Source organism: Lontra canadensis, unplaced genomic scaffold, assembly GCF_010015895.1.
Source record: "Lontra canadensis isolate GAN:19392208 unplaced genomic scaffold, GSC_riverotter_1.0 scaffold1, whole genome shotgun sequence".
Classification (NCBI taxonomy): domain Eukaryota; kingdom Metazoa; phylum Chordata; class Mammalia; order Carnivora; family Mustelidae; genus Lontra; species Lontra canadensis.
This window is the reverse complement of record NW_022630995.1, coordinates 21,673,054-21,817,232: the sequence shown is the minus strand read 5'-3', so window position 1 is coordinate 21,817,232 and position 144,179 is coordinate 21,673,054. Positions and strand designations below refer to the sequence as shown.

Genomic DNA, 144,179 nt, shown 5'->3' with positions numbered 1-144,179 from the left:
AAGAATTAGAGTCATTTTTTTTTTTCTACTCAGTTTCCATCTCTTCCTTTTTACCTTTTCCCTGATTTTCTCTACCAGCATTTTTCCCTTGGTTTGATCAGTTGAACTCAAAAGGTTTGGAACCTAAAGTGAGTGTCAACTTTTATTGGGATAGCACTTGGGAAATGTAGTCCTAGAAAAGGCAGGTTTTAACTGAAGTGTCTTGACAAAGGTAAGCATCCATTTTAACATGTGAATCACTAGGGTAATGGCTTCTCTTGGCTGGATCACAGCAGCCAGCATGATACCTGCAATGCTCCGTAGTGAGGTACTACAGAGCTATGTGCACAAACACCCACCCATTTAAGCTTTCAGTAAATACAAAGCATCTTTTTAAGCCATTTCAGTAAAATAAATAAATAAAAATATTGCATTTCTACTGGCCTGTTCTGCCTCTTGAACTGACTTGGAGAGTTGTTCATGACAGAAGGTACAATAGTTAATTAGTTGCTACTCCACACTCCTTAGGCTCCAATACTTCCCGCTTTTCAAGCTTCAGTGCCTTTTTTGCTGCAGTACTTATTTTTCATTAGCACTGCCACTGCCATGGGACCAACACCCCCAGGGACTGGAGTGATGTAACCAGCCTTCTTTCTGATTCTTTCAAAATCCACATCTCCAACCAACTTGGTTTAGCAGTTACAGGATCTTGAACTCTATTCCCACATTGATGACGGCTGCTCCCTCCTTGATCCTATCTGCTGTGATCAGATTTGGACTGTCTGTAGCAGAGATCACAATGTCTGCAAAAGAATTGTGTGTTTCTTTAGTTGCTCTTTGGGAGTGTGTATCAATGAGGTATTATAAGAGTGGCATCGCCTCTAGGGCATTCATGTGCCCCCTCTGTGTGTAGTAGCGTTGCAATGGGCATTCCAACATTTTTTTACTTCCCAGCCACAACCACATTCTTTCCTAGGGTTGGAATGCTAGTTCATTTAATTATTTTCCAGACATTCCATGGGGTAGCCGATAACATGGAATACTGGTCCAAACACATTTGCCCTACATTAATTACATGAAAGCCACCAACATCCTTGTCTGGAGAAACAGCATTGCAGATCTTTCCTCTCTGTGCTCTGGAAGAGGCAGCTGAACAAGGAGGCCAACTGCATTACCATCATTATTTAGATTATTGATTAAATTCAACAGTTCTTCCTCAGAAATTGAAACTGGTTTCACAATTGTCTCACTGTCAATTCCCACTTCTGCAGCTGCCTTGGTTTTGTAGAGGACATAGAAGTAACTTACAGGCTTCTCATCAACCAGAACCACACTTAGGTGTGGTTGCTTGTCACCTGATGCCACACATTCTTCCACCTCCTGCTGCATTTCCTGCTTGATCTGCCAGGCAAGTTTCCTTCCAAAAGTGACAACAGCTTCATTTTCAACTACCAAGAGGTGGAAGGGGTGATGGCAGATGGGCAGTTCTGTGTGGTCCAGAGCACCTGGGTGGCCAATATGGGCACGAGGGAAGCAGCAGCCATCACCCATGCTGATGTCCGTGTCAGGCTAAATATATAATTTTACTCATGTTATTAATCTGTTAACTACCCAAACATGCTGAACATTTCGCTGGTATCTATGCCTACAGTTTATTTTAATTTTCCGTGTTGAGATGCTTTATGTAAACATTATAAATTTAAAATAGTTTTGACATCAGCACTCTTTTTACAGTTTCACCCTTACATTTATAGCATGCATGAGTTTATATGCTGAGACTAATGGGTCCTATTTCAAACATTAAAAAATTTTACTTTAGCTTTATCAGTAGGGCATTGCTAGTAGGTTCTTAAATGTTGACTAATGGCTCGGTGAGAGTAGCTTCGGATGTGGGAGGTTCAGAATATTGTGTTAAAGGGCAGTTGCTGAGATCAAGGCTAAACGATGTAGCTTCTGGAGTGTTTATATCATCCATATCCTATAAAGCTGGTTTTGGAGAAGTGAAACATTAGACATTTTAATCAATATTTCTTAGAGTAAATCTCTGAAGAGATGACAGCAAATGAGAACCCATCTTCTGGCAAAAGTGAAAGGAAAGTGAATCATTTTTTTCAAAGGAAGTAATGTGTGAAAAATGCTTTTCAACTATAAAGTGGTACACAGTTGCTTACTCTTGAAATCACTATGATTGTTATTAGAGCTAGTTTGAAAGTCAATTGCTGATCTCACCTCAGCCAAACGACCAGGTCTATCATATTGTCCCATGACTCAAGACAAACAAATTCCATATGCCATTTGTAATGGACTTTATTATTAGCTATTGTTTCTACCTAACAGATCACTTTTTCTCTTATCCCTCTGCTCCCCTCCCCTTGTATTTAAAAAGCCCATGTCTGTACATCCATATTAACTTAGGCCTAGCCAAGCTTAATTCTCCATTTTTTGGGTCAGAATAATATGTTTGGGAGATCCAAGCAGAGTCAGTCATAATCCTTCCCTGGGATGTACATATGGGTGTTGGAGAGAAACATTTCTCTTTTCTATGGATGTTTGAGGTGGCTTTTTGATGGGCCAACTTCCTTGGATGCATTGAGGAAACCCATGGGTAAATTTGTAATATGATAGAATTAGAATAATACACAGAGAAAATCAAACCTGAGAGATGGGGCAGGTGAGAGAGAGAACTAATAACATAATTTGCGTTACTTGATCCAATTGTGTCTGAATCTAGTAACTTCTGAATTAATCAGTTTCACAGATTAATTCATCCTTTTTGTGCTTAAACTATTTTTAGTTGGTGTTCCTTCCCTTGCACTGAAAGTCTGACAAATATACCAGTCTTGTCTAGGATATTTCAGCTACCAATCCTAGTGACCTCATTTTTTTTTCTTAGTCCTTTCTCCATTTTCTAATTACATGATCATTTGGTGATTAAGTATATGGACGCTGAACTAGATTACCTGAGCTTGAATCTTGGCTCTTCTACTTTTTAGATATATAATCTTGGGCAAGTTATTTAACCTCTTTAAGCTTATTTCTATATCAGCAAAATGAAATAATTGATTATATCCACTTTTGTTAAGGATTAACTGGGTTAATACTTGTAGAGTATTTAGAAAAGGTCTTGATGCCTGGTACTGGTCCAGTAGGTTTTAGCTATTTTAATATTGGATTCTAAAACAGACAAAAGATACAAATATTTTTCTTTGTCTTTATTGTCTCATTTAAAATTGTTAGATTTTAAGGGAAAAGACCTTGCTTTTTTGGCTTGGATAGATTATGGCACATAGTATAATCATATGTTTTTGATAAGCATTGCCCTAGTTTACTTGTTCCTACACTACGTGGTCAATGTAGGAACCTGTCATTCATAGCCTCCTTCCTGATTTGCTAGCCTTGATCCATTTCTTGCTGTACTTAACTTCTCTTTTGTCCTCATTATTTTCTACCTGTCTCAGGGCTCTTGCCTAACTGTTCTTTTCCTCTTCTTGACTATGATTTGTATTCTCCTTCTTATGATGCTATTTCAAACCACCACCCTTCTCATTAAAACCCTTAATGAGAAGGGCTCTTATTGGGTCTACCCAACCCCCATGAGCACAGTCAGGGCAGCATTCAATAAATATTTATGGTTAAGAAATTATAGAACACAGCCCAAGTTTATAGTGAGGGGGAACTAACTACAAACTGATCGTGTGACCTAATACAGGCTCTTCAAACTTGTGTTTCTCAAAGGTTGTTATTTCCTGCCTAGTGTCTTCTGCAACCATTAATTTTCGTTAGTGGTAAGCAATTTGAAAGTATTTTTATATTAAACAAGGATGTATTATTGAATATAAAACAAAATTTACATTGTTTTAGAAGATGAAAACACACTAAAGAAATGTCTTCATTTTTCTGTGCTGAGCCTAAGGACTCAAATGCTTTGGGAATGTAAGCGGTGGGACATAAGTTACTGTTCTTTGTGTTAAAGATACCTCTGTGAAAACACTTGAGAAGAATAGTACAGTACTGTTGATTCCCTTTGTCAATGTTAGATGGGCTCATGTTCACAACAGTCAGAACTTAATAATAGCTACCATTTCTTATATGCCTAAAACTCTGCTGCACACTTTACAGTAACATATAATTTGATATTCACAGCAAGTCTATTTTACAGAAGAGGAAACTGAATTTTAAAAAAGTTAAATAACTGGAATGAGGTCTATTTTATATTGTGATTTGGAGTCAAATCCAAGTCTGTAAAGCTCAACTATAGTGCACAACCTATGAGAAATAATTCAGAATAACCTCATTCAAGATGAGAAACTTAAGGACAATTGAAAACATCACCTTCCATCAGTAAGGGCCTGCTTGAGGTCTTATAGGAACTTCCAGGTAAAAGGAAGAAGGGTGAGAAAGAAAGCAGAATGCGTGTATGCATGTTTATATATATATGTATATAAGTCTGTATATAAACATGTGTATACGTATGTATATAAAACAACTTGCTTGAATTATAAGATATCCCTATATCTGAAAATTGAAATGATTATCATTGTACCTTCTGCCAATTCAGTTTTAAAACCAGCTAGCTTTTGTTCCAGGAAAGGATGCTATGGGATTTGCTTTTGTATAAGTCATGTTCTATTTAGGCCTCAAGCACACTCTGGTGAATATAATAATGCCAGCATCTTGATGGACAATTTTCCGTGAACATTGTCCCCTAGGATTACATTTCTTCAACTAAAATCATTGGAGAAGGTCAAACAGCCTGCTTTATTGTACATTATTTACAATAGAAAATTTATTAAATTCCTTTCCTAAAACTCTTTGATAGAGCTATTTACCATCATTACATTTTCCTTCTCTTTTTCTCCTTTGCAAAGGTTGACTTGGCAAGAATTTTATTTCACTTTGCTACACTATGGACCTTTGGTTCATGTTCTCATTTATTTTGGCAAGTGAACCATTTTGTCTGTTTGGCTTAAAATGGCCCACTATACAGCAAGAGCATAGGCTAGCATATTTTCTGTTTATGCACTCGATCCTCATTGATCTACATATGCAAAGCTTAATGAAAATGTCTAAGCATAAAACTTCATCTGAGCTTCTAAAGTTAATATTGATTCTGTTTGTGAATGCTAGTGCAGAGAGTCAGACTGTTTCTCAGAATATTCCATGGAACACATATTAGTATCCCAAGATGCTTGTGCAAAGGGCTTCAGCAGTCAAATGAGTTGCAGAGATGCTATATAAATACATCTTGTCTTCAAGATTTGCACCATAATTTATATATAATTGTCTCATCTTGCAATTAAAAGAATAACTGGCTTTGTTTAATCCAAAGTCTCCTGAACTTATTTGTTCGGGTTTGAAAGTATTGGTTCTCAACTTTCTGTGGCACTATTTTTTTCTGGAAATAGGCTTTGGAAAATACTTACCAGTACCCACTGGTTTGTAAGTCCAGTTGAAACTGGGTTAGAATTTAACTCTATTATTGGGGTAGCACATTTGTCTTTCATGAGGTAAAGATTCCTCTTCTGGGGAATATATTTACTTCATAATATTGTTGTTAAATTAAGTAAGTTAACACATTTAAAGTAAATAGTATGATACTTGACATATATTTTAGTTCACCTACTACTTAATTTTTGTTTGCCTTCATTTTCTTCAAGCAGCTCTTGAAATTTCATTTTATGAATTCTTCCTTCAATAATTGATCTAGAAAGGTGCTCTAGACCTAAATTCATCTGAAGTAACTGTGCCCTTCTCTTGACTATATTTTCAAATGTCAAACAGAAAATGCATTCCCCTTCCTATGATTACTCTGCTTCAAAACAAAGATAATTAATGGTCCTGTTTTAATCCAGATATGAAAATCATATGGTTCCAGGGAAGGAAGTGCAGGTTACAATCTCTAGCTTTTGCACTTGACATTAAGTTCCTCAGGTGGCCAAATGCTAGGTTTATCAGAGAAAAATAAATAAAGTTCTTTTAAGGCTTTGTGAATCACATAGAAATACCAGAAAATCATGGTATATATATCTGAATAGGGTACTATCATTAGAAAAAATAAAAAAAACCTATAGCAATAGCCTGATACATTCTGAGGTACCAGTTTTGCCTTTGGATAATGATTGTGATTGCCATCTACACTGAGTATCTCAACTTGCTGAATTTGTTGTTTTTAGAAACAACCAGGCTATAAAAATAAAACTAGAAGGACTATACTACATTTGTAAAACTGCCTGTGGTTCTGGTTGTTTGCCTTCAAGGAAAATATAAGGGAAGAAATTCCAGATAAATAAATATATCTTGTTTATGATGCTGTTTAAGAAAGACTTCTAGGTGGCCTGAGAAGCAATTGCTGGCTCATTATGTCTCTGTAATACTGAAAGGGAGTGCAGGTACCAGAAGGAAAACAATTATTACCAGTGGGTCAGGAACACAAATAGAATTCTGAGGATGCTGCATTGAGGTTCCCATCAATTCATACAGAAGTAGACTCTGATACATGATGTATTTACCTCACATTTGTTGCCTCCACTGTTTTCTGCCTCTTTCTGTTCATTTCTAGATCTTGACTCCCTCTTGGAAGAAGGTCTCAGTTTAAGATAATCCTGGGAGGGCAGGGGTAAATCTCACCTAGCAGATTTAAGTTTCTCAAAGTTAATGAGAACGGTGCATGAATGAGACAAATCAACTTTGCTCTTACAAAATTGTACTCTTTTTCATAGCACAACCTTAGAGTGTTACTATGCCAGAAATCCCACTATTTTCCACTGAGGAGGAGAGAAAGTGGTAAAAAAAATGTGAGAAGGAAAGAAATCTTTCTACTCCTTATGAATCCTCTTAATACTTATCCTCTTGCCTGAACATTTGCTTTTGATCAACTCATTTAAATACATGTCCTTCTTAATAGAAAATATCAGGGATTATGAGGAATTTATGTGATGTGTGGTCACTGAGATGTAATTTAACTGACAGTGTTGGCTTTGGATGCAGGTAGAGCTTGCTTTGAGTCTAGGCTCAACCACTTACTGGCAATGTCACTTCATCTTTAAGATGTGGTTTTCTCTAATTAGGTACAGACACAGTGCTGTAATGGGCATTATACTTGCTTTTCCAGCATCTGTTCTGCTCCCTGGGAGTAAGCTGGACATCATCCCCAGCTCTCTGCATAGCCTGTATTTCACATAGGCAATAGTATCCCTTGCCACAAAGATTGGTTCAGGGATGAGCAATGACATGAGCCTAAATCAATCAGCGCACAGCACTGGACTGGCCTCTGTGATTGGTTAAGGTTGGTCCTATCAGTGTGATGTGTAACTTATCTGCATAAGATACACACTGTTTTTGCTCTGATTAGTATGGTATATAGGTGAAAAGTCTGAGATTCTGTAGCAACTTTTTTACTGTCATGGAAGATAAAGCTAGTATGTAGAAGTAGAAAGTGAATGGCAGGAAATAGAGACTGAGCTTGATCATACACTTCCAAAGCTTGTCCTACCTCTGGAATTTCTAGTTATCTGGTTAAAAGGATTCCCTTTTGTTTAATCCAGTTTGAGTCATGCTTTTATTACTTCCAAAATAAGGAATCCTAACTCATAAGTGTTTTATAAGTATATTGTATCTGACATATCTGTCAGATAGTGACGATTAATATGGAGTAAAATAGAGAAAGGGGGTGAGAAAGTATTGCAGTGAAGGTGCTGAATAAGTACAACTGAAGTCAGGATGGGCTGACTGCGAAAGCAGCCTTTAAACAAAGACCTGAAGGAGGCAAGTGTGTAAGGCGTAAGGTCATCTGGGGGACGAGTGTTCTTGGCAGATGTAAGAGCAGATGCAAAAGCCCTGAGGCAGGGCTCTGCCTGGCATGAACAGGAAGGAGGCCAGCCTGAGTAGACTATGGGGAACAACTGGAGAGTAGGTGACAAAGTCAGAAAAGTAGTGTGAGGTATGTATATTGTGAAAGTTTGAGAAGCCATTGTAGGACTTTGGGCTTTATTCTAAGTTAGAGGAGGCTGTTGAAGAGTTATGAGTAGAGAAGTGACATGGTAAGACATGATAAGACTTATATTTTTAAAGGATCATATGGGTATTGTTTTGACTGTAGACTGGGTGGGTTGCATGCTAGTGGCAAGTGGAGGAAAGGCAGAAGCCAGAAAGCCAGTTAGGAAGCTATTACAGAAATCCAGGGAAGATAAGATAGTCTCTTAGGCCAGGATGGTAGAGTGGAGGTCCTAAGAAGTGGACAGAGTCTGACTGTATTATGATGGTAGATTTTAGATGATTCACTGTTGGATTGAATGTGGGGTATGAGATTAATAGGAGTCAAGGATGACACCAAAGATGCTTTTTATACAGTAGGGCTATGATGGTTAATAAGATAATTCATAAAGACCTGGCACATAATAGGCTGTTGACTTGTAGTTAAACAATAATAATAAATATTTACACTAGCATTGTCAAAGACTTTGGCAACACTCTAGGCATAAAGGCAGCAACAGATATCTTTAATAATAAATAGCATTAGTAAAATATAATGTCTTTTCATATATTTTGTCATTGAAGCCTTAGAAAACCCTGAGATAGGTATTTTTATTACCACTTCGTAGAGGGAAAACCCAGGGATTTGCTGGGTAAATTCGTTTTGGTCATGGTTCAATAGGAGTGGTTATCTCATTTCAATCTGGATCTCGTGACTCCAAGTACAATTCTGCTTTCACAATAGCATTCTGCTGACCTTCCTCTTCAAAGGTGACATTTTTCTGAGTTCATTTTTAGGAAGAGTGGTAGAACTGAGAGCAATCCGTATTTTTTCCTGATTTTTCTTACTGTGACATACGTTTATAGGCAAACCAAATAAGGGTTTTCACATGTGGCTTTGTAGAGATATCATCATAATGAATAACAACTGGATTAATTAACACTTAGTAAGTGCTAGGCATTCGTATTATTTGCATTATTACATAATGTACATCGGTTTAGTTTCCTAGAAACTCTCTGAGGCAGTAAATCAATAATGGTCCAAACAAAAGATAGAAATCACACCAGTAATTTAACCTAAAGAATCATTAAACTAGCAAGAGGTGGTTAACTACTAAAAGGGGGTAAAAGATGATTTCAAAAAACAGAGAGAAGATGGGGGACTTGGCAAAATGGAAGAGTAGGAGGACCCTGAGCTCACCCTGCCCCATGTATACAACTAGATATCATCCACACCCAAGTCAATAAACTGGAGAGCTATCCAAAGACTGACAGAACAAACTCCACAACTAAATACAGAGAAGAAGATAAATCTGAAAGTTTATGAAGGTCAGAAAGGTAGAGGCGGCCTGCCCACAGGAGGGAGGGAGCTGCATGCACACAGAGGCAGGGAAATGGGCTCTAACACCAGGAAGCTCACACAGGGAAGTTGTTGCCCTACAGGGCATACAGTGCCCAGCCACCATGCCATGCCCAGCTTGAGGCCCCCAGCCACCCTTGGACAATGGCCCTGGCCAGGCCAAGTGATTACTACATGCCATGATCAGCCTTGCCCCCTGGGTACCCTGGTGCATAGCCCCCAGCTTATACAATGCCTTTGGGTACCTGGCATAGGACTAGTGGCCCAGTACAAATTTTGCTTATATTGTCACCCCACTCCCAGTTCCCCAGAGGAACTGTCATATCAGTGCTGGTTTGTCTGGATCCCATTAACACCACAGAACAAACACAGCACAGCCCACAATAGGCAGATAGTGTAGATGACTGCACTGAAAGGAAAAGTGATTCAGACCAACAGCAGGACATAAATAACACACATAGGCTACCCCCTGAAGTGCCAGGTTCTGATGAACTGGGGGTACTGCACTCCAGGGCACTCCAGGACCTGTTCTTTATAAAGTAACTACTTTCAAGAGCAGAAGATATATCTGACTTTCTTAACACAGAGAGGCACTGTAGGAAAATGAAGAAACAGAAATTTATCACAAATGAAAGAACAGGATGAGGCCATGGCCAGAGATCTAAGCAAAACAGAAAAAGTAACATGTCTGATAGAGAATTTAAAGCAATGATCATAAGGATATTCACTGGACTTGAGGAAAGAGTGGAAGACATGAGTGTGACCCTTAACACAGCAATAAGGAATAGCATAGCAGAGATAAAGGGCTCAATAAGTGGAATGAAAAACATATTTGATGGAATGAACAGCAGGATAGAAGAAACAGAGGAATGGATTAGTGACTTGGAAGACAGAGTTTTGAAAAGTTTTAAAAAATTAAATTAAAAAATTAAAAAATTAAATTAAAATTAAAAAAAGTTTTAAAAAGAGAGAAAAAAGAATTATGCAAAATGAGAATAGACTTAGGAATTCAGTGACTCCATCAAATGTAATAGCATTTGTACTATAGGAGTCTCAGAATAAGAAGAGCAAAAAGGAGGCAGAAAATTTCTTTGAGTATAATAATAACTGAAACCTTCCCAAATCTGAGGAGGAAACAGATATTTAAATCTAGAAAGAACAAGAGAACTCCCAACAAAATCAACAAAAACAGACCCACATTAAGACATATTGTAAAACCTTTGGGATGCAGTAAAAGTGGTTCTATGAGGGAAATTTATAGCAATACTGACTTACTTCAAGAAGCAAGAAGAATTTCAAATAACTTTGCACCTACAGGAGCTAGAAAAAGAACAAGAGACAAAACTTAAAGCCAGCAGAAGAAAGGAAATAATAAAGATTAGAGCAGAAATACATGCTATCGAAACTAAAAGTACAGTAGAACTGATCAGTGAAACCAGGATCTGGTACCTTAAAAAAAAAAAAATCAATAAAATTGATAAACCTCTAGCCAGACTCATAAAAAAAGACTCAAATAAATAAAATCCCAAATGAGAGAAAAGAAAAAATAAACCATACCAAAGAAATATAAATAATTATAAGAGAATATTATGAAAAGCTGTATGCATACAAGTTGGGCAAACCAACTTGTATGCATACAGAAGAAATGGATAAATTCCTAGAAACATATGAAGTACCAAACTGAAACAGGAAGAAATAGAAAACTTTAACGGACCAATAACCAGCAGAGAAATTGAATCAGTAATTTAAAAACTCCCAAAAAACAGAAGTCCAGGACAAATTGGCTTCAGAGGCTAATTCTCCCAAACATGTAAAGAAGAGTTAATACCTATTCTTCTCAAACTATTTCAAAAAATAGAAAAGGAGGGAAAACTTCCAAATTCATTCTTTGAGGCCAGTATTACCCTGATATCAAAACCAGGTAAAGACAGCACTAAAAAAGAGAACTACAGGCCAATATCTCTAATCACAATAGATGCAAAAATCCTCAATATGATACCAGCAAACCCAATCCAACCTTACATTAAAAAAATCATTCACCATGATCAACTGAGATTTATTCCTCTGTTTGAAGGGTATTTCAGCATTTGCCAATAAATGTGATACATCACATCAATAAGAGAAAGGATAAGAATGACATAGTCATTTCAATAGGTGCAGAAAAAGCATTTGACAAAATATAATATCCATTCATGATCAAAACCTCAAAAAACTTGGTTTAGAAGGAATATACTTCCACATAATGAAGGCCATATAGGAAAAACCCACAGCTAACATCATCCTAAATGGGTAAAAATTGAGAGCTTTTTGCCTAAGGTTAGAAATGAGACAAGGATATCCACTTTCACCACTTTTATTTAACATAGTACTGGAAGTCCTTACCACAACAATCAGACAAAGAAAAGGCATCCCAACTGGTGAGAAAGAAGTAGAGTTTCTCTATTTGCAGGTTACGTGACACTGTATATAGAAAACCCTAAAGACTACCAAAAAACTGCTATAACTGATAAACAAAATAAAAATAGTCACATACAAAATCAATGTGCAGAAATCTGTTTCATTTCTATATACCAATAATGAAACAGCAGAAAGGGAAATTAAGAAAACAATCTCATTTATAATTGCACCAAAAACTAAGATACCTAGGAATAAACCTAACCAAAGATGTGTAAGACCTGTACTCTGAAAACTATAAAACACTGATGAAAGAAATGGAAGATGACACAAAGAAATGGAAAGGCAGTCCATACTCACGGATTGGAAGAACAGCTGTTGTTAAAATATCAATACTGCCCAAAGCAATCTACACATTTATTGCAATCCCTATCAAAATACCAACAGCATTTTCAGAGTTAGAACAAACAATCCTAAAACTTGTATGGAACCACAAAAGACCCTGAATAACCAAAGCAAACTTGAAAAAGAAAAGCAAAACTTTTTTTTTTTTTCATGATTCAGGACTTCAAGTTATATTACAAAACTGTAGTGATGAAAATGGTATGGTACTGGACCAAAAATAAACACGTAGATCAATGGAACAGAATAGAAAACCCAGAAATAAAACCACAGCTATATGATCAGTTAAACTGCAACAAAGCAAGAAATAATATCCAATGGGAAGAGGACAGCCTTTTCAACAAATGGTGTTGGGAAAACTGGACATCAGCATACAAAAGAATGAAACTGGACCAATTTCTTACACCACACACAAAAATAAATTGAAAATGGATTGAAGATCTAAATGTGAGACAGGAAACCTTAAAAATCCTAGAAAAGAACAAAGGCAGTAAGCTTTTTGACATGGACTGTGGTAACTTTTTTCTAGAGATGTCTCCTGAGGCAAGGGAAAGAAAAGCAAAAATAAACTACATTGAAAGAAAAAGGTTCTGCACTGTAAACAATAAGACTAAAATGCATCCTATGGAATGGGAGATGATATCTGCAAATAACATATTTGATCAGGGGTTAGTTTCCCTAATATATAAAGAACTTAAAAAAACTCAACACCAAAAAAGAAATAATACAATTAAAACATGAGCAGAAGACATAAATAGACACTTTCCAAAGACATACAGATGGTGAACAGACACATGAAAATATGCTCATCATTTCTTATCATCAGGGAAATGCAAACCAAAACCACAATGACATAACACTTCACACCTGTCAGAATGGCTAAAATCAACAACACAAGAAACAATAGGTGCTGGGGGAAGGTGTGGAGAAAAAGGGACACTCATTCACTGTTGGTGGGAATGCAAGCTGGTGTAGCCACTGTGGAAGACAGTATGGAGTCTCCTCAAAAAACTGGAAATAGAGCTACACTATGATCCAGTAGTTGCACTACTGGGTATTTACCCTCCCAATACGAAAACACTAATTCAAAGGGATACATGCAACACTATGTTACTGCAGCATTCTTAACAGTAACCAAATTATGGAAGCAACCTAAGTGTCCAACAATAGAGTGAATGGATAAAGAAGTTCTCTCTCTCTCTCTCTCTCTCTGTGTGTGTGTGTGTGTGTGTGTGTGTAATGGAATATTATTCAGCTATACAAAAGAATGAAATCTTGCTGTTAGTAATGACATGGATAGAACTGGAGATTATGATGCTATGTGGAATAAGTCAGTCAGAGAAAGACACATGCCTTATGATTTCACTTATATGCTGACTTTAAGAAACAAAACAGAACAGAACAGCAAAGGGAAAAAAAAAGAGGGAGAGAGACAAACCAAGAGACTCTTCATTGTAGGGAACAAGGTGGTGGTTATGAGAGGGGTGGGGGTGGAGGGATGTGTTAAACAGGTGATGAGGATTAAGGAGCACACTTGTCATGATGAGCCCTGGATGATGTGTGGAATTTTTGAATCATGCCTGAAATTAACATAACACTGTTTATGAATGAACTGGAATTAAAATAAAAACTTAAAAAATTAAAGGGAAAATAAATTCAGACCAGCCTCTACCTCTGAGGAAGAGTGAGCAGAAGGAACTAAGAATGTGGAGGAGCCCCACCCCCACCCCCAGGTTGAGATTTGGAGCTCAGAGAAGGACCAGTTACACAATGTTTGGGGCCCAGTGCAAAATGAAAATGAAATCTGTTAAATTATTGAAAATTTCCAGATGGCAGCATCAGAGCCACTACGCAAGTTGCATGTTCATGACGATGCCCTTCACTTGGGTCATGGCTGCTGCAGGCAGGCTGCTGGCAGCAAACAAACTTCTTTCTCTTGTGGTCCCTCTAGCCCCCTCCGTTGAGAAGCCTCACATTGTGTCAGCTTAGCAAAGGAGAGGTGTCGTGTGGTCCGATTCCAGGGTCACATGGCAAAGAAGAACAGTGACATGATAATTGACACAGGCAAGTACTGTTATTACTTCCTGTTGCAGATGAAAAAAACTATATTTCAGAAAGTTGGAGTCTCCAGGTTGAAAGTTATTTGTAATTCCAGATTTTGCTATATTGCACTGCAGAATGGTACATTCGTGAACTTGACTACCTTAATGGGTGCTAGTGGCAAACAACCTGGGGTAGAGGGGGCTCAGGGAATAAGAAGCAAATCAAGTATTGGGATTTCAGTGTATTGTTAGAGCAGACTCAGAGAACATCGTATAAGAAATAAGCAACAAGAAATGAACAGCAGGGGACTGAAAGGTATCCTTTTATTGTGCTTAGGACAACCAAATAGTTGGTGAGCGAAAGCTTTTTGCAGAAACGTAGAACTATATCCAGCTAATATATGAAAGGGGATAGCATAGAGTTTAAAATGTCATCAGTTTATTAAGTCCTAATGAGATATGGTTATCTGCTAATATCAAGAAGTAAAAAACCAAACATTATGTGCTTCTTGATGGGAGCATATAGCATTTTAATCTATAGTCTATCTTTATGTATTTTGAGTTCTTTAATTAAAAAATCAAAGAAGGGAAGCCTTCTTCTTCAGGGTGGGAGGGTGTGACAAGAATTTTTCCTATGGGAGTGAAATGAGAGATCCCTCTCCTTCTCCTTCAAGGCGTTCCTAATTCTGAGGCCTGCCCAGTCTTAGCCAAGCTGATAGAACAGAGTGCGTAACAAGATTTCATCAGTGTCCAGAAGCGCTTTTTTACCGTAGGTGACTTGAATCAGAGGAAAAATTGTAAATTTTTCTATTAATTAAAATGTTTCAAGCAAGAAATCTTTTAGGGTATTCTTAGTCCACCAAAGCCCTCTTTCTGTTTTTCTCTTCAGTACACATTTCTGAAAACAGGTTAGCAAAAAACGATGGCAACATTGGGAGGCTTCCTTGCATTCAGCCCCAGTGCTGCTTTAAACTGTAGATATCATTTTTTTACTCCTCTCAGGGTACTTACTGGGGTTAGTTTCTTACACTCATGTGGTGTTGGTTGAATTGAATTGTGTTATGAATTATGCAGCGAGGTGTCATGAGAAGACCTGGCTTCTAGTCCGTGACCTACCATTAAGATGTTATGGGATGAGGCATGAGTTATGTCACCTCTCTGGGCCTCAGTGTCTTCATCTAGAAAATTATGGTAATGCAGTAGAAAATCATGACAGGCCTTTCCAACTCTGACACTGGATGGATAAAAAGGGTCAAACTTCTTTCTTCTGGGTATAATATTTGCTTCATGTGGTAAGATAATTCTGCTTCATGTGGTAAGATAATATTTGAGATCATAAATCATGTTTTCTCCATATTGTTCCCCTGGGGCCCCATTTCCTTTTTAAGCCTGGGTCCAGGAGAAGTTTGCATCAGGGCTGAGATCCTGAGAGAATGAGAAGCCTCTGTGGCTAAAGGCTGACCAAAAATCAGGTGCCCCCTCGCAGACTCCTCAATGCCTTGATCCTCCCTAAATCTGACAAAATATTCAAGTTGCTCCATAGAAATGGAGGGGAGAGAAAAATCCCAGAAATCATTGTAATTTTCTTCCTGCCACCAGGCAGAAATGGAAAGAAATAGTGATAGCAGGAAGTAAGGTTACAGCTTGTGAGTAGTGTGTCCATTGCATATATATTTTTTAAGATTTTATTTATTTATTTATTTGATAGAGATCACAAGTAGGCAAAGAGAGAGGAGGAAGCAGGTTCCATGCTGAGCAGAGAGCCCGATGTGGGGCTCTATCCCAGGATCCTGGGATCATGACTTGAGCCGAAGGCAGAGGCTTTAACCCACTGAGCCACCCAGGCGCTCTTCCATTGTATATATTATTCAAAAGATCCAGTGTAACTCTTCTTGCATCAGCTGGTTGTTTTGGCGTCCTATAAAGACAGAAAATGGACATTTCTGTAATATAAAATGCTAAGGACTAAACTGTATCCCTCCAAAATCCATATGTTGACTGGACTCACGTGATCCCCAAAATCTGGAGACAGAGCCTGTGAAGAGGTGATAAAAGTGACATGAGATCATAGGGTAGGGCCCTAATCTGAAAGGCCTGGTGTTTCTATGCAAGGAGGAAGAGACACCAGAGCTCGCTCTCTCTCTTTGTCATGTGAGAACACAGCAAGAGTTGGCCTTCTGCAAACCAGGAAGAGAGACCTCAGCAGAAACTGATTATGCTGGTACCCTGATCTCTAGATCAGCTTCCAGAATTGTAAGAAAATAAATTTCTGTTTCTTAAGTCACCTAGTCTGTGGTATTTTGTTATGGCTGCCTGAGCAGGCCAATACATAAAGTCTCAGGAAAATCAATGCGGACTGATCTGTAGTGAACTTCGTTAATATCAGAATGTCTTCAGAGGTAAGGTACAGCAGGATGAGAAGCTTTCCTACCAATTACTTGAAATAATTCAGGATAAAACTCCAGGTAAGATGAACATTCCCAAAATGAATGAAATAAGAGTAGCCAGCTGTTGGGAGTGGTGATAATTATATCTAAGGGACTGTAAGTAAAATTGTGTGTTCAGTTCCTTTGATTTTGCTAAATATCTCCTTCCTCTTATTTAGAACCTGGGAATTTTAGATGAGGGGTAAGGTCAGTTATATCAGTTGCGCTGGCAAGGGGGTGACACTGAAGAAGAGTGGGACTGAGTGGGGCTTGAGCTGTTTTGTGGGGAGTTCTGCCTACCTGGATACAAATATAAGAACACCTCTCTGAAATCCCTCTAGAACATGGAAATTTCTTCATTTAAATTTTTCCATTTAGTTCTTGCCAGCAGCCCACAAACTATCTTATCATAAGCTGAGAAGAAAAATGTGCTGTGACTTTAAATGAAAATTTTTTTTTAAATTTTATTTACTTATTTGACACAGAGAGAGATCACAAGCAGGGAGAGAGGCAGACAGAGAGAGGGGAGGGGGAAGCAGGCTCCCCGCTGAGCAGAGAGCCCGATGTGGGGCTCAATCCCAGGACCCTGAGATCATGACCTGAGCCAAAGGCAGAGGCTTAACCCACTGAGCCACCCAGGAGCCCCTATGCTGTGACTTTAAAGCAGGAGACTCTTCTCTGGGATTACCTCCATTACTTGCCAAATGGAAAAGAATTGGTTTTGGACAGACTAGCCACAGAATTTTGAAAAATCACCTATGTTTTGCTTAAGTTACTAGAGTAGTTGCTGGCTGTTGTTATTTTTGGTAGTATATATATCTCTTGATCCAGTGTATTTAGATTATATTACAATTCTGTTGTTCCATGAACATACCCAGGGCAGAAACTGCTGGCCAGTGACAGAAGTTGGTCTGTTGTTACTAAAATTCAGCTGAGGAGAATCCCCAGTAAGTTTAATCTGTATATAGAAAACTGGTTGTACTTAAAGCCTGTGGCTGCTTGAGATCTGTTTTTTTTTTCTTTTATCCTTATTTATCCAAGAAGCAATGATTAAGCCTCATCTCAGTTATATGTTTCTTTGGTCTTGTCTGTGAGATGGTCATCGTTTCCCCTCTGATTCTGGTCATCAGGAAATGACAGTGAGTCACAGGGTCTTCTCAGGTTTCATTCATTAGACCTTTGTCCCTGACCCTTCTGTGTGATATCACAGCTCAGTGTGTGTCAATATTTAAATTGAAGCCCCTGGAAAGAGCTCCAATTCCTTATATCACTCTCAGGGATGATTTTCGTAGCCCCAGCACTTTGTGTGACCTCTGTGCCCTGGTATTTTAAAGAAAGATCGGATGGCATGATATTGGTTGTGATGATGAAGGTTACCAAAAATGACAAATAACTGACCCTTTAATAAATTTTAAAACAGGTTTATTGGGCTGTGAGGTTGTCAGTGGTAATGAGATTTTATTCTCATTTTCTCACATCTCTTTTTAATTTATAGCAGATTGGGAAAAAAATGTTTTTAAGGGCTACCAAAAATATGATTCATGGCTTCTGCTCATGGATATCTTAAGCTCATTAGAAAATTATGAAGATGCATAATGCCCAGGGTAAACTAAAGACTCATAAAACATTTTGCTTAAGGTAAAATTGATTTCAAATGTGCTGGGGAGTGAATATTAGTTAGCCCTAGATTAATTCCTTTTAGCTTGGAGACTACATTGTACAGGGCAAGGTAGTTCTTTAAATTAAAGATGGCATAATTAAAAGTGCAATAAATTGAAAGAATTACTTTATTTGATATAATTTTTATGCAGTCTGGTCTCACTGTCTGATTCTGTTATGGCACTGCCAATGAGTGGTGACGGTTAGGTACTGATTTTCAACTGTATTATTCTTCACCGTAATCACGCTTTATTATAACACTTATCTGTAAGGGTACATCGATCAGAAAATGCCCATTAATTACACTGCTAATGGTCAGCAAGTGAGAGGATTATGCTAGAATGAATAGGGAATGAGCTGTAAGTACCTCTGGGATAGTCCCTGGAACTAGAGCAGTGGTACCGTGGCCAGTGCTGAACTAGGTAGGCAAAGCTGTCTGCCTGGAGCCTGTGAATAGCAGGCATTATTGACCTTTCCTTTACTTGGAAAACTGCAGGTGCCTGAAGCCTAATATTAATCAGTGATGCTCAGAGCTTCTCTGGCATGGCAGGGCATTAGGAGTGGAGTCCCCTGATAATCCACAGAGATGAAGATGTTTCTAAATGACATGGTTTGATTCTGCTTCAGGTTGTTGAATGCTACCTTTCCGTCCTGAATAAGGATGAAATTTTAAACACGAGCTTCAGCTCTTTATACTCGAATACAAAATATGGCAAGGAATAATGACTTTTGGATAAGTTGCTTCCATATACCCAGGAGGTTAATGAGTGCATTTATATAATATACTTATATGGATTTTTGTTTTAATAATTGTCATATCCTTTAGAATTATTTTAATGTTTACTAATATGTGCATATGTCATGGAGTGCTAATCTGGCAGTATCTAACTTTGACCCAATTGGTATTGAAATTACACTTCTATTTTTTAAAGATAAATTTAGTGCTTAGAAAAATCACACTTGTCAAACTTTGTCTTATTTTTGTGGCATGGGGTATATAGTTGGCAGAGTTTTTAAATGCCATTGAACTTGAAAAATAGAAGAGAAGTAAGAAGATTTCGAATTGACTTTAACAGAGAAATGGGAAGTACAGAATCATTTAATTAGAGAAAGAAGAAAATGGATAACTATGGGCCATTCACTGGAGAAATCAATCAATAAATTGATTTTAATATTTGAAATTATGAGTGGAAAAAAGCAGGGAGGAGATCTGGAAACACTCTTGAAAAGAAGCAGAGTGACTTTTTTTCTTTATCCAACTTCATTGTTGACACATAAGAATTAGAACATTTTGGGCTATGGAGGTGAGTCAGAAATAGCACCCTTCAGAAGGAAGCATCACAAAATAAATAAATGAAGAAATAAGTAACTAAAATGCTAATCTTAAATATCATTGCTCTTCACTAGTCTCTTGACTGAAATGCAAGAAAAAACTAAAAATAATCAGCTTCCAGTTAGTTATTTTTTTAATGAAGCATAAGTCATCCCTTGTGCCCTTTGCCAAACAACTTTACCCTTTGCCAAGCAACTTTTATTTTATTTTCTTTTTCAGATTGTGTGAATGTACTACTTGCTTTTGGCATTAAAGAGGCCATGCTTTTATCTCCTATGGATGCCAAATATAGGGCAAATTAATATTCAGAATACCTATTACTCAGAAATTAAAATATTATTACATTTCTTCAGAATGATTTCTTTTATTACAAAGATACATTTAATTAGGTATTTAAAAATGAAGTGTTCCTTGAAATTTGGATATAATTTTATTATTTCCATAATTCTCTTGCCAAATTAATTAGATATTGTGAGCCAAATGTATAATTTAAAATCATCAGATTAATGCAAATGACATTTTATATATAAAATTAAATGAGAGAGTTTCAGGGATTTCTTAATTTAATCTGAAAGGCAATTGTGAAATCATTCTCTATCAAAATTAAAGATGTTATTTAAAATTAATTCTAAAGTTAAAGGACAAACATTACTCCAGATTAAATACTAAAGGACAAAGATTAATGGTGAAAAATCTTTAATTAGTAAGAAGGAATTGAGTGGAAAATTATTAACTTGTCCCTTCATAAATCTTTAATACTAATTGATTAGTGCTTTATATTTAAAGATATAATCACCAGAGTGTAAATAAGCAGTGTAACCTTTCTTAATAGTGGGCTATAATATTCCACCAGACACTTGAAAGGCACTTTCTTCTGGAATAGTCTCTTCTAAGAATATTGGAGCTGTTTTGTTAAAAAAGTCAAATTCTTGTGAATTTTAGAATCATTTCCTAAACTTTGAATCTCTCTTTCTCTGCCACAAACATCACACAATTTCAGAAATACTAAGTTTACCTCTAATGTGGGGGTGCTTGGGTGGCGTAGTCATTTAAGCATCCAGCTGTTGGTTTTGGTTCAGGTCATGATCTCAGGGTCAGGAGATCTAGTCCTCCATCGTGCTCCACACTCAGCCACTCAGCAATGAGTGATCAGTCTGCATAAGATTCTCTCTGTCCCCATATCAGATAAAGGGCTAGTATCCAAAATCTATAAAGAACTTATCAAACTCAACACCCAAAGAACAAATAATCCAATCAAGAAATGGGCAGAGGACATGAACAGACGTTTTTGCAAAGAGGACATCCAGAGGGCCAACAGACACATGAAAAAGTGCTCCATATCACTCAGCATCAGGGAAATACAAATCAAAACCACAATGAGATACCACCTCACGCCAGTCAGAAAGGGCTAAAATTAACAAGTCAGGAAACGACAGATGCTGGTGAGGATGTGGAGAAAGGGGAACCCTCCTACACTGTTGGTGGGAATGCAAGCTGGTGTAGCCACTCTGGAAAACAGCATGGAGGTTCCTCAGAAAGTTGAAATTAGAGCTACCCTGTGACCCAACAATCACACCACTGGGTATTTACCCTAAAGATACAAAGGGGCATGTACACCCGAATGTTTACAGCAGAAATGTCCACAATAGCCAAACTATGGAAAGAACCTGTTTGTCCATCAACAGATGAATGGATAAAGAAGAGGTGGTATATATACACAATGGAATACTATGCAGCCATCAAAAGAAATGGAATCTTGCCATTTGCAACAACATGGATGAAACTAGAGGGTATTATGCTGAGCGAAATAAGTCAATCAGAGAAAGACAATTATCATATGATCTCCCTGATATGAGGAAGTGGAGAAGCAAAGTGGGGGGGTTGGCAGGTAAGGAAGAGAAAAATGAAACAAGATGGGATCGGGAGGGAGATAAACCATAAGAGACCCTTAATGTCACAAAACAAACTGAGGGTTGCTGGGGGGAGGCGGATAGGGAGAGGGTGGTTGGGTTATGGACATTGGGGAAGATATGTGCTATGGTGAGTGCTGTGAAGTGTGTAAACCTGGCGATTCACAGACCTGTGCCCCTGGGGCTAATAATACATTATATGTTAATAAAAAATAAAAAATTAAAGGAAAAACCCATTCTCTCTGTCCCTCTGCTCCCTCCTCCACATGCATGTGTGTTCTCTCTCTCTGTCTCAAATAAATAAAGAAATATTTTTAAAAATGTGATTTTTCAGGCTCTGACTAGATAGTCACTTGAAAACATCCTTAAAAATATATTTTTAATTTCTTAGGAATTACATTTTGTTACAGAATTGTTAATATCTATCCACGCTGGTTAAAATTTTTGAATTTTTGAAACTTACTGCTTTATTAATAAGCATAACAAGTGATAGTTTTCTCATGATCAGTGTTATAGAGAAGTCTAAATAATAAGGATAAAATGAAAATGAATGTATTTTCATTAACATATAAGGATTTGAAGAAAATTTGTCAGAATTTCTTTGGGACAAGCACTGTCTGAAAGAAGTACTTTGATAAAGCAGTTGTGGTGTATGGTGACATCTCAAGGCATGTATAAGTTAGCTTGGTCTGCTATAATAATACTATACACTGGGTGGCTTAAAAGACAGACATTTATTTACCACAGTTCTGGAGGCTGGGAAATCCAAGACCAAGGTGCCAGCTGACTTAGTTCCTAATGAGAGCTCTTTTTCAGAGAACCTTCTTCAAGCTGTAGCCTTACATGGTAGAGAAAGATATCATTTCTCTTACTTATGCCTTTTCTTATAAGAACACTAATCCTGTTGATTAGAGTGGAGCCCTCATGATCTATTACCTCCCAAAGGCCATCACATTGGGAGTCAGTGCTTTAACATATAAATTTTGAAGGGACAAAAACATTCCAGAGCAGAAATGTTATTGACAGGAGGTGGAAAACGTTGATGCCATTATAATGTATAGGAGAACTAGATTTGACAATGCAGTGTTTCTGATGATCTCTTTTTAGGAAAAGAAAAAACCAAACTTTTAGAGATCACTTCTAATAAGAATGTATCACCTCTTTGATTCAAATATGATTGTCATTTCCTTTTTTTTTTTTTTTTTCAGGACTGCTAAGCAAAATGACACCCGTATTAGTAATAATTTCTGGGAAGGAATTCAAACATGGTTGAAACTGTGAAATTCATTCTAGCACTCAATAACATTGAATGATGTGGGTTCAGGCTGAGGACAATATCTTAAGGATAAGGCAAACTATTACTATTGCTCCATTTTCTTCTGTTGGCTGATAGACAGTCTTAAAGAATTGTCATTTGATTAAGAATAACTTCAGTTCTGGGGCTCTTGGTGGCTCAGTGGGTTAAAGCCTCTCCCAGGGTCCTGGGATCCAGCCCCGCTTCGGCCTCTCTGCTTGGCAGGGAGCCTGCTTCCAGTCCTCTTTCTCTCTCTGCCTTTCTGCCTGCTTGTGATCTCTGTCTGTGAAATAAATAAATAAAATCTTTTTTTTTTTTTTTAATTTAAAGAATAACTTCAGTTCTTCTTTACTAGTGAACATTGCCTTTCAGGCGAAAGACCATTTAGGGATGTTAACAGTGGTCATATAATCTTCTAATCCAGTGATTTCCAAAGTGAGCTATAGTTCCTCCAGTGATTACACAAGATGAAGAGATAGAAGAAGAAAATAGAAGTTCCATTTACATGGATATGGGGCAGTCAGAAGTTAGCAGGTCGTCAAAATAATTAATTTTTTTCTGGCACACAGCTAGATTACATTTCACAAACTCCCTTGCAGTTAGGTGCATCCACATGACTGAATTCCATTTAATAGTATGTGAGCTGAGTGATGTATTCGACTTCTAGACCTGACCCATAAAAATCCACATTGTTCTCATAAATGCTCTTTCCCTTCTGCTGATTTGATGGATGACATAAGCATGGTGACTTCAAAAGTCATATGTTAGAGATTGTGGAACCATTTGTAAAAGAGTTGCCACAGATAAGGAATATATCTTTTGATACATATGAGGAAGAAATAAACCTACCTACCTTCATTCCTTCCTTCCTTCCTCCCTCCCTCCCTACCTTCTTCCATTTCCTTCCTTCCTTCCTTCCTTTTCTCTCTCCCTCCTTCTCTTGCATGCTTGCTTCCTTCCTTAAAAAGATTTTTAATTTTTTTTTAAGATTTTATTTATTTATTTGACAGACAGAGATCACAAGTGGGCAGAGGGGCAGGCAGAGAGAGGAGGAGGCAGGCTCCCTGCTGAGCAGAGAGCCTGATGCAGGGCTCCATCCCAGGACCCTGGGATCATGACCTGAGCTGAAGGCAGAGACTTTAACCCACTGAGCCACCCAGGCGCCCCTTAAAAAAGATTGTATTTATTTACTTGAGAGACAGTGCATGAGAGTGAGAGAGCACAAGCCAGTGGGTTGGGGGCAGAAGGAGAGGCAGAGGGAGAAGCAGACTCCTCACTGAGCAAGGAACCTGATACAGGACTCGATCCCAGGACCCTGGAATCATGACTTGAGCTGAAGGCAGACACTTAACCAACTGAGCCACCCAGGTGTCTTGTCTTGTTTTTTCTTCTTTCTTTATGTTACTTTAATGATATTTTTGTGGGTGCTTTATACAGTAATATATTTATGCTATAGTGTATATATTACTTATAAGGAAGCATATACATATACTAGGTGGACCATACTTAATTTTTTTTATCTTGAAGTGTATATAGCAATAAAAAATTACAGACTAGTGTTTTAATCAACTCATATGCTATGTGACTGGATAGACATATCTGTTTGAGTCTTTTCATTTTTCCTTTCAAGAAAATTTATTGAACAATAGCTGTTATGTGTTAGACATAGGACTAGGCAAGGAGGATAAAATGATCAAATATACGTGAATACTTGTCTTTATAGAATCTACATTCTACTAGGAAAAAATAGACAAAAATAAGTAAAGAGACAAGCATAATGATTTTTAGTGGATAATTTTTATGGGAGAAACAAGTAAAGCCTTGAGAATAGAAAACAATGATAGATGGTGTACTTATTTTACAGAAAGTGATCATGTATCAGGAAAATCCTCTTTAAGAAGTGGCATGTAAAATGGAACTATAGTAAAGTGAAGGATTAAAGGTCAGAAGAGCATTCTGGGGGGTAAGAATATAGTATATGCATAGATGTTTTCTTGGAATTGAAGATCAGTGTGGCCAAGACAACGTGACTGGCAGGGGAGAATGGTACAAATGTTATAGGAGTGCATAGGGATAAGATTCATGTAGGACCACATAGACAATAGTTGTCAAATTACTGCCCATGGGCCAAATTTGGCTAAGTTTGGTAAAATTCTGCTAGTTTCTCAAAAATAAAGTTTTATTGAAACATAGTTCTGCTCATTCCTTTATATATTGTTTATGGTTCCTTTCATGCTACAGTGGCAGAGTTAAATAGTTTGAATGAGAACATCTAGCCCCAAAAGCCTATAATTTTTAACAATTGACTCTTTTTAAAAAACTTTATTTTGGGGCGCCTGGGTGGCTCAGTGGTTAAGCCTCTGCCTTCAGCTCAGGTCATGATCCCAGGGTTCTGGGATTGAGCCCCGCATCGGGCTCTCTGCTCAGTGGGGAGCCTGCTTCCTCCTCTCTCTGTCTGCCTCTCTGGCTACTTGTGATCTCTCTCTTTGTCAAATAAATAAATAAAATCTTAAAAAAAATTATTTTACTTTATTTTATTTTTTCAGTGTTCCAAGATTCATTCTTTATGTATCCATGCAATACGTGCCCTCCTTAATACCCATCACCAGGCTCACCCATCTCCCCACTGCCATCCCCTCTAAAACCCTCAGTTTGTTTCTCAAAGTCCACAGTCCCTCATGGTTCATCTCCCTTTCTGATTTCCCCCAATTCACTTTTCCTTTCCTTCTCCTAATGTCATCCATATTATTCCTTATGTTCTGCAAGTAAATGAAACTTTCTCTGCTTGACTTATTTCACTCAGCATAATCTCCTCCAGTCCCATCCATGTTGATACAAAAGTTGAGTATTCATCCTTTCTGATGGCTGAGTAATATTCCATTGTATATATGGACCACATCTTCTTTATCCATTTGTCTGCTGAAGGGCATCTTGGCTCTTTCCACAGTTTGGTGGTTGTGGATATTGCTGCTATGAACATGGGGGGTACATATGGCCCTTCTTTTACTATATCTGTATCTTTGGGGTAAATGCCCAGCAGTGCAATTGCAGGGTCATAGGGTAGCTCTATTTTTAATTTTTTGAGAGATCTCCACACTGTTTTCCAAAGTGGCTTCACCAACTTGCATTCCCACCAACAGTGTAAGAGGGTTCCCCTTTCTCCATATCCTCTCCAACATTTGTTGTTTCCTGTCTTGTTAATCTTTGCCATTCTAACTGGTGTAAGGTGGTATCTCAGTGTGGTTTTGATTTTAATTTCCCTGATGATTAATGAAGATGAACATTTTTTCATGTGTCTGCTATCCATTTGTGTCTTCATTGGAGAAGTGTCTGTTCATATCTTCTGCTCATTTTATGACATGATTATCTGTTTTTTGGGTGTTGAGTTTAATAAAACACATCAATAAGGAAAAGAGAAGAACCACATGGTCCTCTCAATTGATGCAGAAAAAGCATTTGACAAAATATAGCATCCTTTCCTGATTAAAAGTCTTCAAAGTATAGGGATAGAGGGAACATTCTTCAACTTCATAAAGTCCATCTATGAAAAACCCACAGTGAATATCATTGTCGATGGGAAAAAGCTGAGAGTCTTCCCACTGAGATAAAGAACACGACAAGGATACCCACTCTCACCACTATTGTTCAACATAGTACTAGAAGTCCTAGCAACAGTAATCAGACAACAAAAAGATATAAAAGGTATTCAAATTGGAAAAGAAGAAGTCAAACTCTCTCTCTTTGCAGATGACATGATACTTCATATCATGTCTTCAAAAGATTCCACCTCCAAATTACTAGAACTCATATAGCAATTCAGTAATGTGGCAGGATACAAAATCAATGCACAGAAATGAGTTGCTTTCTTATACACACAATAAAACCGTAGAAAGGGAAATTAGAGAATTGATTTCATTTACTGTAGTACCAAAAACCATGAGATACCTTGGAATAAACCTATCCAAAGAGGTAAAGGATCTATACTTGAGGAACTATAGAACACTCATGAAAGAAATTAAAGAAGACACAAAAAGATGGAAAAACAGTCCATGCTCATGGATTGGAAGAATAAACATCGTTAAGCTGTCTGTACTGCCCAGAGCCCTCTATACTTTCAATGCCATCCTAATCAAAATACCATTGGCATTTTTCAAAGTGCTGGAACAAACGATCCTAAAATTTGTGTGGAATCAGAAAAGACTCCAAATCACTAAGGAAATGGTGAAAAAGAACAACAAAATTGGGGACATCACATTGCCTGATATCAAGCTATATTACAAAGCTGTGTTCACTAAGACAGCATGGTACTGGCACAAAAACAGACACACAGACCAATGGAGTAGAGTAGAGAGCCCACATATTTGGACCCTCAACTCTATGGTCGAATAATCTTCAACAAAGCAGGAAAAAATCCAGTGGAAGAAAGACAGTCTCATCAATAAATGGTGCTGGGAAAATTGGACAGTTATGTATAGAAGAATGAAACTCAACCATTCTCTTATACCATACACAAAGATAAACTCAAAATGGATGAAAGACCTCAATATGAGACAGGAATCCATTAAAATCCTTGAGGAGAACATAGGTAGTAACCTCTTCCACATTGGCTACAGCAGCTTCTTTCTAGACACGCCTCAAAGGCAAAGGAAACAAAAGTGAAAATGAACTTTTGGGACTTCATCGAGATCAAAAGCTTCTGCACAGCAAAGGAAACAGTCAACAAAACAAAGAGGCAATCCACGGAATGGGAGAAGATATTGGCAAATGACACTACAGACAAAGGGCTAATATCCAAGATCTATAAAGAACTCCTCCAACTCAACACCCCAAAAAACAATTGACTCTTTAAAGAAAAAAGTTTGTCTATTTCTGAAATAGAATGTGGAGATATTTTAGATTTCAATGTAAGTACAATGAGAAGCTTTCAATGAGTTTTAAGCAAGAAAATAAGATTATTCTGATTTGTATCTTGAGAAGATCCCTCTGATAAATAAGTACAGAATGGATTAGATAAGGACAAGACTGGAAGTAGGGTTATTTTAGGAGACAACTTTTGTGGCCCAGATGAGAGTTAATTGTGGCCTGTCTCATAATAGAGTATATAAGACTTACTTTTAAAAATTTTTTATTTATTTTTAATTTTTAAAAAAGATTTATTTATTTATTTATTTGAGATAGAGGGAGAGAGAGTGAGCAGAAGTTGGTGGGGAGGAGTGAAGGGAGAGAGAGAAGCAGACTCCCCACTGAGCAAGGAGCCTGATGTGGGGCTCAATCCCAGGACCCCAGCACCCCAGGATCATGACCTGAACCAAAGGCAGATGCTTAACCAACTGAGCCACCCAGGAACTCCCATAAGACTTACTTCTGAATTGGATATGAAGGATCGATGGAAAGACTAGAGCCAAGGGTGACTCCTAAGATTTGGTTTGAGTAGTTGAGAGTTGGTTAGGCCTTTACTGAGATAAGAAAGAACGGGTATGAGGTGTGTGTGTCTTATGTGTGTGTGAAAACAAGTTTTAGAAGGAAAAAAAGGAGTTCTCTTTTTGCATATATGAATTTGAGATACAAAGAGGAAACCAGATAGGAGCCAGAGGAGAGAGGTCTGGGCAGGTGGCAAAAATCTGAGATTCATAGACATAATAATTTTGTTTAAACACATGGGATTTAGTGAGATCACTTAGGGAGAATACAGAGAGAAGAAAATGAGCACAAGGCACATTCCTAGATAAAAGAAAGCATAAGCCAGCCTAGGAAACTGAGAGGGAGCAGTGGAGATGGGTGGACAACCAATGATGTCACCAAGGTTAAGAAAAGGTAAGAGTATTTTCAGAAAGAGTGGTAAAACTTGTTGAAACATGCTGAGAAATTAAGTGAGATAAGGAAAGAACATTCCCACTGAACTTGACAACATGGATTTGACGTCCACAGAGGTCCATGGAGACTCAATTGGAACAGTTCCTGTGGAAAGAGGAAGAAACCATGATTTAGAGGAATTCATGATGAATAGGAAGTAAGGAAGTAGGGAATGCTGTGAAAACAACCCATTTGACAGTGGAGGGGAGCAAGGAAATGAGGATATATCTAAATCAATATATGGTGTCATGAGAATTGAAAAAGTAAATTATTTATTATATATTATTTATTTTTAATATCATGGCAGCTACCATAGCATATTTGGAAATAATGAAATAGCACAGTAGAAAGAAAAAGATTAATGATGTGGGAGATTGGAGTTTAAATGATGGATACAGGTTTTGAGAAGAAAAGAGGGAATTGATACCAAGGCACCAGCGAACTGGTCCAAGGGGACTGGTCTTTTATGGGGAGGGACACTGTAATGGGAGAGAAGAGAAGTCAGTGTTTAGGATGAGCTGCAGGAATAGGAGGGGTTTGTATGTAATGGCTCCAATTTTCTAGTTGTAGTAAGGGGCAGGTTTAGTATGGAAGACAGAGGAGGAATTGTATAGAAAGAGAAAAAAATGGGTGGTATCAAGTGGCCATTGATAAAGTGAAATCAGTCAGCTTAGAAGTGATTTTTTTTTTTCCTCCAGGAACCATCAGAACAGGATGCTGAGAATGCTGTTAGAATTTGTGGCAGTAAAATAAGTCAGTCGGAGAAAGAGAACTATCATATGATCTCCCTGATATGAGGAAGAGGAGATGCAACATGGGGGGTTAAGCGGGTAGGAGAAGAATAAATGAAACAAGATGGGATTGGGAGGGAGACAAACCATAAGTGACTCTTAATCTCACAAAAGAAATTGAGGGTTGCTGGGGGGAGGGGGGTTGACAGAAGGGGGGGTGGGGTTATGGACATTGGGGAGGGTATGTGCTATGGTGAGTGCTGTGAAGTGTGTAAACCTGGCGATTCACAGAACTGTACCCCTGGGGATAAAAATATATGTTTATAAAAAAAATAAATTAAAAATAAATAAATAAATAAAAATATTTAATTACAAAAAAAAAAGAATTTGTGGCAGTAGCTGATGTAGTTTAGACAATAGACAATAGATTTTAGAGTGAGGACAAACCTGGGTTCCAGTTCTGCCTTTATTCTTAGTGTGACTTTAGGCAAGTTTTGCTTCTCTGACCATCATTTTTCTTCTCTATAACATGACTATGACAATGCTTATCTTGTTTATAATAAAAATTAAATGAGTTAGTGTATATAAGGTCTTCAGCAGAAATAAAGCCCTAAAAATAAATGGTAGCTGTTGTTATTATACATGGATATTTCCCTTATACAAACAGTCACGAGTAAGAATGCTTTCTTTGTTTGGACCTTTGTTTATTTTATTTGCGAGATACTTTCTTTGTTATGAACTTAGACGAAACTATTTGTGCCTTTGGCACCCAAACAACATGCATGGCCCTGAATGTCTTTATGTCCCCAAGTCCCCATCCTCAGCAACTCTAGGGGAGTGCTCCGTTTTGAGGGGACAGAGGACAAAGGGAATCTCGTGTTTGGTGGCAATTAAGTAAGGAGGAATTTCTGAAGAGAGGAGTGATGAACAGAATTTGAAGGGAAACAAGATATTGATGGAAAGAGTAGAAATGAATTTGTTGGCCAGTGGGTGGGTGGGGGGTTGCATGAGGAAAGATACAGAGATGAAAATGAGCATATCACTTATGTGAGATAGCGGGCAGCTATTGCTGGGGAGAGTGGAGAGGCTGCGGTGAGAGGTAATGAGAAATGAAGGTGGGATGGGATCCTGGGGGTGTAATATTAGCGGAAAGTGCCGGAGGCCAGGGAAGGCTTGGGGTGTGCATAATAAGTGACACTGGGACACTGGAGACTGCTGAGCGGGCAAAGGACCTGAAGAAAATGAAGTTAGAGGAAAATCATTAGAGCATCTGTGAGTAGGTGGGATCTGATGAAAAGAGACTGGAGGCAGAGAAACTGGCTCAGAAACCATCATCACAACTCAGATGTGGGCTGCTGAGGACCTTAGGCTGGAGGGCTCTGTGAGTGGAGAGGAAATGGTAGATAAAAATGACATAATTTCAGTGTTTGGGGGAGGTTGTGTGAAGAAGAGTGAAGAGAGCAATTGAAAATAACTCAGAACGTGAAAACTACAAGGGAATTTGGAGGTTATAGCGATATGGTATTTTGAGGGGAGGGTAAGGTGGGAGCAATGGAAGGAGAGAAGGGGAATGTTTTAATAGGGTGAAATTAATAAGACTAATGCATATTTGTATAAAAATTACAATCATGGAAAACTAGGACTGGGCAATACATTACTGTTTCAAAGAAGAAAAAAAAAAAAAAGGAAGAAAGACTATCTGAAACACACCCCAAACATTTTAATCGGGGGCAGTCCCCGGCTATATAATGTTTCTGTTCCATTTTGCCTGTAGATGTAAAATAGTGTGCAAAAGAGATTGTGAATTGGTGATGCATTCCCAGGTCATGATCGTCTCAGTCTTCCCTCTGTAGTGTTAACTTTTGAGCCTTGGTGCTTCAGGACTGGGAACAGGAGGAGGAAGTCTGCCATGAGACTTGGTACTTAGTGAGACATCTCCGGGTTCTAACTGCCTCTCTAGCTGGCCAGTACAAAATGAAGCAAGATTTTTCTGAGAGCTGGAATTTGTCCAGCGGTTGTCTTAGTTGCCACTGGATCGTGAGGTGCCGTGGCCCAGGGTCTCCAACAACTGACAGGTGATGAGCACTTAGCATGGCCGGCACTGTGTTGGGTCCTTTGCAGACAGTGGTATTTCATTGTCGTCGTGTAAATGTGGCTCTCTTTGCAGCCGATGAAAATAGTGTAGTCAGTGTTAGACATAAATTACTTTGCTTATAAAATCTCCTGTGAATATCTTAGCTTGGAATGCCTTTCTCAACTTGCTCCGTGCGTAAGGAGAGGAAAGACAGGGCCCTTTTGAGTTTAATCAGATCACAGAATGACTGTTATTTTTAACACTTTAAGGTACCTTTAACTGTGAAGTAAAGTGTAAATTAGCAGGAGAAACATGTTTGGTTTCCTGACTAAGAGGGTTAAGTTTCAACAGTTGACATCCGGCTGATTTTTGGTTTTGGCGTACAAGTGTTCTGTGTTTTTAATTGTGCTGACAAAACTTTTCAAAGTGAGGAATGTATAGTGCATAAAAAATGCAAGTCCCATCTGAAAGATTCTTCTCTGATTAATTTCATATAGAGTACATAGATTTTGTGTATATATAATTTGTTACATACTATGCATCTTACATACCTTTTTTGTATTATAGAGATATATATATGTAGCTATATAATATTTGCATCTTTTCTAAGTTCAATCTCCCAACTTAGTGAAAGTTAATATTTTCTAATATGTTAACTTCTTTTTTTACCTAAAATATGGTAAATTGTGATTATTTCACTCCATCAAAAAATACTTTCAGATAGTCTGAAGATTTAAATTAAATGCATGTGTTATGTTGGTATTTAATTACATGCTTGAGATTTCTATCACTAGTGAAAATATTTTACTCTCTTTAAAAATAAATTTATACTTCATATTTATAGCTTAATAAAATACTGTATATTTAGGCATAATGTGTGAAACAAGGGAGTTAATCTGTTTTGAATCTGAATTTGTAAAGAATGCTCTTCCTAAAGAATTAACCCAACAGTATAAAGATATTAATACATGTAGCTGAGGAGAAACTAGTTTAAATGTGAATGAATCAAAGTATTTTAAAAAATGAAGCATTTCCTGTGTTTGGCCAGCTGTCTATAGGATTAGGCTGGGACTAGAGCACACAGCTAAGGTGTGGGGAAAAGTCTACGTCTTTAGCCATACTAAATCACCAGAAAGTACATTCCATCTGCTCTGTTCATACATTGGCCGCATAGACCATAAAGTGTTTTTCACATTGCCTTCCACAGTTTTCGGAAGCATCTTTCAATCTAGTAACTTTTTGAAATTAAGTGTGATTTTGACTTCACTAAAAAGCAGGGTGAGAACTTCTTCGGTGTGAATTGGAAATAGACTTCCCTTTTTCAAATTACTTTATAAGTATTTTCATGTCTGTGTGGAAAGGACAGTGGGGACGGCTTCTGTAAGGGTCTCAGAGCATCAGGGGAGCCTATGCCAAGTGCAGTGGCAGCCGGCTGTCCCTCCACTCCGGCTGGTTGCAAGGCCCTCTCCAGCGCTGGCTGCTCTGCTCTCTGAAAGCCTCACTGAGACTCCCTGAACAGAGAGACGTAGCTGCCAACCCTCTCTGCCCTGCTCAGGAGGGTCGCTTTCAGCACACACATTTCCAAACCCCTATTCTAAAAATCTTTCTGGTGAGTTTTTTAGAAAAGGTGTTTTTTTTTTCTTCCCCCCAAATGTGTGAGAATATACAAAATTAAGATTCTGGGCTTGGAAAAATCTCACATTTAGGAGCTGAGGAACACAGGAAGGAAGATGACCTTTTATTAGAGTTGAGTCTTTCAAAGTTGGAGGAAGGGTAGCTGGTGGGGAAGTTGAATGCAGAATAAACCTAAGGAGATTAGGAAAACTGTGGAGTTGGGAGTTGATAGTGATGACCCATGGACCTCCCTTCTGAATGGTGATCTCCAAATCTGATCTTAGATATTCATTATTTTAAAGCAGGCATGAAGACATCAGGCCTTGTTCATCAAAAGGAAATTCAGCTTCTGAGTTATTTAAGACTAGTTTCTTATATTTTTAACATTTTTCACTCTGCACCACGCCCAGACCAACCCAGTATTTCTTTGTTAATACTTCCATTTACTGAAGTGAGTGGACCAATTCCACCATTGGTTACCTTTTGCATGGAAATTCACCAAAATCAAGCACCAAAGGTGTAACTCTTCCTGGACTGACTCTAAATGCTGGCTATCCACATGTGAGGGTTGACTGAACATTAATTTCCGACTGCCATTCCTAGAAATTCCCCTTCATTTTAGTCTCTTCACACAAATTTCTGCTCTTCCCACACAGTGGCTGATCTTGGGGAATTTGAATATAAGTCCTTGGAGGGAACCAGCAATATTCCTTGTCTTCAGAGATGTCTTAGGAATGGAGATCTCTGTTCAGCCTGTGTTCTTGGAAGCTTCCTACACTCTGGAAATGAGGAGTTGAGATTTCTGAATGGAACTGTAAGAAAGCAGAGTTTTGCCCTCTCTACCCATGAGGGATACAGGGGAAAGCAAGACTCACCAATTTTAATTTTAATTTTTTAAAAGATTTTATTTATTTATTTGACAGACAGAGATCACAAGTAGACAGAGAGGCAGGTAGAGAGAGAGAGGGCGAAGCAGGCTTTCTGCTGAGTAGAGAGCCCCATGTGGGGCTCCATCCCAGGACCCTGAAATCAGGACCTGAGCCAAAGGAGAGCCTTAACCCACTGAGCCACCTGGGCATCCCGAGCCACCAATTTTTATGTCAGGATTCTTCTTGACGGCAAGTGACAGAATGGCCAACTCAAAATGATTTAGCTTGGCCTTATTTTATTTTATTTTTATTTTTTATTTTTTCAGTGTTCCAGGGTTCATTGTTTATACACTATACCCAGTGCTCCATGCAATACGTGCCCTCCTTAATACCCACCAGGCTCACCCAACCCCTTAACCCCCTCCCCTCCAAAACCCTCAGTTTGTTTCTCAGAGTCCACAGTCTCTCATGGTTCATCTCCCCCTCTGATTTCCCCCAACTCCCTTCTCTCCTTCTCAAACTGATTTAAAGGGTATTTGTTAGCACATACAAAGAAAAAGTCTGGGAATCAAATTTGCTTTGGAAAAGACAGGGCTCAAATGATTTTCACCAGGACAACTTTTGCTCTCCTCATTTCTTCATATAGACTTGCCGGCATTGGCTCCATTCAGTGATAGGCTGTGCCTTTATGGTACAGCATCAGCCTCCCACCTTATCAGGTTCAGGTATGAATTTCACTATGCAGTCAGTCTTTCAGGCTAAGGTTTGAGACTAGCCCTGCTGGACCTGACTGACTCAGCTTGAACCGTGTGCTCATAGATAAATCAATCCCTATCACCAGGGGAAGGAGATGATCTGCCTGACCAGGCTGGGATCACGTCCCCAGAAAATGGAAGTGAACCGAGCTCTGCAGCAGCCACGTGGTCTATAAACAAAGGAACGATGAGTACCCATGTGAAGACTGGAGAGTAGGATGAATGGATTCTAGAGATTTAGAAATCATAGTTGTCTACTCTGACCCTGCAATACTTTCTTCTGAAAGTATGTTTAGGAAGAGATTTAATATTTTACAAGACCAAGGTAGCCATGTAATGAAGGTTATATAATGAAAACAGCTTTTATCAACTTCCTTCTCATTTGAGAAACTTAGAAGAGTTTTTTAAAATATACTACACTGTAGAGCTCAACTGTATATTAGATTTACTGATGACAAGGCAACCACCAAATGTCATGTACATGATGTACTTGGAACAACTGTTGGATATGTGTATTTATAACTCTCTTTACAACTAATGTGAAAAGACCAACAGAGATCATTTGAAACTTTTCAAAATACCTCAAGTGACAACACATGGTCTTAACACATTAAAATTGCTATCCAAATTTCAAGAAATGCAGAAAGGACAAGAGAACGCAATGTAAGAAACAAAGGGAAATTACAATAGATGCTGAAATTATACAGTTCATTATGTAACAGTTTTGTCTTATTCCAAGAATCCTGTTATTAAAAATGTTTCACAGGTCTGAAGAATATTGTGCCAGTATTCCTTAATATAAACCTGTGGCCAAAAACAAAGAAGTCTTAGATTGTGCTGACATCCTATTTATTCGTTAGATTTTACTACTTCAAATGAAAATCTGCAACTGTCAGTGTTTCATCTTTTTTTTTCTTCTCGGCTTCTCTGTGTCCTGAATCAGGCTTCTGCCTCCCTGTGAGTGAGATTTGTTTTGTAAACAATTGACGGAGCATTGTTGACAGCTCAGACGGATTTCAGAGAGTCAGAGGAAAGAAAATTGGCAAAATCTACAAGGGCCCAAAATGCGCATTATATTTCATGGTGATGTTTTATATTAAATTTTGCTCTTTATTTGGTCACCTTAAGTACAATACACACACACACACACACACATTATATTTGATAGAGCAGCATTGGGTATTTGAATAATCAGGATATATACTTTCTACACAGTGTTTCTAGGTAGATTATTTGCATAGAATTAAGCTAATTTAGTCAAATGATTAGTTTTCTTTTTTATCCCATAGAATCACTGTGCTATTGAACAGAACCAACCTAACTGGCCAGTTATTTTGGTGTCATCTAGAAACATCATGCCCTTTTCCATGAAATAATTTGGGTTTGATAATTTCACCATTTGAAGAGCTGTGTCCCAGATTTACAGCTTTTTTGTTAGGGGTAGCTGGCCAAAGCAAAATTTCAGTGACAGAGATGGCACTATAAGCCAAGAGGCACAAGGGCATTTCAGCATCTCCAAGTGCACTTTAAGGTACAAGTGGGAAAGCACTTCGGGGGAAAAACTCAAGTAAATATTAGCATATGGCCACTATTGTTTTAACTAGAGAACAAACAACATCTTCTACAATTAAGACTGTAGTTAATATAGCTTGCTGTTTGTTTCCCCAGTTGGTCCAGGAAAGTCTATGTGCTTATCTACACTTATTTGTAGAACTAGTATCAGAATCACTAACAAGTATCTATTGAGTATCAGCTATGTAAAAAAACATCTATGATAGGACAGAGTATCAGAAAGTATTAAAAATAGAGCTTCCCTATGACCCTGCAATTGCACTACTGGGTATTTTCCCCAAAGATACAGATGTAGTGAAAAGAAGGGCCATCTGTACCCCAATGTTTATAGCAGCAATGGCCACGGTCGCCAAACTGTGGAAAGAACCAAGATGCCCTTCAACGGACGAATGGATAAGGAAGATGTGGTCTATATACACTATGGAGTATTATGCCTCCATCAGAAAGGATGAATACCCAACTTTTGTAGCAACATGGACAGGACTGGAAGAGATTATGCTAAGTGAAATAAGTCAAGCAGAGAGAGTCAATTATCATATGGTTTCACTTATTTATGGAGCATAACAAATAGCATGGAGGACAAGGGGAGATGGAGAGGAGAAGGGACTTGAGGGAAATTGGAAGGGGAGGTGAACCATGAGAGACTATGGACTCTGAAAAACAATCTGAGGGGTTTGAAGAGGCAGGGGGTGGGAGGTTGGGGGAACCAGGTGGTGGGTATTAGAGAGGACACGGATTGCATGGAGCACTGGGTGTGGTGCAAAAACAAGGAATACTGTTATGCTGGAAAAAAAAAAGAAAGTAGTGGAAATATTTCTATTCTTGAGGGCCTTTAGGAGAAGTTGGGAAGTAGGAAATACAAATAAAGCATAAATATTAATATGAGGATCAAGGGTCAATAAATATTTTTTTTTAAAGGACCAGATAGTAAATATTTTAGACTTTGTGGGCCATGTGGTCTCTGTTGCAACTATTCAACTTTGTCGTAGCATAAAAGTTGCTATGTAAATGAATGAGTGTGACTGTGTTCCAATAAAACTTTATGGACACTGGAATTTGAGGTTCATATGGTGTTCATGTAGCATGACATACTTTGCTTCATTTGATTTTTGTCCAACAATTTAAAAATGTAAAACCCATTCTTAGCTTGCATGCTATACAAAAACAGAATGGGCCAGATTTGGTCTGTAGGGCCTAATTTGTTGATCCATGGCACAGACAGTAAGTACTCTAGTTTACTGGAGTATGAGAATGTAATATATTCATTGTTGATGTTTCTCCTCTTAGGGTTAAGTTAAATACCCAAGGCTATACACTTGATGTTAAGACAACAGGTTCAGTCTCTGGTGTTTTGCAATTAACTAACTGGTTATTTATTTCTAGTGGAGGCTTGCCTGGTGAGGGCTGGAGCTCAGATATATTTGTGTATGCTATTGGGTAACCGTTTAGTCTAGCTAGGCCTATGTACTCTATATAAGACAGTGGTGAGAGAAAATTGAAAAGGTGAATGTGAACCAGTCACCTTTGAATGCTGGCTGAGTGGGCCATGCTTCAGGAAACAGCTGCTGTGGAGATTTTTAAGTCGGGGAATAATCTGATCAGAATTGTGCCTTCAATGGAAGTTTAGCCGAGAGAGATGAAAGGAAAGAAGGATAAGAGAACTAAGATTATTGAAAACCTATTATATGTCAGAAACTTTCTACATGTTTGTTAAATAATTTCCCCGTTTAGTGGAATGAAGGGGAAAGCCAGTTTTTACAGTGTTGCAAGAATGAGAAGAGAAGGGAAAGGTGCTAGAAAATTCTATGCTCTTTTGTTTCAGATTGTGCAAAATAAAGGAAAGAATCAAAAGAGAACTCTAAGTTTTTTCTTTTCTTTCCTTTTTTTTTTTTTAAAGATTTTATTTGTTAGATCGCTTCTCAGCCTTTTGGTTAAGATCAACTATAGATTTTATTTGTTAGAGAGAGTGAATGAGTGCGGTGGGAGAGAGGCAGAGGAAGAAGGGTAGGTAGAGGAAGAAGCAGACTCCCCATTGCTGGGCTTGAACCCAGTACCCTGAGATCATGGCCTGAGCCAAAGTCAGACACTTAACCAACTGAGCCACCCAGGCACCTCAGAACTCTATGTTTTTAAGCTCAGGTGACTGAAAGAATGGCAATAAGAATTTAAGAGGTGGTAGCCTTGGGAAAGAAGTTTGGGTTGAGAAAAATGTACATAGCGAAGTAAATTAGCATGGGCCACCAGACTCAAGTTCTGAGAGATTCAGCTGAAAATTCATTGCTTTCTTAGTAAACACTGTCTACAGATGATTTTAAAAACTGTTACTATATGGCTTAAATTACTAACAGTTGTCGTTGTCACTTCATTGACAACAATGAGTATGGGAAGGATTGGTTACATTTTGTGGGTCAGTGAAAATGTTTGAATAGCTAAAAAATTTTTAAGAAAACTTTCCATGTATTCATGGAAAATGAATACATACACATACATGAAGAACTTGTCATCCTGAATTTAGTAGTTTCAGAAATTGGGTGTATTACAAGCGTAATTGTTTCAGTTCAGATTTAAATATGTCAAAATCCATATGTTTAACACCTTCCTTTGTTTAACATATGCCTCAAACATATTCTGCTTTTTATTCCTCTAACATTTGGCTTATGAATAGTAAAACAAAGAAGTTAGGGATTTGATTCACAGATGCCTTCACTGCTTTAGTTCACTCACTTATGGTACCTATTCTTTCTCAGAGTAGAAAATCTTCAAAAGAACAGTTTCTTCATGTTTTCGACTCAAATGGATCATTCTCTGGAAGTTCCTTGAGTGATTACGTAGATGTTCTCCCTGCCCTACCAGTCTTTCTTTTGATTGGCTCCATTATTCCGTCAGCTCTGATTATTAATATGACGATATATTCACATTTTCTAATTTAGAGAATTAGTAACAATTTCTTATGATGCTCTTTTTCAGGAATGTACATTATTGGTGTCCATGGATGCTGAGGGAGACTGGCTTGGAGCCACAATTCCTGATATTTTAATATTTCCAAAACATGGGAGAACTCACACTCCTCTCCCAAGGAGGCCAAATGCACTTAGAATTAAGAATGAAGCTTACCCCCACTCTGTTTAGCTGTGTAAAACCAAGGAGGTGATTTCATGCATCTGTTCCTTTCTTTCTTTTCCCTTCTTTTCTCCTTTTCTTTATTTTCTGTCTTCTTTTCTTTTTTTCCACTAAAGTGCTCATTCCAGCCAGGCTTAGGTGAGGAAAACAGAAGCTACTTTAAATATTCCAAGTAGGAAGAGTTTTAATGCAGGAAAATAGAAGCTTTCATAATTGTTGGATAGGCTGGGGACACAAAAGTCAGGGAAGCCACTACTTGTGTCTACACCAAAGCAGAAGATTCTCAAGCAGGTTTTTCCACAGCTGCCAGAATAACAGTTTCTTCTTTTTAGTTTGCCAGGACATGCGGATCCTTCTTCCTGCAGACACTAGCCTAGAATAATATGGGGAAAGGAATTCTGGGAAATGTATTCTCTCCACAGTGCCTCCTCCCCTCCCCCACGCAAGCAGAGGGTAATATAGATGGGAATGATAATGATACCAAGTTCACAACATTCTAACATATTTGCTGAGCTTCTTTCAGGCCAAATGGTCATGAATGTGATGCTTTCTCCCAGCCAAGTACTAACCAGGCCCGACCCTGCTTAGCTTCCAAGATCAGACGAGATCGGGCGCTTTCAGGGTGGTATGGCTGTAGACGAATGTGATGCTTTCTGTCCTCAAGATGCTCACAGTCTGGTTAAGTTGACCACATTATATGTTACTTTTCTAAGGTGGTAAATTCTACTGAGCTAGTAGTACTCCAGGCCAAATCATTGCCATAGAGCCATGTTACAAAATGAATTAATGAGCAGGGTTGGTTCAATCATAGCTCATATCAACTCTCCAGATCTTATCAGCTACTTACAGTGGAAACTTGACACACAAATGATGACCAGAAATATAAACACTGTACTGCAATATAAGTAGTGTGATAATACTAAATTTTCAAGGTGTTTTAAAAAATATTAATATGATTATTAAATCCCTTTCAGATAATGATTTGAAAATAAGTTAATTTTGAATTACAGTATCCCCTTTGATTGGGTCAAAACTCCCATTGATAAGTAGGGTGAAATATTCAATGAACACATCTTCATAAAACTTCAGAGCAGCTTTGTTCCTATTAGCACCATATACCATTACATTACAAAAAAGCTTTCAAGTAGGATTTAGTGCCTAGAGATTACTTAGAATTCGGTGAATTTGGTAAGTGTTAGTCCTGTCAAGTATACTGTATCTTGACAGAGAAACATAGGATATGTTGAAAGATGGGCATCCCCTACAGTGGGAAACTAGCTGTGTAAATTTAAGTTGTGTCATTTCATAAAATTATATGTTGTCTCTTTCAGACTTTGTTTTCTCAACAAGACCCTACTGGATCATAGTGGGGAAAGAATTCAGTAGTGAAAAGTTATATTTTTAAATGTTGTGCTTATGGTGGTAGTAAATGAGCACACTTATGCCCAACAGCCCTCGATGGTCCCCTTTGCTCATGTGTAGGATAACATCTTAGCCCCATGTCATGGCCCTAAACCTGGCCTCTTCTACCTCACATCAGATCAGCCTTCTTTTCCTAGTCCTTCTTTAAATTTGTCATCTCATAGCTAGGTGTTTTTGTGAATGTTATTTGCTCACATTGAAACATGCTTCCTTTTTCTTCTCCATCTACCTTGGCACCCCAAATTTCTGTCCATTTTTAGTTCTCTGAGCACTGCCAAGTGTTGCCTCCTCTGTGTTTCCACGGGACTTAGTGCTCATCTCTGTTTTTCCACTTAAATCTTTATTTTGCTGATTTGATTGCTTTAAAGTTTTCCGTACCAAACTAAAAGCTCCTTAAAGGTGGAGACTATTCTTACACAACTTGGCATCCTGAGAGCTGGCCGGAACTCCCAACACACAGGAAATGCTCATTTACTGATAAATGAATGAATGAACAAAGCTTGGGAGGGGACAACTTCTAACCACAATGATAGAGCGAATAAAACAACCAACCTTATGTTTATCCCCCATTTAATTATAATTGTAATAGAATTAGAATCTTTTAAAATCATAATTCTACGAAAAGGATGGGAGTTATAGGTCTTTCATAATGTTTTGCCCAGTGTCTCCTATTCTGCTGGGATCCTCGGTACATTCAGCAGTGCTTATAATCATGAACTAAGCTGGCCAGCGTACGTATTCTTTCCTTCCAATTAATTTACTCTCCTTAGTTTACCTTGCAAATCTAGCTGCTGGGAGAAGCTCTGATGGTTATGGGGTTAAAGAGGAAACGGTCATAATTTTTATTTAGTGTTTTTCATATAAATGCACCTCATTATCTGCTGTACCTCATTATATATGATCTTTTTTATGGCCATTTAGTTCTCCTTAGCAGTCCTGTTTTTATTCTGTTATGCTTGCTGTCTAAACTCTCAACTTTATGACTCCATTACCCCAGCTCACTGCTGCCTGCTGTCCCACTCCCACTGCTGAGGTGGATAATGTAGCTTTGCTGTTGCCAGGCCAGCATTTCTAATAAATTCCTCACATACAGATAGGCAGCAGCGTAGGGCACAGCGGCTCGGTGTAATGCTTTCCTATCACATCACTAGACTCTCATTAGATACTTGTGAGAGAAATTACCACTGAGGCTTCTTCAGGCACAATAGCATTAATGAAGTTAGGAAATGACTCCCACAGATGTTTGACACTCAATCAATCCTACTTAATTTAATTACACTCCTGAATGAAAGACAAAAGAGATGCTCTTGTAGTCCAACCTTTGCTTTTTCTTTTCTCTTATGCCTTGTTTCCCTTCAGACTTACTTAATCCTTGCTGAGAAATGTCAATGTAATTAACTTAAATTATAATTATTTAAAAGTGGACTTTGTTATAATACTTAATACATTTACCACTTCTCTCCCCCTACCAAACTGCAAGTACATGAGAGCTCTACTGTGTAAATAGAGTGGTGGAGTGGGAAGAAATTGGCTCTTATAACCTTGACGGTTCATCCATTTCTTATAACTCCATAATTAAGGATACTGATGACACTGGCGCTTACAACTTTGTCTTCAAATTTTGTTCAGTAAGATATTTTCAAGGGCTTATTCTTTGGAGTTAAGTAGATTCTGAGAAAATTTCTTTTTAGCAGTCTTAAACTGGTCAAATAAACTTACAAAGTTCCAAAGTTGACATAACTGCTACTATACTGTGCTTTATATGTTACAAAGTACATTCACATATATGACCTCCTTTAATCCCCACAATGACTTGGTGGGATGGGTTTAATGTTACTTTAGGGTTGAAGGCCTTAAGACAAAGAGTGGTTAAGTGATTACTTTGTCCAAGATTTGACAGGCAGTAAACTGTATTCCTAAGACTTGAACTTTCATTCATTCGTCTCTTCATTCGACTAATAAATAATGATTGTCACTTAACATTTGTCAGGCACTATTCCTGGCACTGAAGCAACTGCCAGGTAAGTATCTGCTACAGAACCATGTGATATAGTTGGATAGAGCTGTGCAGGAGAGACAGGGGACGATAGGAAGGAACTCACTAGTGCATGATGATGGGGGGTAATGGAAGGAGCGCTGAAGGATTCTAAGGATTCTGGAATAGGTATTGAAGTAAATGGGGATCATTGAAGGATTTTTTTTTTTTTTTTTGCCTCCTGAGTATGTGATCAATTTGAATTTTAAAGAGTCAATCTCATTTAAATATGGGTCCCATCAAGAATGCCTCACAGGGTGGCTGCTGCTGCCTTAGACAAGGTAGTAAACACAGGAAGAGAAGCAGGAGTGGGAGGGGCAGTTACAATTTTCACTGTGAATGTAGTTCTCTTGCCCATGGGACCTGTAGGTAGATATATCGATGTGCAGCTTAGCAGGACCACCTGAGCTGGAGTCCTGGTTTGGGAGCTATCACTGTAAACACAGGTATTAATTAAGAATGTATGGAGTGGGAAACAAAGAGGCCTAAAGTTAGGATCAAGCACTGGGGGTTACAACAGTGAATGGCCCTGATCCCTTGAGAGGAGACCTGTCATGTAGATTACCTCTCCACTGACCCTAGGCCCTTGGGGGAAGTAGCAGGATAAGGTGGAAAGGGCCTTGGTTTGGCTTCAAAACACTGAGATCTTGTTCTTGCTCAACTAATAATTTCCCTGTGGAACTTAGAGGAAGGGACCCCATCCCTGTCTCTGGAGGTGAAGGGCTAGAGCAGGTTCCTTTCTGAATCTTTCCACCTCCAATGTTCTGTCTGACAAAGTCCCAGTGACTGAGCATTAAGATGAAAGGTAAAGACTAAAATAGAGATGAGCACAGTGAATCCTCTGCATTTAGGTCAGAACCAGCTCTTCTCTGGATGAGGAAGGTTTATATGGACCAGTTTTCTCACTCATAACCTAGAGCCTCAGGCATTTTCTGAGAATAATATGTGTGAGAACTGCTCATTACCTTCTTCCTCTACCTCATGTAATACTCCTTCCTGGATTGGTTCTTTTTTTTTTAACCATTTTTTTAAAGAGTTTATTTATTTATGTATCTGACAGAGAGCGATCACAAGTAGGTAGAGAGGCAGGCGGAGAGAGAGGGGGAAGCAGGCTCCCCACTGAGCAGAGAGCCCGATTTGGGGCTCGATCTCAGGACCCTGGGGTCATGACCTGAGCTGAAGGCAGAGGCTTTAACCACTGAGCCACCCAGGTACCCCAGATTGGTTCTCTTTTTCAGTTTGTTAGTGAAGTGGCAGAAACAACCAACAGTTAACCCTTATGAAATGATCAAGTATGTGTAAATATTGTATGTACTTATCTCTATCTATCTACCTATCACTAAATTTATATCTGTATCTAGATCTAGATTTAGATAGGTAGAGGGCCATCACTTATTGAGCACTTACTGTATATTCCAGTATACCTACAATATACCTACAGTAGCTAATTTATTCCTCAGAATAGCCGCATGAGTTAGGAATTATTTAGTCCAAATTTAAAACCAAGTTTGAAGAAGTTCAGTAGCTTTCCAAATATAGCAATATGGAATAAGCAGGATAAAAATCGAGTTCTGACTCCAAAAATCTGTGCTCTTCACCATTATATTGTATTGCCTTTAATATCAGTTATATTAATAGTAACTTGTGCTTTAGGATAATAAATTCAAGGAAAGCCTATTACTGAGTATCTGACTTTTATGGAAAATGGCAGTAATAGAAGCAACATCCATATAGCTTATCTGAAGATTTTTGACTTTTTGCTAAAAAGTTTATATAGTCTTTTATATGATGCCATATTTCTTCTTTTTATCTTTTACTTTGCTAGGGAGGCTGTGATTTTGATCTGAAATTTTTCTCAGGGTTTGTCATATATTTATAATATTTGTTTGTAATTCTTTGAAAATTGTATAGCATGGCTGATCTAGCCATTTCCCTCCCTAATCTGAAACTACTATCTGTTTCTTATCCTATATTTTGTCTCCATGTGTGAAGAGACAAAAGACTCAATGTGGAATTATTTTTGCTTCAAAGGTTCCATTACAGAGCTGTGACTTGCTTTGTATAAGGCGTAGATTCCCCTAAAAAAAATTTACATGAAGACTGGGGTGCCAGATAAGTTACGGGATGCCTAGTTAAATTTGAATTTCACTTGCCCATGGGGCATGTAGAATTTAGGATTCCTCCTTCACCTTGTAGAAGGCAAGACGGGCTTAGGACATGAACTTGGGCTGTCCTTCAGCCTAACCAGAACTGTTAACCATTTCTTTTCAATGACAAGTCTCAAATCACTTTGGAGTTTTAGTTTCTGATTCTTCCCTTGCTCCTTTTCCCAGCCTGGGTTTTGCTTTGGAGTGGGTATGTGACTTCTCTTCCCGCCTTTGTCTCTAATCTCCCACTGATACTCATTTCCTCTTCTGTCCTGGAGAGAATTCACCTTTTTCCTTACAGGATGCTCTTCTTTTTTTCCCTTTCCTTGTCTTCTAATGGACAAATGGCTGTAGGAGGAGAGTTAAAGATAAATGGGCTCAATATTTTAAATATAATTTCCATTATAAAGCTAAGCTGATTCATGTGACAAGGCCTATGCTGAAAGTTTTAGAAGCATCATCTAATTTGAGAGATGAAAATGCAGAAGTAATGAAAGAATGCAGGCTTTGGAGCAACACTACTTGGCCATTCCCCCTACTAGTTGTATGACTTTGGGCAGATCACTTAATTTACTGTACCTCAGTTTTCTCATCTGCAAAATGGGACTAATAGTATTTTTCATAGAAGGGTTTTACAAAATTTAAGTGAGGTAATGTACCAAAAGCTGTCTGGCACACTGCAAAGCTCTATAAAAGTTAATTATTATTGTAGTTTAAGTCTCAAAAAGATTCTACGAGTTATTTATCATTATTTTTTCCCATTACTAAGAGATGAGAAAGCTGAGGCTCAAAAAGTGCTCCTTACTCAAAGTTATATATCTAGTAAGTAGTAGAACAGAGCCTGTGTGCTGAATTACCAAGTTATCTTATGAGGTTGTGATGGAAGTGATGAGTTAGTCAACACACTTCAGAACCTCACAACTTATGCAGGATTGGATGAGTGGGTGGCCTCATGGTAATTAATGGCCTTATGGTATTTTATCATAGTCATTTGTTTGCATGCCTGTTTTCTCTACAACACTGTGAACTCTGGAGTGTCCAGACCACTGTCTTCCTCAACTTGGTATTCCCAGCTTCTAGCAGATGCTTGTTGAATTGAGTTATCTTCATATTTGTTTCTTTGAGGTTACTTTTTAAATTCCCTGGTATTACCTAACTTCAAATACTATTAGCTCCATGATGTCTGGGTACAACCCTCTTGTTAATTCCACCTTCCAACTTCCTCTGGGGTAGTGCAAAGGAGCATAGAGCTGGAGGTTATTTGTATGGATTCACTGAACCTTGAAGATGCTGCCTGAGATTTGCAGACAAAGTGCAAGATACAAACCTGGTTCAGTGATTTGCAAACTCTCTAGTCTTTGGCAAGTCTCTTACTTGGTCTTACTTTCCTTTCCCATAAGGTAAAGATGATAGTGTCTTTTTTACAGGGCTTTAAATTAACTAAGCAAGTATTTAGTAGATCCAGTTATGTGTCAGGCACTGTAATGGCACATGGACTTGAGTATCTGTCTCTTACAATTTCTTGGGGAACTCCGAATGCTTTTTCTGCCAGTCAGTACCTATTGGGAAGATAGCATAAAAAGTAGCCTTTTCCTCTGAGGAGAGGTGGACATCCTGGGACAGTGAGCTTTCGATTGATATGGACCAATGAAGCCATTTATGTTACCATAAATTGCTTTCGTAAACTGCTGTCTTTCCCTATCATCACAGTTACATTGTGAGAAAATACAAAAGTTTAGATGGAAGATTTTGAGTGGTATCCTATGAGAAATAGAAAGGCTTTATAGAGTATTAAGCCCACATTTACCTTTGACCCCTCAGCTGAAAAATGGTGAGTGGAAAAGATTTAATGCAAGGTACTGTAGTTCCCTTGTGAGAGTTTATAGTGATTTGGACTAAGGTGATGGCAGTGGGATGGAGAGGAAAGGGTGATCATGAAATATTTAGAAAATGTAATCAAATATATTTGGGATAGCTTGGATATAGGTAGAGGCTAAGGGAAAAGGAGTCATTGACAAACGTTACTCTTGAGCAATAGGAAGATAGGTAGACCTAGTTATTGAAACAGACAACCAGCAGGAAGAGCAAGTCGACTGGGAAGATCATGAGTTAATTATTTGGATAGAATCAGTTTTATGTGTCTGGGATGCCTGGAAGTGGAGATGTTAAAGAAGCAGGATTTAAGTGGATTAACCCTATAATGTTCCAGGTTGCCATAGAGCTAGGAGTATTTTATGGACAGCTTTATGAACTGGATAAAGCTTAAGAAAAACCAGGTAAATGCAGGGGGGGCTGGAGCCCCATAGGTTGCTGATTATAGTCATTCCATTGCTCTTGTTTGGGCAGATGGGCAGCCATGTCCCAGGTGCATGCCTGATTGCTCAGAGGGACCACTAGACTGGGAGTGGGCCCAACCAGCTGTTTTTTTCCAACTTCAAAATTCAGGACAGCAGATGAGTATTTCAACTTGGGTAATCCAGAGTCCCAGTAACAAAAGAGCCTACGTCTAGAAAGAAATAAGCCATTCTATTTTAATTATCTTAATATAATTAATATTAAGTCACATTGTGTCACAACCATAATTATATGGCATAACTCTGTCTTACCAGCCTTTCAAAAGGGATTTCATTGTCTGCCCCCTTTCATTGCTATGTGTATTGTCCAACTCCTATATTGAATAAAGGAACATTTTATATGAAACACTCTACTCTGGTCCTTATGCGTTTCATTAGTATTACATATTCTGGCCATTCCTAATCTTTCCATTTGTAGGAAGTGACTAATTTGAGAAGGCAAAATGTGCAATCAAAGTTTTAAAAAAATGGTGATAATTATATCTCTTGTGTAGGAGTAAAGCACTATCTATTCTGAAAATTGAGTGAAATTACACAGCAGTATCAGGAACAAATATGTCCTATTTATAAATTAAAAGTTGATTGGTAGATCTTTAGCACCTGCATTGAATATTAATAAGTAAGGCCTAGTGTCTGAGTACTGGATCATTATTTTATTAACACATTTACTGGCCCAAGCCGGCCTACTCTTAAAAGTACATTTGTGAGACTTAGGGGATTGATAAAAAGCTTGGAAATAATGACAATTACAGTGGCCCCCGTTCTACCTCCCTCTTTGTAACCACACCCTTTGCTATGTGAATTTACAGTTTCTTCTCTTCCTTATGTGACTTTTTGCCTGTAGTTTGCTTTGGTCACTGGCATGTTAGCAGGTGTGATATAACCGAAGACTTGAAAAGTTCATTCCACTGGGTTTGCTCAGCTCTACCTTCAGTATGACAAGAACGTGTCTTGGTTGGTCTCGTACTCCTGGGAAGATGAGTTATGGAGCAGGGACAAATGACTCCTGACAAACACAGACAGAGCAGACAACTTTCTGTTGACCCTCAGTTCTATGAAGACAAGTGATTGCTGTTTTCAGCCCCTGGATTTTTGTGTGGCTTATGATGCAGTGATTATGGGGCATTAGTTAACTAGTACAGGGAATTGCAAACTCAACAAAAGGACCCTAGCTAATGCTAATAACCAGCAACCCAGGGATAAAGGAGAGAGAGATTAAGAGAGAAAGAGAGAGATTGAGAGAGGGAGAGACTGACAGAGAGTGAGGGAGAAAGAGAGAGAGAGAGAGAGAGGCAGGAGTGGGGAGAGCTTGATGTTGGATCGGTATGTAACTCGGTGCCTCGAGAACACAATTGTTTTGAGGTTGAAGTGAAAACCCCGAGGAAAGTCCAAGGCTTGGCACATGAAGAATAGAAACATGAATGCATCTGGAATAAAAGAGTCAAGAGGATTTGTGGTCAAGGAAAATAACCAGTCACCGATTTGTTGCATGGCTTGGGCAGCAGGAGTTGCCGAAGGAGAAGGATTCTGTCCCTCTTAAGGTGGATCTTCTTCCCCTTTCCTGTCCGCACACTCACTTCAGCCCCTGAGATAGTTGTTCTCCTGGCCCTCCACCTCCACCCACAGGAGGCATCTGGCAGTGACCGGAGACATTTTTGATTCTCTTGACTTGGGGGGATCAGTGCTGCAGGCATACAGTGTGCAGAGGCCAGCGATGCTGCGGAATGTGCTAGGACACACAAAGAGAGCCTCCCACAACAAAGAGTTACTGGTTCAGAATGTCAGTAGTGCCGAGGTTGAGAAATCTTGCCTGAAGATATAACGGGTATGGCCTGGCCCTGTGAAATCCCCAAAGTCTAACCAAGAAAGAACACCGAGCACAAGACAGACAGAATTTGTTTTTCAGGGACTTTCCACGTACCAGACTCACCACCAGGCACTAGGGATATGAAGATGAGAAAATTACTATGGGAAAAGCAGTGGGAGAAAGAGAAATAAAAAGCCTCTATAAAGAGACATACAATTACAAAATGCTATAAAGGAAAATATCTGGGGACTTATAGGAGAATTTGACTTAGTCAAGTGGGCTAGAGAAGATTTTAACAATAAGTAGCATTTTAACTGGTGCCTGAATGCTTCTGTATTCCCTGTCCTCTGTTTCTTTAGGTAAAACATTTTCCATATATGGAAATGGTCAGTCTATTTAAATTAAAATTTAAATTTAAATAGGTCAGTCTATTTAAATAAACAGATACTAAGTATGTACTATGTACTCTAAAGTAACACTCCATGTTTAGGGTCTGTTTGACTAGCAACAGGGCTTTGGTAAATTTATTTATTGATTCTCTGCTTTGGTTTCATCATCTCTAATATATGTAATAATGCTACTACCTCTTGGTTATTGTGAGAATTAAATAAATCTATGCATGTAATAAAAACAGTTCCTGATAAATATCCTTTTAATTGCTTGCTGAGCACTAGAGATAGAGAGGTGAATACAGATGATCCGTGCTGTCAGTGAATGTACAGCCTGTTACAGGAAAGGAGAGTAAATATATAATTGCAATAAGGTGATTAATAATACCACAGAAATAGATTCAGCTTGCTATAGAAATGCATCTACTACAGGGGTCTTCATCTCCAACCCAGGTCATTCTGCTGAGCTCTCGACCTGGATATCAGTCTGCTTAGTGGATATCACCCCTGGATGTTCCAAAGGAAACTCAGGCACCATTATTTATCCTGTTGCCTGAGGGAGAAACTTGCATGTCATTTTAATGCCTCAACCTCATTGCTGCCCAATCAATCACCGGGTCTTGCAGCTTCGACCTCCCTAATATCTCTCACGGCCAGCCACTTCTCTGCGTCCTCACCGTCATAAACTTAGTTCATAATAACTTCATCTTCCCTTCCATTACTGCAGTTGCCTCCCAATTGGTTTTCCTTCCTCCAATATTGCTCCGTCTACCTTGTTGTCTACTCAGGGCAGCCCGAGGGATCTTTCTAGAGCACAGAGCTGATAGTATTAGTCCCCTAATGAAAACTCTTAAATGGCTCCCAATTGCTTTAGTATAAAGTCCAAGCTCCAGAGGCAGCACAGGATGTTCTTCACACACATGGCTTCTCAGTCTCGCCTCATATTGCGGCAGCCGTGTTTGCCGAATGACCCTTCTCACTCTGAACTCTATGGCAGTCCATGGATGTGGCTATGCTCTGCCTCCGTCACTGCTCAGCCTTTGCAGATGTGCCTTCCATCTCTTTCTTCCTGCTTTGGTAATGACTTAGTGGTGACTTCCATACTGAAGACCTGGAAACCTGGGGAAAAGGCAAAATGCAGTAACTTACTGTAGCATTTTCCTTTCCAAAGAACATCTATGAGAGACCATTTTCCTCCTCATGCTTTCCCCACCCTATACTCTTTTCCTTTTGGTATGGGGGTGGGGATTCAGTTACCCAAGTAATCAAATTTGAAGTTTATAAGTGATAATAAATTTTCAAAATTTTTTTATTTTTTAATAAACATATAATGTATTATTAGCTCCAGGGGTACAGGCCTGTGAATCGCCAGGTTTACACACTTCACAGCACTCACCATAGCACGTACCCTCCCCAATGTCCATAACCCCACCACCCTCTCCCTACCCCCCTCCCACTCGCCACCCTCAGTTTGTTTTGAGAGTCTCTTATGGTTTGTCTCCTTCCCAATCCCATCTTGTTTCATTTATTCTTTTCCTACCCCCCAAACCCCTCACGTTGCTTCTCCACTTTCTCATATCAGGGAGATCATATGATAGTTGTCTTTCTCCGACTGACTTATTTCACCAAGCATAATACCCTCTAGTTCCATCCACGTCATTGCAAATGGCAAGATTTCATTTCTTTTGATGGCTGCGTAGTATTCCATTGTGTGTGTATATATATATACGTATATATATATACGTATACGTGTATATATATATATATATACACGTATACGTATACGTATAAAAGATGTGGTATATACGTATACGTATATATATATATATACGTATACGTATACGTATAAAAGAAGATGTGGTATATATATATATACGTATATATATACGTATACGTATACGTATAAAAGAAGATGTGGTATATATATATATATATACACGTATACGTATACGTATACGTGTATATATATATATATATACCACATCTTCTTTTATAAGTGATAATAAGTTTTAAAGTAAATATGGAAGAGCTATGAAAATACAGAATTTTAGTTTATTAAATTTTTAAATCTTTACCTATTTGTGTGTTTATTTATTTGTTCATTTGACAGTGAGGGAGAGAGAGAGAGTCAGTCAGAGGGAGAGGGACAAGCAGACTCCATACTGAGCGCAGAGCCCAGTGACCTACTGGCTCCATCCCAGGACCCTGGGATCATGACCTGAGTTGAAGATAGACACTGAACCCACAGAGCCACCCACGGGCCCCTAAATTTTAAGCTATAGGAAAAATATAAGCCATGCTTTAGGTCTGTATTTTTTATTTCAAAAATATTGTGTTAATAAACCTAGAGCCACTCTCTTAAGGATTTCAGCCAAACTACAGTTGCTATATTCTTTCTGCTGTTTGTAAAGGGCAGTTATTCCTTATTAATCCACTCTGTGCTCTGTCATATACAGTACTCTGGGTTCCATTATCTAGGATAATCGATATATACTCTCTCATAGTTCTCCTTCAAATCGGATTATTGACCATCTTTATAACATGCATATATGAATTCAACTAACTTTTTTTTTCTTATCTCTCAGAGACTAGGACGATTATTGCTTCTTTTGGTTTTCTAAATTTCAAAGTTCCTACTCCGCTTATAGTCTTTATATCTGTAAGTTTTTAGAGAACAGTTGTGTTAAGGAGCTTGACCTTTATATTTTGGACTTAAGTCAATGGTCTGACTAGATTTATTAAGTAAGAACCTTTGACAAAACAATATTAAATCACACTACTACTTACAATTTCAATGTAGTGTTTAATTGAAAAAAAAAATTGAAGGACCTGAAAATAAATGCTAAAACTCCTCTATGGGTCAGAAACCTAGTTAATGAGAATCAGAGTCCTTTCTTTAAAGGACAGTTATCTTTAAGTAGCTTAGCTAAGTAATGATCATGGGACTAATACTCTGGCCTATAAAAAAAGGAGTTAATTGCATTTTCTCATCTTCAACTGAGCAGATACACATATAAAATCCACCACTGTGTTTTTTCCAGCGTTCAAGGTTCAAGTTATCTCAGTTAAAAATTCTGTGCGACTTAGGTTCCAATGTCATCACCAGTGATTACTGTGATATTCATATTGGCATGTGGTTATTTGGCATAACTTCCCCAAGTATTCTTTGTGCCATAATTTTACTTTGGGCATGTTAAGAGAATAAACGTAGACACAATTTTAGTAGATCATAGAAGTTATGTTTTAAAAGTAATATAACCCAGGTGGCTGAGGGAAGATATACTTACAGTGGCACCATCCAGTGGCTCTGGGAGATGGAGTATCTTGGCCACAAGAGAAGGGAGCTGTCTGATCTGTACAGGGAAGTAGGTGTATCAGGAGGAAAGGAAAAGGGTGGGCTTTGATAGTGGGTTTTATTTAGTTTCCTTCTGAAATAGGACATATATTGTTTGTGGGGAGATCCTTTTTTCCCCCAAAGACCTTTCTATCTCATCTGCATGAGTAATTCATCTGATCTAGACTGTTTTTCTTACAAAACAATATTCCTGTCCTTAAGTTAATGGCAAATTTTCCCTTTCTTGCTCTGTATCCACATCACCTAGCTCATAGACATTAGCTGACAACATGTGCTATGATGCCCAAATAATTTTTCTTTGCTCCAGATTTCTCTTGACCTTTATAGAAGTATAGGGAAATTTTTCATTTTCTCTGAAATGATAAAATAAATGAGGAAGAAAGGGGAGGTGTTATTAAAAGTTTCTTCTTTCCTATAAAGCTTGTCTTTTTTTAAAAAAAAGATTTAATTTATTTATTTGATAGAGAGAGACACAGTGAGAGAGCACAAGCAGGGGGAGTGGGAGAGGGAGAAACAGGCTTCCCGCTGAGCAGGGAGCCCCATACGGGGCTCAATCTCAGGACCCTGGGATCATGACCTGAGCCAAAGGCAGATGCTTAAAGATGGAGCCACCCATGCGCCCCTAATGCTTGTCCTCACCCTCTAATATGCCCCTAGCCTTGTTAGCCACTCTTTTGTTTGTGCTTGGCATTATGACTTCACTCTATTTCAGTTATAATTATGATCACGCTGATTACTGTATTTTACCGATATCTGAAATTCTAGTGCCTGACAAGAACACTTGAGCTATATTAGGCACTCAATACATTTTTTAATGGAACAATCAAGGTATATCTGGCACTAGAAATATTGTTGGCACCCTATGAATAACAATGGTTAGTATTTTTTCAGCACTTACTATGTGACAGACACTGTACTAACACTTTATATGGATTTTCTCATTTAAATCTCATTAATAGACCTCTGAGTTGGATACCAATATTATTCCCCTATTGCAAGTAAGGAAACTGCATCATGGAGAGGTGAAGAGATTTCCTCTAGGTAATAAACAGGTTGTTGGTGGTTGAGATTAGAGCTCTAGTATCCATACTTCAAATTTCTATGCCAGATAAATGGAGATGGATATAAATAATTCTAATACTATGATTAATTACAATATTAGATGTAAGCACTTGGCCCAATTGTGGCACAGGAGATAAATGATCAGATTTACTTGAACAGTCAGGGAAGGTTTCCCAGAAAAGGTGAACAATATTGGCAGGCTTGCACCACGGTGAGAACGCTTGACCTAGTTCTCTTTTTGGTGTTGCCATGAAATTTTAGTAAATTCAGCTGACCTCCTACAAAACATTGCTAAACTCACTTGTTTCTGGTTTTTAAATCCATAAAAGGAAGGTTAGATTAGATGACATCTCATCTTAAATATTGTGATTTAAAATGAATTCTTTCTCTAGTGTGTGTGTTTTGCACACAATGTAGACTCGAGAAACATCTACTGAAGTGAATTGCTTTGAAATGGAGGGAATACATCCAGAGGATTGTACTGCTACCACTGAAACCATCATCTGTGTGCACAGTTATTCTTACATTATCTACATAGTTGGTGTACACTAGAGTACAACACACTAGTGGAATTCACCTGTGTTGTAATAACTTTCTAGGGCCAAGATGGAGTCACTCCTGCCTGAGGTGCCATATCAGCACACCAAAACTTAGATACCTTTCGTGTCCCTGAGAATGCTTTGCTTGACCAGAAATGTGGTATATCCAGTCCACTAATCCCCAAATGCCCAGCCAACTCTAGGCTTTAAATTTCCTTCTTTGTTCCTTTTCACCCCAGACAAAGTGGACTATGTGGCTTCAGACAGTCCATTATTTTCTATTTTCCTCCATCTTTTTCTTTATTGTTTATCTTACAAAAGTTTTCTTGTCTCCACGCCATTTTGTCATTCTCTGAGAGATGGTCTACTTTGTGAAGTATTAAACAAAGTTTGTTTTATCACCTGAATTGTTTTCTTTTATCAATTTTTACCAGTTTTTGGTGAAGACGAATGGGTTCCAAGCTGACTGCTATGGCCCGTGGGACAAGCATGTGCACAGGCCTGCCACCTGCGTCTACAGAAGCAGATGAAGTGTGATAATTCCAACCAGAGTCAGCTCTCCCAGCTCTCTGCAGTGTCTGGTTGAGAAAGAACGGTAAAAGCCATGTTGTTGCTTCTTTTCCAAATCCAGACTCTTGAGAATTTGGTTTTGGCATGCCTGGTGGTTATCAGTCTTTTCTCTCCGAGGAACAGCTAGCCATTGCCTTCTTGTGTGCCTTGAATTTGCCCTGAGAACTTGGATTGGCTCTCTGTCAACCTGGGGCACACAGGTTGTTGGTTCTCATGTGGGTAGGCAGCTCCACAGTAGGTTAGGGACTCAAAGATACAGCTGGACAGAAATGTGGGTTGCACTTCATTCATGGCGAAGGTCTCACTGACTCTTGCCAGCTCTCAAGGAATTGTCCAAGTCTTTCTTTTGGTTATCTTTGGGAGTGGCTGTGGCTATTGGGAGAATAGTATCTTTTGCACCCTGTTTGGGGATGCCTCCTCTGTCCATGGGGTCATTCAGTACTGCTGGGAATGTTTGCTATTTATATGAGCTGAAACCTGACAAAGTATTTGAAAGTTTTTGTTGTTGTTGTTGTTTTAAGGTCAGAAGTTGGCCAGATTGGAAGCTGATATTCAGAACCTCAGAGAAACTACTCTTCAGGCCTTCCTCCTTAAGCTAAATGATACTGTGTACCCAGAGGGAAAGAAAAACATTTTGAGACAAATAGCTTTAAATCTAGAACAGGAATCGTTTGATTTCCATCATAATTGAAGATAATGTAGTAAGATGGGTGGGTCAGCAACCCTGATGTCATTCAGGTTACAACCCAATTCTTTGAGAAGTTAAGAACAGCTCTTTAACGCATTGAGGATAACTTCTACAATGTGTCTTACAAACTGAGTTTTTACAAAAAAAGAAAAAGCCCACCTATTGTTTTTACCAATGACAAAACATGCCCTATTCATCTCAAAAGTCTTGTAAGATTATAAAAATTATGGATTTAGGCAACACAAGCCCTTCTTGGAGGAAAAGGCATTTTTTTTTTTTTTTCTGTGCCGTTGGGTTGTAAATATTCTACTCTGGTTATAATGCTGGTGATCCTGTCATTCTTTCTTTTTTTTAAAATTTAAAATTAAAAATTTTTTTTTTAATTTGACAGAGATCACAAATAGGCAGAGAGGCAGGCAGAGAGAGGGGGAAGCAGGCTTCCCGCTGAAAGGGAGCCCGATGTAGGGCTCAATCCCAGGACCCTGGGATCATGACCTGAGCCGAAGGTAGAGGCTTTAATCCACTGAGCTGCCCAGGCGCCCCTACTGTTTTCTTTCTTATTTTTTTTATTTTTTATAAACATATAATATATTTTTTTCCCCAAGGGTACAGGTCTGTGAATCGCCAGGTTTACACACTTCACAGCACTCACCATAGCACATACCCTCCCCAATGTCCATAATAACCCCACCCGCCCTCTCCCAACCCCCCTCTCCCCAGCAACCCTCAGTTTGTTTTGTGAGATTAAGAGTCACTTATGGTTTATCTCCCTCCCAATCCCATCTTGCTTCATTTACTCTTCTCCTACCCCCTTAACCCCCATGTTGCATCTCCTCTCCCTCATATCAGGGAGATCATATGATAGTTGTCTTTCTCCAATTGACTTATTTCGCTAAGCATGATACCCTCTACTTCCATCCATGTTGTCACAAATGGCAAGATTTCATTTCTTTTGATGGCTGCATAGTATTCCATTGTGTATATATACCACATCTTCTTTATCCATTCATCTGTTGATGGACATCTAGGTTCTTTCCATAGTTTGGCTATTGTAGACATTGCTGCTATAAACATTCGGGTGCATGTGCCCCTTCGGATCACTACGTTTGTATCTTTAGGGTAAATACCCAGCAGTGCAATTGCTGGGTCATAGGGTAGTTCTATTTTCAACATTTTGAGGAACCTCCATGCTGTTTTCCAGAGTGGTTGCACCAGCTTGCATTCCCACCAACAGTGTAGGAGGGTTCCCCTTTCTCCGCATCCTTGCCAGCATCTGTCATTTCCTGACTTGTTAATTTTAGCCATTCTGACTGGTGTGAGGTGGTATCTCATTGTGGTTTTGATTTGTATTTCCCTGATGCCGAGTGATATGGAGCACTTTTTCATGTGTCTGTTGACCATATGGATGTCTTCTTTGCAGAAATGTCTGTTCATGTCTTCTGCCCATTTCTTGATTGGATTATTTGTTCTTTGGGTGTTGAGTTTGCTAAGTTCTTTATAGATTTTGGACACTAGCCCTTTATCTGATATGTCATTTGCAAATATTTTCTCCCATTCTGTCAGTTGTCTTTTGGTTTTGTGAACTGTTTCCTTTGCTGTGCAAAAGCTTTTGATCTTGATAAAATCCCAATAGTTCATTTTTGCCCTTGCTTCCCTTGCCTTTGGTGATGTTCCTAGGAAGATGTTGCTGTGGCTGAGGTCGAAGAGGTTGCTGCCTGTGTTCTCCTCAAGGATATTGATGGATTCCTTTCTCACATTGAGGTCCTTCATCCATTTTGAGTCTATTTTCATGTGTGGTGTAAGGAAATGATCCAATTTCATTTTTCTGCATGTGGCTATCCAATTTTCCCAACACCATTTATTGAAGAGGCTGTCTTTTCTCCATTGGACATTCTTTCCTGCTTTGTCGAAGATTAGTTGACCATAGAGTTGAGGGTCTATTTCTGGGCTCTCTATTCTGTTCCATTGATCTATGTGTCTGCTTTTGTGCCAGTACCATGCTGTCTTGATGATGACAGCTTTGTAGTAGAGCTTGGAGTCCGGAATTGTGATGCCACCAACTCTGGCTTTCTTTTTCAATATTCCTTTGGCTATTCGCGGTCTTTTCTGGTTCCATATAAATTTTAGGATTATTTGTTCCATTTCTTTGAAAAAAATGGATGGTACTTTGATAGGAATTGCATTAAATGTGTAGATTGCTTTAGGTAGCATAGACATTTTCACAATATTTATTCTTCCAATCCAGGTGCATGGAACATTTTTCCATTTCTTTGTGTCTTCCTCAATTTCTTTCATGAGTACTTTATAGTTTTCTGTGTATAGATTCTTAGTCTCTTTGGTTAAGTTTATTCCTAGGTATCTTATAGTTTTGGGTGCAATTGTAAATGGGATGGACTCCTTAATTTCTCTTTCTTCTGTCTTGTTGTTGGTGTAGAGAAATGCAACTGATTTCTGTGCATTGATTTTATATCCTGACACTTTACTGAATTCCTGTACCAGTTCTAGCAGTTTTGGAGTGGAGTCTTTTGGGTTTTCCACATATAGTATCATATCATCTGCGAAGAGTGATAGTTTGACTTCTTCTTTGCCGATTTGGATGCCTTTAATTTCTTTTTGTTGTCTGATTGCTGAGGCTAGGACTTCTAGTACTATGTTGAATAGCAGTGGTGATAACGGACATCCCTGCCGTGTTCCTGACCTTAGCGGAAAAGCTTTCAGTTTTTCTCTATTGAGAATGATATTTGCGATGGGTTTTTCATAGATGGCTTTGATAATATTGAGGTATGTGCCCTCTATCCCTACACTTTGAAGAGTTTTGATCAGGAAGGGATGTTGTTCTTTGTCAAATGCTTTTTCAGCATCTATGGAGAGTATCATATGGTTCTTGTTCTTTCTTTTATTAATGTGTTGTATCACATTGATTGATTTGCGGATGTTGAACCAAACTTGCAGCCCTGGAATAAATCCCACTTGGTCATGGTGAATAATCCTTTTAATGTACTGTTGAATCCTATTGGCTAGTATTTTGGTGAGAATTTTTGCATCTGTGTTCATCAAGGATATTGGTCTGTAGTTCTCTTTTTTGATGGGATCCTTGTCTGGTTTTGGGATCAAGGTGATGCTGGCCTCATAAAATGACTTTGGAAGTTCTCCTTCCATTTCTATTTTTTGGAACAGTTTCAGGAGAATAGGAATTAGTTCTTCCTTAAATGTTTGGTAGAATTCCCCCGGGAAGCCGTCTGGCCCTGGGCTTTTGTTTGTTTGGAGATTTTTGATGACTGTTTCATCTCCTTACTGGTTATGGGTCTGTTCAGGCTTTCTATTTCTTCCTGGTTCAGTTGTGGTAGTTTATATGTCTCTAGGAAAGCATCCATTTCTTCCAGATTGTCAAATTTGTTGGCATAGAGTTGCTCATAATATGTTCTTATAATTGTCTGTATTTCTTTGGTGTTAGTTGTGATCTCTCCTCTTTCATTCAGGATTTTATTTATTTGGGTCCTTTCTCTTTTCTTTTTGATAAGTCTGGCCAGGGGTTTATCAATCTTATTAATTCTTTCAAAGAACCAGCTCCTAGTTTTGTTGATTTGTTCTATTGTTTTTTTGGTTTCTATTTCATTGATTTCTGCTCTGATCTTTATGATTTCTCTTCTCCTGCTGGGTTTAGGGTTTCTTTCTTGTTCTTTCTCCAGCTCCTTTAGGTGTAGGGTTAGGTTGTGTACCTGAGACCTTTCTTGTTTCTTGAGAAAGGCTTGTACCGCTATATATTTTCCTCTCAGGACTGCCTTTGTTGTGTCCCACAGATTTTGAACCATTGTATTTTCATTATCATTTGTTTCTATGAATTTTTTCAATTCTTCTTTAATTTCCTGGTTGACCCATTCCTTCTTTAGAAGGATGCTGTTTAGTCTCCATGTATTTGGGTTCTTTCCAAATTTCCTCTTGTGATTGAGTTCTAGCTTCAGAGCATTGTGGTCTGAAAATATGCAGGGAATGATCCCAATCTTTTGATACCAGTTGAGACCTGCTTTAGGACGGAGGATGTGATCTATTCTGGAGAATGTTCCATGTGCACTAGAGAAGAATGTGTATTCTGTTGCTTTGGGATGAAATGTTCTGAATATATCTGTGATATCCATCTGGTCCAGTGTGTCATTTAAGGCCTTTATTTCCTTGTTGATCTTTTGCTTGGATGATCTGTCCATTTCAGTGAGGGGAGTGTTAAAGTCCCCTACTATTATTGTATTATTGCTGATGTGTTTCTTTGATTTTGTTATTAATTGGTTTATATAGTTGGCTGCTCCCACGTTAGGGGCATAGATATTTAAAATTGTTAGATCTTCTTGTTGGACAGCTCCTTTGAGTATGATATAGTGTCCTTCCTCATCTCTTATTATAGTCTTTGGCTTAAAATCTAATTGATCTGATATAAGGATTGCCACTCCTGCTTTCTTCTGATGTCCATTAGCATGGTAAATTCTTTTCCACCCCCTCACTTTAAATCTGAAGGTGTCTTCGGGTTTAAAATGAGTTTCTTGTAGGCAACATATTGATGGGTTTTGTTTTTTTAACCATTCGGATACCCTGTGTCTTTTGATTGGGGCATTTAGCCCATTAACATTCAGGGTAACTATTGAGAGATATGAATTTAGTGCCATTGTATTGCCTGTAAGGTGACTGTTATTGTATATTGTTTCTGATCTACTACTTTTAGGGTCTCTCTTTGCTTAGAGGACCCCTTTCAATATTTCCTGTAGAGCTGGTTTGGTGTTTGCAAATTCTTTCAGTTTTTGTTTGTCCTGGAAGCTTTTAATCTCTCCTTCTATTTTCAATGATAGCCTAGCTGGATATAGTATTCTTGGCTGCATGTTTTTCTCGTTTAGTACTCTGAATATATCATGCCAGCTCTTTCTGGCCTGCCAGGTCTCTGTGGATAAGTCTGCTGCCAATCTAATATTTTTACCATTGTATGTTATAGACTTCTTTTCCCGGGCTGCTTTCAGGATTTTCTCTTTGTCACTAAGACTTGTAAATTTTACTATTAGGTGACAGGGTGTGGACCTATTCTTATTGATTTTGAGGGGGGTTCTCTGAACCTCCTGGATTTTGATGCTTGTTCCCTTTGCCATATTGGGGAAATTCTCTCCAATAATTCTCTCCAATATACCTTCTGCTCCCCTCTCTCTTTCTTCTTCTTCTGGAATCCCAATTATTCTAATGTTGTTTCGTCTTATGGTGTCACTTATCTCTCGAATTCTGCCCTCGTGGTCCAGTAGCTGTTTGTCCCTCTTTTGCTCAGCTTCTTTATTCTCTGTCATTTGGTCTTCTATATCGCTAATTCTTTCTTCTGCCTCATTTATCCTAGCAGTGAGAGCCTCCATTTTTGATTGCACCTCATTAATAGCTTTTTTGATTTCAACTTGATTAGATTTTAGTTCTTTTATTTCTCCAGAAAGGGCTTTTATATCTCCCGAGAGGGTTTCTCTAATATATTCCATGCCTTTTTCAAGCCCGGCTAGAACCTTGAGAATCGTCATTCTGAACTCTAGATCTGACATATTACCAATGTCTGTATTGATTAGGTCCCTAGCCTTTGGTACTGCCTCTTGTTCTTTTTTTTGTGGTGAATTTTTCCGCCTTGTCATTTTGTCCAGATAAGAGTATATGAAGGAACAAGTAAAATACTAAAAGGGTGGCAACAACCCCAGGAAAATATGCTTTAGCCAAATCAGAAGAGATCCCAAATCGTGAGGGGTGGGGGGAAGGGGATATAAAGAGGTTCAGAAAGAAAAAAAAAAAAAAAGAAAAAAGAAAAAAGAAACAAATAAAAAAAGAAAACCAATAATGAAGAAATATAAAAAGGAAAAAATATATATATATTAGATAAACTAGTTAAAAAATGTTAAAAAAGAAAAAGGTAAAAGTTAAAAAAATTTAGCAGAAGAAGAGAAAAAAAATTGAAAAAGAAAAAAAATTAAATTAACTGCAAGGCTAAAGAATCATGGGGAGAAAGCCATGAGTTCCATGTTTTGCTTTCTCCTCCTCTGGAATTCCGCTGCTCTCCTTGGTATTGAAACTGCACTCCTTGGTAGGTGAACTTGGTCCTGGCTGGGTTTCTTGTTGATCTTCTGGGGGAGGGGCCTGTTGTAGTGACTCTCAAGTGTCTTTGCCCCAGGCGGAGTTGTGCCGCCCTTACCCAGGCCGGGCTGAGTAATCCGCTCGGGTTTGCTTTCGGGAGCTTTTGTTCCCTGAGCGCTTTCCGTAGAGTTCCGGAGGATGGGAATGAAGATGGCGGCCTCCCAGTCTCCGGCCCGGAGGAGCCGAGAGCCTGGGGCCCCACTCCTCAGCGCGCCCTCAGCGAACAGTGCCCAATTGCTCCCGTCACCCTGGCCTCCGGCCGCGCTCCAAGCTGACCGAGCCTGCGACTGGTTCAAGGTAACCCCGAGCTTAGAGCTCACTCCTCGGCTCTGTCTCTGTAGCCGGCTTCCCTGTTCTAATACCTGCAAGCTCTGCGACACTCAGCCACCCCCGATCCTTCTGTGACCCTGCGGGACCTGAGGCCACACTGACCCCGCATGGGCTTCCCCCCGGTTAAGCCTCTGGAGCGATGTCCCTCAGCGGAACAGACTTTTAAAAGTCCCGATTTTGTGCTCCGTTGCTCCGCCGCTTGCCGGGAGCCGGCCCCTCCCCCCGCGGTCTATCTTCCCGTCGCTTTGGATTCACTTCTCCGCCAGTCCTACCTTTCAGAAAGTGGTTGATTTTCTGTTTCTAGAATTGCTGTTCTTCTTCTCTTCGATCTCCCATTGGATTTGTAGGTGTTTGCAATCTTTAGATAAGCTATCTAGCTGATCTCCTGCTACCTGAAGTAGTCTCAGCCTGCTACTTCTCCGCCATCTTGACTCCTCCCCCTACTGTTTTCAATTTTAGAGACTTTTGTTACTTTTTACGTTCTTCCTTTTCCATGCTTAGGTTTAATTTACTCTTATTATTTCCGTCTTCTTAAAGTAGAAGCTTAACTTATTGATTTTAAAACCTCATTTTCTAATATAAGCATTTAATGCTATAAATTTCACTCTAAGCCCCCCTTAGCTCTACATTTGCATATGTTGTGTTTTCATTTTTATTCACTTTAAGGTATTTTCTGATTATTCTGTGATCCATGAGTTATTTAGAAGTATATTAATTTATAGATTCTTGAATATTTTACAAATATTTTTTATTACTCATATGTTTAATTCTCTTTAGTTTAATTCTAGTTTAATTTAGTTTAGTTTAATTCTTATGGTCAGAGAATATACCTTGTATTATTTCAATTTTTAAAATAGATTGTGGATTGTTTTATGGCCCAGAATATGACCTGTGTAGTGAATGTTCTATAGTGAAATTGAATATAGATTTTGTGAGCTGGGAAGGAATATTATGAACCAAAGGACTCCTTTTATGTTTATAGCCTAAAACAGACTGAAATTAGGCCTCGATGTTCCCCTTTCTCTGCATTATTTAACATGATAGCCACTAGCCAAAGGTGGCTATTTAATTTTTAAATATTAAATACAATTTATTTTTTAAAAAATCAAATAAAATTTATTTTTTTAATTAAATTAAGATTTAATTTTTAAATTAAATTTAAAATTCATTTTCTTCTTTTTAAAATTAATTATTTATTTGACAGACAGAGATCACAAGTTGGCAGAGAGACAGGCAGAGAGAGAGGGGGAAGCAGGCTCCCTGCTGAGCAGAGAGCCCGATGCAGGGCTTGATCCCAGGACCCTGAGATCATGACCTGAGCCGAAGGCAGAGGCTTTAACCCACTGAGCCACCCAGGAGCCCCTAAAATTAATTTTATTAACCACATTAGCCATATCTAAAATGCTTAATAGCCACATATGTCTGGTGGCTTCTGTACTGAGCATTTCCATCATCACAGAATGTTCTATTGGACAGTACTATTCTAGATTCACATCTTGATCTTGGCCTTTCAGATCGCATCACTCTGCTACCAGATGAAGCATGGAGAGACCCCAGTCTTAGGAAAAGAGAGTCTGGGAAGTCAGCTTCTTCTGTGTTAGGCTGCATTGCAAAGATTTCTTTTGGAAAGTTTTTTGTCATAAAGGAAGACACAGCCATAGGCCCGTTTTGATGGGAAACATTCTAAAGAAATGCTCTATGGCTAAATAAATCATTATAATTGAAAGAAAAAAAAATTTACTTTCTTAGCTTGTACCACTGACCACATGGTGGCTAAAATACCGTCTTAATTAGCTTCTGGAATGGTGGGTGGATGGTGTTTGAAGTCAGGCTGGTATGATCTGAGCGTCTTAGGATGCAATGTGGAAGAAGCTGTAGAAGCTGAGAGTTTAAGTGGGAAATGTTTAATAATTTTATTCTTAAGATATATTGTGTTCTTATTTAATGTCTGTCTCTCTCACTAGACTGAAAACTCCATCATGGTACAAAATATGTCTATTATTCTCACCATTTATCTTTAAGACCTAGGAAAAAGGCCTGGCATTTAGTAGACACATAAAATGTTTGTGAATGAATGAATAAATCCTACTTTGGAAGAGGTTTATCATTATCATTTGTCATTTTGATACTGTGTTAATCCATATGAAATTAAGAAAATTTGGCCCATTAAATAAATAAGATTAGTTCCTATAACTTTCATTACATTTTGCCTTCTAATTTTTCACTTCCCAAATGTATGGATCCCAGAATTGTATGTTTTTAAAGTGGCCTGGAGGTTCTTAACTAGGGCTACACTGAGCCCTAGTTAGTTCATGCTTGGGCTTCAGGGATCTCTGTGTATGTGCTTGAGTATGTTTTACTGGGGAATGAATTCTTAGATTTTATTAAATTTTTGAAGTCACTAACTACCCCACCTTCAAGTGTTAAGAACATTTGGATTAGCCACTGCTGGCCGTATTTGAAATGTTACTTTTCAGTACTGAAGCATGGTACAGAATAAAGAAATGCTTAACTGGGGACTAGGAAACTTGAGTTCTCCTATCTTGTTAAAGTCTCTACTCTGATTGGGTCCCAATATTATTATAATTAAAATGAAAAAAATTAAAGATGATAAAAAATGATCTTTGTAGGCCCTTATAACTTGAATGGTCTTATGTTCTACAATCTGAGTCACTGGCCTGTCAGTAAGCTTTTAGAGGCTTGTGTCTGTTAATTAGAAGCAAGTCTCCACGGTTAAGTGAAGTTCAACTTCAGGTCTGTTATGAGCTGTAGATTATTACCTACCACACTTTAAAAAGTTATGTCATTTGTCAACTTGTATTCCTGCAGATAATTTTTAAATTTCTCCCATTTTCCTTCAACTGAAGAGATAGTTTGTCTCTGACTTCCTGGTTCTACCACAGGCAGTTTGAATTCTCAATCTTATTTCCATAGTATTAGACTTTCTGTAGAATAGTAGCTCTCATAATGTGATCCACTGACCCTTGAGAGTTCCAAAGAACTCTATGGGAGTTTGTGAGGTCAAACTATCTTCATAATAATCCTAAGATCTTATTTGCCCATTTTCACTCTCAATTTCTCATGAGTATCTGATAGAAGCTGATATTACAACTGACGGAATTCAAATATAAGGATCCTACTGTCTTTTAGTAAGCTAGATGTTGAGGTTATTTGCAGAAATGTAAACTAATGCTACTCATTTGACTAATTCTTTTGAGGAAAATATAGTTATTTTTCATAAAAATGTGTAATTTATATTGATAAGCAATGTACTTATTCCTTTAATACATTAACAAACATTTTAAAATATTAGTTTTAATTATAAACACAGTAAATCTCCAAAGCTATAACCCACATAATCAAAAGTTCTTTGGATTCTCAATAGTTTGAGTATGATGAAGTCCTGAACTAAAAGATGTTGTGGAGGAACTACAGTCGAGTAAGAGCAACATTTCTACCCTAAACCTTCATCTTACTCATGCTGTCATTTAGAGGAGAAATAACATGGCCCTTATTGCTATATTTGAGTCTTAAAGAGATAGTGCAGGTCACTGAGGTCACATGGAAGAGTTGGAAGAGGAGGGCAATAGGTAGAGAACTTCCTGGAAACTAACCTTACAACTTTTGAGCATGCAATTTCTTCCTCTGCCCCCAAACTCTCTTTTGTCACAGAGATAATAAATGGGTTTAGTTTCAAAACACTGAATGGGAGTCAAATTATCTAGTAACTGACCTATAGCAGAGAGAATGCTACCATAATTAAGTCTAAGGCACTACCTTTTTAGGACAGTTACTTAGCCCAAAAGGGTTCATACCATGAATGTCTATAGCAAAGTACTTACTTATTTTATTTATTTATTTATTTATTTATTCCTGAAATAGCAGCTTGTCTCCTGACGTAGTTTCTATGAGCAGGAAATATACCTGGTTTTTTCCACAAATGTTTCATTGAGGAATAGTTAAGCTGTTTTTATGTAATCATCATTTAAGAATGAAAAAAAAAAAAAAAGTCCTAGCCCTTTTCCTGCCAGGTAAGCCCCATCTATGAGCCATTATTTTCACATTCTGAGTACTAGCAATTCCCAAGGGCTTGTTGGAAACATTCCTATTATTGTTAATGATGAAAATGCTTGGCTAGGGAGTATATCCATTTTCCTCTTTGTCATTTATAATCGATTACTCACAGTATCTGTAAGTGCAGAGTATATTTTTATGACAGTTGTGCTTCAGAAAGAGAGCAGAAATCCTGAGTTATTGGTTATTAAGTTTTGCCTATTTATAACTTGCCCTTTTTCAAGGGAACTGTAAAAGTATAAGATATTTTTAAAAAAGATCATTTAGTTTCTCTGTCAAATTATTTTTACTGTATTTCAAAATAAATGGAAGGAAAATCTCACAAAAATGTGTTACTACAGGTATTAGAAACTCAAAGCCATAATATTCTAGATATATGTATATATATACACATATATGTGTACCTAGGGAATATCAAATTGAAACTTTAAAATAAGCATCTTTTAGGTGACATTGTTTTCTTTTGGAGATCTGCTTGAGGAAAGGTACAGGAACTCACAACTACCTTTTTTAGTATTTTTGAGAAAATAGAAAAGGGAGGATTTGAAAAATTAGTGTATCTCAGTTGCTTTATTGACATGGCATCTCAAGTTCTTGAACTCAAAGGGCTAATTAGAAATTTTTTATTTGTGGATAAAGGATGAGTACAAACACATGTGAATCTCCCAGAGCATAGGAAAAAATTAAAATCTAAAAAGAACAGGAGAAAAAAAAAAACCCAAATATAAAAGGTAACCGGGCAACAAAATACCTAGGGATAAAAATATTTTAAGTGATTTATTTGAATAAAAGATAAAGGAAATTTAGGCATATTATGTAATTTGGGAACATGTAATCGTTAACACTGGTCACAGAATTTCCTAGAGTTTTGGGGTATGAAAGTTGATAATATGGAAACCTTAAATACTGAATGTTGAGTTAGTTTGATGAAGGTTGAAATGAGATTGGAATGCAAGAGCAGTCACCCTTGTTAACACTCTAGTAGGAGTAGAACATTATTTCAAAATGGCTTATCTTAAAAAACAAAACAAAAACTTTGTTATGTAGAAAGAAAACCTGGGAGAAGAAATATTACAGTTATATGAATGCTATCCTGATTAGTAACGTTGCTAGTTTTGGAAAATCAGTTTGATTTCTCTAAAGTCTTTGCTTTTAACGGTGTGTGTGTGTGTGTGTGTGTGTGTGTGTGTGTGTATTATTGTGTCAATATAAGTAGCAAACTTGGAATCTGACAGTTGTTCACCAGTTATCAATAGAATCCAGTTATAGTCTTTTACAGCAAATGTAATTGTTTCTTAGAAACCACACCAAAATGACATATCAAGTAACAGAAATATTTGTATGCATAGTAAAATGTGCTCTTGTTATCTTCTTAAAGAAATGTGATTTAGAGAAAAGTTAACGATATGTTACCTAATTCAACAATGAATTAACAAGACTAAAAATACCCCACAACTTTAAGAAAGCAGTGTCTAAATTCCTGGAGAAAATATTGAAGGTGTCTATGGGCAGATAAAATAAATAGAAATGAAAGGTTCTAAGACAAGATTTTTTGACTGTACAATCATAGTTGATCTCAGGAAGGAAGTTGAGGAAACATTGAAAGAGATCAATGTGTCTGTATAGAGAGCTCTTTGAGCTTAGACATAAAATGATCATGTACAAAAGAGGCACATGCCAAGGACAAACACAAAAGAGCGGCCCACATCTAAAGAACAGGGTCAGGAAGGCTGAAGTCCAGCAAGACTTTGTGAGAAATGCTAATAACTACAAAAGTCCTGAAAGGGTTGTTTGGGATAAGCTGGAAAAAAAAAAAGAGAGAGAGAGAGAGAGAGAGAGATTCAAACTCAGGGAAAATAATATCATGTTGCGAGAGGGCAGAGAGAAAGCAAAACTTTCTAATCATTTTTCTGGCTCTATGTTCTCTACTGAAGATTAAAATTTATTTATTTGGCATGAACTTAATGAATATAGTCAGAATTATTTCAGGGACCAAGTGAAGGGATTTATGGGATGGTGCTCTAACCTGTAAAACTATTAGGAAAATATTAATTGCTATGAATATTATTATTAACTGAACTGGTTTACCTAAGGATTTTCACATGTGCCAAAGCTTAGACTGACTTCACCGACCAAGGAGCAATACAATTGCTCATCCCTCATTCAATTCTTTCTTAAAGAGTGTCTCACACATCACACCATTCGTCTGACCAATCAGCATGTCCTTTAGCTTTCTCTTCAATGTATATCCATATTCTGACTATGTCACAACATTTTCATTATCATCACTTCTCATTATGCCCATTGCTACCACCTTATTGCCAACCACCATCATTTTTCCCTGAGCCATTCCCATGACTCCTTCACTTTTTCCATCTTTGCTCACGTCTATAACTCTCCGTATCCCCTCTACCACCACACAGCAGCCAGGATAAAAATTCTGAAACATTAATCACATTGTGTCACTTCTCCAATCAAAACTGCTGGGGGGGTCTTAGAGACTTATATACCCGGAGAAAAAAGCTGCCAGTCGCCATGTTCTTTCCTCTAGCTAGTGCTCCCTTGGCTCATCCCTCAATCTCTGCCTCTCAGAGGTCTCCTTTAACTTCTGTATTCTTTGTTTAACCACTTTTTTATACCAATGACTTGCCACAGGGTAGGGGGCCCTGCTGAAATTCGATGTCCCGATTTTATCTTGCTATAAAGGTAGATGGATTTCAGTGTGGTCTTCTTCGTTCCCAGACTGCATGTACTAAACAAGTACCATCATGATACATCATAATCACTCTGAAGTTTTATAGTTTCAGGTAAGCTTACGGTTCATATTACCTTAGTAATGATGTATGTAACCAAACTGATGAAAAAGTCTTGTTGAAATATGACCAAAGCATGAGTTTATTTTTATCTCTCACTTCTGCTATCAGTTTTATTTCTGGATGAAAACTTGGTGATGTTCCCCAGCTTTTCTTGTTTTTTTTTTTTTTGTTTTTTTTTTTTCTAGGCTAATTGACCATTTCACCTCAGAAGTTAGAACATCCTGCTCTTGATAATAATCAAAACCTTGAACCTGTTTGAAGTCAAACCTTTTATATTTCCCCAGCCAGACACATGGGAACAGGTCCTCTACAATAGGAAAGGAGGGCAGCCCTTTTCTCTTTCTCTTTCCCCACTCCTATCCCAGCTGAGTAAAGAAAGTTTCAGGCCCGTCTGGGATGCGTGCATGGGGAGAGAGAGGAAAAGAAAGGGTGTGGGAGTTTTAAAAACATGGCCACAAATTCTTTGCTAATCTTCCCATTCAGGGGTAGGTACAGTTGCAGTACCTTCGGATCTTGGAAGGTTTGTGACTGTCTTGTTCAAGTGTAGCAGAAATAATGTTTCAAATACCCCCAGTTATTCAAGTCTTTCCAGCTGAGGGTCCAGATAACATGGAGCAGAAGTAAGTGATTCCCACTGTGCCCTTTCTGATTTCATGACATGCAGAATCCATGAGCATAATAAAGTTGTTGTTGTGTTAGGTTAGAGTGACTTATTACATATAGAACAGAAGGCAGGAATTTTCTTGTACTGAACTCGAACTTGGTACCTAATATATTATTTTTGTGGTCTCTGGGTATGGTCAGTGTTTAGATTTGACTCTTTCCCTCAAGTCCTTTTTAGAGGCTCCTTTTAGGTCCTTGGTAGTGGCATCTCATGTGATGTGAGAAGAGGGTGGGACAACATGGCTGTCTGAAGCATTCTCCCTCACTAAAGCTCCCTCCCCCACTCCCTCTCCTGCACCATGTCTTGGAATGGGTGAACAGTTCATGGGCAAAGGGTGTAAGAGTCAGGAAATAGGCTCTCAACAGTTCCTTGTAAATTGGATCCTTGGCAGGATCCACTCACACTCACTTTGCTAAGTACAGGCACTTCTGATCTATTGAAGTCGATAGTCCCATGGCAATATCCTATTAAAGCAGAATATAATTTGTTAATTTTATTTTACTTACCAAATTCATTGGTAACCTTGTTTTTATAGGACCATTATTGATCTACAGGAGTCATTTTGCTTGTTCAATCATACATGATGCAATTTAATTTTTGCCATAGTTCTCTTTGACAGTCGAGGATCTGTGAAGGACTTGGGTGGCATCTCTTGCAAATCTCAAGGGCTTGCTGCATGTATTGGGCCAAGGACAGGAGCAATAGTGAAACCACTGCTCTCTCTTTTCTCTATGGTCTAGTCTGCCTAGCAGTGGCATTCAAGATGAGGAGTGTTGAGATGGGCAATTTATTAGCATGCAAGTATTTATAGAGTCAGGAGCATTCCTGTTGTCACTTCTGTAATTTGCCTGAGTGGCTATAGGGAATAGTGTTTGGCCTAGTGTCTGGAACATAAAAGTTGCTCAATACGTATTTGTTTAATGGTTATTAGTGAGTGTGTTAGAGCAGAGGTGGGCAAACTTTTTCTGTCAAGGGTCAGATGGTAAATAATTTAGGCTTTGTGGGCTATATAGTTTTTGTTGCAACTATTCAACTCTGCGGAGGTAGTATGAAAGCAGACATAGACAACATGTAAATGAATGGGCATGACTATGCTTCTATAAACTTTATTTACAAAAATAGGCAGGAAGCCAGATTTGGTCCACGGACAATCCCTGTTTCAGAGTCAGACAGATCTAGATTTTCAAGTCCAGCTGTGGTGTGTGCTAGCATGGGATTTTAACAGGTCATTTCTTTATCTGTACATAGGTTTTCTTATCAGTAGAATGAGGGGGTGAGTCATTCCTTCTTTGCTGTTATTCTAAGGATTCTATGAGATAATGTACATGGGGCAGTTAAAAGACATCACAAGCATTCAGGAGAGTAGTTGTTACTATTATAATTTTTCATGTGCTTCCTTAAAACCATGAAGTGCTGACCATTTCTGTAGAATAGATTCCTATCATTTCTACTTTGAGTGCTATATTAATCCTACTCCACCAGGAACTGGCTCAGCTACAGAGACTTCTGGTCTACCTGAATGATCTTTAAACCTGAATTGGAAGGATGCATCAACCTCTTTGAACACCACCAGATACCCTCACTCCTTTAGGAATGTCTCTCAAATTCTCTACTCTTCTGTCCTTACTGTATTGATCTTTTTTGTGCCTTATCACAAGAGCTTCCTTGTGCTTTCATACACTCTTAATTCCTCCATTTACTCTATACTTTTCCACTTAAATTATCTTTTTAAAGCATACCATGACATTGCTCCAGTCATTAAAAATATTTGATTGTTCCTAGATGACTATGGAATAAAGTAGAAATCTCTTACCCTGGCAATCAAGATCTTATATCTGGTTCTGATCTGCTTTCCCGGGTTCATCTCACATTTTTACTTCTCATGTAATCTATATTCTAGCTTTACTAAATTACTCACATTTGTCTTTTCATCCTGAAAAAGTATATTTCTCCCTTGTATTTTTATATTTCTTTACATTCATAAATATATTATGAATAGCTGTGTAGGAATCTCCACCTAAACTGAAGATCTTAAAGGTAGGGCCATTTTCTTTATCTTCAAATTAATGGAAAAAAACTATTTGGGGAGGTCAAAAAGGTAAAGTAGAAAGGTCAATTGCAATAACCTCCTTGGGAGGGTTCTTTGTGAGTGCTACAACTCCTTATAATCTTCTCTTTTAGAATCTCATTTTCTGAAGTCAGAGTTGAATCTTAAGTGAGAGGATGAAAAACAGTACTTTTATATCCTAGGAAAAAACACTACATATATAGGTTGAGTTATTACATTCAAAAACCTCTTAACCACGTCTCCTAAAACTGGTGGAATTTTCATTCCTATTTCCTATGCTATGTATAAGTCTAATATGACACAAACAGACTTCATTGTAATTATTGTTCATATTTTTTTCTCCTAGATATGGAAATCCTTAAGTGTAGGAATCATGTTTTATTGTCTTAATATAATGCCATAGTTAGTGCTCAAAAAAAAAAATTTGTTGGATGGATGAATGGATGAGTGAATGGTTAAGTCCCCAAGCAATGTCCTTTTAATTAAATCTATTAAAACCACACAGTTTAGTTAATATATCCAAATTTCTTTCTGCTTTTAAGTGTTAAACAAGTGAAAAAAGGAGCACTTAAGATGACAAACATCTTCAAACATTGCTTTATACTATGAATAGCTTGAAAAAATCCTGGAAACTAAACAAAAAAGCAATTAAGGAAAGCAAATTGACATGAAAGGTTGAGTCACTAAAGAAATAATGGGAGAATTATTTTATGTGTGTAGATGTTTAATGCATAAATGTCAGTCATTGCCAATAGCTTTCCATTCTGCTCAACTTGAAGCACTTGTGATGGTAAGTGTAAGATGTTGGGGAAACAGGAGATAGACAGATGAACTACTGATTTGTTATTTCAGAATGATGTTCTCGGATTAGCTAAATGTACAACTTTAATTATGATTAGCCCTGTTCACTTCACATTTGACAGAAGTAACAAATGCTTCAGAAGTGTCAATTCAAAATCTGCTTGCCCTTTTTTTTTTTCCTGTGAAATACTGAATGTTAATATTCTCATGCAATTCAATTCATTAAGTATTATTTTTGGCCATACATATTATTAAAAAATAGAACTTATTTTGTTTTGAGTATGCTGGCCTTTAGTTCATGTTTTTACTCTAAGAAGTCTGAAATTTTTTAAGTAAATCATAGACACACTGTGAATAAAATGTCACCATCAATTAAAGAATTTTAAATGTGCCTTGTATTTCTTTCTAGCATGGAAATATAAACAAATTGATTTTTTTAAGATTTGTGTCAAAGATTTTAAACAACTTGAAAAAACAGTATTTTGCTACCCTTCCTTTGTTCATTGCTAGATATTGTTCTTCTTCAAGTTTAGAAAGTTAGGCTTTCTAAATCAGATATTTTTAGCAGTGCTCAAATCTTAAGGAGTTCTATACCATTTATTCTAGGCAATGTAAATTTGTTTTTCCAAAAGAATTAAAAAACACATGTGGCATTTGGATATCAAATGGTGCTCATTAGCAACAAAAACAGAAACAGAAGAATGACTCTCCCTTCCAAAAAAACACCACCCCACATTCAAGCCAAAATTGTTTGATGAGTGTGCTGGAGAGGTTTCAATAAAACATTCTTTATAAGGACCAACTGATGTGGTTATTAACATAGATAAAGCAGAAACCCACAAACTGAATTTAAATGGAGACTCATGCCTGACTTAATTAAGTGCTCTGCAGAATCCCACGCCACTGCCCTGTGACTGAAGCTACATCACAATCAGTGAAAACACGATCGATTCTCTTGAAAAACAGAGAGACCTCATGGTGGTCTTTCAGGTAGATTCTCGGAAGTGGCTGTCATCATGAACAAGGAATTGAAATTCCGAGTCAGGGGTGGAGGTTGGCATAGTTAGAGTGGGAGAGAAGAAAATGCTCCCTGAGCTCTGGGCAGAGAGAGTTAATACACAACGCTTTCTTCTTCAAAGCACCATACAAACACTTACTCTTTGATCCTTTCCTTCTCTGTTAAACAAGTGATTATAATTTCTCTGCTTAAGAATTTTAAGGAATGGAAGTATAGACACTAAGCTATTTTTCCAAGCTTAAGGAGTGATTGTAAACAACAAAACCAAAGGCTGGGCACCCTGAACTTTGAGTACTAACCTCAAGCACTTGTTCTTAAAAATCCCCATGAAAACAACAAAAACAACCTATTTTCTCAATTAAATGACAGGTTTTTCTCACATGGTCTCAAATTCATTTTTTTTTTTTTTAAAGATTTTGTTTATTTATTTGATTGACAGAGATCACAAGCAGGCAGAGAATCAGGCAGAGAGAGAGGAAGGGAAGCAGGCTCCCTGCCGAGCAGAGAGCCCGATGCGGGGCTCGATCCCAGGACCCCGGGACCATGACCCAAGCTGAAGGCAGAGGCTTTTAACCCACTGAGCCACCTAGGCGCCCTCAAATTCATTTTTAAAAAGATTTTATTTATTTATTTGACAGTAAAAGAGAGCAATAAAGAACACAAGCAGGTTGGAAGGGCAGAGGGAGAGGGAGAAGCAGACTCCCTGCCGAGTAGGGAACCCTACCAGTGACTGGATCCCAGGACTCCAGGATCAGAACCTGAGCTGAAGGCAGAGCTTAACCAATTGAGCCACCTAAGCACCCCTCAATTTTCTTTTTTAAAGAGGTTGCTGTAAAAATGTTTGGTATGAATGCACTGAAGAAATAATGATATTTAGTTGCTCATAAGTAACTGTATATGAATTATAGCTGAATTTGAAAAGCCATCATAAACTTCAAGACTGGCTAAGGACAAAGGTGTGAGATGCGTTATTTTCTCAGTGTCTTCCCATTGTCTCCCTCCATATCCCTTCTATGTGACCTTCTTTAGCAATCGTCTCCCTATTCTGGGTCCATATATCCACCCTGGTGGAGACCTTGGAGATAATTCCCGCACTAATCAGTGTTCAGCAATGTTTAGGAGTTTGGATCATGGGGCAGACAGACTGAAGTTTTAAGACTTCCCCTTGCACTGGGCGATCTTCAATTTCCTCTGTGGCCTCTCTAACTAAGCCTCAGTTTTCTCATCTGTCAACTGGAGATAATAAAATACAATTTATCTCAGATCATGCACAGGAAAGACTTAGCCCATATACATGGAAAAATTTAGATTCAAAATAAGTTCTAGTTATTTTGTTGTGTCTTCTCTCTTTTCCTCTTTCTTCTCTTTTTCTTTTTTCCTGGTGCTATCTTTTCAGATTCTCACAACTTTCTCTGATAATACTTACCTAGCTTTTAATGAAGACTTAATGGCAGATATCTAAAACTAACTTCAATTAAAAAGAAAAGCTTCATAATTGCAGATGACGTAGCCCACTAGTTTTTGAGCCTCAAGTGCAAAGGTTTGATTTAATTGTAATATTTAATTCATTACACATGCAAGGTCTTTTTCTGTTACTTATTTGTTTAGTCTTTTAACATTTCCATTTCCCGTACTTCAGTAGAACCCACTCTAGTGTATTAAACATGTGTCCTTTCATTTTCATTTTTGTAGATTATATATTTTTTATTTGAATGTATTTTAATTTATGTAAATGATACACTATGTACTAATTTCATTCACTTTCACTTCACACCTTGTTCACTCACAGGATGTTTTTTTGAGATCCAGGTAAATTGTTATCTGTGTTCTTGTTACGTAGTACTCAGAGGTGGACATCAATCCAAACCTTTTCAGAGGTTTTTTACCAAAAAGCTCCTGAAGGTTGAGGAAGTGAATTTACACCCTCACAATGTCTCAAAGTAGAGCCTAAAGCTTGATGTTCAAGCCCCACATTTCTTTAAAAGACTTTGATCAATCATTTAAAAAGAAATCATATGGCTTTTGCATTCTATTTTCTAATATATCCATTTTTGTTTACTATAAAAATAACATTTTGGGTTGCAGTTAAATTGTTTAAACTTTTACTTTCAGTAAATCAATGCACTTGACATGCCAGGAAGAGGCACCATTTTTTTTTTCTGTGTAACTTTCTGTACTTTCTGTATACTGCTGTGTATTCCAAATTTGAGAGACATGGTCTTAATTTAAAATAAGCAGTTTCTAAAAGTGGTATGTCAGGCAAAAATTTGCTTAAATGACAGAGAGCAATACTTAAATCCCTTCTTATTAGGAGAGGCAGCCCTGATAAATATAGTTAGCACTAAAAAGTTGGAGTATGTCATTTCCCACAGTAAATGGCTGAAGTCTTGGCTTCTACTGTAACTCAATCATAATAACATAGGATAATTAATCATGTTCCTAAGGAATACTCTGCAAGAGGCCAAACCTTTAGGGGATTTGCTGTGAGATGCCTCTAGAGCAGTACCAAGAAATGTCGTATTGGGCTATTTGGCAAACCTCCTCTCCATTTCCATTAACAGTTCCCCAAGTCTCCCAAAATAAACGTATAATCTAAGTAATGACTTCAGATACCGCGCCTTCCAACCAGTTGGCTTTCCGCAACTATTTCCTTGCCAGACACTCTAGACGCACCAGTTACCTTTGCTAATGTTGTCTTAAGCTTTCCCTTTCTCTTTTTTACTATTCATTCTTTGTGGTTCAGGTCATTCTTTGTGGTTATCTATTCTCTTGCGCTTTCTGGATTTTATTCATCATTCTGTTTCTCTGAGCTCCCTTGTCCCTTAAAAATCTCCTCAATTTAGCCTTCTTTATTTATTACTGTTTCATGTGTATTTATCTAAATTGTAAGCTGTTTTATATTTTTCTGAAATTCTTTTGGCATCTAGCACAGAAGTGGGGATATAGTTGATCTTCAGTAAGTCCTTATTTGATTGAATTGCCTTTCCTTAGAGTGTTTGGTTGAATTAAGTCTTAGCACTCAAAGTATGGATCAGGGACCAAAAGTTTGGGCATTTGCTTTTGGGGAACTTCTAAGGAATGCAGGATCTGGGTCCTACCCCAGACTCGTTGCATGAGAATCTGCATTTTTAGGAGTTCTGGGTGATTCATAAGCACCTTAAAGTTGAGACAGACCTGGTGTTTTTTTAGGCCCTAAGTGTCAGTAGGTTAAAAAGTTCTACAAATACTCAAATGTCGAATCATTAAATGTTATCAAAAGCTTAGAGAAATTAAAAGATGAAGGTTCAGAGTATCTTTTTTAATACTTGATAGCTAGGCTATATCCTTGGACTAAATCTGGCCAACCCCCTGTTTTTGTACTGAGTTAAGAATGGTTTTCATAATATCAAAATACTGTGAAAAAATAAAAGAATATTACATGATACGTGAATATTACATAAAATCAAATTTTAGTGTCTAAAATACAGTCTTATTGGAAGAAAGCTGAACCTATTTGTTAATATAATGTGTATGGTTGCTTTCATGCTGCAAGAACAGAGTTGAGTATTTGGATAGAGACATTATGGCCTACACAGCTAAAACTATCTACTCTCTGGTCCTTTACAGAAAAAGTTTGCTGGATCCTGATCTAGATTCGTGATGCCTGTTTCTATAGAACAAGCTCCAGATAGATTCTGGTTAAACTTGTGGAAAAGCAACTGTATCCTTTATATGTATTTGCAACATAGAGGAAGGGACACACCTTATTATAAAATTATGTGCTATGAAAAAATTATTTTGAAATGTGGCAGGATTATTATTTTGTGGGATAATGGGCTTTCTTTTCTAGATAGTCATGGAAAGTAAGAAAAACAAAAGTGCTTGAAAATACCCAGTATGTCATTGTCTTTTAGAACTCAATAAGCTATTAGAGTTTTGTCAGGTCCAGTCTCCAAGGAGGTGAATGAAAATATATATCTTGGGCAATCTGACCCCTATCAACATCACGCATTGTGGTTACTCTGATGTCTGAAGAAGAGCAATTCTGCTCTGTCAACTTGATGACTCAGAGCTGCTGGTAAAGGTCACTCACTCCTTTACCTTTAGCTACTGGATATCAGATTAAAATTAAAGTGAGGAGGTATGGAAAAGGTGTCCTACATCTTCTGTCAAATTAGCCTAATCCTCATTAAGTTGTGCTGCTAATTCAGCATCTTCTAAGGGCTTTTGATACTATGAGAAATGTCACCCTATGACTTTAAAGGACGTAAAGGATGTGAGGCTTTTTGGTGCGAGTCAGTTCCTCCTTGATATATTCTGGGGCTTAGAGGGTGTTTGTGCCCTTCTTAGCTGCCTGTGGGATCACTGTACATCTTTGTATTTTAGGAATACAGAATGTCAGCCAAGTTGATTGACTGAATAAAACATAAGGCAGGAGAAATCCGAGGGCAGCTGAAGTATTTGTGTTCTTACATCCTTCACATGCAAGATTTGTTAGAGTGAATGAAGGAGACTGTAAAAATAAATGTAATGTAAAAGGTAATATATTACCAGAGTTTGCACCTTCAACGTTAATAAACAAAACCCTACCAGAAAGAACTAATTGCTGAGTTTTAAGCTCCTGCTTAAAATTACTCATTTTGAAAAGCTCTATTGTTCGGTTGACAGCTTGCTGGATGATGATCAGAAAAGTGTGGGTTATACTCTTCTCACTAGTAAAATACTTTGCAAGCCACTCTGTTTTTCTTGGTAATTCAGATTCTTTGCTGAATAAAATAGACTGAATACCTGACTTGGGAAAAAAAAAAAAAGCAAAAAACAAACACAATTCTATGATGACAAATAACAACCACAACAGTGTTTGGGTTACTTGAGATGAACAGTTTGAAGTTTAATTAGTCATATAAACAGAACATTAAAACATAGAAACCCTCAATTATTTCACTTTGCGTTTGCTCCCTTTTTGGGGGGAGGGGGAGAATTAGAGTGAGTAAAGAAAGGGCAAACTGACAAGGGATATAATATCAAGCTTGAAGCACATGATTATTATGTGCAGTTATAACTCCAGTTTGTCCAGACTTCACCAACCTGGGGCTGGAATTGGGGCCACAATAATAACAACGATCAGGCAGAATTTATCCTTTCTTGCTCTAGCCTTTATTACTTAAGCTTCAGGCAAAGTCAAAGTCTTCAACCTGACACCACTGCCCTCTTGTGCCGCTCTGTGTTTTTCTGCCAGACCCCAGGGTCTCGGGGGATGCTGCCCCTGCCTGGTCAGGCCCTGTGACTGACATCCTCCAGGCCTCGAAGTGCCCAAATTGCGCAGGATCCTTAGTGAGTTGGGAGGGAATGTCTCTCTTCTCTCTGTTAGATTGTTTCAGAGTTTTTGGCAGGTTGTTCTTGTTCATCAGAATTTTGCAATGTGAAAAACACTTGCAATTTTTACTTACATATTTTTTCTCTCTAAATTAGAACCCAAACATGTTCCTGGGTCCAGAACACAAACAGGTGTCATTGAAGCTACAATGAATCAATGTTCCCATCCCAAGTCAGTTCATTGCACCTTCCTCTCTGTTCCCCTGCAATAAATGATTGACCATCCATGAGTTTTTTCAGCCCCCATGCAGGTTGACCTGACAAACCTCCTTTACCAAGTCACAATGACTATTCATCTCCAGACTCCCCGTAGCCTCAGCAATGAGGCTTCTAACTCCCATACAAATTATATATATATATATATATATATATATTATATATATATATATATATAATATATATATAATGTTATGTTAGTCACCATATAGTACATCATTGGCTTTTGATGTAGTGTTCCAAGATTCATTGTTTGCATATAACACCCAATGCTCCATGCAATCTGTGCCCTCCTTAATACCCATCACCAGGCCAACCCATCCCCTCACTCTCCCTCGCCTCTAAAACCCTCATTTGTTTCTCAGAGTCCACAGTCTCTTATGGTTCATCTCCCCCTCTGATTCCCACCCCCCCCTTCATTTTTCCTTCCATCTCCTAGTGTCCTCCATGCTATTCCTTATGTTCTACAAATAAGTGAAACCATATGATAAGTGACTTTCTTTGCTTGACTTATTTCACTCAGTATAATCTCCTCCAGTCTCGTGCATGTTGATAAAAAGCTGGGTATTCATCCTTTCTGAAGGCTGAGTAATATTCTGTTGTATATATGGACCATATCTTCTTATCCATTCATCTTTTGAAGGATATTTCTCCTTCTTCCACAGTTTGGTGATTGTGGACATTGCTGCTATGAACATTGGGGTGCATATGGCTCTTCTTTTCACTATATCTATATCTTTGGGGTAAATACTCAGTAGTGTAAATCCTGGGCCATACGGTAGCCCTATTTTTAACTTTTTAAGGAAACTCCACACTGTTTTCTAGAGTGGCTGTACCAGCTTGTGTTTCCACCAACAGTGTAAGAAGGTTTCCCTTTCTCCACAACTTCTCCAACATTTGTTGCTTCTTATCTTGTCAATTTTTGCCATTCTAACTGGTGTAAGGTGGTATCTCAGTGTGGTTTTGATTTGAATTTCCCTGATGGCTAATGATGATGAACACTTTTTCATGTGTCTGTTAGCCATTTGTATGTCTTCTTTGGAGAAGTGTCTGTTCATGTCTTCTGCCCATTTTTTGACTTGATTATTTGTTTTTTGGGTGATTGGTCCACCTGTATGCTCTATTAGACATGGCCAGACATATCTGACTCTCAGCAGTGGACACAACCTAGGCTCAAGCCAGGTAGTTTGTATTGGCCAGAGAATTTCCTATTGCCATTCATTTACACACCATTTTTTCAATGCAGAAAGTAGGATAGTGCTTCCTCCCTCTCCCTGTGAAACCTGGGGAGCTTAAAATAATATATTAAGTTGAGGCAGACAGAAGATAACTATTTGAAGTGGTGGCAGGGAGGGCTGTCTCAAAAAGTACCAGCTATGCCAACTATGTGTCAGGCACTGTGCTCTCTGATACCTAGTCTAATTCTCGCAGCAATCTGCTTCTATTTTTACAGTTTATGTTACGAAACCAAGACCAAAACCAAACCAAACCAAAACAAGCACACAAAAATTAGCTAGCCAAAGTTTATATAGTTAGAAAAATGGAAGGGATTTCAAACTCTGACCAATGAGACTGCAGAGCCCACTATTTTTTTTCACTCTAATATATTGAAAATATTTATATATCCTTCCTATTTACAAGATTTCTCTCTCTCTTTGAATTCCCTTTACACATTTTTCTCCCTGCATTATTTTAAGTGACTTGCACATCTTTTTTTTTTTTTTTTAAATCCAGAAACTTTTCACAATTACCTTTTTCAGGAAGACTTGCTGTAGTATATTATCAAAACTGAGAAGGAGCCACTATTAAAACAAACAAGTCTAAACAATACTATCACGCTCAACACCTTGTAGCTGACAAAAATTAGTTACTTCTATTACTGGAAGGGTAGGCCTGGACATCTGCCATTTCCATTAGCAGGAGATGCTTCCGCCCCGTGATAAATGGGTTCCAGTTGTCTTACAGCATTCAGCTTCCACCATGCTCAGCCAGGAGACCATGAACCCCTTTATCAAACCGAGAAGTAAGAGCTAAGTCAATGCCAAAAGAGAACAACAGGGTGTGCAGTTTGGTTCATTGTACTCTGAGTCTGTGGACCAGTAGGCTTGTGTCATAAATATGTTCCTGACAGTGCTCTGCCTGGAACTTTAATTATAGAGACAATGGGTTCATCCCCAGCCCAACTGTTTTGTGTACTCCTGTATTGTTCTAGATGTTGTTACAAAGAAAATAAGTAATTAGAGGCTTTTCATGCTAAGTGCTTTATAGCTGCAATTTGGTTGATGTTTCTGAAATTTAATTGTTTCAGCATTAATAATGCATTTTTTTGGTAAGGGACACTGTATCAACTAAGGAGACTCTTGCTGATAAGTCTGTTCCATGTTTCCTTTGTAATTGTGAATATTCAAATCCATGTGTGATCCGTTTTAAGATAATAATTTTTTTCATGTAATTTACCAGGGTCAAATGCATGAGATCAGTTAATGTGAATGGTAAGAAAATTAAATGGTTTATTAAATATAAACAGATTTTAAAACTTCAGCACTGTGCTTCTTTATCTCTGAAAATTTTTATTGATGTGCATAAATATGAAATACATACTTTTTATGGAAAAATTTTTACTTGCTCTGCTTAAATATAAATAGTTAATAAATAAGGTAAGCAAGGCTTACCTTAAATATTAATAGTGTTTATACATGAATATGTAGGTAAAGGTGATAGGAATTTTTTGTTGTTGTACCTTTAATAAAATAATATGAAATACTTTTTATAATTCTTTGATGTCATGTATTAAAAATATTAGTAACTACTTGATCTCTTTTTTTGCTATGGGAATGCAACTTACATTTTTTTAATTGGTAGAAATTCACAATAAGTTATAATTTCCTAACAGTTCATTTCAGCTACAAGAATTTTGTCATGTGCCTCCAAAATGACAAAATATTTAGAAATTATCCATGGACATACCCTCAAAGTATACCACACATAGACTATCTTAAATTATGTAGTTGAAATTCTGCCATTTACGGTTTATACACAAAAATTGTTAATAAAGCAACGTACAGTTTCATGAGTAAGAGATAAAACTCCATCATGTAACAAGGCAATTCTGGATGTAGTTTTTTGTTAAAGCAAAAAAAGATACTTTATTTCTGCTACTTGTATTGTTCAATTCATAAAGTAATTCAATTATTAGTATCGGGATTTTATTTTTTTGATGCAATACCAAGAAATATTAAATATTCTTTCTTTCTCAATAAGAATGTAGTTCAATTTCATTTTGCTTTTCAAAAATAAGAGTATTAGGGAAACTTAGCTTTCAAACCCGGATGAATTCTGGGACCAGGCAGGTAAACCAATTGGGGAAACCATTGAGTTTTGTAGTAGCAGGGAGTGGTGAATTCTATAGAGAACCAAAGAATGCACATCTCCTCTAAAGGTGTTAAAACCAAAAATGTTGCTTTGCCAAACAAAATCTGACCATGGGATATTTACCCAAGGAGTCTAGTTTGCACCCCTGAAGAGGTGCAGTGAATTGCAATGCGGCTGATCAGAGACAGAGCAAAAGGAGGCCCTGCTCATTCATCGATTCATTCAATTTTCTTTTTAACATTTATTTATTATATACCTACTCTAAACAAAACTTTGGTCCAGCCAAGGAGTATTCAACATTGACCCTAAAGAAATGGCCCTGTTCCAAGGGACTCTTATCTCTTGGCTCAGATGGTTCAGGATTAATTCTACTAATGCATGTTCTGAGAATTTTTGGAATTAATTCCTAAAGGTTTTGTATAACTCTGTTCATGTTCTACAGATTCATAAACTGGATGTCCTAGTAATCTATACCTACTTAAAGAAATAACTCAAATATGTATGTGTTAACTTTACCTAAAATCAAGCTAGTACAGTAATGATTATGTCTACAACTTTGTCTATGGGTTGACAAAATATCTGCTGGCAATGGAGAAGCAACGAAGAAAAATGTAGTTTTCAATTCACACACACACATGCATATAAAATAATATGCTCCTAGTAAAGTAACTTAAAAGGCAGCATAATCTTTTCCTGTAGTACTTCTCTTTCTGTACTCAGAAAATCAGACTTATGAAATAAAATTTTGGAGATCAGATCATCTGGTTTCGGTTGGTTCTAAAATTGAACAAGATTAGAAGCTGAAAGCTAACTGCCTTAGTGATAGGCAGTAAATAAAAATATTTGTGACGTGGCTGAATATAACATAATGGAGAATGTTGGGGCTGGTAAGGCCTTGGCAAACAGTGGAATCTAAGAATTGCTTAAAGACATCCATATTTCTTTTTCAATAGGTAAGTTTTCTGCTGAAACTCTGGTTACATTGTTGAAACTTAATTGTCTCCACTGCCTTTCTAAAGCATCAGTCTCTAAAGAGTAGTTGTGACTTAAAAAAAAAAAAATTACTAGTATTTTCTGATTTTGAGATGGAAACCATTAATTAAAGGAGCAGTTTTACTCCAGAACTGTAGCATTTGACACTAAATCCATAACAAGCTTCACCAGAACAAGGTTTTCTTCCTACTGGGAATCACTTATTCAATTAAAACATACCTCACACTTCCAATTACCTGGAAAAAAGAAAAGGGAAGATAATCTGTTACATCTTAAAAAATAAAGTTGACACAAAGAAGAACAATCACAAGGTCTGAGCATGGCTTTAGTATTTCTGGGAAAGAAGTATTTTCTTACTATAAAGGAAGTGAGGGTTTTATGTCCCTACTTCAAGTTCCCACAGTCTTTTTAAAATCAGAGAACTTGCCTCCTCAACCTGGCATTAAGGATTTTGCTTTCGGAAGTGTGATATTTTAAAACCTTGTTGCTTATAGGAATCAGGAAATATGTGATGGAAGAATCCCTCATACTACCAACCCTTTTAAGAAATAATATAAAAATCTCTTCCTGAATCATTAAATGGATGCATTTATCCTTAAAAAAAAAGATTCGGCCATCTCTTTGCTATAAATTTTTATTTCCTTAGAAAATAAGAAAGATCAAAGCATTTCATTTTGTAAAGCATGCATTAATGACCACTATGGTTATCAAAAAAGATTTTAAACCACCATGTCCTTGCCTTTGACAGCTTACAAAGGGCCACTTTTTATGATGTGGTTCTCTCAGGAATCTGGGATACAATCAGTATTTGATTTTGCTGAGATATCTAATTGTTTGATAAAAGCATTATTTCATCTTTTAGAATAGTAACCTTGGGAGAAGATGTCTTGACTCTACTTCTTTTATGGGCCTGAAAAGATGTCTCTAGATTGAATGGTACTGCTTGTTTGACTGTTTTGAATTAATTGATTGGTCAGTTCAGCCAAGAAGCCAATTTCCTCCTTCTCCTTTTTTCCTTTTCCTCTTCCTTTTCTTCTTCTCCTCCTTCTCCTTCCTCCTCTTCTTCCTCTTCTTCTTTTTCTTCTTTTCAGTTGAGTTGATTTTTGCCTGAGCAGACTGAAGAAGGAGGCTTCTACTAGACCAGAACCAGAATTTACATTTTGCTCAGGTGAAAGCAAATTGCTGAAAGCTTTATAAGTTCTTGATCAGAACTTTTTTCATAAAGCCATATTTTTAAGGGTGTGAAAAATTCCTTAAAAACCACCTTCAATTTAGCATATCCTAAAATGAACTTCTGTTCACTTTCAAATCTTCTTCCGCAATCTTTTACCATCTATGCCTCCCTTGGTGGAACTGAGCTATGATTCCATTGCTCTTCTGCTGAAAAGTACTCCTTGCCTCCCCACTGCTTATGAATCAAAGTAATTTAAGGATCTTTGAATCTGGTGGTGATTTGCTTATCATCCACTAAGAAGAAAGAAGACAATGTCTCTTCCACAGCAATCCATTTAGACTACTTGTTTTTCTCCAAAATTACCCTACCTTTATGTCTTTGCTTACCTGTTCCTAGATGCAAATGCAGGTCTTCTATGGACCATCCTGATATTTACCTCAGTACACACTCCCGTTTTGTGTATTTGTAGAGCCTCTCCAGGCCACTCTTGGAGAGAACCTCTTCTCCTTTTTTTTTTCCCCCCACTTTCTCTCCTATTCTCCATTTTACCCCCACCATCAGGCCATACCGTAGCCCAGTTTTTCATAAAGGGACTCAGGGCTTCTGCCTGTGTTTAAAACTCCTTGTATTCACAAGGAAAAACTCAACTAACCTTCCACTCATGTCACAACTTCTTCCCTACAGGATTGTCTATACTTTCCCCGCATTGTTCAGAACCCTCTGGGTGTGTGTCAAGTGTTAAGTACTCACATTATTAGTAATGCCAAAGGACCACAGCGATGGAAATTCTCTGCTGCAAATTATACAAGTTCTCAGGGATGTTAGCCTTAAAATAAATTGAGAGGCAATTATCATCACTGCTAAGATAATAAATCTACCGTGGTCGTTATCTTGGACATGAATGAACTATTTTCTCTGAATTGTTTATGCCTCTGGGACACAGTCTGGAGAACAGAGGGATATTGGACATCTGTGGGAATGGAAGCATGTACACCATTCAGAAAAAAAAAAATGAGTGTGTTTACTTCAATGCATCCTATGGCCTGGATTCAATGTTACATTAACTTCAAATCCACAAATGTGCAGCAGTCTTTGTGTTCAACTGCATTTTTATTGTTACTGTTTCTCAAGGGGTAAAATACTTGACTTTGCACAGCTTACAGTAATTTGATTTATGCCCAAGGCCTCATGTTACCTGTTCAGTAGATACTTAAACCTCTTTATATGACGACTGGAAATACCTCTCTGTTAGCTCAGTGATGCACTACTAATCCTGTTTACTTCAAGGGACTTGACTAGGTTGAAGACAGAATTCTCTGAAAGATTTAATATCTCAGACAAAATTGATCTCAAGATAATTAATAATCTGACTTGAACTCATTTATTTATTAATATGAGACTGTATATAAGACAATGAAATTTTTAATTTCAAATAAAAAGTATATAACCTGCTGCCTTAGGGTTAACTTTGGTGATGGAGAAAAATTAGCTACTACTGAAATAACTTGATCTAGGCAGAAATTTCTATTACTGTGGATGCCATCATCTTTGAAGTAGTAGAAAATTGAGCCTCTGAGCATTTGCTTATTAGGCTTGCACTAAAGGGGCAAATGAATTGTACTGAGTTGATAGGATTTTTGTGTGACTCTTGAGAGAGGATTTTTTTTTTTTCCAGTTATTCATCACTTCTAGTCTACCAGTCTTAGAAGGTCTTGAGGGTCCCATTAGAGGATTTGGATATTCTAGGTTTGGGTAAACTGGACTTTGTGCTGGGGAACATTTTTATTTTTCAGCTTGCTTTCTACTTATTCTTTATCATCGTAGCCAAGACTGTCTGAGAAACTTAATCCTGCAGTCACCAGAAAGTGATAGGGTTATGACATTTAAAATTATTAGGTCATAAAACAATTTTGAGGAGTCAAACTCTGAATTTTATAAGCCCCAAATCTGGGGTGCCTGGGTGGCTTAGTTGGTTGGCATCTGCCTTTGGCTAGGGGCATCAACCCAGGATCCCGGGATCAAGCCCCACGTCAGGCTCTGTGCTCAGTGGGGAGCCTGCTTCTCTCTCTCCCTCTGCCTCTCTCCTGGCTTGGGCTCTCTCTCTGGCTCACCCTTTCTCTCAAATAAATAAATAAAATTTTTAAAAAAGAGAAAAAAGAAAGAAAAAATAACCCCAACTCTAATTCAGCATTTTGGTTTATTGTACTTGTTGCATAGAGACAGAAGTTTGTTACTTAAGAAAATGTGAGCCTTCTCTGAATAAACTGTTTCTAGCAAACTCTAGCCCTCAGTTGCTGTCATGTGTTGAGGGGTCCTGTCTTGTCAGTGGGTTGATGTCACAGGAATAACTCATGGTATTTAGGTCAATTTAGTTGCTTAGAAGGAAAGAGTGCTTGTTCACTTAGAAACAGCTTATGAAATTAGATATAAAAGAAAAATACATTGAGAATTATAACACATTAGAGTAATATGAAGTATTATGATTTCTTTTAATGACATTTGATGATTTTCCTACACATAGTGCTTTTTCTATAGTTCATCCTGCCTTGGTAGGAAACAATCTATATTCATGATGAACATAAGCCTGGGAAGTTCTTATTTGCATAAAACATGGTACAGAACCAAAATTCATGATTCAAAGTGTCAAAAACTGTAAATAAAAACAATCACAGAGCTGTGGCAAATCTCGCTAATCACATTTCTGCATACAAGAAAATAATTTTCTGTGCATTCGAGGAGCTTCCAGTTTCCTCTGGTGTATGACAGCGACACGTGGGCACCATATTCTCACCTTCCACTCCTGCCTCCACACTTACCAGTCTTGCTCATGGCCTGCAGCTCTGTTGAAATTGCTCTTGTTTTAGCTCCCAAAGATCTCTTCTTGTTCATGCCAAAGGATGTTTAACTTGTCTGCTACATATATTTGCAGAGTCTTATCTTGAACCCTTTTCTTCCCTGGCTTTATGACAATATACCTTCTACCTACTTTTTTTTGTCTACCTCTTGTCCCTTTGGTCATTCCTTTTCGGTCTCTGTCAAGGCAACTTTTATTCTGCCCATTGTCATTAATGTTAGACCTTAAAGGTTTGGCCTTAAAGACGTTTGGCCTTCTATTCCCTTTGTAGGTATATGTTTTCCTTAAATGATCTCTAGCTCCTCTCAGACATCATTACCATCCATATGTTGGTAGATCCTAAAGCTGACCTCTCTCCAGATATCAGACTTAGATGTCTGTAATAAAGCTCTAAGGGGGGTTATCTGATAAGCACCCATTTTTTTTTTTTTAAGGAATGGCCCACCCTTTCTATCCATATGTTGACATTGTGTTATTATGGGATCCTTCCTTGTGACATGTTTTATCCAGGAATGAATGCTTGATCCAAATTTGGCCAATAAATTTGTGCCCTGGGATTTCTGGGTTTGAGACTTGAGGCAAGGACAACCTCTCTTTGAGATCCTGCACAGGTCACGTGTGTCAGTGTTATCTTAGGTTCCCTCCATTCTGAATAACTTCTCCTTGCCTAGGAGTTGCAGACCGCCATGGGTACTCTTCTGTAGACCAAATAAGCAGAGAAGGCCAGTCTGTAAATTGGAGATGGTGAACTTTCTTTTATGTGAATTTTATCTCAATAATAATTATTTTTTATCAATAATAATAATTCTTAAATTTTTTTTTTTTAAGTGAGAAATAGAGAGGGGCAGGTTGAGAAATGACAACAGTGTCCTCCAGGCATTAGTTCCCTGGATCTTCTGGTTACCGAGGTACAGTTACATCCCTATCCCTGCACATTTATAATAAAGCATGCTCTTTGTTAAAGCTAGCTTGATTAAAATCTGTCACTTTTAACAATAAAGATCCTAGTTAATGAAACACTGTGCTGCCTCATGGACATTTCCTCTTCAATGTCATGTACCTCTAATTCTCTCTCACCCTCCTACAGCATCCTCAGCTTCAAGCCTGCTTTTCTTTCTGTAGCTCAGAAAATGGCATGACTTATTCAAAACACTGAATTCAAGCCACTGGTCATTATTTTTGACTCCTCCTCCAATATCATGCCCTCCCATCTACCCAGGTAAGTTCTTTTATTTATCTGTTGCCATTTATTTCCGTTGCCATTCTATCACATTAGTCCCTCCCATAATTTCTTTGTTTGATCACCTTGTCTTCCTGTTCTAGCCCTATCATCTTCCAGTGAGTTCTTACTCCAGAGCAGTGTCTTTCTTTGGCTTTCCAATAAAGCCCAATATCTTTAGCTTCATCTTCAGAACTCTTCACGATCAAGTTTATGGCTGCCTCTCCAGCTTTATCTCCTGTTACTCCCTTTGTTCATATGGTCCAGTCTGCATGAATCATGCTGAAATGCATATGGTTCCTTACCTTCCTTCTCTAGCCCCATCAGAGCACCCTGAACTGTAATTGTCTTTTCCCCACAAGTCTATAAGCTCCTTAAAGGCAGAGATGATTTTCTGCATGGCATTAGTGTTGTATCTTTTTTTTTTTTTTAAGATTTTATTTATTTATTTGACAGACAGAGATCATAAGTAGGCAGAGAGAGAGAGAGAGGGAAGCAGGCTCGCTGCTGAGCAGAGAGCCCGATGCGGGCTCGATCCCAAGACCCCGAGATCATAACCTGAGCCGAAGGCAGAGGCTTTAACCCACTGAGCCACCCAGGTGTCCCATTAGTGTTGTATCTTAACATGCTGTCTGTCTCTCTCATGATGGGCATTCTGTAAATAGTCACTGCATGTTTGGTAGAAGAGTCCTCTGCTGCTGGATAGAAGTGCAGAGCACAGAAGCAGATCTTTGAACTTGTAAATCAAGGACCGAATTCCTTTGCATGAACTTAATATTGGGAGGAGAGCAAGACTGTAAGTCTGGGTTCAGTGTTTCATGAACTATCACTTGGTAATCTTAATAATCTTGAACACGGAGCTCTTCACACACTAATTCATGTTCATCTCTCAGGACAGGCATTGATTCTGTAGCTAGTCAGGTAGAATAGATTTTGCTGTCTTCAGCTGGTGGCATTTTTCTCTGTGCCTTCAGTTTTTCGTTCCCTGACATTTTTTTAGATACTGCTGCTTTGATTTTTCCCAGACACTGCAGTATGAGGACTGTTCAAATATTAACAGCTACAGCTGTGCACATCCGAGAAAAATTAACTACTTAATTGCATTAATATGAGCCTCTGGAGGCCCAGTGCTATGTTCATACTGCAGTAATTGGATGGCCTGGATGATAATATAAATGTGGTAGATCATTAGAGATTTACTGTTGTGCTTGATTTCAAACTACTCAGGCTTAAAAATAAGAAGGTGCACAGAGATGTTTGAAAGCAGATGGTTAGAACTGTAGAAAATCTCAACTCTTGATAAGGCTCATAAGTCTTTGGTTATACCAGTTGCACAGAATGAATAATGAATTTGTAACTGAGATGTGAACTGGGGTCACCTTGCCCTTTAGGATTCAGGTAAGACCAGCTCAACTCTCATTCTTTGTCATGTGGCAAGTCTGTTGCCTTTTCTAAGATTCCTGTCAATTCCCAAAAGGCTTCTGGCTGGATGGCGACCTGACTCCAATGTCCTGTGTCTACTGACTTCTTAACATTGGCTCTATCTTACAGTTGTTCCTTTATCTAGGACCTGCCATTGTTGCCCCTGAGCGCAACAGACACACCACCTCTTATTGATTCCTTAACAAGGCAACCATGGATACCAGACAGTTGCACATAGCAGAACCAAGTTATCGAAAGTGTATTATTGCAAGTTGGAATCCCATATTAGTCATTCTTGCTCTTAATTCACTGTGGGGCTTTCTCCTTGGCCACACTGCCTGCTGAGGGTCTCGCCTCTATCGTTTTGCGATGCGTCTGTCACCCCCTTCTTCTGGACTGTCTTCTGGGAATTTGGAATTATCAGTCAATTGGGCAGCACAGCCCAGCTCTCTCCAGTCTCTCTTCCCAAATCTACCTCCTTTGCCTATCTGAAACCTACCTAGATAGCCGTAAGAAACAGACATAGACTCATTTAGAAATATGAAGGATATCCTGCCTTGTCATTTTTCCTTTATCAGGATTTATCCACATTAGAACCCTTGGGGTTTGAAATGATCCTTTCTTCTATTTTATGTAGCATATTTATTCTGAAGTGGGCATAGAGAAGGGAATTTCTAGGTTGTCAGCTGAGAAGTAGAAACTCTTATTAGACTTCCTCATAAGCAAGTGGCCTGTCTCTGGGGTGGGGTGGAGTGGTTTAACAGTGAGATGTCATAGAATCCATCCCTATTGAACCTTACAGAGCAGAAGAAGAAATATGACTTCACTATAAATCATTTTTACTCTGCAAATTTAGAGTCACTTGAGTGAGGAAAATTTTTTCTTGTGGTATTCAGCTTCCTGAACAAGGACAGAGGACACACAAAATCTTGTTTTATTTATTTTTTAAAAGATTTTATTTATTTATTTGAGAGAGAAGGAGAGAGAGGCAGACAGACAGAGAGCACAAGCAGGTAGAGAGGCAGGCGGCGCGAGAGGGAGAAGCAGGCTCCCCACTGAGCAGAGATCCCTCCATAGGGCTCAATCCCAGAACCCGGGATCATGAACTGAGATGAAGGCAGACACTTAACTGACTGAGCCAACCAGGCACCCTGTTTGTTTTATCTTTATGCCAGTTCCTTGGTGAGGACTTCTCTGACCTGAAGTATTCAGGCAAGGGCCAAGGAGAATGAAGACATATAACCAGCAAAGACTCAAATACATTTATATCTATGGAAACATCGGTAGTGCCTCTCTGGGCATATCTTAGGTTGGCTTACACCTTCCGTCTCCTAGAGTGTTTATTCTCTCATCAGTACTCATTTTAAGGGAAATTTGCTCATTTAGCTAAGCTTGAACTAGCAGTTTTAAAGCCTTTCCTAGGGATTACCAGCCAAATGACTTACCCAGGACAGGAGACAAGCCAAATACAGAAAGGAGTTGGGTGTAAGTGGAGAACTGAGGTCAACAAGAGAGCTCATGGCCTGCCTAGAAAAGGCAACAACTGTTGCTAAGCAAATGCCAAATACGAGTGTAGCACATAAGTGTGGGCTTCCGTGCCTTCCTTTGCATATCAAAACCCACCCTGTTGCTCAGGCAAAACCAAGAGTCAGCTTTTAAAATGTATTACCAGCTATGGGGCGCCTGGGTGGCTCAGTGGGTTAAGCTGCTGCCTTCGGCTCAGGTCATGATCTCGGGGTCCTGGGATCGAGCCCCACATTGGGCTCTCTCCTCTGCAGGGAGCCTGCTTCCCCCTCTCTCTCTGCCTGCTTCTCTGCCTACTTGTGATCTCTCTCTTTCTCTGTGCCGAATAAATAAATAAAATATTTAAAAAAAATGTATTACCAGCTAATCAAGGCAAACAAACAAAATATGCTGAGATCAGCACTGTGAGTGTCAAGCAAGGCAGAGCTAATGTGGAATCTGACCGGAAGGTCAGGACTGTTGGATCTCCACTTTCTATTTGAACTTCGGAAACTGCTTTATGCACTCTGGTCTTCTTTCCCTCCTTTTTATTTATAACTCCCTTCCCCAACAGCAAGAAACCGGAGTTCAATTTTCCTTAAAATGTTTCCTCATTTGTTCAAGGCTAGAATGCAGAGAATATGGTTTTGGAATTGCTAACCCAGAGCACTGGAGAAGCAAAACTGTGCACGTACACATGTACTCACTATCGAGATACAGAACACTTTCATCAGTCCAGAAAGTTCCGCTGTGCTTATCCTCCATAAATGTATTATTTCTTAGTATATTTCAGCACATGTTCTCAAGGTTCTTTGAATCTAAGTAATATATATGCACTGACATACTTCACATTGAGTTAATGCAGGATTTTAGATGAAAAGGACCTTCAAAATTGAGGGATATCCTACAAAATACCTGACCAATACTCTTTAAAACTGTCAGGATAATGAACAATAAGGAAAGTCTGAAAAAGTGCCATAGCCCAGAGGAGACTAAAGAGACATGACAACTAAATGCAGTATAGTGGGGCGCCTGGGTGGCTCAGTTGGTTAGGTGGCTGCCTTCAGCTCAGGTCATGATCCAGAGTCCCAGGATCAAGCCTTGCCTCCGGGTTCTTGCTCATCAGGGAGTCAGTCTGTTTTTCTCTCTGACCCTCCCCCTACTCACTCACTCTTTCACTCTCTCTCTCAAATAAATAAATAAATAAATATATAAACTCCATTCTAAAAAAAAAAACAAAGTAAAATGAATGCAATATAGTACCCTGGGTGGGATCCTCAAACAGAAAAAAGACATTAATGGAGAAATTGGTAAAATCTGAATCAAGTCTAGAGTTTAGTTAATAGTAATGTACAAATGTTAGTTCCTTAGATTTATCAAATATAAAATGAGAACATTTGGAAAAACTGAAACTGGATAAGAAGTATTTGGGAATTCTTTCTGCTACCTTTGCAACTTTTTTGTAAATCTAAAATTATTTTAAATAAAAGGTTTATTAAAATTATCCAAAAACACTGGGCACATAAAAAGCTCATATAGATTTTGGAGGTTAAGAGCCCAGGATCTAAGTCAGCCACATCTAAGGTGAAATATCAGCTCTGAGACTTGCAAACATAATTAGAGCTGATTTTGACTAAAGCCACAATCGTGTTTTCAAATATCTCTCTGCGCCTTTTTAAGTAGCAATAGCAATTTTATTTTTTTAAAGATTTTATTTATTTATTTGAGAGAGAGACTGAGAGAGAGAAAGAGAGAGAATGAGAGGGAGAGCGAGAATGAGAGGGGATAGGTCGGAGGGAGAAGCAGACAACCTGCTGAGCAGGGAGCACTATGTGGGTCTCGGTCCCGGAACTCCAGGATCATGACCTGAGCTGAAGGCAGTTGCTTAACCAGCTGAGCCATCCAGGCCCCCACAATAGCAATTTTAAATCAAACATAGCAGAACATGTATAAACTGGGACAATCTTGAATGTATTAACCTGAACTATTGCCTTCACATCTGTGAAATACAATAATAACCCTTATTTTGTAGGATCGATGAGGGGTTAAATGGAGAGAACCTACGTAGAATGCTTGGTAAAGAATTGGATACATAGCACCTGTTCAGTAATTAGTAGCTAACATTATTAATATTGACCGGAATGTGCTGCACGTGTCACACACGCATTTCTATCCCAGGATTTATCACAGTTTATTGTTTAATTGCCCATCTCCCTTAGTAACCTATGAGCTTCTTGGGGCCAGGCGTATTTTTTTGTTCACCACTGTATCTCTCTAAGTAGCATGACTGCATGTAGCAAGTATATAATGAAAGTTTGTTGGTAAATAAACATTTTTCCTATGAAATGAAAACATCTTCCTTTTCTGTTGTTGTTATGACAGTTCTCTTCTGATTGTAACATCTCTGTAGTATCATGGTATACGTGGGCCATTCAACTCTGCAGTATTTTGACCTCCTCTAGATATAAGCCAGCTGTGCTGTGTTCGTAGACTCTATAGGCAGCTTCCTGAACCCCACGTACAACATCATTTTGATATTCAGTTTCTTAAAAAAAGGGTGATTCTGCTGTGCCTTCTTAATGGCAAAGTTCGTTTGGGCCCCGCCACTGGGGACATTTTGTAGCTACTGTGTCTCTCTTCATAGTTTAGGCTAGAAAACATTAAAACAGATGGTGGTACTTGGAGGGTAATTAATTTTCCTTTGGAGAAATAATCACTTTCCTTAAAAATAAATTAATGCCTCCATCTTTTTCTAAGAGGTAATGGTTTAGTAAGTTGAGGAATGAACTCAGCTGCCCTTGACCAGGATTTAGGGGGGAAGGAGAAATTTTTTGTGATTCTGCCCCTGTCTGGAAACTTTGCTTCCTTGGCTTTTGGGGAAGATTAAATAAAACAGAGTGTTTTCGGCACTAAGCAGGTGCCTTATGTAGAGTGAGGCTGTGGAACTATCACCCAATATAATTACTAGAGTTAGAAAAGCGACATCATTAATTGGTCTTGCTGACTTTGTAGGAACACTGAGAGTCTTGTCAGATTATAGCATATAGAGTGCCATAAAATTCTGGTATATAGAGTCCATTCACATACGTGGTATTTCTTAAATTAATTATTGGTTAATGACCAAATGATTCTCCTTGTTTCATGGTATAGTAAATCAGTTGGGAAATAGTTGGATATCCCTCTTCTTTCTGGATGGCAGCATACAGCATGTCACTGGCTAATGGATAGCATTGAATGCAATCTTCCCAAGAGCCCATGTTTTAATATTCAGAGAATGCTCTTAATATATTTTTAAGAATTTATTGAAGTTAAGCTTCTCAGGTGTTGATATTCTAAATTTTCCATATTCCCCAGCTTTGAACTTCTAGCGATTTTTTGATATCAAGCAATCTGTGAAATAAGATCTTATCTTTTGTTTTGTATGTGTCCATGAACATATATGTAGTAGTTTGCCATTTGAATTTTCAGTTATTTAAAAAAATGTAATCTAATGATACTGGGAAGAAAGTTACTATGTGAACATTGTCTTGAGTTTCTTTTGGGTGGAGCTTCTCCCAGGGATATATTTATTGGATAGAAATGATCATGGTAGCCATATTTCAGCATAACAGAAGATATATTTTAATATTTTATTGAAAACAAGAAGGGATTATTTTTCAGAAATAAAAAGGGGGAGTTTACACCCACTTTCTCATAGCACTTTCTCTTTGTGTAGAAGAATACTGACCCCCCACAGAGAGAACTGCTCTGGAAAAGTGGCTACAAAGAAATGCACATACAGCTCAGCACAGATTGCCCACGGCTACTGGAGTAGCAGCCCTAATTTATTTTTTTACAGAACATCAGAGGGGAACAATGCATTCTTTTGAAATTTTTTGACAAAGATTATTTAAAAATCTGTTCAATCAAGTGTATAAGGGACGGCCGGGAAATAGAAGCAAGAAGCAGAGCTTCCAGTATAGAAATCACTGCTCCTTCTACTACCAGATGGTGTCAGTCCATGACTCTGGGGACAGCACACAGGATGAAGCCAAACTAGATCTCTCCACAGATCTAATAAGGTAGAACTTCCCTAGGAGAATGGATTAGGGGTATATTGGTCTGTAGAGTAAACTGAATCTAATTCTCATTTTCCTTTTCCAAACTATGGGGCAGTAATTCTCCACTAAGAGCAGATCAATACCATTTGTTATCTTAAAGTTATGAATCAAGGAACCCTTTCAGATACTGTTTTTTGAGTGTAACTGCTACCTTAACCTATGAAGACTTGTAGAAGGTAGTTGAAACTCAATTGCTTGTTTCATGTTAATTTCTCCTGCTTCTTTAAAATGTATTCAGTACAGAAAGGTCTTTCTAGGCCTCTGGATGAGATTTTAGGCAATTGTAGCATTTTTCTGAATCTTCTTAGATAGGATAATATCTTGTGTTCGATTTAGCCATGGCTTTGAAATTAGGATTTATAACTCTGTGTACTGAGTTAGTCTTTAATATTTATTCAACGGTAAGATTCCTGAGTCCCTTTTGCAGGAGGAGGCAGCTGCAGATTATGCTTTTGCCTTTGGAGAAGGTGGTGTATGTGGTCCGTTGTCTCACTCCCAATTCTCTTCTCCCATTTTGTTAACTGAGGATTTCAGTCTAGGTTCAGAGCAGGGGAAGGAGAGGCAGAAAGGTCATGCAGAAAAGGCTCATTGACTAGGATATTAGTAAGCTGGTTTTGTGCTTATTTTTGCTGGACTACCTTTAGGCTGACACTTTTTTTTTCTGGGTGATTCTATGAGATTTTTTTGGAAGCTGTCCATCTAAACCAGCCATTGGCCACTCCTGTCAGCATCTCCTCTCATGTTTCCTGCTTTTGATTTTCCATTTACTCTGCTTTTCTGGCTACCTTTCTATAAAGACCCTCTGTTGTTCTTCACACTCTGACTGAAGCTCTCCTGTCAAGATCCCTTTTAAAAGCAAACTAGATTTTGCTTCTGCAGAGCTCTATGTGGGCCAGTGTTGAATGGTGATCCTGAAAAATACATGTCCATATCTTGATCCCTGGAACCTGTGAATGCGACCTTACTTGGAAAAGTTGTCTTTGCAGATGTAATTAAGGATCTTGAGAAGTGATCATTCTGGGTTATCCAAGTATGTCATAATTTCAACAACAAGTGTCCCTATAAGGAAAGGTAGAGGGAGAAGAGACATAGAGGAGACTGTCATGTGAAGACTGAGGCAGAGACTGGACTTAGCCAGCCACATGCCAAGGAAAGCCTGGAGTCACTGGAGAATGGAAGAGGACAGGAAGGACCTTGGAGGAAGCACAGTACTGCTGACTCCTTGAGTTTGGACTTCTGGCTTCCATAAACGTGAGAAAAAAAATCCTGTTGCCTAAAACTACCAAATAGTGGTAACTTGTTACGACAGCCCTAGGAAACTAATGGGCACATTTTTGCTGGGCATTGTCAGGTCTTGTGCAGTTCCTGCTTAGACACAGCTTTCTCCTCTGCTAACATCGGCTTTGCTTTAGCCGGCCTCTCCTCTGGTGATTCCCCAGGCTTGTATCTGACACCCTAATGTACACCCCAGGTTCCAGGGAGCATATCTCAAACTCTCCAAGTGGTTTCCTTTGAACATCCTTTCACTTGACCTGAGGTGAAAGGAGAGACAGCCCTCCTTACCCAACCCATTTCCTGGGGGTCTTGGAGTAGAGCTTATGGCACAGTTATATCCAAAGAAATCCTCTCCAAATCTTTTCTCCGTTTTTCCTTTCTTAACCATTTATTCATGACTTATTCATTTTTTTCTTTGAGATGACATCTAGAATCATCAAATCTGTTTTGGGCTCTGACTTTGAAAACCACCAGTTTAACAATTGGGGTACATACATGTACATACCTGGAACTGTAGGAATCCTACCTACCCATCAGAACCATGGTGCTACAGCAGATAAAACCAGGTCACAAGAGTTCTTACAGAATTCTATTTCCAAGAGGCCTTTTACTTTTGTTATACATATAACAAGACTTCAGAGGAGCTGCTCTTTGGTGGGCGTCTGGTCTTTACAGAGTAGCACAGACGCTCTGACTTTCGATGGCCCAGTGTTCATGGTGATTTGAACTCTTGCCCTAAACCTTTTCCTTCAGAGAGCCTTTCTCCCAGTTAAACTACAACTCTTGGCTTCTCCAGCAGAAGCACTTGGGCCTTCCTTCCCAAGTTCCACCCACATCTCAGCCTTCCTCGAGGCTGGGTAATTCTAATTTGTGTTGTGCAGGAAACTCAGCAGGCCTTTGCTGGCTCTAGGGCAGCTGGTGGAAGATAGTAAAAGCTGCCACTACCTGCCATGTTTTCTTTCTTCTCTATTGGCAGGGGAAGCAGACAGCAGTCTCCTGTGAGGAGAGGCACCACAGGAGAAAGAGCTTAGGGGAAGTAGAAGAATTATAGGCAGGAGGTGTCTTAAATAGCGTGACTGATTCTCAATCTCAGCATCAGGCCTAAAATATGAAAATCCATAATGAAATAGCTTAGAATTGCTCTCTACTATGGACTTTAGCTGGCTTTCTTACCTTGTATATAAACTCATGCTGCCATTTTAAAATATGTTAACACAGCATCAACATTCTGAGGCATTTGTAGGACTTGGAAATCTTACCACCTCTCATTTGTCTTGGGGGTTTTCTATCAAAAATGTACTACGTGTGAGAAATAATACCCAAATCCAGACAAAGTTCTCCGTTGGGTTGACCAACATTGCTTACTTAGGCTCAAGCTTTTCATAACTTTTCCCCAAATTTAAATAGCAAGCCATTCTCAGATAAGTTGATCACATGGAAGTAGGACTGATGAGAAAGATAATCAGAATTCATAAAATTTCAAAGCAGAGTTAACCAGGTCACTTCTAAAACCTGCTCCCATGAAAATTTTGTGTTTTGATCAATAATATTACCAACTCTCTTCACTGTGGTAGAATAAGGGAATTTTGCTATAGATAGAGGATTTAAGGGTAAAGGTGTGGGAAGGAAAAGACTTGTCTCCTTTCATGATTATTAATGCTGCTCCCAAAAATGTGAGTGCTGAAGCCTCCTAGAATCACAGAGCTATATCACTTGCTAGAGGTTTCACCTACTGAAGCAAAAAGATTAATTCTGACTATTAGAGACATTGTTATCATGTAGAATACAGAATCAGTTTTGCTTTTAACCAGGCCCTGATATGAATCCTCATCATCTACTCTACCTGTGGGGTTTGGTAGAGTTTCTTAAGCTCTCAAAGTCTCTGGATCCTCTGTAAAGTGAAGCAGGGTTAGCGTCTGGTAGAATTGAGTTGATAATTACATATATAATAATACATGTAAAATGCTTGGCACAGGGTGGTAACTCAATCCATGATAACATTATAACTTCAACTTAATGATAGATGTTGGCATGTACAACCTTCATATTCCCAGTTGTCTTCCATGCAAATTTCAGGAAGCTCATTCCTTTCCTTCTTAATACCGTTCGGTGTATTTCCTGTGATGAGCTTTGGTTCTTATTAGCCCTCCCAGAAACTGTTTTTCTCCCCTTCTTATACAGATTTATCACTTTTCTCCTTTCTCTCATGCAAGGAGAGTCTGCAGAATAGCTATGGACAAAGAACCCTGGGGAGCCATAATGTTTAAGAGGTAGAAGAGGAAAACATCTCATGAGGGATTCAAAGAAGGACCAAGAAGTAAGAAGAAATCCAGGAAAAAAACCCTAGAGTTTCAAGGCAGAGGTTTTAAGAAAGAGGAGAATGACTGATGGGGATTAAGGAGGGCACTGGTTGTGAAGAGCACTGGGTGTGTTGAATCACTAAATTCTCCATCTGAAACTAATATTACACTATCTGTTAACTTACTTGGAATTTAAATAAAAACTTTAAAAAGAGAGGAAAATGTAGCCTAAAGGTCTAGAATGGGGGCTAAAAGAAGACCGTTTACTCAGATCCTTAGATGCTTTCCTGCCCAAGCATTTTGAGATCCGTTGCACACCTGTATGTGCCCGTTGGCTGATGCCAGAGAAATCTTGTTCACAGCAGAGAGTGCATTTAAATAGTCCTGTGAGAGGAGGTCCCCTGAGAGCACAGTGAGGCAATGGCTCAGTCCTTGTAGACTGGGCCACAAAGTACTGGTACCCAGCAGTATTTAAGAATCAGGTATTTGTAGCACTCATAGGGTGGCATGGGCCATACTGCTCTAGAGCCTTCCATATATAAGGGAAAGCAAATCAGTGCAAAGAGTTCTTTGGGCCTAGGACTTTAAAGGTGCTGGAGCTTATGGAGAACCACTCTGTAAAGGTATGCCATTAAGAGAGAAGCAAGTTACTTCTGGGCTTGTTCTATAAAGATCCTAAGCTCAAACCCATTTATCCTCTCTGCAGAAAATCATGTACTCCAGTGATCCTAAACCAGTGCCTCAAGGGAGACATCTGTCTTCTATATGGGTTTATAAAATTGAATTTGGGCACATGGGCTGCCTTTTAGGCCATAGTCTCCACCACTCCCACCCAGCTTACATGACTCCTATACAGCTCCTGCACGGTTCCTGGAAACATCTAATCAATTTGCAAACTTGGCCTTGTCAAATCACGTGATACACGTTTGCTTCTGCAAACTGCCAGGTAAAGGTCTGTTTTTACACCCTTTACTTTTGAAGACTGCTGCATATACTCACTTTAACCTGATTTCCTCCCAGATTAGATGTTGTAGGGCAAGAATTTTGCCCCTACAAAATGTGATTGGCCTCAGGTAGCTCCATTTCCTCCCTCCAGGGGGTACTCACGTAGAAGAGTTCTAGCACTTCTTTTTCTGAGGCATTAACATGACTGAATACCACATCTTTCCTTATGAAGACATGTTGGCACAAGAATCTCTCTGGTTTAGGGGCACGTGGGTGGCTCAGTCAATAAGCATCTGTCTTCTGCTCAGGTCACAATCCTGGGGTCCTGGGATCCAGCCCAGAATCAGGCTTCCTGCTCAGCAGGGAGTCTGCTTCTCCCTCTGCCTCTGACCCTCCCCTCCCCCATGCGCAATCTCTCTCAAATGAATAAATACAAAATCTTAAAAAAATATATCCTCTGGTTTAACAAGAATCTTGTCTTACACGTTTTGTGCTGTTTCTTTCTGTTCCCTTTTCTCATAAATGCCATGGTAACGGGGGTCTGACTGTTTCCTCGCATTAAGTTATGAAATGGTTTTCTTGACCTACTGCTTTTTATTGGAGGCAGCACTTATGACCCAATTTTGATTTACACAGACTCACAGGAAGATGGAGTCGAGCTTCAGAGTCTTTATTTGTTAAGCAGTGAACCATACCGCGCACACTGTTTGCTAGGAGAGGCAGGGGCTAAGAAAACCTCAGTAGAAACATCTCTGGGCCTTCCTTCTCTGAAGTGTGATGAGGGAGGAAATAGGACTTATTTCCCTAGGGACTAGCCTTTAAATGATGGAGTTCTTTGCTAGAGGTGGGGTAGTGCTGACTCGCATTTTACTTAAAGACTGGAGTTCCTTGTACAGGAAGACTGAGCCATACAGGGTGAGAACAAGAGGCTCTTTTGCTGTTTTTCTGGAAGACACCAGTGGCTACAATTTCATAAATTTCAGTGTCAGCACAGTGCCTGCCCTATAAAAATATTGTGAATAAAGACTTATTTTTGAGGTTTTCGCTGAGGAGATTTGAAGTGAGACGTGACATCAAAAAGGATCTTTTTATTACCAAAAGAGAACCAACTCTAACTAAGTTACCAAAGTGAATCATCAAGTCTGAAAAGGTGATATGAAACTCTTTATCAGAGCACACAAGTGTTTTTGAAAATATCTTCTTTTAAGTATGGATGACTAACCAGGTCACCATGCCAGCTTTGGTAAATCCCTCACAGAAATATATTTAAATTTACCATCAGTATCCTTCTTATTATCTTTATGTTTTTTAAATGAATGGAAACATGAAAATACTTAGCTTACCAAACCATATATAGAAATGTCCATGTCCTTTATTTAACGTTGGTTACTAAAATTTTCAAATAATTTTGTCAGCCTATTACAATAAGACAAATTACTTTCCCCACCTATTGGCATCTTTGCCTGTAATTTGATACTGCAGTTATGATCTTATATAGGTGGCCTGTGTAAGATAGTCACTTGGAACCTGAATTGCTTTGTTCGTGCTGTTAAATCAATCTTGTTACTAGAAACTGATCTCTTTCTAAGTAGCTTATTTTACTCATTTTCCTTCTTCCTCTCTCTTTCATTTTCTGCTTTTCCTCCTCTTTTTCTTTATCATTCTCCTCTCCCACATTAGCTGCTTTCCCCCCCCTGCTAAATTGTTGATGCTTGATTTAAATTCTCTGGATCAATGGGACCCTCATACATGTTAGAAATTATGTCCCCATTGGTAAAGAAATGTTGGTATGGCAAAACTACTATGCTCTTAGGTAAGTGCTTCTGTGAACATTCTATTTTCCTTGTGTAGACACTATTGGGGAAAAAATAATCTTGCTAACAAAAGATCCTTCTGCAGCATTATAGATAAAAGAGAGAGAACATACCTTATTATAGAATAAACATTAGCAGAATCACACGCATGTAGCATTAGACAAAAGTGACAAAGGCTGGACAAAACCACACAAATGCATACAATGAGGTTGAAGAAAGCCCTGAGAGAGAAATAGATGCCTCTTGTGTTTCCTGTATACCTTCTGAAAGAGTTCATTTTGGAGGTGCATGTTTATAGTTTGGAGAGTCAAAAGACCCAAAATCAAAAGATGGGGCCTCTTATTGAGTCTCTTATATTAAGGAGCTCCCTAAAGCAGCTGCTGTTCTCCTTAAAGGAAACGTCATCATTTTATTCTTATACATTCTAAGTTAGGTTTGCAAGGTTTTGTTGTTGTTGTTGTTGTTGTTGTTGTTATTGCAAGAGCTCCTTTAAATGCTTCTTTACCTCTTGTCATTTTTGTGGTACTGTCTTTATACAGATCATTGACTACACCAGTGATTACGTTGCTATTAAGTTTCAGAGAACTCAGGCGCTTGTCAGAATGCGAGGATTTATCTTGGAGGGTACAGGCCAAATAATCTACAAGAAAATATTTTGAAAAATATTTTCTGGGGGAGTCTGGGTGGCTCAGTTGGCTGAGTGTTGAACATCTGACTCTTGATTTCAACTCAGGTCATGATCTCAGGGTCATGAGATCGAGCTCCATGTTGGGCTCTGCACTCAGTGGGGAGTCTGCTTGAGATTCTCTTCCTTCTCCTCTGCCCATTCCCCACTCATGTGCATGCTTTCTCTCTCTCTCTTGGTTTCTCTGAAATAAATAAATAAATCCTTAAAAAATATATTCTGGGAATGGTCATATGTTGAGCCTTTCTTTGTCTTACAGATGCTGATCAGAAAATCAAAAAGTTACAGATAAGAGAAAGCAGCATTCATTCATTCATCAAACTTTTTTTTTTAAGATTTTATTTATTGATTTGACAGAGAGAGATCACAAGTAGGCAGAGAGGCAGGCAGAGGAGAGAGAGAGGGAAGCAGGCTCCCTACTGAGCCCAGAGTCTGATGCAGGGCTTGATCCCAGGACCCCGAGATCATGACCTGAGCCGAAGGCAGAGGATTAGCCCACTGAGCCACCCAGGTGCCCCTCGTCAAACTTTTTTAAGGTATTATAATGATGGGGAACTAAGCTGAAATATAATTAATCTGTATTTTAAAAACTTAGAGTTTAATGGTGAATGTGTTCTATATACAGATTAGTGTGATAGAAGAAAATCTGTCAAAAGTCAGTACCTAAGTAATATTACATGAGTGGTCAGATGATGAAAAGATGACATTTGTCTGGATATTGGCAAATAAAAGCTTTGTTGTGAAGGAGGCATATAGTCACTGACTGGTGACTCAAGTCTGTATAGACAATGATGGAGAGTATGGGAGGAATCATGGGGACACAGTTAAGGAATGGTATTAAGTCGTTTTGGCAGGAGCTCGTTCAAGGAGCTCTGGACAATGAGACAAAAGATGTGTTTTAGAGCTGTGTTATGAGAATCATAGGCTAGACTAAGATGAAATATATCATATATCCATTTCATTTCTAAACAAAGTCAGTGGGAAGGGCATGGGCTTTGGTGGCAGAAAGACCTAGGTTCAAATTTTTGTTTTTTCTTTTTCTACCTATGGAGTCTTGGGCAATTTCGGAGTCACAGCTCTTCTTATTTTTAAAATTGGGGTAAAAATGTCTTCATTGAATCTTGCTATAAAGTTTAGAGATGATAGCAATTCAGAAAACACCATATAAAATATGTTATGATATTGAGACATTACCTATCTGAGACTTCTTCCACACACAGATTCATTACTGTTCTTTATCTGAGAGGGCAGAGCTGGTCCAATTTATTGATTGAGAATGAATCAGAGATTAGCACATACTAGAGATTACCTAATGGTGTCCATTAGGAAACAAAATTTATTTTTGAGTTGTTTCCCAATTCCAGCTACCATCTCACATTTTTGCCCAGGATGTTTCTGTTGCTTAATACTCTTCTTATTATGCCTCAACTAATTTTACTTCTCACTGTTAATCCCAATGTGGTATTACTTTTAGTTTTTGTTTTTCCTGCAAGTAGCTGTTTGAATGAATTGACTTTGGAGTTTGCCCAATTCCTTTATTTACCTCTTAATCTTTTCATGTCACTCTGGAAGTACTGCCTCAAGATGAGTCCCCGCAGAGATGGCATTTCAAACAGCCTATGAGGATTAGATTTTTTTTTTTCAGCACGCAAACCCAATTTGGGGAATTATCACCTTAGGCATAAGGATGATAGTTCTGGAAATGTCAGTCAGAAAGGCATGTGGAATAGTACAGCTCCCTTTTACAAATAGTTTGGTGGGGAGCAAAATACCAACTCTATCAACTAGTCAGTGGGCGGACAGACCTTTGGAAATGTCTGCAAAACCCTCTGCTAGCTGCTAATCTTCTCTCTGTAATTTCACTGACATAAGCAATAAACCTTGTAATTATATCGCACTAATCAGGAACACTGACAATAACAGAATATCAATCATAGCACCCGTATGCAAACCCAGTCAGTTTCAGAGCCTAGTTCTGGCATCATTTGTAGTTTCAGTTGTAACCTAACTAAAAGGAGCCGATGGATGCAAGCCAGCCGAGTCACGGATAGCTCAACTACTTCTCTGACCGATCTTGAATATGCTTTTCAAAATTCACCATTCATTAAGTTAAATTTCTTGTGCCAATGTTTGAGCCTGTGCAGTTTCCTTCATTTAGAGTTTATAACAGCAATAACATCCTCAGTGCAGGGCATTTCCTGAGGATTAATGGCCAGCTGGGGTTAATGGCTGAAGGTAGAGCCAAAGACCATCAATTCCTTCCCTCCAGTCATTAATTCTTAGGAGATGACCTGTCCTTTCATCATTATCGCTAGAGCCTGACCATTATATGAAGTGATGTGGCACCATATGAATTAATTCTGACATGGGGGCTACAAAAGATGCACCTGCCAAGGTGGAAGCTTTTTGCCACCTAAACTTGTTCATAGGACAGTGGCCATTTACCTATGTGCCAAATAACAGGTCATGTTCTAAATCTGTCTATATCCCATAAGCAGTTTGTCCAGAATCATTTATTTTTTTTCTAGCTCCTAATGAGTGGCCAGAACTGACATTTATGGGATTCCCCTATTGTTTGATCACTGCTTTTAAAAAATGTTCATCTCTTCCAGGCAGCTCCTTTTTTTTGAAGTGTCTCATGGTATTACGTTTCCATCATTGTGCGAGAACTATTTCATGTTCTCAGAACCCTGAATTCAGATTTGCACAAAGACTCTTCCTCTGGGGTCTCCTTGTGTATTTGTTTGTGCTGAGGTGGAGGAGTGGGTCCAAGGGGAGCAAAGGGCTATGAAGCACAGAACTGTGCATCTATCCAGAGCTCTGGGCAAATTGTCTTATTTACAGGGACAAGGAGGGTTCTTTCTAATCAGCTCTTCATTACTGTCTCCCCGATTATCATGTTCCCCGAAGATTTTCATTCTTGTATTTTCCCTTGGAAGAATAATCATGATTAAATTATTTAATAATGTTGCTTTGTCTTTTATCTGGTCTCTTACCCAAGAATCTCTAGATGCTTTGCAAAGATTAATTACGATTCACAAGGCTCAGAAAATGGATCTTAATTTAAGCCTTTTGAAAGTTGTGAGGCCTCGATAAATTAAAGAAATAGAAGCAGAAAGCCTAAAGTTGGGGTTCATTTGCTTGATTGTAGAAGAAAGAGATTTCCTTCTTGATAATCCTGTGATTCTTTTTTTTTTTTTTTTTTTTGGCTCTAGAATTAGGATAAAGGATGTAAAGCCAGATTCATTTGAAGTGAATTAACTTTTTCTAAGCACTATGAATTAACTTTTCCTAAGCACTCTACCTGTGCTATTTATTACCAGGTGAACAGTACTGCCTGAATAGAACAGTACATTAATCAGGACTTTTGGGGTCATAAGTGACTGAAACCCAACTGCAAATGGCCTCAGTGAAAGAAAAAAAAATTGACTGATATAATTAAAAATCAAACCATTGTCTGCCCTCAGCTAGACTCAGTCACTCAAAATGCATTCATGAAGATTTTACCTCTTGGCTCTGCCTTCCTGGAGGGATTTCATTTTGAGGCTGGTCTTTTCCATCTGTGCCCCCAAAACCTTCAGATTTATATCCTACAAATTGAATATTCCCTGTTAAAAAGAGCTTCTCTTTCCAAGAATTCCAGCAAAAAGATTTAAGAGTCATCCTGACTTTAACCACGTGCTCACCCCTGGGGCAATTTCTACGTCTAGTAGGATAAAATATGTTGATTGGCCGGGTTGGTTCATGGGACTGCTCTTGAAACTGAGAATAGGATCAACTATATTGAAACTGGATGGATTGATTTGGTGGGTAGGAGCGATTCCTGAAAGGAAAATCAAGGAATTTTTTTCAAGAAAGAGGAAGAATGGGAGTTGTAAAGGCAGAAATAACTGATATTCATAGTAGTTAGCATGATTTCAGGATTTATATTTCTTTTCAGCAAAGATAATTGAAAACCTCAGAGATAAAACTCAAAATCTCTTCTTTATTAGTATAATTTTTAATAACATTATTTTCAAAATATGTACACTAGAGACTAGTCCCATGAGATATTTCTTTAAAAAAAAAAGTGTTGAACAATTACATAAATTTAAGAAGCACAGAAAACTATAACCATCCTTGGATATACATTTTTATTAAATAAGCCAGTATGGTTTTATAACACACACAGATTTTACTGTATTAACACAGTCAACCAACATTATTCATATATAGGGCGGGTATGTATGTTTGCTTCCAAAATTTGTAATGTCTGAGATCAGAAATGTGAGGTAAGGTACGGTGGTCTCTTGAAACAGAAAAGAGAAGGGAGAAGAAAGGACCACTTGACAAAGGTAGGTTAAGGTTCTTGGGGGAACTGGCCCAGCTGCAGAAAACTAATATTGGAAGTTCAGTTGACTGTGCTAGGAAGTGTTGATGGAAAGTCACACTTCGTAAAATGGTTAGCACTGGATTTCCCATTGGGAAGAGTACACAGCAGCAGGGAATGTGTGGATGGGTTGGTGATTGTCTGTCAGGGGAGAATTTGCTCACTGTAAGCTATAGAAAAAAAATCTAAGACTACCTCAAGTGTTATTCAGGACTCTAACTGCAGGGAATTGGATTAGCATGAGTGAAGAGGAACAGGGTTCTTCAGCCCCTAGTTAGAAGTTTAGGGCAGCTTCCAGATCTGGGGCTAGACTTGGAGAACAACAATGGTATATAAGGAAGAGTAAGGAGGCAGAAGATGTGAGTTAAGGCTGAGTGAGAAGCCAAGAATAGGACTGTTGATAGTGTATGTTCAGGGTGTGTGTATCTAAGATACTCATGAGAGTAGCCTCTCTAGGGATCCAACCTGATGCAAGGATGGGACTGAGGACACATTGAGAAAATTACTATGATTCAGCACATGAACTTTGGAAAAAGAAACAGTTGAGCATTAATGTTAAATCACAGAAATTATAAGTTGGGCAAGTTACTTAATTATTTGGAAACTTGGTTTCTTCTATAGTGAAAATAAGTTTTCCTTGGAAGCATGTTGTAAATATAGTAGGTAAAACATTGAACCTTTGCAATACAGAAAAAGGAAAAAATCTTGTTCTTTACTTCTTTATGTCTGAATGTAAGTTAGGAGTATGTCTTTCCCACTCATAAGTGAGAAATAAAATCAATGTTATCAATTCACAGAACTCAGCAACTTGCACTTTAAATTTTATATTCATGTTGGCTGAAGATTTTTCTCCCCTTTCCTTCCCTCTTTTTTCTCATTTCCCTGGGGGATCCTGTGTTTGAGAGACGCTTATGTAATATGACAAACGTGCTGTTGTTGGTAAAGGAACAGTCTGGTTGGTGGCCTTGCTGGTGTCTATTGTGGTGTATGTAGCTTGTCCTAATGAGATGTAGATACTGCCTTCTGGTCTTACTGCATCTGCCTCTAATAGCTTTGGATATTCTGTAGCCTCTAGTTTTGGAGTTCATTTACCTTTTATGCTAACTAATGAAGATCTTTCTGGTCTACCATTCCTTTTTTTTTTTTTTTAAATTTTATTTATTGATTTGACAGAGAGAGATCACAAGTAGACAGAAAGGCAGGCAGAGAGAGAGAGAGAGAGAGAGGGAAGCAGGCTCCCCGCTGAGCAGAGAGCCTGATGCGGGACTCGATCCCAGGACCTTGAGATCATGACCTGAGCCGAAGGCAGTGGCTTAACCCACTGAGCCACCCAGGCGCCCCTACCATTCCTTTTTTCCAATTCTGTGTCCTTCTTAGTTTTTTGGTTTTTTTTTTTCCTATCAAGTTCTCATCAGGCCTGCCTGCCTCCCTCCTCCCTCTTTTCCTCCCTTCCTCCTTTTCTCTCTTTCTCTCTCCCTTCCTTCCTCTTGGCTTTATTAAAATATAAATGACATATAACATGGTGTAAGTTTAAGGTATACAGAATTTCCTTCCTTTTAAAGACTGAATTACATTTCATTGAATAGATAAAGAAAATATGGTGTATATAATTACATATGTAATGTGCATATATATACATAGATACATTTTATGTGTCTATACAATGAAATACTATATTATTATATATATAATATATATCTATATATCATAAAATAAAATACACACACACACACCACATTTTGTTTATTCATCCTTTGATAGAGATTTAGGTTGCTTCCATGCTTTAGGTATTATGAGTAATGCTGAAATAAATAGGAGTGCAAATATATCATTGAGATCCTGATTTCAATTCCTTTGGCTAAATACCCAGAAGTGGAATTGCTAGATCACATAGTTGCTCTATTTTTAATATGTTGAGGAAAATCTATACTGTTTTTCATAGTAGCTACACCAATTTCCATTCCCACCAATAGTGCCAAATGGTTCCCTTTTTTCTACATCTTCACCAGCATTTATTATATTTTTTAAATTATTATTAAATAACAGCCATCTTTTTACACATGATTCTCAGCCTCTGATATTCTAACAACTATATCAGATACAGAGTATCTTAAACACACTCAGGGTATACCCTGGAAAATCAGAAAACTTTTTAAAAAAAATTAACTTGCAGTATAACACAAATAACATAGAATTTAGCATTTTAACCATTAAAAGTGTACAGTTCAGTAGTGCTGAGTGCATTCACATTGTCATGTAACAAATCTCTAGAGCTCTTTTCATCTTGCAAAACTAAAACTCTATATCTGTTAAAAAAAATCTCCCCAGCCCCTGGAAATCACAATTTTACTTTCTATCTCTATGAATTTGACTACTCTGAGTATCTCAAACAAGTAAAATAATACAGTATTTGTCTTTTTGTGACTGACTTATTTCACTAGCCACAATGTTCTCAAGGTTCATCTATGTTGTAGCATGTATCAGAGTTTCCTTCCATTTTAAGACTGAATAATATTATTTTGTATATCCCATATTTTGTTTATCAGGTGGTTATCTTTCATATGCTGTGATCTCTCAAAACATTCCTGATGATCTGTTACAGTTTCTATCATTTCATCTTTTTTTTACCACCTGAAATTAATTTCTAAGGGGTGAAAGGATCAAGGAATTAGATCTCCCACTTCATCTTTTTCCTAGACATATGAACCTAGTGAAACAAGGCTTTTCTGTCATCCTATATTTTATTTTCCTTTGAATCACCCTGTGATTAGTGAGTAAATTTTCTTTTCTGAACTCTCTTGGATTTAGCTCTTGATAAATAAAGCCAAATGGTTAGAATTTAAAAAGAGAGGAGTTAGAGAAGGAAGGAGAGAAGGAGTGGGGGGAGAAAGGGGAGAGGAAGAAAAAAATTTTTTTTCTCAAGTACTTCACTTAGCTTCTGTAATTCTAAACTGTGGCTTTTGATATTATCTCTATTACCTGTCAATCAATCAATCAATTATCTATTATCTATTTATCTATCTATCATCTACCTATGTCTGTAGATGTACTTGAAAGCCACGAATTTGGGGGTGCCCAAGTGGCTCAGTTGGTTAAGCCACTGCTCTCAGCTCAGGTCATGATCCCAGGGTCCTGGGACTGAGCCCCTCGTTGGGCTCCCTGCTCAGTGGGGAGTCTGCTTCTCCCTCATCCTCTGCCTGCCGTTCTGCCTACTTGCGCTCTCTATCTCTGTCAAATAAGTAAATAAAAATCTTAAAAAAAAGCATGAATTTGATTTGTCTGTCTCTCTGTATTAAATGCTAAGCTAAGAGCAGTATATAGAGACAGCCATTGCTGCTGGTTGAGTGTTAGGGGAAAGTTATGGGTAAAAAGAATGAAAACAAAACAAAAAATCAGAACAACCAATAACTTATCAAAGTATTACCCTGCTATATAATTATTGGGACAATACATGTAATACATCTGACACAAAATTAATACTCAAGAAATGGTGGTTATAATATAGTATATTAACCCTTTCGGGTCAGATTTTGAATGACTTTTGGCATTAAGTTTTGACTTGGTACGAGGTCATATCCTCAAGTGCAGACATGATAATTGGGAATTTTGAGCTGATGACTTAAGGACACTTTTTATGCTTTGAATAACAGATATGATAATAGAAAAGCTGATGCTTTATTTTGAGAGTTGAGAGAATGGGTACTGTATTCTTACAAAAAGAAAGGAGTACCCAACACTCTTCTATCTTCAAATGATAATTTATCCTTACATGTAACATCACAGTTTGCTTAGAATAATTATTATATGTAAGATATCCATATATATCCATATATATGGTTATATTTAGTTGTATACCAATAACTTAAATTCCCCTCATGTTAAGAGAATACAGTTATGCTCATCTTATCATCATATAAATGGAACCATAGGCTACACATAGGCAGTGAGTGTAGTGGTTGAAGGTATGGGCTCTGAGATTAAAGAGCTGTACGTTCAAAATCAGACTGTTGGGTACTAGCTGTATCACCTAGGGAGCTTTCTTTAATCTCTTGCTCAGTTTTCTCACCTGTAAATAGGGATAAAATAGTATCTACCTTTTAGAGTTAGTGTGAGGATTAAATAAAATGGTAATAAACATATACTATAGTATATGGTACAAGGTAGGGATCAAAGTTAGTAGTTCCATCTTGCAATTCTTTAAAAAATACATGATATTTTTTGGTAATTTGCTATTCTTTTCTTTATTCTTTCTTTATTCTTTATTCTTTATTTAAATTCCAGTTAACATGCAGTGTTATATTAGTCTTAGGTGTACAATACAATAATTCAGCACTTCCATACAACACCTGGTGCTCATCACAAGTTCATTCCTTAACCCTCCTCACCTATTTCACCTATCTCCCACCTACCTCCCCTCTGCTAACTATTGGTTTGTTCTCTATAGTTAGGAGCCTGGTGTTTTTTACTGGATTCTCTCTCTCCTTTTTTTCCCCCTTTGCTCATTTGTTTTTTCTTAAATTCCACATATGAGTGAATTCATATGGTATTTGTCTTTCTCTTTGACAAAGCAGTCAAGAATATCCAATAAGAAAAAGATAGTTTCTTCAAAAAATGGTGTTGGGAAAACTGGTTAGCAACATGCAAAAGAATGAAATTGGACCACTTTCTTATACCAAATAAAATAAACTCAAAATGGATTAAAGATCTAAATGTGAGACCTGAAACCATAAAAATCCTAGAGCAGAACACAGGTAGTAATGTCTTTGACATCAGCCACAGCAATCTCTTTCTACCTCCTCAGGCAAAGGAAACAAAAGCAAAAATAAACTTTTGGGACTTCATCAAAATAAAAAGCTTCTGCACAAGGAAGGAAACAATCAACAAAGCTGAAAGGCAGCCTACAGAATGGGAGAAGATATTTGCAAATGACATCTGATAAAGGGTTAGTATCCAAAATATATGAAGAACTTATAAAATTCAACACTAGAGAAACAGATAATGCAATAAAAAAATGGGCAGAGAACATGAACAGGCATTTTCCCAAAGAAGATATACAGATGGCCAACAGACACCGGAAAAGATGCTCAACATCATGGATCATCAGAGGAATACAAATTAAAATCATGCTGAGATATTACCTCACACTTGCCAGAATGGCTAAAATCAGCAACACAAGAAACAACAGGTATTGGTGAGGATGTAGAGAAAGAGGAACACTCTTGTACTATTTGTGGGGATGCAAACTGATGCAGTCACTCTGGAAAACAGCATGGGGTTTCTCAAAAAGTTAAAAATAGAACTACCCTGTGACCCAGGGATTGCACTATTAGGTGTTCACCCAAAGAATAGAAAAATACTAATTACAAGAGGTACATGCAGCCCAATGTTTATAGCAGCATTCTCTACAATAGCCAAATTATGGAAAGGGCCCAAGTGTCCATCAGCTAATGAATGGTAATGAATGGATAAAGAAGATGTGGGGTGTGAGTGTGTGTTACTCAGCCATAAAAGAGAATGAAATCTTGCCATTTGCAATGACATGGATGCAGCTACAGAGTATTATGCTAAGAGAAATAAGTCATTCAGAGAAAGACTAATTTGCTATTATTTTCTGAGTCTTATGGGAGTTCTTATTTCCTGTCAAGAGAGTCATCCTTAGTTCCTCCTGTGTAGGTCAATTTTATCCTAGTGGTTGAAGTTTCCTGCCCTTATAAGATACCATGATTAGGTCAAGCCTCAGGGCCTATTGGTACTGCTGTGGTGAGGAGTGAGGCCAAGGTGATGCTGGTAGCACATGTACAGCTTGAATCAATTTGTTTCTAAAGCCATTCCTAATTCTGGATGGCTTCCCTGCCTAGTGCAGTTGTTGGTTGTGACCACTTACGGTTATGACTTCTAGAAAGTACCAAGTCTTTGAAAAACTTCTCTGCTGGTGTATTTTTCTCAAACTAGAGGAAAATTGTATGCTGGTCCTTTGCAGGATGGTCACTTGTTACTTGGTTAGTTTTATTGGAACATGCATTTTAGATCTGTTATTTTTTTTAAAGGAATTTGTCCCTTCCCTAAACATTTATAGATAATTAGACAAAACGAATAGACTAAAAAAAGCAGTTAATATACAGTATTTCTACCAGGTTCTTGCCTGAAAAGGAAAGACTATTAAGAATCATAAACATTTATTAATTTTGTTTTCTATTTTTGGGGAAACATTTTCTGACTTTTAAACTAAATTAGGTCTGGTAGCAATTAATCAGAGGAAGAACAAAAATAACTTGGGACTTCGAGCTTCTAATAAGTATACATTACAGTTAATGGAATTATTTTCACTGTTCAAAAAGCATTCTTGGACATCCACTATTTATGTAGCATTGTGGCAGTTGCTGAGAATCATCCTAGAAGAAAATAGAATTCGCTTCCAAAAACTGGCAGTAATGAAAGAAAACCCCATAGTTGGTGAGATAGAATATCATGCATGGGCAACAGGCCAGCTTGTGGAGCTTTGGTTTTGGCATTATATCTGTGTTTGTAATACAGAGCAAGTAGAAACGTACTTGTCTTTGTTCCCTCCTCAGGCTGTGAGGGTACTGGTGGGTCAGCAAAACTTGGCTCTTTATTTTAGTATTTTTTAAAAAATTGTTTGATCTGCAGTTTGTATTCTGGGAGCCCATATATTTTGCTGAGGTAGACAGCTGCTATTCATACCAGTACCACATGAGCAACGCAGTTGCACTCTTAACAGTCCAGTTAGTTCAAGGTGGAAGAACACATTCTGAAGGAAGCTGTTTAAGAAGAAAAGTATGGAAAGGTCTGGAAAATTCTGAATAAGGTCTGACAAAGGAAGAAGACAGATTAAAAATCGACTGTAGGGCATCGAGGCAAGGTAGACAAGTCTTCTAATCTTAATCTCTTCTTTATGTATATAGGAAGCATTATAAAATGAAGTCGCAGTGATAACCAGAGTGGTATTTTATAACAGCAGCGTTACAGGGCCTACTATTGTTAGGAAATGAAAATTCTTCTTGGCTTGAGTTCTGTTTTTTAGAATTTGATGTTACATATTTCTGTGTATAGTGATTTCCAGGTATAATGATTCAAAAGCGATTGCTCAGTTTGATGCATGTGGAAAATAGCCTGTTGGTAATCAGAAAAGCAGTTCAGCCTAAGAGAATCCTTCTGTAGATGGAAAGCTAGTTTATTTCAAAATGACCTCTAGGTGAGGATTAGGTTTCCACAGTATGGAAAGATACAGAGAGTAATCTCAGTTTAATTGAAACCTGGCATTTCTTCTCCATTTACCTTGTTTGTAGGGAGAACAATGACAAGGAAGAGAGGATAAAGAGTGTGAGTTCAAAACTCAAGGCTTTAGTTCACAGTCTGTCTCAGTGATTACCAGCTCGGTGATCTTGGGAAAACTACTTGTTCTCTGTGATTGTTTGATTGCAAAATGTTTCCAGTTCTTTACTTCCCACTCCATCCATGCGACTTTGCAACTCCTCCTACTCATTAAAAGGTGCTATCTACTTCTTCAGCCTTGGACTTTGGATTTGGCCTTGTAATTTCTTTGGCCAGTTACAAGGTGGTCAACAGAATAAGTGGCTGTGTGGCTCTTCGGAGGCCTCTCACCACCAAAAAGAGACCATGTGAAGGAGTCCCCTGATGATAACTGGCTACCCCCCAGATCAGAGCCTCCTAGCTGACCTACAGTGACTACTGGTGCTTGAGGGAACTCAGCAAAGATCAGAGGATCTCTCAGCTGAACTCCATCTCCATCACTGATTTGTAGAATCCTGAAATGAATAGACGATTATTGTTTTTTTTTTAATTTTTAAATTTTTTAATAAACATATAATGTATTATTAAGCCCCAGGGGTACAGGTCTGTGAACTGCCAGGTTTACACCCTTCACAGCACTCACCATAGCACATACCCTCCCCAATGTCCATAACCCCACCACCCTCTCCTGACCCCCATCCCCCCAAGCAACCCTTAGTTTGTTTTGTGAGATTGAGAGTCTCCTGTGGTTTGTTTCCCTCCCTGATCTCATCTTGTTTCATTTATTCTTTTCCTACCCCCCAAACGCCCCCATGGTCCTCGTATCAGGGAGATCATATGATAGTTGTCTTTCTCTGATTGACTTATTTCGCTAAGCATAATACCCTCTAGTTCCATCCACGTCTAGACGATTATTGTTTTAAGCTAGGGTGATTTGGTGACTCTCAGGTTCACTTATCCCACCTGTAAAATGGAGATAATTACACCTGCCCTGGAAGGTTGTTATGAGGGCTGTATGCTATGAGAAATATTATGAGCCCATCCTCATGGCTGGCCCATAGCAAGTGTTTAATTAGGGTCAGTTCCCTTTATACCCCTTTTATCAGCTCCACCTCCCCTTTCACCCCTTCCCTCCCTACAACTTTTTCCCCTGGGCCAAAAAAGCAAATAGTCAACCTTTTGAATAATTTGATTGCCACATAGATGGCTAAGGTGTTGTGAATGTGTAATTAAAATGATGAATGCTCAGCTCACATTAAAATAACAGGCATGGTGAGTGCACCAGAACACATCTTGATTAAGCGGTTTGACCCACATGCTTTTTCACTGGCTGCAGACCAAATGCTGAGTGGAGCTGTGTGGGGCTGACTGACAGGCTCTGCATGACTCAGAGGGGAATGATACCAGAGGGGCTGGTTTCACTAAATGCCACCCATTCTGCATGGTATTTCTGGATCAGTTAACTATTGTAGCACAGCTCTTATTAATTTTCAAGTATTATATGTTTGAGCTGACTTGGATATATTTTGAAAGTGAATCAATGTAGTTGATTCAGTCAATAAATATGTACTGAGAACCCAATATGTATCATAGCTAGGGATACAACATGGACACATAACTTGTCTTTATGGAGCTTAATGTTCTGTTCCTAAATATCTTTGCAAATGTAGGTCTCCTCATCCTCAGGGACTCTGAGATCAATCTTTTCCTTGGAAGGAGAGACTAAAGTTCATTGATTTGGCGTTGACTCACACTGGTTGTTAAATCCGTTATAAACATATAACCAAACTTGAATGTAAGTAGGTCTAATCTTTTTGGGACTAAATTACAATGAGATTGAATAATGACTCCAGGGACTGAATAAAATGTATTGTCCAATGACTTCATTATACTGATCTCTGCTGTTAGACGGTTCATCTGCCTGCACTGCTGATTGCCTGGTGTTTGGAATTTTCTCAGATGCCATGAATCTTTTGATTTATTTCATTCATTTATTTCTGTAATCACCCATTTACTTATTCATCAACTTCTCAAACATGTGTGCCTTTGATGTACCAGACATGTGGTCTTTCCCATACAGGAAATTCTGGTCCTGTTAATTGAAGCAGACATGTAAAGAAGTAACTAGAACAAACTGTTACATTGGCTAGAAGATTTATAGGGGACCGAGGAGCAGAGACAAGTGTTTGAGGTGACTTTAACCTAGAACAACTTGTTTGATCTGAGGCAGAGTCTTGTCCACCTAAGAAAATTTGTCGTAGCCCCAGGGAGCTAACACTATAGCCACTTCTTTTATCATTTCTATATCCCAGTCCTGGGCTTGTCTCTCAAGTGACACTGTGCTCGGGGTTCTTGACTCTAGAAGCTCTTCTCCGTGAGCCTGTTAAAACTTAAAAGGTAAGGAGCACTTGGCCAGATTTATGAAGAAGACACAGGCACAAGTATGGAATGTGTATTCTCATCTTGTAAGAAATTATTTCAATTATATTTTCATTTTGTTACAGGTGATATTTATGGAAAAGTGATCTTTGTGAGTAATGCCAGTATTTGTGTTTAGGGAGTGCTTATTGCCATAAATGTAAGAAGTTAGCAGCTGTATTAGTTTGCTCTGGCTGGACATTACAGAGTACCACAGACCAGGCTTGTAGACTTTGCCCTCTGTCTTCACCTGGTCTTCCCTCCATGTGTATGTCCAAATTTCATCTTCTTATGACACCAGTCATATTGGGTTAGGGCTTACCCTAGCTACTTCATTTTAAGTCAGTTACCTCTCTAAAGATCTTGTCTCCAAATATAGTCCCATTCAGAGGTATGAGGGATTAGGACTTCCAGGTGTGAATTTTTGGGAAATACAACTCAGTCCATAACAGTCATTTTCACCAAAAGTATTCATTAAAATCTGGACACTCACATGCAACAAATAAATCCCATTTAAAAAATTATTTATTTATTCATTTATTTATTTTAAAGATTTTATTTATTTGTTTGACAGAGAGAGAAATAGAGACAGTGAGAGAGGGAACACAAGCAGGGGGAGTGAGAGGGAGAAGCGGGCTCCCCACTGAGCAGGGAGCCCAAGAGGGGGACTCAATCCAAGGACCCTGGGATCATGACCTGAGCTGAAGGCAGACGCTTAATGACTGAGCCACTCAGGCGCCCCAACCATTTTATTTTTTAACAGAGCTCATAAGTGATGCATCCAACTATATTAAAGGAAAAGGACCTGCTGTTTTGTGGCACTTGCTGTTTATATACATGTGTGATTGGCTTGAGTGGGAAGGAGAGAGCAATTTGAAGTTTTAGAGAATGCCAGAAACAGTGTGAAAGACTTCAGTTTGCTCCAAGCTTCTGCACCTTCATTTTCTTAGTCCAGTAGTAAAAATTTATGGCATACAATTTGAAAATAATAACCTAAAGAATTATTTTCCGAGTTGGCCTTTAGCCAGCTTCTTCTTTGTATACTGTCAGGAGCATTTTATCTTCTCTTTTCTTTATGAGCTCTCACTGTGATTTCTTTTCTAGCAATGCATCCATTAATGAATGGTATTTCTCTCTGCCTGTATCACGTGTGGGTGTGCTCTTTGGATGAGAGGGGAGAGGGAGAGGGAGGGAAGAAGGGATTGAGACACAGAGAGATGGAGAGAAAGGGAGAGAGAGAGAAAAAAAAAAGAGAATAATGCTAGAACAGGAGAAAGCAAGAAAGCGCATTTGCTTTGGATGAACGTATGTCAACTCTTGTTATCCATCTGGAAATTCAGAGAGAACATTATCTAAGAGAGGAAAAAGAGAGTTATTTATTGAATGTATACATAGGATAAAGAATATTTGTGTCATGCTTTTTTAACATTAGAAATTATACTAACATTATTAACATTTGGAAGAAACCAGCAGAGCTTCCGTCAAAGGCAATGCTGATAACACATAATATGACCTTGTGTTAGGAGTTGAGTATGTCCTATTTTACAGTTTTGTGGCATGTTAATGAAACTATTATTTAGGTTTGGACATACATGAACATCTTACAGATGTACATGCCTACTCTTGAAACTCACCTGTGATGATTATTACAAATATTTTTATACAAAAGAGCTATCACAGCAGTGATGTCTCTTATCAACTCAGATTGGATGTTGAAAGGCATTTACCTAGTTTTGATGACTGGATTTTCAGTCTATTAACCCTTCTTTCTTTTATTTTATTATTATTATTTTTAATTTATTTGAGAGGGAGAGAGAGAGAGCATAAGCAGGGTGAGAAGCAGAGGGAGAGGGAGAAGCAGACCCCCCACCCACTGAGCAGGGAGCCTGAAGTGGGACTCCATCCCAGGATCCTGAAATCATGACCTGAGCCGAAGGCAGATGCCCAGCTGACTGAGCCATCCAGGTGCCCTTAAGCCTTCTTTCTATTGTTCAGCCTTCCACAAAGCCTTGTGGGTTCAAATCTTTTTCTCTTCATGCTAATTGTATTGGGTCATGTGGTGCCATGGAATCACAAAAGGGTCCTGACCTCTTTCTGAATTTTAGATGTTTTAGACAAGGTATTCTAATCTTAATTGAACTTCATTAAGCCACTGTGGTCCACACCGGATTGAAGAAGTTTTTCTAAATGGCATCGGCAATGCCCATATTTTGTGCCATCATTGCTACTGGATACCTTCAAGGAGCTTCCCTAAGAGAAGAAACAAAATGTCATCACTTTAAGTAGCCTCCTTTTTCAGGGCTTAGCAAAGAAATTCCCTTTCTTTCTTTTTTTTTTTTTATTTACTTGATAGACAGAGATCACAAGTAGGCAGAGAGGCAGGCAGAGAGAGAGGAGGAAGCAGGCTCCCCGCTGAGCAGAGAGCCCGACGCGGGGCTCGATCCCAGGACCCTGAGATCATGACCTGAGCCGAAGGCAGAGGCTTTAACCCGCTGAGCCACCCAGGAGCCCCAGAAATTCCCTTTCTTAATCACTTTCATTCTGTTTGTATATATCACCTGTAATCAATATTTTATACTTTAAAATACCTTTCTTACCACAACTTATGCTGTTAAAAATAATGCCTTTAATTTAAGATCTACTTGTTTGAACTCATATCACTTCTTATACAAGAACTGTAGAAGCCTGGCTCTGGCTCTGGACTTTGGTGAATTTGGTAGAGTTGCTTCTGCTGCCTGGTATGGCTTTTTCCTTTTTCTTTTTACTTTAAGAAATCCAGCTGTTGAGATGCAGTAGAGCAGTAGGCTCAATAGTGGGTAAAACCAAAGCTGCTGGTGCCATTTTCTTTTCATCTAGAAAGAAGGATGAAATTTATCAAGGATGTTTTGAGAAACCTGGATTACTGCCCCATCACATAGGGGTAGAAGAATGACGAAATTCCATGTGGTAGATTATATTAGGTATTCTGGACAAATTCAGTGTACCCAACAACATCTTTGATTTGGTCACCAATCATTGGATTTATTTGATAAGCCTTAGTATGGCCACAAAATCTCATTAATTCAGTACCTTAGGCTTTGCTTAGGAATGTGAGCCCTTGTAGTATAGGGTCAGCTGATGCAGAAGCTGTCTCCATCAAAGTTACAGGCAGAACTAAAGGACTGATAAAATGCTCAGTAGGGGTCCGTTGATGTGAAAGACTAAGTAATGGAATGGACAATTGAGGTTCACTATTTGCTTCAAGGAAGTGGGTCAGTTATAGAATACATGTCTTGGCATCTTTAGTTTTCCTCCTTCCATTCTCTCTAGTCTAGGCCAGTAACCCCTTGGACTAATGATTTACTCATAATTTACAAAATAATCTTTGTCTTACTTCAGGCCATTCTTCATTTTCATCGCTGTAGCCAGGTTGATATTTCTAGAAGTTGAATAGTACCACATCATTCTCTTGCTAGCTGCCATTTGCTACTCATTGAACATCTAGAACAATTTTTTGTTTCTTCTGGTCTATGAGTCCCTGTATGATCTGTTCCCTACTTATTGTCTAACTTCAATGAATTCATTCATCCCAGAACTCATGGCTCCAAGTTCTTTGGCCTCCTTTCAGCTTCTAAGACAGGCCAAATTAAAAAAAAAAAAAAATTTATTGAGGTATAGTTGACATATAACATTAAATTAGTTTCTGGTGTAGAACGATTTGGTATTTGTATACATTATGAAATAATCACCACAATAAATCTTACCGCCCACCCCCTTACATAGTTACAGTTTTTTTTCCTTGTGATCACACGTTTTAAGATTTACTTTCTCAGCAATACAGTATTATTAATTATAGTCACCATGCTGTAAATTTTATCCCTATAACTTTTTATTTTGTAGCTTTGAATTTATTTATACCTTATGGCCCCTTTATCCAGTTTGCTCCTTTCCCCTTTCCCCAAACAACAATCTGTTCTTCTATGAGCTTCAGACTAAGTTCTTTTTAATCTCAGGGATTATGGACATTTTGTTTCCTTTGCCTAGAAATATTTTCTCCTAGATTTTCATGACGACGACGACGACTACTACTACTACTACTATTACTACTACTGCTACTACTACTACTACTACTACTATTACTTCTTCTTCTTCTTCTTTTGCTCTGTCTCAACTTTTGAAGTCAGCTAAAGTATCATATCCACAAAAGGCCAGTCTGCCTTTAGAGGCCTCTAAAGTAGGGATGAATGTAGACCTTCCTCATCTTGTTCTGTACCAGTATCCTGGTACAGAACAAGATGTTTTATAGCTTATCACATTTGTAGTTATTTCCTTTGTGTATTTGTTTTCGATCTGCTTGCAAGTTTTATGAGAGCAAAATCCTTGTCCGTATTGTTTTCCATTGCACCCCAGTGCTGAGAATATTGCCACCAAATACATATTTGTTGAAGGGATGAATGAGAAAATGTCATTCAGTCTAAGAGTATGACTGTTTTGTTTAAATTATGTGAAGTATTGAAAGTATGACTTATCAGTATCTGTGACAGGGGAGTTAGTGCCACACCCTGTGTACTGGCATGAGAAAGTGCCAAAGACTTTGAACTTGACTTAATCAACACAATTTAAGATCTTAGCACCCTAAATATGGAGACATGAACAGGAGTCAGTAGCACCCTGTGGTGTTCTCAGTGACAAAGCTGCTGATTTCAGCATTGGTAACAGTATGAAATAGTACTTTAGCAACCTGAAGCATGAAAATGAGAAAATGAGTATGTTCTGTAGAATTGTAAAAAAGACTGATCTGCTGCAAATCACTCTCTGCGGATTCCCAGAACTACTAGAAGGGAATTGAGGAAAAGTGTGACTATAGGGCACAGACCTAGAGCTATTATTTCACTTATAAGTTTTTATGACACTTTATTCAATCTAGACTAATGTCTAACTCTAGAAACTGTATCATATCTGTAGGAATAAGTATTGTCCAAGATTTACATAAATATTTAGGATCCTAATATTATCTCTAGTTGTTGCATTTACCTATCACTGATAAAAAAGTATTTTTGCATGCAGCACAGTAAGAGGTAGAGATAAGTAAGAGGTAATGAAGATGGAGCTAAGTGCTATGGTAGGGGACCAACAGCAGTGAGTTACAGAAGCACATAGGATAGGCATCTAGCCGGAAGAATAAACTGAAGGTGACCTTTGGAAGCTTAATTCAGTGACTTACAATAGCAACCATTTAATCTGCTCCATGTTTTCTGGGTCAGGAATTTGGGCAGGGTGCTTTTGAACAGTTCTGCTTTAAGGGGCATTAGATGAGGTGATGGGATGGCTGCAGGTCTAAAATGACACACCCCATGCTGACAATTGGTGCTCACTGTCAGCTGGAAGCTCGTAGGGGCTCTCAGCGAGGAAGCTGCATTTTCCAAGTGGACCTTTCCCTATGTTTACTTGTGCTTCCTCACAGCATGGTGTTGGATTTCCATAGACAGCATTATAAGCAGTAAAGCTGGAAACTGTGCAAACTTTGGAAGGCCTAGCCTCAGAAGATACACAGTAACACAGTCCATAGTCCCCCACATTTTGTGGTTCAGAAAAGATCACAGGACCCGCATATATTCAAGGAGAGAGGAAATGGCTGTATTGTAAAAGAACACATTGAATGGTAGATATTGTTGTGGCCATCTTTGGAACCATAATCAAGTACACTGGTCTAAAATCTCTTGGTATTTTGCTTATTTTTTAGCCTTAAATTTGAAGGCAGGTGACATCACCTCTTGATAATGACCTTTCACATTCTTGAAGAAAGTCAAGAAGAAAATTATCTTTATCTTCTTTTATCTTCTCTTTCAACTCGGCCCTTCCAGGAATATTTGATCAAATCTTGTATTACAACTTAAACTTGTTCTTTTCTAGTTTTGGAAGATGGCCAATTTCTTCGTATCTTTTCAATCAGCATATTATATGAGATACTTGACTCACAATAGGAATCGATAAATATTAAGCAAATACAAAGGATAGAATATCTCTCTAGTTTATACTAGTAAATACATCCCACTGCTAATGTGATGTCTTGAAATGGCAACACCATAGTTAGGGACCTGATTCTAGTACATCGTCTCTGATCACTATCTTGTGTTAACATGAGCAAGTCCTATGTCTTTGGGGCTCAGTTTCCTCTTGTGTGAGTGCTTTGAACTTGTTGATAGCAAAGTTAATATTCTAAGTTAATATTATTTATGTTTTCAGGGAAATTTGCTGAATGTTAAAAATTTCTGATGACTACTTAAGAGAGTTTGCTTAGTAATTCAACTTGGAAACAGTTACCCACTTCTTGTTTCTGTTTTAGGTAAAATCACAAAAGTGTTCAAAATATTCTTTTTTCCCATTAAGATTTGGCAGTCAATTATTTCTAGCTAATGTTTAATTAATTTGAGAGTTTGTTCTTTTAAATTGTTACTACTATGTGTGGAACACATTGATTTTTCAAACTAAAAATCAGAATCCTTGCTTTCATTTGCAAACTGAGTTTACATTTAGACAAAGAAACATTCTAAAGGCTTGTGCAGTTGATAGAAACTTTTAGGTAAAGCATATAGATCATGGCAATAGAAACACATTCATGTGAATATTGTACTATTTGGTTATTTCAGCCATTTGTTTCTGTCCTCGTTTATGGATTTACTATGTGCTAGCATTTATTAGTCATCAAATGATTTATTTCTCAACAGCAGCTCTATGAGGTAGGTGACATTATTACCTCCATTTTACAGGTAAGGAAACTGAAGCATGCAGAGATAAACAAGTTGCCCAAGGTCACATATCTTACACTTGGGAGAGCTGGGAATCAATTTTTATTTCAGAGTTTCTCTTTTAACCCCTGCAGTATGCATTCCATTCTAAACTTGGGATCACAGACAAATTTTTTTTTTCCAGAAATTCTATCCATAAATTCAGTAGGATGGTTCCAGGAATGAGGCTCTAAGACTAGGGAACTAACTCTAATGCATCTTGGAAGTACTGAACCATTTGTATAATGAATCCCACACTGAGTGATGAGACAGATAATCATGAGGTTTGGGGGCTTAATGGGCTTCATCTCCAACATGTTTAAGAACTTTCCCTTGTACATCTGTCATCCTTTCACAGTCTTGTTAAAACATCATTATTCTACTTCTACTCCTACCCGCTGCCAGGCCAGAAACTTCTCTTACTCAGTGTTGCTTCAAAGGAGTAGGATGATAAAATAACTTAGGCCATATAAAAAAAAAACCCATCCAGTAACAGACTATTAAAAATAGTGCAAATTGCATAGTACTGCAAACATGTTTTATCTTGAAAATTTATCTGGAACATTTGCTTAACTGGAACAATTTTGCATATTCACTTCCATCTGCTCATGGAATATTCCCTTGGATAAAACTACTTCTTGTTCTGAATATTTAATGTTAACTTTTTCCCTCAGCTCTTTAATCAATTCACATGTTTATTACCAACACAAATCAGGTGGTTTCAGGTACTGTAAATATTACATATGTGCATGTTTGTCATTCCTTTGTTTAATACATTTCAGAGTTTAACCTGCCATTTGTTGATGCACATTGAAACTGCATGTAATAATTCATCTAAAGGCAGTTTCCAAAGCATTATAAACAACACACATAACATTTTTTTGGATGTGTTTTGATGGTTTACCATCTCTCATAATATGGGAACTAGTGTAATAAACTTTTAGGGTGCTATTGATTGAAATTTTTTCGTGGATGGATTCAGAGAAGCCTAAGGTTTTAGTTTATTTGTCCCTTTTAGTTTATGTATGTGAAACATTAGGTCACATTTTGTCTTTAGTTTTATAGAAATACAGTAGGGCTGAAATAAGATACTGCATGCGAAGTTACCATCAAAATTGTCTGACCATCTTTTATCTTTAACAGCGACTTTTACCCCCCAGCCCGAAATAAAGCCTGTTCTTGTTTAAGGCTGCTGAAGTTTGATTCCTAGTGAGGAGAAAGAGTTCCAGATTCTATTCCAGTTTTCTGATATAATCCCCTTGCTATACCCTTGACTCTCTTCTCCCTTTTCTCCTATCTGTGCCTGGGTTTCACTTGCCCCTGTGCTAAGATTCTTGAATTTAACTGTCTACTGGATAACTCTGGACTGTCTACTTAAGCATTCAGTTTTGGATTTTCTCTGATGCTCCCCTTTGGCTCTGCATTTTTTTTTAACCTTTGGATCTTTATAGATTTGTTCCAAAGCACCCATACCCTGCCCAGATTCTTAGAACCTGGCTCACAATCTGAAATCCCAGGAGCTGCTTAGCTAGGAGGAAAGCAGACAGGTACTATGATCGGCACTGGTGCCACGAAGAGGAAAAGGAACACAATCTTTGTCCCAAGAAACCTTTCACCTCTTGCAGTGAGGGGTATAGAGATATACAGATTCTTCTGATGTGATAAATGTAGTATGAGTCCATGCATAAAATTTTGTAGGAACAAAGGAGAAGGCCACGGAATCAAGCGTCACGGTTAGGGAAGATCATTTGAAAGGCATGTCAGTTGAAATGAGGCTTAATGATGTGAAGGCAGTAGCTAGGTAGAACATGTGTCTGAAAAAGACTGTTTTTATTTTAAAGCAAATCATGGGATACAGAAACAACATAGTATTAATAAAGAAATACAAGTGTTTGGCTATTGCCAGGATGTCATATGCAATGTAAAAAGGCAAGAAATGATGCTGAGGAATGCAGAGGTCAAATAATGAAAACTCTGTATGCTACAGTGAAAAACATGGGCTCATCTTGTACTTATTATAGTGTGATAGAAAAGTAATGCTTTCAATGCTTTGCTGTTTCATCTGCTTATATGCCAAATGATACCCATTTATTCTTTCTCTAGAACTAGCACGGCAATTTAGTTTTGGAGTCCCCACCTCTCCTTTATTTTCTCTGTGTGGTTGGGTTGATGTTGGGTCTACTCCCAACTCAGGCATACTATACAGACCAGAATGTTAAAAACATTTCATGCAGCTGATCACAGCTGGTCCTTTCTTTAGGTCTTCCCCCCACCCCCACTACCACCTTAAATCTCCTAAATCCTTACCGTGATAGTGATTATTATGGTGCATGTATACAGTATGTGGAACAGTGATGATTGAGCTGGGGAAGATGGAAGGAAACTACTATCTGCTAATAATGGCTCAAAAAAAAAAAAAAAAAAAGAAGTCCTACAGAATAAACAAATCTCTCTAATTCCTGGCTGGTGATGGTTCTAGGTTCTAAGCAAGTAAGAGTCTTCCTACTTTTTTCCCACTTTCTTTCAGGATTGTGGGTTCATTTTGCTTCAGGTGGCTAAGTGTGGATAGACCATCAAACTGTGTTTTTATTTTCCCCCACACCATATTGCTATTCATGTTATAATTACTGCAAGCTCTTCTAGTAATCTGACAGTATTGTGAAGTTAGGAAGATCCAGCTATCCAAAAATATCCTCTCTGAAATATTTCTCATGTAACTCCAAGGCAGAAATCTAACATTTATAATAGCAATTTAGTGTTTTCAAGTTAGTTTTCCCACTCAAGATTTATTTCATTTGCACGTCAACTCTGTGAACTAGGCAGTATAAGAATTTTTATCTTAAAGATGAGAAAAAAATCAAGCTTCTCTGTGACTGGGTGGCCCTAGTTCATACAGCAGGTTGAGCCATGAATAGAAGACTGAATTCAGAGTCTGAAGTCATTCTCTTTATCATACTGCCTCTCTGTAAGTCTAACAGTACGTTTAGAAGATGAGTAGGGAAAATGTTCACCTCCTTTCTTTGCTATTAAGGGAGCTAAAGCACAAGAGAAAACAAAATAGTGGCTGGATTTGAAATAAGAGACAAATGCAGGTCTTTTCACTTCTCAGCTTGTGAGCTGTCAGCTTTATCTGTGACTTCTTTTTGCATAACTCTATAGCTAGTTTCCTGGCACACATATAGCGCTGGCTGGTTTTATTACTGCAGGGCTATTCCTCTCTGATCTTTTGTCTAGTTCTGGGACATAGTTAGGAATGCCATTTGCACTGTATTGTCAGGCAGGATGTGAATATGGCTTCCTTAACCACAGAAGAAAAATGGTAGTTATTTGTCAGACTCCTAATCTGTGTACCCAAATTCTATTTTACCTGCAAGGTGCTTATGATGAGCACCCAAAGTACCTATTATGGCACATGTAGCAATTTGACATATAATTCATATATACAAAGCTTCTAAAATATACTTTGTTTGAAATGGTTTTGGAACTATGATTATAAACAGGGGCCTCCCTGGCTGTCTGTTCACCTTGGGGTCATGATTTTATCTTTCAAACATTTTCTCAGAAGAGTATTACTGCTGAATGGGCTTTCTTACCAGTTTGCCTGTTGAACTCTGGTAAGCCTGGAGTTGTTTGGGAAAATGTTTTAACTCCATCCTATTTCTGCTTGGCTAGAAAAAGCTTTTAATCAATGGAAGGCTCACATTTTGTAAATGTGTGTAGTAAAAGTAGTTTCTTCAAGAAAAAGAATGTCACTGCTTTCTAAATATGAAAAATAATTGTATGGCTTAGGTACATTTGGCAATTTTATATCAACATGTCCATCTCTGGAAAGTGTTTATTATTGCATGAATATTGTGTCTTATCCCAGTTTCAATATGTAGGTTCAATAAACAGGTATCAGAGTGTGTGTACAATCATACTGAATGCTATCTTTTTAAAAAGGCCCTAGTAGAAGTTCTAAATATTCGGGTGTTCAAAATAATTAGTTTATTGTGGTAGTGTTGGAGGGTGCAACTTAAAATGAGAACCAGTTTAAAAATGTTATGATCTTTGGAGAATACATGCTGGAAATGTTGAGAATGAAGGATAATTTTACCTTTCATGTTTTTTGGTTAGATACTATGTGGTGCTGATTTTTTTTTTAAAGATTTTATTTATTTATTTGACAGAGATCATAAGAAGGCAGAGAGACAGGCAGGGGGGTGGTGGGGGGGAAGCAGGCTCCCAGCTGAGCAGAGAGCCTGATGCGGCACTCAATCCCAGGACCATGAGATCATGACCTGAACCGAAGGCAGAGGATTTAACCCACTGAGCCACCCAGGTGCCCCTATGTGGTGCTGATCTTGATTTATTTAAAAAAGTATCTTTATGTTATAGTTCTTTATTTAGAATGTTTAAGTTAATATTTCTTTTCTTTATGGATAGGAACATTTCAAAAGGAAAGTGACACTAGCAGCCTTTGAATCTGAATCCTTTGTTGGAATCATTAGGTTTTCCCATTGGATGATTGGTTTTTCTTCTACTGAATAGAAGGATTCTTTAATTATGCTAGCTCGGTTAATAAAGAGACAGAGAATTCTAAAATGTTAGAACTGGTAAGGGTGTTAGTAACTGTCTAATGACTGAGCACAGCACGCATAAAAAAATACATTTTATTTTGCAACCAAATGTACTTGTATTAATACTTCCTTGCCTGCTCTACCCACAAATAATAGGCATAAATAAATAAATAGATAAATTTAAAAAAAACTGGAACAGGACTTTTGTGAAAAAATACTTATGCTTTGAGTGATAAACCTTGGCATTTTTTCTTCTCAACTACTTCATTCAGAAAAAAATTGCTGATCTCAACCCACTAGCACCAACTATATACTTTGTGGGGCTCAAAGCAAAATGAAACTATGTAATAAGAATTACAAGATGGCAATAGCAAATTATTAATCCAAAGTGGGGCTATTCTGAGCTTGGGGCCTGTGAGGATGCCCAAGTTTTACACCAGTGAAACCATCTCTGCTCACCACTTACAAATGGGTTGTGGCCAGCAGTTATGAAACACAGCTCTAGAGGGAAAAATGAAACAAGATGGGACCGAGGAGGGAGAGAAACCATAAGAAACTCTTAATCTCAGGAAACAAACAGGGTTACTGAGGAGTAGGGGAGGGATAAGGTGGCTGGGTTATGGACATTGAGGAGGGTATGGGCTATGGTGAGTGCTATGAATTGTGTAAGACTGATGAACCACAGACCTGTACCCCTGAAACAAATACTACATTATATGTTAATAATAATAATAAAAAAGCAGATTCAGACCTATAAATACAGAGAACAAACTGATGGTTACCATAGTGAAGTGTGTAATGGGCAAAATGGGGGAAGGGATGGGAGACACTGGCTTCCAGTCATGGAATGAATAAGCCATGGAAATAAAAGGTACAGTATAGGGAATATAATCAAAGATATTGTAGTTGCACTGTATGGTGACAGATGGGAGCTACACTTGTGGTGAGCATAACATAAGGTATGGGCTTGTTGAATCACTACGTTGTACACCTGAAACTCATGTAACACTGTATGTCAACTATATTGAAATTAAAAAAATTTTTTTAAATAAAATAAAACAGCTCTAGAACAACTCATTTCACAGATGCAAAGGCCAATTGAAGTTTAGTGAATCAAGAAAAAAATAATTAAGTGCAATAGAATGGAAATTCTCTGACTTCTTCCCCGGTGCTCTTACCACTAAACTTAGAATGATTACTCTTGTGATCAGATATTAGAGTTATGAATTTTTTGGCTTTTTGTGAGTTCTCCCCCTCCTCTGATTCCAACTCTTTTTTTTTTTTTAAGTTTAACTTTGATTCAGACATTGTTGAAATTGTTTCTAATATCACTTAGTCTATTTTAATGAGTTGGTAAGAGTGAATTATAAATAATGACTGACCTTTCCTCCCTCATTCCTTTCTTCCTCCCCACCCCCACCTTTGAGATTTTTGAACCACCAACTACTACTGTGTAGTATTGTCATTGTTCTAAGGTAATTAAGAGAAAGAAAGAAAGAATTAATGTAAGTTTCAGATTCTGGGTTAAGGAAGAAAATCATAAAAAAAAATATAGAGACCAGTACTATCTAGTAGAGACTGAGATGAAAGATGGGGGAGTAAAATAAAGAGGTTATGTTTAGAGAGGAAGGGAAACTTGTTTTTCTGAGCCTGAAGGGGAAGATGAGAGGATAACTTGTACATAGGACATTCTAAGTGTATACAGAAGAAGAAATGTGTCCATGGTTTTTATTTCTACACAGAAATGACACCCAGGGTCATTGCACAGTAAGGATGGTGTGTAGGAAGGTAAACAATATGTTTAGGAAAGCTACCAGGAGAGGCTAAACGGACTGAGAGATCATGGTTTTCTACAAAGGATACTAACAAGAAAAAGTTAAATAATGTATTCAAAGTTCTGTATTTGTCTATCCAAATAAATTTAGTAAGATACATTATGGAATTACAATAATAAATGTAGTATAAAAATTAATAACAAATTTAATTGATTATTAGGCAGAATCCAGATTGTTTTAGAGCAAAAGTGAATCTGAGCCAGTTAAAATGGGCTGTTTAAAATAGTCCCCAATCTGAATCTACAATATTTTTGTGTGTTTGTCAGGGAAGTATATCAAATAGTTTTGTGTTTAGGTCTAGGCTTTATGGCAGGGATTAAATGGGCCATACAAATTAAAGCTTATTTCTTGGCTTTTTTTTTTTGGCTTTTTATTGAGATATAATTAACATACAATATTATATTAGTTTCAGGTACACAGTGAAATGATTCAATATTTGTATATATTGCAAAATAATTACCGTATTGCAAAATAATTACCACAGTAAGCCTAGTTAACCTCCACAATAAATTACAAATTTATTTTCTTGTGATGAGAACTTTTCAGATCCACTTTCTTAGCCACTTTCAAATCTACAATACAGTATTATTAACTATAGTCACCATGCTGCACATTACATTTCCAGGACTTACTTATTTTACAACTGAAAGTTTATACCTTTTGGCTTCTTTTGTCCATTTCACCCACTCCCCATCCCCTACGTCTGGCAACCACCAATCTGTTCTTTGCATCTATGAGTTCAGTTTTGTTTTTGTTTGTTTAGATGCCACATATAAGTGAAATCATTAGGTATTTGTCTTTCTCTGTCTGACTTACTACATTTGGCATAGTGACCTCAAGGTCCATTCATGTTGTTGCAAATGCAAGGATTTCCTTTTTTTTTATGGCTTAATAATATTTTCATTGAATATTAGGAATGGAATTGAATATGGGAATTCTACAAAATTCACAATTTCTTTTTTCATTCATCACTGGGCACTTAGATTGCTTCCATGTCTTGGCTATTAGAGATAATGCTGCAGTGAATATGGGGATGCCTGTGTCTTTTAGGGTTTCTTTAATCCATCTCTTTATTCTTAACAGAAGTCAAGGGAAGTGCAGAAAAGTGAATGAAATTTTAAAAAATAATCAACCAAAATATCATCCTGTGTTGTTATTTATTATTGAAACGCACAGTGTTTGATCCTATACAGTCAACCCATGAGGGAATAGCACTTCAAAAAATGTAAATGAATGTTAATCGTTCCTTGTTAGACTTCCAGATATAATTCTGTATTATAATGGCATTCATTTATTAATTTAAGAACTTTGAAAAAGGCATAAGCTGCTGTCAGATTTGAAAATTTCAAAGTATTTTTTAAGATTTTATTTATTTATTTGACAGAGAGAGATCACAAGTAGGCATAGAGGCAGGCAGAGAGAGAGAGGGGGAAGCAGGCTCCCTGCTGAGCAGAGAGCCCGATGGGGGGCTCGATCCCAGAATCCTGAGATCATGACCTGAGCAGAAGGCAGAGGCTTAACCCACTGAACCACCCAGGCACCCCTCAAAGTATTTTTATCTCCATCCTAAGTTCTTTTCTCTTATTCCATACTTAGTTCTGTTACTCTTTTTTTTCCTCCCCTTTAAGTGCTTGTGTCCCAATTTCAGGCAGGACCTAATTTAGAAAGTGTTGAAAACTTTAAGAAGTCCTCTCACCCAGCGTTGGGCTGCAGGGCTTTATAGTAACCGACACTGTGAAATCAACACATATGGCTCTTCCCCACCCCCCCTCCCATTTCATGTTACTGGCCGTAGAGAATTTGGGAATCTTTTACAAAAACATATCATTGTGAGTTCTTAGCACATATATCTTAAGAACTATGCTTAGATCATCCTGAAAGAGAACTATTTTGTGTTTGTCTTTCCCCCAGGTCTAAGAGAAGATCAAAAAAGTTAGTATGTCTTAGGTAGGCCTTTTGTGCATTTTCGTGCCCATTCATGATCTTTTAATGGCATGGAGTTGTGTGATGATTAAAGGCTCTTAGCATCTCTTTATGAGGCCTTTTAAATGTCAAACATCTGGGCACACAGTAGGTATAAAATGTCTTCTGCAATGATCAGAGCAAGTTTTCAAAATAAATTGAATGCTTCCCACTGTCACACTGAGACTTCAAGATAGCTATTAAAAATAGTTACCCCAACAATTTGCATATTAATACCATGAAATATTCTTATATTAACTTTTTAAATAAATTCTGATCACCTATGATAATTTGTTTCAATAATTTTAGGAATAGCAATCCCTTTAAAAGATCATTGGTGAGCAGCATTTAAGATCTAAATGACTGCTTCTATCTGTTCAACAACTTCTCAGTAGCTTTCTTAATCTAAAAAACAATGCAAGAGTTCTCTATGCCTTGATTAAAATTTAGATGAATCAAAATTTCTGGAACATTGTTTCTTTAGCATGGTATTTTTTATTTGTAATACTAAAAACTTTTTTTTTTTTAAAAAACACCTCTTAGTGAAACATAGTTTAATGTGTTTCTTTTTGACAAGCTTTCTAAGAGCCTTTAAAATGCTGGTATTCATTGTGACTCTCTTAGGGAGGGGGACCCGAATGTGGCATTTTCAACATTTATTTGACTAGTTTTGAGAAAAGGCACCTCAGGGGACAATTATATAGAACATGTTTTGGCAAAAGCTGATAGAGAGCATGTTTGAGTTTCTGTTTACACATTCAAGGACATAGTCATAGAGTATAGAAAAAGTGTCAAATTTTTGTTAGGTTATAAAAAAATGTGTTATCTTAGGGTGAGGCAATCTCATGTGAAGTGGATGGAATGTGAGATATTTCCAAATTTAAAACAAAAACAAAATCTAAGCTCTCAGTTTTCTGTTAGCTTGTGAGGTGATTAACAGATCATCTTTAAATAAAGTTCCTTTGTAGGCACTTTACTTAGCATGGAGAAGGAAAATGGAAACTCTGATCATTTTAGCTCTGAGAAAAATCTTTTTTTGTATTCGTTTTAGAGAGAGAGAGTGAGGGGGAGGGGCAGAGGGAGAGGGAGAGAATCCAAAGCCGACGCCCTGCTGAGCCCTGAGCCTGAGGCAGAGGCGGGCCTCAATCCCACAACCCTTAGATCTTGACCTGAGCCAAGCTCAAGAGTGGATGCTGTCAACCAACGGAACCATCCAGGCGCCCTGCTCTGAGAAAATCTTAAATGGTTTAGGGTCTTAAATGACCATGGGAAAGGGGACGTGTATTGGGCACTAAGGGAAAAGCTGTACTTTTGGATTCTATGTGTTGAGGTCCATGACCTCTAAATCATTGGGCTGCAGATGATCTTGCAAAGATGGGGCTATCACGAGCGAGACTGAGACTGTACCAACATGATTTTCCCATAGATGAAAGAGAAGATAGATCTCTACACAGAGGCACCTGAGTGGCTAAGTCGGGTTTAAGCGTCTGCCTTCAGTTCAGGCCATGATCCCAGAGTGCTGGGATTGAGCCCTGAGTCTGGCCTCCTGCTCAGTGGGGAGCCTGCTTCACTTTTTCCCACTCCCTCTGTTTGTGTTCTCTCTCTATCAGATAAAGAAATTAAATCTTAAAAAAATAAATAAATAAAAAAGGAGGAAGACCTCCCGCATGTAGTTGATTGGTGATAACATAGAAAGTAATAATAGTGATTATGTGCTTAGTGCTGTGCTAAAGTGCTTTGTGTGGATCATTTCACAAAAAGCCCACATAAAGTCAATATAATTCCTATTCCCAAAGTTAGATAAGGAAAGTGAGGCCTGGAGAAGTTGCATATTTTCCTCCCATCTCACAGCTAAAATGTGAATGAACCAAGGGACATAAGAACAGGACATCTGACTTCCAAGCCCACGTTTCTAAACACTAGAGGTTTGCCTTCTGTGAAATGTTTTAGCATTAGTAATACTATTCCTAATAACAAAGTATGTCATCGACAGGTCCCTTCTTTATTAAATGGAGGCATCTCTGTGGCAAAGATGTCCCAAGTTTTTTGAACACTTACTATAACTAGTTACTGTTTGAATATAAAATTTCCTCCTATTTTCTTCTCTTCCCAGATATGATACTGTAACTTGTATTTGTATCTAAGGTTTTGGGAGTTGAGGAATAATTTCAGGTAAGGAGATAGAAAAGCTTATGTTGGTTAAGAAGAAAGTGAAGGAATTTTGGAATAAAACAAGGAGAGAGGTGGGGAAAAATGTTTTAATAATTTCAAGAATATGAAAGGAACAGAGTGGAATAAATAATGCAATATTGATATAGTGTGTGATTTTAAAATTAAGTCAAAGACTGCATGGGTGGTCCCCTGTAGTTGAATTCCTCCATGCAAATGGCCGCAGTATAACTTGCATTTGCTTCAGGGACGTCTCTCAGGACCAATCAGTTCTCACGCTCTTGACCACGTGATGCAGTAGACCTAATGGAGGGGTCACGGCTGCTGTGAGCAGATCAGTTCCTGTGGGTGATTTCTAATAGCTTCAGAGCCCAGCATTCTTTGCTAATTTCTCATTTCCATTCTCACTGTCATAGTTCAAACCCTTATCACCTCTTGTCTGGAGTACCAACTGGTCTGATTACCTTTGGTCTCACATCTCTCAAAGTCACCCTACAGAGTTTAAGGTTCTTGGAGCCCCGTTTTTTATCATGTCACTCTCATGATCAGAAGTTTCCAGTGGGTTGCCATCACCTCCTGAATGAAGAGCAGACCTTTAGCCTGGCATCTGTCTCTTGAACTGGCTGTAACCCACCTGTTCTGCCTTATCCCCACTATTAACTTACGTGTGTCCTTCATCTGTGCTTCTCAACAGCTGCCTGTGACCCGTTCCTGCGTGCTGTCCCCTTTACTTTTTGCTTTTCTGTCAACTAAAGTACCCTTCTCCTCTCTTTGTTCCATCAGTGGCATCTACATAGACCACTCTTTTTTTCTTTTCCCTTAAACTACTTAATGAGGTATTGTTGACATGTAAAAAGCTGTACATATTTCATACATACAAGTGTTAGTTCTAGATCCCATGCTATATAGCAGATCTCCAGATTTTTTAATCTCATATGGAAGAAACTTGGTATCCTTTAACCATTACGTTCCCAGTTCCTCTTCTCCTCAGGCCCTAGCAGCCATTCTGAGTCTGAGTATTCTAGGTTCCATCTATACGGGAGGTCACACAGTATTTACCTTTATTACTTAAAATAAGTCTGGCTTATTTTACTTAGCTCATTGTCCTCCAGGCCAGTTCATGTTGTCACAAATGACCAGGTTTCCTTCTTTTTAAAGACTGAGTAATATTCCATTGTGTGTATATGCTACATTTTTTTAAAATCCCTTCATCTGCCAACGGACATTGCTGTTGCTTCACATGTATCATTTAATGTCCTTTACAAATGTCTCTTCTTTGTCAAACTCTCGGACATTTTATTACAGTGAGGAAATTTTTGTCTTCTGAACTTTATGAGTAGAGTTTTTAAAAGTTTTTATTTAAATTCCAGTTAGGTGACTTATGGTATAATATTAATTTCAAGTATACAATTTGGTGATTCAACCCTTTCATACAACACCAGGTGCTCATCACGAGTATACAAGTGCTGAGCTCTATGACTGGATTTTTGATCTCTCATCTATACAGCAAACATATTTTTCTTTAGATGACAGCTGGAGTACATCTTCGTTACTGGATTTTGAGGTTATAAATTCAGAGGCTACCTCTTGGTCATCTGTGTACCCCACCGTGACTAGCCTTAGAACCGTATCATAGTAACTGGTCAAAAATATTGGTTGCACTCATATGACCTGGCTCCCACCATTCCTGAGAATATTATCCACAAAATCCTGAATCCTCAAAGTGCTCACAACTTTGCTTTTATCCTACTTGTTCTTCCAGCACCCTCATTCTTTCTCCTGAAAAATCATCCCAAGTGGAATTAAAGTCTTAATTTGTATAATTATTTATTGTTGGTCTTTGTAAGATCCGAGAGTAAGTCTGCGTAGCCCATCAGTGTATCCTCAGAACTAACACGGTACCTGGAACTTGGAAGCTGCATAATAAATATTATTTGAAGGAATGAATAAGTCTGCTAGCATTATCTGTTTCCAAAACACCTGAATAAGAGCTATTCATTCAGGGGTATTTAATTTGTACTTGCTGTATCGAGTACATTGCTGGGGCTCAGGAAACAAAAATTGAAAAAGAATTCCTTCATGTAAATGAGACAAAAACCTTTATTAAATCTAATCAATTGGCAAAAGGTGGTTAGCCATCCACTTTGGTTTTAGTGATGCTGTCTGCACTAGCTGGTCCATAAAGGAATCACAGAATGTCTCAATGCCTCACCTACATTCCTAGTAAAAAAATATACAGTCTGCCTTGCCTATAAGGCCTATTTGACTCTTTTAATTTACACCATTTATCAGATACCTGCAGCCATTTCTTCAGGGGAGTAGCTAGAACCCCATGTGAATACTGTCAGTGAACATGAATCCACCGTTCAAGATTCAGCCAACAATAGAGAACGTATCAACTTTAGATGCTTGACAGCACCCTGTATTTAGATGATCTGTCTTAGAGTCCTACCCGAAGTTCAGATGAAATTCTTAATATTCAAGTGGGTTACGCTAAGAGGCGCATTATTCATAAATCTTCCTGATTTTTTAAAGCTTTGAAACTGCATCGGGTTAGGTCAGCATATCCTGGGCTATTACTATAGAACAACATTGTAAAAATCTGTTTTTGGCTTTTATTGGAGTCATATAAGAGATGGTCCTATGTACAACATCTCCACATATTAAAATAAAACAGCAATTAAGCAATTTATTATTCATAAATTTATTCAGTGTTTCTAGATGAGGATCCATGTCCTCATGTATATATTTTTTTCCAGAATTTAGAGTTAAGATAAACTTTGCCCACCATTGTGCTTCCTTTCAGTAGTTAATGAAAGATTTTCAAATCATTTTATTTATATGTATATGTATGTATATATGCAACATGTATTATACACATATGTGTCGCATTATACATACATACCTATATCTATGATAGCCTGGGAGTTAAAAACTAAGTCTTTTGCTTAGATTCCTTTATCTTGGGTTTTATTCTATAATCACTTTTCTTTCCCTCTCCCTTCCCACTTATTGCCTGACTATTTATTTTTTCTGTGCTTTTGAAAACAGTTCTACTATATTGATTACTTGCATTGTGGTTTGAATCAATTATTTTTGGATGTAGTTGGAGGCCTAAATAAGTAATGCCTAAATAAATAATAGACTTGTCTTTAGACATCCATATCCTTCCTTATAAACATTCATTGCAGGAGTTAATTGGAAATGGAACTAAATATTACTTTGATTAATTAGTGTTTATTAAATTTCCTTGGTGTACTTTATAGAACCTGTGAAGCTTCTAGTGTCTGCTTTAACACAGCTTGAATGGTATTTTTAGGGAGACAGCATTGAATTTTTCCTGTATTTTAATGAGCATTATATACACAGATTAATTTTTTTGTTCAACATTCCATATTGTTCCTTCTGCTTTGAAATGAAAATTGAAAATGCTTAAATAAATTAATTGAAAAGTTGTTTACTATCACTGTAACTCATATACGTATTTTCATGTCCTCAGCTGAAATGCAATTTTCTAATGCTTGACACAGGTAATACTGTTTAATGAATCACAGCCGAGTTCACTTTTAGCTCCTTTAAACTGGGAAAAAAGAAAAACACACCTCTCTTCCATTCTTCACTGCTATCAGTATAAAAAATGTGGAGATGTGCAAGCTGCTCACAATCTAAAAAGCAATCCGAGACTTACTGGCACACCTGTTCTTCACATTACCATTAGTAGAGTACAATTCTCTAGAAACATAAATATCAATCCCATCTTACAATGTCCAACTGATAGAAAAGAATATTTAAATATACAGACATGGCCAGTCATGGACAAAAATTTGGCCCTTGGGGCACCTGTGTGGCTCAGTTCTTAAGTGTCTGCCTTTGGCTCAGGTCATGTTCCTGGGGTCCTGGGATCCAGCTGTACATTGGGTTTCCTGCTCCACTATGGAAACTGCTTCTCCCTCTCCCACTCCCCGTGCTTGTGTTCCCTCTCTTGCTGTCTCTCTTATAAATAAATAAAAATATTAAAAAAAATTGACCCTTGTATTCTACCATCACCTCTTCTGCTTTTGGGGCACTTGGCTCTCAAAAAAAAAAAAAAATACTATCCTCAAGTTGTGTTTCCTAGATAGTGTTCAGCAAAATACTTCTGAAAGAAAGACTGTAAGAACGGGGTTCTTGATAAATACATATGGAAAGCACAATATATTATACCTCCATTTTTCTTGGAGAGTGCCAATTTCTATTAATATGAAGGCTCTGAGAACTCCTGCAGGAAAGAAATATGTTACATTGTTAAATTTAGCATTTTACTAAAAGAAAAATTTTTCTATTCAGAACAAGCAAACATATAACGCCCTGGGGAATTATTCTAGTTGCTATTGTTACTGTTGTCTTCACATTTCATTGAGTACAATTTGGCTAGGGGTGCTGTAGGAACTCTCTTAATACCTGGGACTTACTCCCATGCTCTCTGATTCTTATGGAATCATGGAACATCTGAAGGACCTCCGTAGATCATGTTGCCTAGTGGTTTTCAAGCTGTAGCATGCGTGATAACTACCAATGGAAGGTGTGTTAAAATACAGATTGCTGGGCTCCACGCCTACAGTTTTTGGCTCAGTAGGTTTGAATAGGAAGCTGGAAATTTGGATTGTAACAAGTTCCTAGGTGATTCCAGTGTTGTTAGTCTGGGGTGATCCTTTGAAAACTACTGATAGAATGGTTTGATATAGTCTACCATATTTTCCCCCACCTTCCAGTATTTGAAACTTGCTGATATATTTTTTGCTTTCAATTTCCTCAAGTATCTTTAATTGTCTAGAACATATCACTTATCCACAAACCACTAGGATCGAATATACCAGGTAGTCACTCATTAGCTGTGGACTTATTTCTTGAAAGAACAACAGTTTGCTCTCTCAATGACCTTCATTTACAGCCCCTGGGTGCCTTAGTTCTTTAATTGTTTATCAATCTGTATATTCACTCATTTACTTTTTGAATGAAAGCTTGCTGGGTACATACTATAGGCTGGGGACTCTCTGAGATGTTGAGCTTAAAGTAGAAAAGAAAACAGTTCAGGTAGCTACTCTCATGGAGCTTATGTTTGAGGAGGGGAAACAAAATAAACAGGTAATCACATAAATAAACAGGATAATTTCAGACAGTGATGAATCAAACAAACAAAACAAACAAAAACAAAACATAGTGATGCTAGAGAGAATGTCTATGAGGGACTTACAGATACCGTGGTCAGAAAATGACCACTCCAAGGAGGGAGCATCTGAGCTGAATCCTCAGTGGCTTGTCTTTTTTTAGTATTATTCTCCTTTGGATTTGGCCACCTAGTGTCTGCAGTGGTGATTTTACTGTCAGCCCCACTGTTTCTTTCGACTTTGATGCCCTTTGCATTACATTCTCACCGCATTACTGCTTTGCTTAGGGCAATGGATCAGAGATGCTTCTACCCCAGACGACCTCTACTCCATAAGCTGTGTCACTCCTGGCCATTCTCTTCTCAGCAGTTCTCAGCTCCTGCTCTACCTCTTTGACTTTACTAGCAAGAGGGAATAAGATAAACTGTCTACTTCACCAACTCTTCTTGAACAGTTCCTAAAAAGGAAATATATATATACATTGTTTTTATCAGGTCTTATATAAATATATATATTTATAAATATATATATATTTATTTTTTTAATCAGGTCTTTCCATCTCTGAAATATTAAAAATAACTTAAAAATATAATGAGCTGAACTTAGTTTTCCTGTTGTTTTTTTCTCCTAATTGTACCCATTGGGGTAATACAGATCTCATCTAATCCTCTACATAGGATGACTCTTCAGATATTTGATAACAACCGCCCTGTCCTTCATATCTCCTGTGAGATTCTCCTTTCTTAGGCAAAACTTTCCTAGTGCCTTTGATTCAGTCGTTCCTTATCAGATATGCCTTTGAATCTATTGTCTCTTCTGCTTTCTCTCCTTCATTTGCCCTTTACTTTGTCTTTAACCATTACTCCAGCTATGGTTTGAATAATGGAGAACAAAGTAGGACTATTACCTCTTCTTGATCTAATTACTATTCATCTATGATGCAGCATACATATACAGGGGCTTTTTGTTTCTTTAGTTTTGAATATTAATCTCATTTTAAAAAAAACTCAAATTGAGTTTGGCTAACCTCTTCTTCCCTAATTAGGTTTCCCTGCACATTTGCCATAATAGTGTCCCTTCTATCACTTCACTTACATAGCACCAACTTTATTATGTCAGGTACTTTTCTAAGTGCTTTAAGTACATTAACTCACTTAATTCTTAAACAACCTTATGAAATTGGAACTATAATTAACCCCATTTTATAGATAAAGAAAGCAAGTCATAGTGAGGTCAAATGACCTGTCAGAAGTCATACAGCTATTGACAAGTGATGGTTCCAGAACCTGAACCTTGACATCCCTCTCCCGGAGTTTGTGCTCTGAGCCATGAGGTTCTACTACTCATAATTCTGTTGTAGTCAAGAACAAGACCTTTAATTATCCCTGTGAACTTTCATGTTATAAGATTTACTCTGATTTTTCCAGTCTGTCAAGATTCTTTTTGTCCTGACTGTGTTATCCAATACATTCAATATCCCTAACAAGTTTGTGTCTTCCATAAATATAGAAACAATTTATTAAAGTACTCTATCTATCTATCTATCTATCCATCTATCATCTATCAGTCAGTCATCAATCTATTTAGAAATGATGTATCATTCATCATCTGTTCACATGTTCTGAGAGCCATCAGCTGATGAAAATTTTACTCTATCTTGGGTTAAATGCGCAATGTCTATGGATCCCTTTCTATCCTTTATTTCATATTCTAGTAAAAACTTTTGGCCCATGATGACTGGCAGAATGTTTCCTGGATCTCCTAGAAGGAAACAAATGACATCAGTTGAACTGGATGTTAAAAGGCAAATTGTATGAACTTTAAATTTCTTTCTAGGCAGTGATCATGGAAACAGAGCAAAACTGTCAAACATTAAGGTTGGTAAAAGTCCTTTGACAATAAAGAGGATGTGATAAACATCCCTAGTTTAGAGGGATTTGGCCAACAGTTGTGTAAAAGGTAGTAGGAACAGTGATAGCTAGAGTCATGCTATGAATCCAGGGAGTTAGAAGAAAATGTAAAAACTATTGCCAGGATAGAATGCTGGGATTTTAAATTCACAAGAACTCTACCATAATGACCTGAAAGGTGCTGATCTTCTTAGAAAGAAATGTATATACTGCACTAAAAGAGGTATGAATATGCCTCATAATATGTAACATTGTGTAGCATTTGGCTAAAACAGGAATCAGTTGTGATTAGTTTCTTTAATTTTCTATTAAGTCAAGTATTAATATACCTACCAATTTTGGATATGCATAGGGTACAAGATAGAAGCTAGACAATCTTTTAAAATATTTTCCTGTAGTGATACTGAGAGAGAACAAATAGAGAAAAGAATTATTTGTCTTTTTTATTATATCCCTAGAGCAGAGCTTCTCAACAAGAGTGCTGTTAGAGCTGGATAATTCTTTATTGTGGGAGACTGTTCTGTGAATTGTTAGCAGATTATTAGCCTGGTCTTGGTACTCACTGGATGCCAGTGGTATCCTCCCTGTTATGATAACCAAAAATGTGTTCAGACACTGTCATATGTTGTGTGGGGTACAAAACTGCCTTCATGGAAAACCACTGAGTTAGACCATCGATCAGAGTGGAACTTCAAATATTTCTTGAATGAATTTAAAAAATTAAATGAATGCAATGTTTTCTGCTGTTACATTCCTATTAATTCTTCATAGTCTAACACATTTAGAAAGAAGGGCTAGAAATCAGGTTATGAAAGAAAGAGGGAGAGGGAGCGTTTTTATTATATACTATTCCCAGTCAAGAAGAACATGTATTTAGGTTCAAATCCTGCACAGATCAGCAAAAACTCTTCTCCCATTTGGTGAACACTTGGATTACGCACCTACCAAATCTTCTCCCTGGGTGATGACTAAACTCCCATTTGTAATTTGCCCTTTTACTCCAAAGTTTCCCTTTTCCTGAAGAGCTCCTTTAAAATACAAACACTCCAGGAAAAATTGCTTAATCCTTATTTTTAAGAAGAATGAGATCTTACATTTGGTATTTTCTCCTATACAACAGGGTATGAGCCCTGGGGAGCCCTTGGACCTTTGAAAGTTTTAGAGGTCATTGCATTAGAGGGAGGAGGAAGTAAAGGCAAACTTCTCCAACCACTGAATTTTCCAGGCAGTCTCATCAGTGTTTATTAAATTCATATGTACGGTCTCCAGGATGCTCTTTGCATGCTCCTTCTTCAAGGACATACAGCCAACATTAAATAACCAAATGTTCAAGACTATGATCCCTAGAAACTTAAGTTTGCTGCTCTAATTGCTAATCTCATGGTCATGGTTTAATATATTTCTTAAATCGTAGTTAATTTGGAGATTACGTTTTCCCATTTTGTATTTCCAAAGTTGTTGATATTTGTGAAGAACTAGTGCCAACACCTTTCAGATTTAGTCACAAGAATTCTCAGCCAGGCCACAACCTTTTAGCACAAGCTGCTAAGATTTTTTCTTTGGAACAGGCACTGGTATCTGCCATTCAAGTGCTTGCTTGAGTTGATTTCTGCTTATTATTCATTAAAATACATTTGTTAAAATATGTTTATGCATGCCCTAAAATCTACATCATAGGCAATTTTTATGCTTTATTGACTGATTAAAATAATGAGTTTGAGTCTCCCACTTAGAGGTTATCATTCTCATTTTTAAGCACTGTGGTAATAGTCATACCAACTGTATGTGAAGGTATTTCCTCCTGACCAATCAAGTTACCACATACTGTAAAGGACAGTACATATATTCCTCACACACAAAAAATTTTACATGGAGCAAATTGAGCTGTTTGCTGAAGTAGATGGTTACCTTCAAGCTGTCCCTGAGATAATGTATTCAGTTCAATTCAATACCCGCTTGTTGTATACCTGTTGAAACTGAGAAGAGAAGAGCCAAAAAAAAAGTTACTTGCTGGGCTGAGAAGATTTCCTTTTTGGACATTTAAATATTAGTGTCTCTTTCTTCATATGTTTATTTACTCATCTGGATCTTGACAGAATAGGAGGGAATTATGACAACACTAGGAAAGATATCACAATAAGACCTATCTATATCTTTATAGCCTTTTTAGAGTATGAATTGCATTAGCCTTTGCTATGATATTTCTGAAAGCCTTCCATCTATCTGTGTGGGAGAGATTTCTTCTTCTTCGTCGTCTTCCTCTTCTTTTTTTTTTTTTAAGTTTTATTTATTTAAGTGATCTCTGTACCCAACATGGGGCTCAAACTCATGACCCTGAGATCAAGATTTGGATGCTCTACTGACTGAGCTATCCAGGTGCCCCTGTGTGGGAGATATTTCTGATGAATGCTCCATTAGTCAAAATATCCATAACTTCAGTAAATATCCTTGTCCATAATAATTGTTATAGTCTGGGTTCATTTCATAAGGAAAAAAAAAAGGTGATGTATAACTTCTTTCTTATTCATTTCTGGGCTTGCATGACTGCCTATAGGTTTTTGTCAATTATTTATATTATAAAGCAGTGCTATGGATTATCCACATGAGTCTGCTGGATCGTAGTTATGTTTTTCTTGGGAGTCTCAGGATCTGCTTTGGCAAGGAGGACATACTCTCCAGCTTTCTGGGGAGGGGTAATGCTTTGGGATGGCCAAATTCTGACATTCTGTTGTGCTTTGCTATACATTCCTCTCTTCACTCACTTGGAATGTTCCATGTTCCTGTAGTCTTGCTATTCTACAGAACACAGACTTTGGTGATAAAGCCAGATAAAGAAGAACATATGCAGCCCCATTTTCTTTTGTTGGATATTATTCTTTCATTAAAGGAAAGAGAAGGTATTTTGAAAGTGT

At 37.9% G+C, this 144,179-nt stretch overlaps 1 pseudogene; it reads right to left on the bottom strand.

Annotated features, from left to right (window-relative positions):
- Window positions 1-478: 478 nt before the first annotated feature.
- Window positions 479-1,523, bottom strand: LOC116872022 (annotated as a pseudogene).
- Between the last annotated feature and the right edge of the window lie 142,656 nt (window positions 1,524-144,179).